The sequence below is a fragment of the Sarcophilus harrisii genome, chromosome 1, assembly GCF_902635505.1.
Source record: "Sarcophilus harrisii chromosome 1, mSarHar1.11, whole genome shotgun sequence".
NCBI classification, from domain to species: Eukaryota; Metazoa; Chordata; class Mammalia; order Dasyuromorphia; family Dasyuridae; genus Sarcophilus; species Sarcophilus harrisii.
This window is the reverse complement of record NC_045426.1, coordinates 669434173-669568945: the sequence shown is the minus strand read 5'-3', so window position 1 is coordinate 669568945 and position 134773 is coordinate 669434173. Positions and strand designations below refer to the sequence as shown.

General features: G+C 43.4%; 1 protein-coding gene across 2 annotated transcripts; it reads left to right on the top strand.

Moving 5' to 3' along the window:
• Positions 1-61439: 61439 nt before the first annotated feature.
• On the top strand, positions 61440-133600 carry CELF5 (CUGBP Elav-like family member 5). 2 transcript variants are annotated; one of them, XM_031948241.1, is made up of 14 exons: positions 61440-61814; positions 79358-79440; positions 111939-111987; positions 117274-117402; positions 117759-117838; positions 119641-119787; positions 120793-120937; positions 121304-121450; positions 121897-121959; positions 122039-122125; positions 123601-123654; positions 123844-123987; positions 131665-131809; positions 132549-133600. In XM_031948241.1, exons 1-13 carry the CDS (start codon positions 61559-61561, stop codon positions 131790-131792), a joined length of 1512 nt encoding a protein of 503 aa, XP_031804101.1. In that variant the 5' UTR covers positions 61440-61558; the 3' UTR covers positions 131793-131809; positions 132549-133600. The 2 variants fall into 2 exon arrangements, with proteins under 2 accessions (XP_031804101.1, XP_031804102.1); XM_031948242.1 differs by lacking the exon at positions 123601-123654.
• The last annotated feature ends 1173 nt before the right edge of the window (positions 133601-134773 follow it).

Here is a 134773-nt window from a genome sequence, read left to right as displayed (position 1 = left end):
ACCGTTATTTTGCTGTACAAAAAGAATCAGACTCTGAAATATTGTACAATTAGCTTGTGAAGGAAATCAAAAATGCAGGTGGGCATAAATATAGGGATTGGGAGTTCAATGTAATGGTTTTTAGTCATCTCCCAGAGTTCTTTTTCTGGGCATAGCTAGTTCAGTTCATTACTGCTCCATTAGAAATGATTTGGTTGATCTCGTTGCTGAGGATGGCCTGATCCATCAGAACTGGTCATCATATAGTATTGTTGTTGAAGTATATAATGATCTCCTGGTCTTGCTCATTTCACTCAGCATCAGTTTGTGTAAGTCCAGGCCTTTCTGAAATCATCCTGTTGGTCATTTCTTACAGAACAGTAATATTCCATAATTTTCATATACCACAATTTATTCAGCCATTCTCCAACTGATGGACATCCATTCAGTTTCCAGTTTTTAGCCACTACAAAAAGGGCTGCCACAAACATTCGTGCACATACAGGTCCCTTTCCCTTCTTTAGTATCTCTTTGGGATATAAGCCCAGTGTCACTTAACTTTTTAATTCAGTAAATATTAAACACCTACTATGTGCAAAACACTCTCAAGCCTTGCAGAATAGAAACAGTCCCTCCCCTTAAGGCTATACTCACCTGCGGGGGGGGGGAGGGAGGGAAGTAGGACTCATACTGCCTATTCTCTCCATTGTCCCTTCCACCCCCCACCTGTGTCCTAATCCAGGCTGTGCCCGAGCCTTCTATTGTAACCTCCGGAGCTCTTGCTGCTCTGTAATGAACAAATTTCCACGTATGCCAGACTGGCTCCATGCATCTTCCTTCTAGCTCTCCCTGAGACCTGGCTCCCCTGGGATTACAAGGACCAGTTTATTGCTTTTCTCATTTTTTCACTTCTCGGTGCAGGTGGCAAAAGTAAAATACATCTTGCCTGTCCTGCCCCTGTGGCCACATCTGGGCTCTCCATCACTCAGGAACCTTTTCTTTGAGCCTCAGAGGGTCTAACAGTATCCTGATGATATTTCTGTTAATTTGCCACTGGGGATAATCTCCCTCCTTTCTTAGTGAGTTCAATACTGGGTATGCAGTCTTCCTCGTTCAACTCCTCTTCTCTTACTTAGGAAGGAAGAAAACATGAATTTATTAAGCATCTGTGCTACTCTTAAAGAAAAAAAGCTTCACATTTGATCCTCATAACATTCCTGAGAGGTAAAGGTGCTCTTATTTCTCCCCATTTTAGAGCTGAGAAAACTGAGGCAGAAGTCACTTGCCCAGTGTATCAGACTGGGTTTGAGTTTGGGCTCCGCGCTCTCTCCACTGCCAGTACCTGCCTCAGCACGGGTTGCTGTTCCCTCACCTCCCACTTCCTCGGTCTGCTCTGCTGCTTCTTATTGTAAATCATTCCTCGCCCAGCCTCTGGTACCTCTTCCATTCCTGCTAAATAATGTTGAGAAGAAATAATGAAGCCCCCAGAGTGGGCCCACTCTGTCCCAACGGAGGGGCCCTTGAAGCCGGACCATCCTGCTCCCTGGTTCTTGACCCACTGCTCCAATCGTCTCAAGCCAGCAATAATCCCTTTTCCCACCTTCTCAGCTCTACAGATTTCAAGATTGTTCCCTTTCTCATTTTGCAATCCTTGCTATCACCCCCCACCATTTCCTGCTTTAGAAAGGCACCTGGGATGAGTAGACCAGAATTAGGACACGGAGGCTGCAGAGGACCCAAATCTGAGTCCCAGTTCTCCCGCTGGCTGGGGATCTCGGTTTCCCCGGCAGTAAATGAGGGCTGGGGCTGAATGAGCTGAGGTTCCTTCCAGCTCTAGACCTGTGATCCCAATAGCCTCAAGTCCCACCGAGGCCGGCCGCATCTGGAGTATTTCATTCTGGGTGTCAAATTTGGGCACCCACAAGCTGGACAAGGGCCCAAGGACCCTCCAGGCTGGATTATTCCTTATAATAATCGATAGGAAAAGACGCTGATGTTAAATTAAGTCTGCATGAGAGAGGATACAGCAGGTGTAGCTCTCCCAGGCCGAGGTCTGTCCCCAGGGGAAAGTCAGACCTGCTCTGTTTGGTTCCAGGGCAATGCATGGATGGGTGGGGAATCGCAGGGAAGCTGCAGTTCAGACTGGGTCAGGGGAAAATTCCTAATAATAACAAGAGGCTGCTTCTGACGCTGAGGAGGGGATTCCCCTCACAGGAGGTTTTTAATCAAAAAGGGGATGGCCTCTCCTTGGGTATGTTGTATCCTCTGAAGCCCTCTCGTACTCTTGTTTTTCTTTTATTTTCCCCCAGTGAATCCATTTTCTTTCCCTGCCAGGTCCCCAGGATCCCTGTCCACTCCCTTCCCCCCAAAGTCGCTTTCAATCCTATAATCCGTCCTCTTGGGTTAAGGCCGGTGGTCTTTTCTGCCCTTCCCCGGATGCACAGAGGTCTTGCAGATGCCCGGGTTGGAATAAGGAGGAAATCCCAGCTTTAGGACCCAGGTTCTTTCCATCCCTTTGCTTGGTCCAGGGGTTCTCCTTGCCCTCTGGCGCCCCCTCCTGGAAGCCAAACTCAGGACAGAGCTTTGATGTTTGAACCTGTTAGCAGGATTGGCCAGGTGAGTGATGGCCTCCCTTGTGATAGGTCCCTTGCTCTTTGCCCTCTGGCGCCCCCTCCTGGAGACCAAACTCAGGACAGAGCATTGATGGCTGAACCTGATAGCAGGATTGGCCAGGTGAGTGACGGCCTCCCTGAGGGACAGGCGCCTTGCTCCTTGCCCTCTGGCGCCCCCTCCTGGAGGCCAAACTCAGGATAGAGCATTGATGGTTGAACCTGTTAGCAGGATTGGGGCCAGGTGAGTGATGGCCTCCCTGAGTGACAGGCTCCTTGCTCTCTGGCGCCCCCTCCTGGAGGCCAAACTCAGGATAGAGCATTGATGGTTGAACCTGATAGCAGGATTGGTCAGGTGAGTGATGGCCTCCCTAAGTGACAGGCCCCTTGCTCCTTGCCCTCTGGCGCCCCCTCCTGGAGGCCAAACTCAGGATAGAGCATTGATGGTTGAACCTGATAGCAGGATTGGTCAGGTGAGTGATGGCCTCCCTGAGTGACAGGCCCCTTGCTCCTTGCCCTCTGGCGCCCCCTCCTGGAGGCCAAACTCAGGATAGAGCATTGATGGTTGAACCTGTTAGCAGGATTGGCCAGGTGAGTGATGGCCTCCCTGAGTGACAGGCTCCTTGCTCTCTGGCGCCCCCTCCTGGAGGCCAAAGTCAGGATAGAGCATTGACGGCTGAACCTGATAGCAGGATTGGCCAGGTGAGTGACGGCCTCCCTGAGTGACAGGCCCCTTGCTCCTTGCCCTCTGGCGCCCCCTCTGGAGGCCAGGGGGCCAGATAGGACCTGGGTGAAGATCCAGCAGAGGGGATGGAGAAGGAGCTGTCGGATGGGTCGCGGGAGACCCAGAAAAGCCGTCGGCCCTGGGAGAATGACACGAAGGGGGAGATCACATGTCAGGGGGCTGCAGAGAGGCTGGGGGGGAGAGGATGGAGCAAAGGCCGCTGGGCGTGGCTGTGAAAGGCCCTGCTCCCTCTGCAGAGCAGGTGGAGAAAGCTGAGACGGGGTTCTGAGCTGAGGGGGCAGAACTGGGAGAAGTCATAGGAGCTCAGAGCTGGGGTAGAAAGGGTCAGAAAAGCTGCTGTGGCGAGCGGAATAGTGGCTCAGGGAGCGGTAGCATGGCCCCAGAAGCGAGACTTGGATCCAGTTCCTCTTTCTACTGAAACATGAAGAAACGGATTCAGAGAAATTAAGTTTCCTGGTCACAGTTAGAAAGCGTCCCAGCGGGGATTCAAAGCCAGTCTCTCTCATTGCAAAACTTTCTGCAGTGTATCATGCTGCTCTCCTGGAAGCCAGCGTGGTCTACTCTGTGTTATGGTTACTTGTGTCCCTGTCTTAGCCCCATAAATAGCATCATGGCGCAGCCAAAAGGAACCCACGGAGCTCAAGCCTGCAGTTAAGGAGCCTTCTCTCCCTGAATCCACTTATTAGTTGTGTGATCCTAGACAAGCCATTTAGCCCTGTTTGCCTCAGGTTCTCCATCTGTAAAATGAGCTGGAGAAGGAAATGGCGAAGCTGTCCTATATCTTTACCAAGAAAACCCCAAATGGAAAGTAAGACTTGAGGAACATTGCCCATGATGTCCTCTCTGGGGCCCCCCACTTCTGCAGGAGCCCTTGCTGTCTCTTCACACTCTGGCTGCTGCCATTCTGGGGGACTGGGAAAATTCACTGCCAGTAACTGTCTCCTCCGGTCCAGTGGGCCGGAGGTTATGGGTGGGCCTCCATGTGCTCCTGTTCAAGGCAGCCGGGGTTGGTTGCTAGGGGGAGGTGACTGCTTATGAACAGACTCCCACCTCCCCCAATGGAATCTTCGGATCACACAAGATTGGAGACCTAGAGCAGAAATTAACTTTGAAGGTCATTCTGTCCAATCCCTTTGCTCAATAGATGAAGAGACTAAGGTCCAGAATGGTCAGCTGGATTATCCTGATAGCATTTAAACCCACCTGCCCTTACTTTAAGTTGATTTGATCTCTTGGACTTTATTCTATCCTCTGGACAGAAAACAGAACCATCCAGCAAATCACTTGGGTTTTTATTGACTACAAACCAACAAGAATTCTCTTCATTCTCTAAACACACTGCATGGGGAAAGAGATGTGCTTATCAATTTGATTGGGGAACTCCTCTGATCTACCTTCCTTATTATTATTGGACTCTGTCTCTCCTTTAGGGTCTAACTCTTAGCCCAGATGCCTCCCTTGAGTCTCTTTGATTGCATCAATGAAGAGACTTTCTGTTTTAAGGAGGTTCTTTAGACTGACTGCAACAAATATGATGAGTAGAAAGTTGATACCCAACTTTGCTGCTGCTGAGATTGTTGTCCGGCCCAATTGAACTTCCTTCTCAAGTACTGAAAGAATTGGGAAATGGAATTGCCGGGACATTGTCAGAGCTTTTTTTCCTTTTAAATATTTTTTTCTATTTTTTTATTATAGCTTTTAATTTACAAGATATTTGGGTAAATTTTCAGCATTGACAATTGCAAAACTTTTTGTTCCAACTTTTCCCCTCCTTCCCCCAGATGGCAGGTTGACCAATACATGTTAAATATGTTAAAGTATAAATTAAATACAAAATAAGTATACATGTCCAAACAGCTATTTTCCTGCACAAAAAGAATCGGACTTTGAAATATTGTACTATTAGCCTGTGAAGGAAATCAAAAATACAGGTGGACAAAAAAAATAGAGGATTGGGAATTCTATGTAGTGGTTCATAGTCATCTCCCAGAGTTCCTTCACTGGGTGTAGTGGGTTTAATTCATTACTGCTTGATTAGAGCTGATTTGGTTCATCCATTGTTGAAGATGGCCACGTCCATCAGAATTGATCATCATATAGTATTGTTGAAGTATATAATGATCTCCTGGTCCTGCTCATTTCACTCAGCATCAGTTCGTGTAAATTTCTCCAGGCCTATTTGTATTCATCCTGCTGGTCATTTCTTACTGAACAATAATATTTCATAACATTCATATACCTCAATTTATTCAGCCATTCTCCAATTGATGGGCATACACTCAGTTTCCAGTTTCTGGCCACTACAAAGAGACCTGCCACAAACATTCGTGCACATACAGGTCCCTGAACATTTACTCTAAAAAAATTTTGAGTTCCAATTTTTCTCTCTTCCTCTCTCACCTCCCCCCTAAAAAGATAAGCAATTTGATATAGATTATATAGGTTCATCATGCAAAACTTATTACCATATTAGTCATGTTATGAAAGAAGATGTAAACCCAAGGGGGAAAACATGAAAAAATTAGAAAATGAAATATTATAATATGCTTTGATCTGCATCTAGATTCCATAAGTTCTTTCTCTGGAAGTGGGTATCATTTTTTAGTCTTTTGGAATTGTGTCTGATTCTTCTATTGCTGAGAATAACTGAAAGTCATTCACAATTGACTGTTATAGTATAGCTGTTACTGTGTGTAGTGCTCTTTTGGTTCCATCCAACTTACTTTGCATCAGTACATATAAGTCTTTCTAGGTTTTTCTGAAATCAGCTTGCTCATCATTTCATACATGGATGTATAAATGTATAAATGTGTGTGTGTGTGTGTACAAATATATATATATGTAATATTCCATTATTAGCATATACAACTTGTTCAGCCATTCCCCAACTGATGAGCATCCCTTAAATTTCTAGTTATTTGCCACCACAAAGAATTGTCAGTAATTTTTTCCTACTAAATTTATTTATTTTTAAATCACATTGCTTTATGAATCACGTTGGGAGAGAAAAATTAGAACAAAAGGGAAAACCATAGGAGAGATTAAAAAAAAAAGAAGTGAACATAACATGTGTTGATTTATATTCAGTCTCCATATTCTCTCTCTGGATGCAGATGGCATTTTCTATCCAAAGTCTATTGGGATTGCTTTGGATCATTGAACCACTGAGAAGAACCAAGCCTTTTTATAGTTGATCGTCACAGATTCTTGTTACTGTGTACAATTAATTCCTGGTCCTGCTTGTTTCACTCAGCATCAGTTCATGTAAATCTCTCCAGCTCTGTCTAACATTAGCTTGTTCATCATTTTTTAGAGTACAGTAATATTGCATTACCTTTATATACCACAACTTATTCAGCCATTCCCCAATTAATGGACATCTGCTCATTTCCCAATTCTTTACTACGACATAAATAGCTGCTACAGTTTTGTACATATGGGCCCTTTTTTCTCTCTCTATCTCTCTTTTTTTTTTTTTTTTTTTTTGGCTGAAGCAATTGGGGTGGCAAGGGTCACATATCCAGGAAATGTTAAGTGTCTGAGAAGAGATTTGAATTCAAGTCCTCCTGACTTCAGGGCTGGTGCTCTGTCCACTGCCCCACCTAGTGCCCCTCCTTTTCCCTCTTTTATGATTTCCTTACTATACAGACCCAGTAATGGCATTGCTGGGTCAAAGGGTATGCAATTTATCGCCCTTTGGGTCATTTTACAACTCTATCAACAATGCATTAGTGTCCTGGTTTTCCCACATCTCCAGCATTTATTATTATTTTTTCTTGTCATCTTAGCCAATCTGAGAGATACTGCAGAGTTGTTTTAATTTATATTTCTCTAACAATGATTTAGAGCATTTTTTCATATAACTATAGAAAGCTTTAATTTTGTCACCTGAAGATTGTCTGTTCATATCCTTTAACCATTTATCAAGTGGGGAGTGACTTGTATTCTTATAAGTTTGATATAGTTTATACATTTTAGAAATGAGACATTTGTCAGAAACACTGACTGTAAAGATTTTTCTCCCAACTTTGTACTTCTCTTTTAATCTTGTTTTAGTTGGTTTTGTTGGTACAAAACCTTTTTAATTTAATGTAATCAGAGTTGTCCATTTTGCTTTTCACAATGTTCTCTGGTCATAAATTCCTTCCTTCTCCAAAGACCTGATTATCTAATTATCATCTTTTATGCCCAAATCATGTACCCATTTTTGACTTTATTTTGGTATGGAGTGTGAGATATAGGTCTTTACTGAATTTCTTGTTACTAAATTTTCAAAGATAATAGAAAACAGGGGCAGCTCGGTGGTGCAGTGAATAGCGCACCAGCCCTGAAGTCAGGGGGACCTGAGTTCAAATCCAGCCTTAGACACATTTCCTAGCTGTGTGACCCTGGGCAAGTCATTTAACCCCAATTGCCTTAGGGGGAAAAATTATAGAGAATAATAGAAACATTACAATACTGGAGAAGAGAAAAAAACAACTTAACCCAATACCAAAGAGCCAGCATGGCTCCATTTCACTTGCTAAATCTTAGTGGCTCCCAACATCATCTTTTTTTAGAGAAAAAATTAAGGCAATTTTCCATGAGCTCCCTTTTTTTCCCTCTTCCTCATCTCATATCACTAAGGTGCCTCCTGTCACACACTCCTTTACTCCTGTCTCACAAGAAGAGATGACCTTATTCCTTACCGAGGCTAACCCCTCTACCTAACATTTTTGGTTCCAGTTCAATTACAAAGTGATTTTCCTAAAGCACAGGTCTAACCTTGCCACCCCCATACTCAACAACCTCTAATGTCTTCCTATTGCTTCTAGGATCAAATGCAAAATGCTCTTTTTAGCATTCAAAGCCCTTCAAAACCTTCAATACCCCCCTTTCCAGCCTTCTAGCATGTTTTTTTCCAAGCCATACTCTTAAATTCAGAGACACAAACCTCCTGGCTGTTCCATGAACAAGATCTTCTGTCTCTAGCTCTGAGCATTTCCTCTGTCTGTTCTCCATGCTCTGCTCTCCTTTCTCAGTTCTACCTAGTGACTTCCTTTAAGTCCCAGCTAAAGCATCCCTTCTGCAGGAAGCTTCCCTAATCCCTTAAGTGCAGTGCCTTCCCTCTGTTGATTATTTCCTATTTATCCTGCATAAAGTTTGTACACAAAAGGGGCAGTTGATAAAGCAGCGGATATAGCACTCGTCCAGAAACCAGAAGAGTTCAAATCTGGCCTCCGACACTTATTACTATCATTTGAAGGAAGATGCTGAAACTGGAGTAGAGATGACACAGGGGGACAGAACAATAGGCTGGAGTTGCCTGAAGGGTCATCGTGTAGAGAAGTATCATATGTGTCCTGTTTGGCCTGGGGCTAGAATGAGGAGCAGAAAGTAGAGCAGCAAAGAAGCGATGTAGGCTGGATGGCAGGAGAAACTCTAAAGGTTGTCCTGACATGCAGGGAACTAGCTTGGGAGTCAGTGAGCTCCCTCGATGGAGTTCTTGAAGCAAATGTTGGATGGCTCCTTGTTCGGGGTGGGAGTAGAGACAGAGAGACATAGATGGAAGAGACAGAGGGAAGGAGAGACAGCAACAAAGAAGGGAAGAGAGACAAAGAAAAGGAGAGAAAGACAGAGCCAGAGACAGAAGAAAGAGGGAATGAGGGAGAGAGAGGCTGAGAGAGAAGACAGAAGAGACAGAGACAGAAAGAGAAACAGAGATAGATGAAAGAGAGAAGGAGGGAGGAAGAGAAAGGGAGAAGGAGCAAAGAGACAGAAGAGAGGGAATGAGGGAGGGAGAGACAGAGAGAAAGAGACAAACAGAAGAGAAAGATACAGAAAGAGAAACATAGATAGAAGAGAGACAGAAGGAGGGAGGAAGAGAAAGGGAGAAGAAGCAGGAGAGAGACAGAAGAGAGAGGGAACGAGGGAGGGAGAGACTGAGAGACAGAAAGAGACAAATAGAAGAGAAAGAAACAGACAAAAAGAAAAAGAGACAAAACAGATGGAAGAGAGAGAAAAGGAAGGAAGGAGAGAAAGGGAGAAGTAGAAGGAGAGAGACAGAAGAGAAAGGGAGTGAAGGAGGGAAAGACAGAAAGAGACAGTGAGAGAGACAAACAAGACAGATACACGATAAAGACAGAGACAAGCAGAGACAGAGAGAGACTTTTTTGAGCAGTAATCCTTTTAAGTTTGATTGATTTTTGCACTTTATCCCTTTTGTGATTCTGTGATCAGGTGCAAAAAGACATCATATCCTAGTCTTTATGTTTATGGGAGCGCTTGTTCCTTCTTCCATCAACGTATAATAAATGCTTGCTATGTATAGAACATTATGCTGATGTAATGGGGTCCTTTCTGCTCTGCCTCCCCCAAACTACATAGGTAGATATTCACATGTTACTAATGGATCATATGGGAGTTCAGGAGGCAGGGGGAGAGGAGCACCTTCTGGCCATGTATAGGACTCCCTGTTGTGTGTCTCCTGATTGGCTGTTGAGTTGGAAAACTAAGGATGTGGGGTATCACACCTGTAGTAGAAGAGATAATTGCTGAGAATGGCTCCTCTTGGATGCAGTCCTCCAGGTAACAAGATATCTTTATTTTTTCCTTTCTTTTTCCCTTCGTCCCTCCCTCTCTTTTTCTCTGTCTGTCTCTGTTTTTCTTTCTCTTTATCTCTGTGTCCTTCTTCAGTCTCTTTCTGCCTCTGTTATCTCTCTCTGTCTCTTGTTTTTTTCCTTCCCTCTCTCCCTTCTTCCCTTCTCTCTCTCTCTCTCTCTCTCTCTCATTCTCTTTTATTCTCTCCCTCGTTCTCTCTCTCTCTCTCTCTGATATTTTTCATGTTTTCTTTAATTTTTTTAAAGAAAGAATTTCTAAAAGGCCCAGAGCCAGGAACACAGAGGAAGGGAGGAAGTTGGAATGGAGAGCAAAGGAGCCAAGTTGAACTCAGTGTTAGGATCCTTTTCTTCCAACCATGTGGCTTCCCTGAATCCTGAGGACAGCTGTTCTGTCCTCTTCTCTCATCTCCTAGGTAGTGAGACTGAGAAGAGAAGCACAAACCTGTTATGTCCTGTTTCCACTCTGAGGAAAGTCCCATAGGTTTCTTAAACTCAGTATATCCAAAACTGAATTCATTATCTTTTCCCCAAACCCTCCTAATGATAGAGTATAGCTTCTAGGAGGAAATACAGCAGTAATCCTGAGGTCCCCTGACCTTAGAGTGCTGTTGTTCTAACAATCTGTCAATGATACTGACGTCCCCTGGCCTTGGAAATATAATAATATAGTTATATAGTTCTTCCCCTAGACTTTAGAGAAGATAAATAGCAGTGATCCTGAGGCCTTCAGACCTTAGAAGTGCTATTGTTCTAACAATCTGTTTGTGAATGGTCCTAAAAGTCTCCTGGCTTTAGGAATATTATAGTAGAGTTCTAGAAACTTTGCTGATTGCCAGATAACAATCTGTGGGTCAGTGATAACAGGGTTTCTGGGAACAAAAGGTGAGGTCCATACCAGACTACTCCTCAGTTCTATCTCTAAGCCACAAAATTAGCACTTCAGTGACATGAAGAGCTGAATCTGTCTTTTCTCAAAAATTTATCTTCTTGTTCCTGGTTCTTTGCTAAATTCCTTTGTAACTTAGTGTGCTTCAATTGGCGTTATAAAAATTAAAATAAAATTTGCCCCTTGACTTGAAGATGGCTTCAAGCCTGCAAATTCTTTTGAGATACCTCCTGATACCTGTCGGCAACCCCAACCTTTTGGGGTCACCCCTTCCTAATGTCTCTATCTCTGTCAAGGACACCCCCATCCTCCCAATCACTCAGCCTCCCAATCCAGAAGTCATCCTTTATTTATATATTTCTCTGGCTGTTTCCCCATGCCTGGAATTCTCTCCTTAATTATCTCCTCCCTCAGCTTAAAGTCTGTCTTCTAAAAAAAAGCCTTCTCCCAGTCCTTCTTAATCTTAATGCTTTCCCTCACTAGGTTATCTCCAATTTATCCTGCCTCTGTCTTATTCACATATAGTTGTTTGCTTTAAACTGTGAACTCCTTGAAAGAAGGACTGTGTTTTGTCTTTCTTTGTAGTCCTAGTATTTAGCTTAGTTTAAACTTAATGCTCAATGTATGACATTATAGGAGACACTTAATAAATGCTAGTTGACTGACTGACAGTGCTTTACAAACAATAAGTGCATAACAAATATTTGTGGAATTGCTGATGACTTTGGATTCCAGGAAGATCCAGTGAGCTTTTAGGATAGAGACACTTCTCTTCTTCCTCTTTCTGAAATGTATGGAATTCTTTCTCTGGGACTTTCTTTGAGGGTGGGGAGATGATCTCTCATCCCTTCTGCCTTCCCTCCCTTGGTTTCTCGTCAGGTGGCAGTCCTGGCTCCTGGGTTTTCTCTACAACTTCTTCACTTCGATGATGATAATGTTATGTGCATTTTATAATTATACAATTAATATTATATATAGTATATAATCATACATATTAAATAATGATGTTATATATTATACAATTATGCATTAAACAATGATATCACATATATAATCATACTTATATTAATATATTATGCATTATATGTATATTGTCTATTATAGATTATATGTGTATTATGTATTATATGTATATTATGTTATATAATATGCATTATTATATATATGCATTATATAATATATAACTAATGTTATACATGCTACATAATCATACCCATTAAATAATGCTATATATTATTCAATGATGAATTAAACAATGATATTCATATATTATATAACCATACATATATTAATATATTAAGTAGTATATGTATATTATGGATTATATGTATATTATATGTAACATGTAAATTTTATATGTATTATATCATATAATATATAGTACACATACGTTATATAATCAGACACATCAGATAATGATTTATAGACATTATATAATTATACACATTGGGTATCTTATGTTTATTTGTTAATGGGCTACAATGAACCTTTTGTATCTTATTCACTTCCTGTGGCCAATGAAATAAGTGTTGTTTCATATCTAATTTTAGTCAGAATCAGGAAATGTATAGTCCTAACAGCTTATCCCTTAAGGTTTGTCTAACCTCAGAAGGTCTAAAGAGGGACAACCTACTACCTCCTTAAGCAGGCAATCAATAAGCTCTTATTAGGAATTGCTTATGCTCCAGGTACTATGCTAGGAGATGAGGATAAATACACTAAAAAAGACAATCACTTTTGTTTTCTTAGATCTCCCCTTTTTTGGGGGAAGGCAACATGCACTATATAAACATGACTCGACTCCAGGAAGATCCAGTGAAATTTTAGGAGAGCCTTCTCTTCTCATCCTCTTCTTCCTCTTTCTAGGATATGTGGAATTCTTTCTCTGGCTGGACTAGGCTAGGATATGTGGAATCCCTTCTCAAGGCTGACTGCCTTTTTTTTTTTTTTTTTTTTTTTTTTTAACTTTGTGTTCCTTTCTCTGAAGATTGGTGACAAATAGTGATCTTGAGGAGGATGTTTCCAGTGTGACAGCCTCATAAGTTTGAGAGAGTGGGAGCCATTCCTATAATGTCAACTCTTTGTGATATTTCACTGACCAAACTATAGGCTCACAATATTAGATGGGGTTGGACCCTTGGTACTTAGCTTACCACTTTTTTTTTTTATTGATGGAGGAAGGGAAGTTAAATAGAGCCAGCACTAGAATTTAGGTCTCCTGATTCTCAGTCTAGGGGTTTTTTAAGCCAGGATTTTTTTTTTTTTGTATCAACTCTTTACATTTTTTTATTTTATTAAAGCTTTTTATTTACAACACATATGCATGGGTAATTTTTCAACATTGACCCTTGCAAAGCCTTCTGTTCCAAATTATCTTCTCTTTTCCCCCACTCCCTTCCCTAGATGGCAGGTAGTCCAATACATGTTAAATATATTAAAATATATGTTAAATCCAGTATATGTATACATATTTATGTTTTGCTGCACAAGAAACATTGGACCAAGAAGGAAAAGAAAAAACTGGGAAAGAAAACAAAATGCAAACAAATTTCTTATCATTAACAGAAAGAGTGAGGATGCTATGTTGTGTTTCACACTCTCTTCCCACAATCCTCTCTCTGGGTGTAAATGGCTCTTTTCATCACTGAACAATTGGAATTGGTTTGAATCATCTCACTGTTGAAGAGAGCCACGTCCGTCAGAATTGATCATCATATAATCTTTCTATTGCGTGTATAATGATCTCCTGGTTAAATTCACTTTACTCAGCATCAGTTCATGTAAGTCTCTCCAGGCCTCTCTGAAATTATCCTGTTGGTCATTTCTTACAGAACAATAATATTCTATAACATTGATATATCGTAACTTATTCAGCCATTCTCCAATTGATGGGCTCCCACTCAGTTTCCAATTTCTTGCCACTACAAAGAGGGCTGCCACAACATTTTGGCACATATGGGTCCCTTTCCCTGCTTTAAGATCTCTTTGGGATATAATCCCAGTAGAGACACTGCTGGATCAAAGGGTATGCATAGTTTGATAACCCTTTGGGCATAGTTCCAAACTGGTCTCCAGAATGGTTGGATCCATTTACAATTCCACCAACAATGCATTAGTTTCCCACTTTTCCCACATCCCCTCCAACATTCGTCATTATCTTTTTCCTGTCATCTTAGCCAATCTGAGAGGTGTGTAGTGGTGTCTCAGAGTTGTTTAAGCCATGATTTCTCCGGAATCTTCATACCTGGGTGAGGATTGGATCAGGAATAGCATACAGTGTTTCCTGCATCTTGCTGGGTCTATAGTTGTGTGAGCAGGAAATCTCTATTCTGCATACACTGGCTGTTTGTCCCAGAGGTGGTGAAGTGAATAGAATGCTTATCCTGGAGTCAGGAAGAACTGAATTCAAATCGGGCCTCAGATACTCACTAGCTGTGTGACCATGGGCAAGTCACTTCATTCTGTTTGCCTCAGTTTCCTCATCTGTAAAATAAACTGGAGAAGGAAATGGCCAACCACTCAGTATCTCTGACAAAAAAATCCCAAATTGGATTATGAAGAGTCAGACGTAACTGAAAAAAAATTTCAATACTATCTTGTTTCCTTCTTCCCTTCCTGACAGGCTCTTCTCATATCTTGAAAATTGATTTTTCAGAAGTTTTAAAAATCTGTCACCTCCATCATGAACTTATCTTTAGTCTGTCTGGAAACTATTCCTATCTTTGTTTTCTTTTGGAGCAGCGCACTTCAGCCTGTGAACTTAAAAATTCAAGTGGGGTCTTTCTACTATCATTGATGGAGAAAATAGTTCATTTTATGCACATGTGTATGTATTGAAATATACATATACATACACACAGATATGTATATATAAATATACATAGAGAGAAGATAGTTCATTTTATATATATATAAAATCTTCACAGATATTTTCCATCCCCCCATTCTTATACTTTTAATTTCTATCTTAGATATGCTTAGGATCTTCTGGATTTGGAGTTTCATGCCAAACTTTCTGTAGACTCCACCACTGTTTCTGGTGGTTTTATGGGATGATCCAGTTTTTGAATTTTTATCCTTCTCTTCTTATCATTAACTTTATATTTGAAACCAGTATTGCTCTTGATTGTCATATTGCTCTGTTTGTCAATAAGGTTTAAGTATTGAAAAGGTGGTTGTTGTTCAGCCATTTTTATTCATATTTATTCTTGGTGACCCCTTTGGGGTTTTCTTGGCATAGATACTAGAGTGGTTTGTCTTCCTTCTCCAGTTCATTTTACAGATGAGGAAACTGAGGCAAAAAGCATTAAGGGTCATATAGGCATTCTGAGGCTAAATTTGAACTCACAAAGATATGGACCTTCTTAATTTCAGACCCAGCCCTCTATGCACCATGGTGCCACCTAGCTGCCAAGGCTGAGAAGGTTAGTAGGCTCTTTTGAGTAGTATGGGTATGGACTTGTAGTATGGGTATGGACTCATACTGAGACCTGCTGAAGACCTGAGCTTAAAAAGGCTTCCCATTGCATCCAGGGCCATCTCCAGTCATATATCTGATGTCCAGAGCCATTGGACCCAGATGGCTCTGCAAGGCAAAGTGAAGCAGGGGACTTACTTAAATCCAATTCAATATGACAGGCAAGTGCCTGTCATAGAATTGTTTTACATTGGCAAAATGTAAAAGCCCATCTTCCATAGGAAATGGAAGGAGTCCATGATGATTTCTGTTCTTTTATCTATTTCCTGTTTCAGTTTTAATTAGGTTAGGTTGAAGTTGTTTTGTTGAAGTTCCTTTATTTCCCTTAAAAATGTCTTTTTTATTGATGCTTTTAACCATAACGTATTTTTTCAGTGGTCCTCTCCTAGTAGAATTTTCTCTTGTAAAAAATAACTACAGTTAAGCAAAATAAATGATCATGGCTCATGATTTAGCCTCTTTCCACACCTTGAGTCCTGGGGATGCGAAACTTTGTGCCTAAATCTGGCCTGCCACCTGTTTTGGTAAGGCTCCTGAGCTAAGAATGGATTTTAAAGTTACATTTAAATATGACACAAAATTGCTGTAAATAAATGCAAATATTTAAATGCAACTTTATTTAAAGATGGGAAAGCCATTTTTAGTTTATGGCCAAACAAAAAGACTCCCGAATATAGTTTGCTGACTCTTGCTGTTAATCCTCTATGCAGAGGAGGGAGAATAGCTATCACTTCCCTGGGACTGAGATCAATTAATTATTCCACATATTATTCTCATTTCTATTCTTTCATCCTTGCTCCAACAAGCCAATGGTCTATATATGGGCAGGTGATTCAGAAATGACTCCCTTATGTATTGTCTGTTAGGACATAGGTATTTTCGTTTTGTATGGGCATGTGTATGCATATACTAGTCATAGCCATTTATGTTGGATTTCCTACTTGAATAAAATATTCATTAAACTTTCATAAGGTTTTTGCATAGTTTACAATTCCTTGCCTATTGTCCTCTTTTATTTAATTCTTCCAATAGCTGGTAAATTTGAAATTACTGGACAAAGGTTTTATATTTAGAGAACTAATCAGTCAATAAACATTTATTAAGCACCTACTATGTGTGAAGCACTGTGAGAAGATATTTCCTCTTTGAAATGCAAATTAAGACAACTCTGAGATACCACTTCACACCTCTCACATTGGCTAAGATGATAGGAAAAGATATTGATGAATGTTGGAGGGGATGTGGGTAAACTGGGACACTGATACGTTGTTGGTGGAACTGTGAATGGTTCCAACTATTCTGGAGAGCAATTTGGAACTATGCTCAAAAAGTTATCAAACTGCACATACCCTTTGACCCAGTAGTGTCTCTACTGGGCTTATATCCCAAAGAGATCTTAAAGAAGGGAAAGGGATCCACATGTGCAAGAATGTTTGTGGCAGCCCTCTTTGTAGTGGCCAGAAACTGGAAAATGAAGGGATGCCCATCAGTTGGGGACTCGCTGAATAAGTTATAATATATGAATGTTATGGAATATTATTGTTCTATTGAGCTGATGAGCAGGCAGATTTCAGAAAAACCTGGAGAGACTTACGTGAACTGATACTAAGTGAAGTGAGTAGAAGAACCAGGAGATCGTGGTGCACAGCAACAAGATTATATGATAATCAACCCTGATGGATGTAGGTCTTTTCAACAATGGGATGATTCAGGCCAGTTCCAATAGACTTGTGATGGAGGGAGCCATCTGCACCCAAAGTATAGCCCATGGGGACTGGATGTGGTTCACAACATAGTATTTTCACATTTTTTGGTTGTTGTTTGCTTGATTATTTTCTTTCTCTTTTTTTCTTTTTTATCTGATTTTTCTTGTGCAGTATGATAAATGTGGAAATATGTTTAGAAGAACTGCAGATATTTGACTTATATTGGATTGGTTGCTGTCTAGGGATTGGGGGAGGTGAGGAAGGAGGGAGAAAGATTTTGCAAGGGCGAATATTGAAAACTACCTTTGCATGTGTTTTGAAAAATAAAAAGCTATTATTAAAAAAAAATCTCCTCCCCCAAAAAGCAAAATCTAGTCCCTATTTTAAGGAGCTCACAATCTAATTAGGTAAATTATATGCAAGCAACTATATACAAACAAGAAATATACAGAATAATTGAAGATCATGAACAGAGAAAAAACATTAATATTAAGGGGGATCAGGAAAGGCTTCTTGTATAAAGTGGGACTTGAGCTTGAACTTGAAAGAAGCCAGGAGGCAGGTAGAGAAAGAATCCCAGGCTTGGGAATGGCCAGTGAAAATGCCGAGCTGGATTGTCCTGTGAGAGAAATAGTCAGAGACCTGTGCCATTAAGTTCACAGAAATAAGTAAAGTGCAATAGGACTAGAAAGATAGTAGGAGTACAAGTTATGAAGGGGTTTTGAACGCCAAATTTGTTGTTCAGTAGTTTTTCAGTTGTATCCAACTCTCCATGATCCTATTTGTTTTTTGTTTTTTTTTTTTTTTTTGGCAAAGGACTGGAGGGGTTTGTCATTTCCTTTTCCAGTTCATTTTACAGATGAGGAAACTGAGGCAATCAGAATTAAGTGACTTGCCCAGGTTCACACAGACAGTAAGTATCTGAATCTGGATTTGATTTCATGAAGATGAATCTTCCTGACTCCGGACCTGACACTCTATCAACTACACTGCACCAAATTTTTGAATGCCAAATAGAAGATTTTAAATTTGAACCAACAATTAAGTTACTGTCCACAAATTACCTAAGATCTGTGTGGTTCTTAGCATCCTTTGTCTCTTTTCCTAATATAGTGTCATCATTGCTGCTGAAATGAAAGAGTTGAGAACCATTTAATGTTTTTCCTTTGTTTCATGGGTTGCCATGGACAACCAAAGGATTTTTCACTTAGCCTATTGGTTAGGATGAATCTCTCCATGTTTAACTAGGCTGCTTCTCAGAAATCAGACAAGGGCTATCAACATAACTATCCTCCAGGCCATTCCTGCTTGGAATCTGGGAATATAAACACTCCAATCCCACTGGCATAGTCTTTGGGAGTCCAGAGTCATCTATACTTTTCTGGAGGCATCCAGTTTAATTGCTTTTTAACAAGAATATATATTCAAATTTGCATAGTTTCACATGTCTTATAAACTGCAAATGGTTCATGAATGTTCATGGATTATATTTGCTTGCAATGCTATGAAGGGATTATCTCCCCCACCCTCCCAATCACAAGCTGCTGCTGCTGGAAAGTAAGGCAGATCAAGCTGTCATATCCCTATTAGTGCGGGTCCCTGACTGAGCAAAGAATGGACCAAAATAAAAGAAAGCCATATCCTTGAAGGAGAAGTGAGTTGCTAGAGAAGCCCTGCCCACCTTCAAGGATATGGCTTTCCTTTATTTTGGTCCATTCTTTGCTCTGCCTATTGGCAATTCATGTGGATGCTCAGGGAGCCTCCTTCTGCAAATGCACACGTATGGGAGATGGAATAGCCTTGGGAATGTCCACTAAAAATGGCAAGAGCTCGGGCAGAGATTGCTATAGCCACTAGTGAGGTGCCAGAGTGGACCTTATGAACGGCCTGTTTGATCTAACTAGCCAACAATTCAGTTGCCAAGACTTTTGTCCCCTGACTACACTGCATTTGGAAATGAACTTAGTGGGAAAATATTTGCAGCAGTCACTTTAAGCTTGAGCCTACCTCAGAGAGAAAGGTGGTAGAGGACAGTATGCTCCCCTCTGGGGGGGCATTTTTATTTGGGGTAATGTTTATACTCCCTATTATGTCCTTTTAGTGAGAATCCCTGAAAGGGGGGAGAGAGAATAAATAGAGGGATAGGATGGAGGAAATTATATAATAATCATAACTGAAAAAAAATTATAGCAAAGTTTTCTGATAATTTAAACTGAGTCAAATTTATAAGAACACAAATTATTTCCCAATTGATAAAGGAAACGTATAAGCAGTTTTCAGATGAAGAGATCAAAGCTATCTATATGAAAAAGGCTATTGATTAAAGAATCACAAATTAAAACAACTCCAAGGTATTACCTCGTAGCTACCATATGGAAAAGGAAAATGACAAATGTTTCAGGGAATGTGAAAAAATTGGGATATTAAAGCACTGTTGGTAGAGTTGTGTATTGATCCAGCCATTCTGGACAACAACTTGGAACTGTACCTAAAGGGTAGTAAAATTGTGCATCACCTGTGACCCAGCAATACCACTACCAAGTCTGCAATCCAAAGAGATTTTTAAAAAGCAAGGAAAAGGATCTATATGTACAAAAATATTTATAGTATCTTTTGTGATGGCAAAGAATTAGAAATTGAGGGGCTGCCCATCAATGGGGAATGGCTGAACAAGTTGTGGTATATGATTGTCAAAGAATCCTGGATGCATATGGGAACTGATGCAAAATAAAGTGAGCAGAATCAGGGAAATTTTGTACACAGTAACAGCAACGTTATATAATGATTAACTATGAATGACTTAAGTATTCTCAGCAAAACAATGAGACAAGATAATTCTGAAAGACTTAGCATGAAAAAATGTCTTATCCACATCCAGAGAAGGAAACAATGGAGTCTGAATGTGGATCAAAGCAAACTTTTTTAAACTTTATTTTTATTGTACTTTTGGTCTATATTTTCTTTTATGACATGACTAATATGAAAATATGTTTTACATGATTGCACCTATATAGCATATCAAGAGGGGAGAGGGAGGGAGAGAAAGAGAATTTGTAACTCAAAAAAAAAAAAAAAACCCTTTCCTTTTCCTCTCTATACCCTTTGTTTCATGTGTAATATGCCTTTTTGGATGCAAACAGACTATTACGAGAAAAGGGTCAGCAAGAATTGAGAGAATGAGATGAGAGGAATGTAGAGACTCCCAGCTTTAATATCTCTTACTTTGCAGGGATTTGCCTTTTAAGAGACACCATCTGGGTCCAAAAGCATGCACTTGCCACTGAGAAAGAATTTACTATACAGTGTTCAATATAATGATAATAACCCTCTCCTTTCTTAACCTAGAGCAGAAATTTTTTTTGATTGCTCAAAAGTGCCTTTTTCTTTTTTTTTTTTTTACAATAGTTTTTGTATTTTCAAAATACATGCAAAGATAGTTTTCAACATTCACTCCTGCAAAACCTTGTGTTTCAATTTTTTCTTCCTCCCTTCCCACCTCCCCCATCTCCTGGACAGCAAGCAATCCAAAATAGGCTAAACATGTGCAATTCTTATAAATACATTTTCACATTTATCATGCTGCACAAGAAAAATCAGATAAAAAAGAAAACAGAGAACGAAAACAAAAAACTAAGTAAAAAACAACAAAAAAGGTGAAAAAACTATGTTGTGATCCACCCTCAGTCCCCATAGTATGGCTCTTTCCATCACAAATCTATTGAAATTGGTCTGAATCACCTCATTGTTGAAAAGATCCATGTCCATCAAAGTTGATCATCACATAATCTTATTGTTGCCATCTACAATGTTTTCTTGGTCCTACTCACTTCATTTAGCATAAGTTCCTTTAAGCCTTTCCAGCCTCTCTATCATTTCTTACAGAACAACTTATTCTATAACCTTCATAAATCACATCTTATTCAGCCATTCCCCAATAGATGGGCATCCACTCAGTTTCCAGTTTCTTGCCACTACAAAAAGGGCTTCCACAAACATTTTTGCACACGTGGGAGCCTTTCCTTCCTTTAAGATCTCTTTGGGATATAAACCCAGTAGAAACAATGCTGGATCAAAGGGTGTGCACAGTTTGATAGCCCTTTGAATACAGTTCCAAATTGCTCTCTAGAATGGTTGGATCATTTCATAACTTTTCCAACAATGCAGTAATGTCCCAGTTTTCCCATCTCCTTTCCAACATTTATCATTATCTTTTCCTGTCATCTTAGCCAATCTGAGAGGTATATGGTGGTACCTCAAAGTTGTCTTAATTTGTATTTCTCTAATCAGTAAGTGATTTGGGGAATTTTTTCATATGATAAATAGTTTCAGTTTCCTCATCTAAAAATTGTTCATATCCTTTGACCATTTATCAGTTGGAGAATGGCTTGAATTCTTATAAATTTGAGTCAGTTCTCTATATATTTTAGAAATGAGGCCTTTATAAGAAAGTGGAAATGGAGAGGATGCTGATCAACTGGAGAATGGCTGAATAAATTGTGGTATATGAATGTTATGGAATATTATTGTTCTGTAAGAAATGACTAGCAGGATGATTTCAGAACGTCCTGGAGAGACTTCCATGAACTGACAACCCATCAATTCTGATGGATGTGGCTCTCTTTAACAATGAAAGGATTCAAACCAATTCCACTTGCTCAATGATGAAGAGAGCCATCTACATCCAGAGAGAGGCCTGAGGGAACAGAGGGTGGACCACAACATAGCATTCTCACTTTCTTTGTTGTTATTTGCTTGCATTTTGTTTTCTTTCTCAGTTTTTCTTTTTTCTTCCTTCTTAATCTGATTTTTCTTGTGCAGCAAGATAACTATAAATATGTGTACATATATTGGATTTAACATATATTTTAACATATTTAACATGTATTTGACTACCTGCCAGGTAGGGGAGAGAATGGGAGGAAGGAGAGGAAAATTTGGAACAAAAGGTTTTGCAAGGGTCAATGTTGAAAAAATTACCCATGCATATGTTTTGTAAATAAAAAGATTTATTAAAAAAAAAAGAAACTAAGGCCTTTTATCAGAACTCTTGGATGTAAAATTCCCCCTACCCAGATTTCTGCTTCCCTTCTAATCTTGTCTGCATTAATTTTGTTTGTACAAAAACTTTTAAATTTAACATAATCAAAATTATCCATTTTGCATATCCTAAGGTCCTCTAGTTTCCTTTTAGAAAAAAACAAAAACTGACTTGTTTTTCCTTTTTGTCTTGATTTTTCTTGTACATCAAGATAAATATATAAATATGTATGCATATATTGGATTTAATATACATTTTTACCATGTTTATAATATATATTTTTACCATCTTTAACATATATTGGATTACTTGCTATTTAGGGGAGAGGAGTGAAGGGAAGGGGGGGAAATTGAAACACAAGATTTTTCAAGGGTTAATGTTGAAAGGCTTATCTTTTGAAAATTAAAAAGCTTTAATTTAAAAAAAAAGTCTAGTTTAGAAGGAAAACTCTTAAGAACAATGAAAGATATTGGAAAACCAAGAGGAAAGATGTATTCTTTTCCACTAGGTGGCAGCAAGACATCATGACCCATTTGCTCTCGCTAACCATTAAAGGTGTGAACGAAATAATAATAGCTAGGACTTATATAGCACATTCTCTCATCCCTGACATCTGGCCAGTTATTCAAGTCTATCTCTTTATTTCTACCTCTGATCTATCTCACCCACTACCACCAAATGATAGAATATATGCAAAATCCTTCGCAAAGTGTCATTTACATATATATATATATTCACGTGTTGACATATATACACATGTGGATCTATTATTATTTATTTTTGTTGTTGTTTAGGTCCTCATAACCTCTTCTCCTTAACTACACCCTTCAGTCATTCCCCTTCCAATCCAATCCAAACTAGTCCAATCCAATCCAATCCAGTCTGTTCCAAACCAATAAACATTTGAGGGGCTACTGTGTGCCAGCCGTGTACTAAGAATACTTCGTGCTGCTGCCATGGTAATCTTCCTAATGTACATGTTTAATCATGGCACTCCTTCGCTCAAATGCCTTCATTGTGTTCCCATTGCTTAATTCCCTTTCCTTAGTCTGCCATTCAAGGCCCTCATCAGCTTATCTTTCAATCTATAATCTATCTTTCCAGACTTATTTCACAAAATACCGCTCCAGAACTTCAGACAAACTGGGTTGTTGATTGTTTCTTTAGTCTGCTTGTTTTTTGTTTTTTCTCATTTTTCCCCCCTTTTTGATCTGATTTTTCTTGTGCAGCATGATAAATGTGGAAATATGCTTAGAAGAATTGTACATGTTTAATCTATATTGGATTACTTGATATCTAGGGGAGGGAGTGGGAAGAAGAGAAGGAGAAAAATGTGGAGCACAAGGTTTTGCAAAGTTGGATGTTGAAAACTATCTTTATATGTATTTTGAAAATAAAAAAGACGTTGCTCATCCTTTGTTCTCCAAGAGGAACCACATCAGGAAGGTGAAGTCTTGTAAGTGAATTGGATTTAAGTGAGGTAGGGCTTTGTAAAGTCATCAGTCTCACTCTGTCCTCCAGAGTCATCAGAGTTTGTGGCAAGACTTAAATCAAGACTACTGGTGATGGCCGGATAGACAAAACTTGGTAATTGATTGAATATGGAAGACAAGCAAAGAGTCAAAGTTTATTCCGACGTACAGATCTGGATGGCTGAAAGAAAGATGGTTTGTCTCAATTGCTATGGGGAAGTTTGGAAGATGGGTCGATTTGGGCAATAAGGAAATGAGTTCTGTTTTGGTCATGTTGGGCTTGAGAATCCTACGGGATATCCTAATGAAAATGTCCAACAAGGAACTGGCCATGCAGGAAAAAATTTCAGGGGATAGAATCTACCAGATATTTAGATCTGGGAGTCATCTGCTGGAAAGAATTATTGAACCCATGGGAGCAGATTGAGATTGTGAGGGAAGAGAGTATAGAGAGGGAAAATTCAAGGTTCTGGACAAAACTTTGAGGGACACTCGTGGTAAATGGGGAGGGCTTTGGTGAAGATCCAGCCAAGAGGCCTGAGAAGGAACATCCAGAAAAGTAAAAGGAGAACTAAATCAACATTACTGATGTCAAGGACGGGGGGAGCCAATAGTATATCAAAGATTCAGAAAAGTCATGTAGGATAAAGACTGGGAAAAACTTTAATAGTTAGCAGATAACAAATTAATTGTAGAGAGGGCTGATTTATTGAAATGATAGTTAGCAGATAATAAATTGATTGTACAGAGGGTTGATTTATTTAGAATGATAACATTTAGCACAGTGCCTGGCATATAGTAAATGCTTAATAAAGTTTGCTGATTGATTGACTAGGAGCCAGATGAAAGGGACTGAGATATGAATGGAAGGTGAGGAAAAGAAGGTAGCAGTGCAGACTGTGGCTCAATCTTTGCAGAGTTTCAACTAGGAAAAGAAGAAAAGCTATAGGGCTATGAGTTGATGCAGTGGCAGAGTCAAGGCAAGCTTTTTAAGGGTGGGGAACACCAATGGATGTGTTTTTAGAAAGCAGAGCAAGAACCAATAAGTGGTAAGAAATTGAAAATAAGAGCAAGAGAGGGGATGATTGATTATACAAGTCCCATCCCATTCAGATAGGACTAAAGTCATAAGGAATATGTTCCATTCTTCAGAGAATGGAACAAATGAAGAGAGAATGGGGGATGAAAAGGAGGGGTTTTGAAGGGTGGATTAGAGGAAAAGAGGGATCTTAGAGGGAATGACTATTTCATTTTCTCACTCCTTTCCCAATTCTGGCAGAATTTTCCTCTCTCATCAGTCAGAAGAGGTGACTTCCTCTGATTGGTGAGTTCTTGCTTGGACCCACCTGCCTCCACTCCTGACTATGGATTTCCCTTCCCCCTTTTAGATTTTCTTTTTTATGTATTGTCTTTTCTGAAAGTGAAAGTTCCTTGAGGGTAAGAATCAGGGGAACCAGTTTTAATTGCTTCTCTAGGCTATTGTCAAATTTTTCAATGTGAGCATACATAAGTAGAAACCTAAAAATTGGGGTTTGATTTATTGTTTTGTGGATTAGCTAGACTTAAGAAAATGATGGGGAAATATAATAATGCAGCTGAAGCTTCAAAGTATGTCTTGCCATTGGGAGAGTCCATTATTAAACATTTTCAACCACTCTTCTTAGGGACTGTCTTTTTAAGCTATATTTGTGTCCCCAGTGCCTGTCATTTAAATAGTGCTTAATAAATTCTCTATTTATCTGTTATCTATCATTTCCATCTACCTATCTGTCCTATCTATTTATCTATCCATCCATCCATCCATCTTTCTGTCTCTCTATCTCTACATGTTTATTTGTAACAGTGACTTGCTTGACCCTCACCACCCAAAAGCCCAAGTATGTTATGTCTGATTCCTCCTCCAGATTTTTCCAGTATCTTTACAAGGAGTTAGGGGTGATCTAGTCTCTGTGTCATTGCTTCAAGCTCTCACTGATTATGCTCCCTAAAATTTAGGGGCTCGATTTCACTCTAGTTATTTTATCAGTTAACAGGCAGAACAGCTTTTACAAAGGAATATTTACCTCAAAGGTACAGCAAGAACAAATAGACAAACATCCCTCTCCCCATATCTGTGGGGCATAATCTCTCCTTATGTCACCTCGGGTTCTGGGAAGAGGTTGGGAATTCAGTTCACAGATTCACTTAATTCTTGTATATCATGATCCCACCAAGTTCCAAGTCCAAAGCCCCCTTGGGCTTTTGTCCTGACATTCTGGTTTCTTGCAGCAACATCTGGCCTGGAATCTTGATTCCAAGGTAACCACAGGTGGAACCCCTGGGGTCAGGTAATCTACTGCCTACGTCTCTAACTGAAAAGAACAAATGAAAAAAGATCAAAACCCCAAATCTGATTCTTGGAGTCACAGGACCCAAAGGGGGTGGGGGAATATAGCCCTTCTCCAATACCCAGCTCAGTACATGATATCTGGAGTGTGGGAGAACAGGACCTTGACCTCTGAACCTGGGAGAGAGAGACTGTCCTAGTCTGGGAGTTTAAAGCCCCAGCCTGTTCTGATGATGCAGCCAATAGAAAGAGGCTTTTCCTCCTCACATGGTAAAGGCATGTCTTTTCCTAGAAACTAGTCCCCGATGTCTCCCACTTGGGTACCTCCATCTTAGGTGATCTGGGCATGTACACGGCCCTCTTATCCATTTATTTTTCTATTCATCTAAAGTAGGAGCTATGGTCATCTGCTGAGAGGGAGGGAAAAGGGAGTCGTTCCAGGGGTTTGAGGAGAAAAGAGAAAATTTGGTATTTTTTTTGTGGATCAAATGATAGAAATGAGGGAAGAATATAAGCTCCAGGAGGGTGGGACTGTTACTGCCTTTTCTTTGTATCCCAGTGCTTAGCAAATGCTGGCTGATTGATGAAAAGCTGGTCCCAAAGCAGCAGCGAGGTTCTGGTTGAGATGAATGTGGGGCAGATCCAGCTAGCGTGATTTTTTTCAGCAACATTCGGCAGCACATGAGTTAGGAACGATGAAGGCAGATGGTACAAGGACCCTCAGGTTGGGGGTGGGCAAGATGCTATTGAACACTGAACTAGGGGACAATAGCTGGATGAACTGGTCAGCAATAAGGTGAAAGCGAGTGAGGAGAGGAAAGTGAGAAATCAAAGCAGACATGATGGACTGGGAAAACAGGGAAGGCCGGTGGACCCAGAGCTCCCAGGGAGGACGAAGAATAGGAGTGAGGAGGGAGGCTCCGGGAGACATGAAAGCCTGAGAGGTTAGCATCAGAGAAAATTTCAGAGTTCCAGGTTAGGGAAGCAGCAGAGGAAAAAATGACGGAGAGATCTAAGATGGCCATTTCTGCATGAAGCCAAAACAGGATGAAAGATGCAGGTCATGTGATTTCAAGAAGATGGTGACCTGGGAGGGTGAGTATTTGGGGGGCGGCTGAGGTCCACCTCGAAGTCTGAGCATACGGGCTGGGTTTGGAGTCGAGAGGAAGACTATGATAAAACAATGATCTGGTTACTTTTGAAAGCATAAGAACAATGAGGAGTTTGGTACATCGCAGCCACAAGGATTCCGATGGACAGAATAAGCTAAAGGATAAGAATGATGGGGATGCAGGGACAGTCTGGAAGTAGGGGACTGAAGGGGGATGCAAAATCCCTCTTCTTCCTCTTGGCTTAGTGTGGAGGTGAGGGAAGGGAGGGAGGCTAAGAGGAGGAGCTCCCAGCCCTGAAGAGGATGCCCAGAGAGGTAGTATCTTCCCCAGGCAGAGAGGTCTCCATCATGGCTATACGTTGGAAGGTATGAGGCGGTGGGATGCTTCTCAGGAGTTTATAGGGAGGGGATTCGGGGGTACAGTGCAAGGGGGAAGACAAAGGAGATAGAGACTTGGAGGGAGGTGTAGGGCTAAGGTGGGTGACAGCATGAAGAGAAGGAGCAGGAGTGAGATGGGGAGCAAGGGACATAGATTTCGAGCTGAAAGGGACCCTAGGGGCCAACTAGTCTTATTCCCTTCACCTTATAGATTGAAACTTCCAGTAGGTCACATCCCCCTATGGAGCTCTGTAATGTGGAGGTCGTGAAATCAAATACCTATATATCCAGGGCTGTGTAAAAATGTCTTAGGCAAGAAAGCAGGGCAATGGATAGAGTAATAGTAATAATAGTAGTAATAGTAATAATAGAAATAGTAGTAATAGTTGTAATAATAGTAATAGTAATAGTAGTAGTAGTAATAGTAATAATAGTAGTAATTGTAGTAATAATAATAGTAGCAGTAGCAGTAGTAAGAGAGTAGTAGTAGTAGTAATTGTAGTAATAATAGTAGCAGCAGCAGCAGCAGTAGTAGTAGTAGTAATTGTAGTAATAGTAGTAGTAATAGTAATAATAGTAGCAGTAGTAGCAGTAGCAGCAGTGTTAGCCATGGTGATGGTGCTAGTTGTGGCAGCAACAGCATTTCTGCCTTTGGGTCCCTGAGGCTCATTTCTGCTCTTCCCGAGCAGCTCTCTCTGCCTGCTGAAAGCCCTCAGGACCAAGCTGGAGCGCCAGCCCCCCCCCCCCAATTTGGTCCCTTGCCTCCCCCCCCCAGAAGCACTCCTTTGCTCTTGGTCCCCCTCAGACTGTTCTGATGTGGCTGATGGACCTGATGTGGACGGCATTCCCGTGCAGCTCCCTGCCTCTTCAGCCTGGCCTCCATAGGTGCAGAGGACTCCTTTCCCACCACAGGTATGAGCACCCCACTCCCTGTGGCTCCTGTTACTTCTAGGGTCAAATTCAGACTCCTTGCTGGCCATGTAAGGTGTTTCATACCTGCCACCCGCTTCTTTTTCCAGTCTTATACCTCGCTCCTCTCTGGTCCAGTCTTACTGTTCCTCCCCCATGATGTCCCATCTCCTGCCTCCATCCTCTTGCCTTGGCCATTTCTACTTGCCCAGAATCACCTCTCTCCTTCCCTTTGCTCCATTATCCCGGCCTTTCCTCCAAGCTCAGCTCGGGCTCACCTCCTATAAGAGACCCTCTGATTCCTCCCAGTTGTTAGTGCCTCCAGCTGTCCCCCATGATCTTGTATGTGCTATTTCCCCAAATACAGAGTGAGCTCCTATTTTTCAGTCATGTCCAACTCGTTATGGCCCCATGTAAGGTTTTCTTGGCAGAGATCAGAGATTTGCCATTTCCAGCTCATCTGACAGATGAGGAAACTGAGGCAAACAGTGTCACAGGGTCACACGGCTGGCAGGTGTCTGAAGCCTTCCTGACTCCAGACCCAGCATGCTATCCAGCGTACTCTCTTGCTGCCCTAAGTTCCCATAGGATGGTGATTTTATTTTACATCTTTTCATCCTCAGTGGCCATTCACATAGTAGGTTCTTAATTATTGAATTGAATTTAAGGAGAGAAGTGACTTTTCCTTATGCTTCAGCAGGGAGGGAATCAAGCTGGCTTCCTGGAGGAGGCTCAAGTTCTCGCTCCTCCACTAAGGCTCTCTGGCCTCTGATCCCACCAAGTTCAACCAAGAGTTCCTCTCTTTTCCCAGTAGGCATTTGCTTCAGTGGAACCATTTTTTTCCTATTTATAGGCAATAACAGGCAGATCTCGAAGTCAAAATCTGGATTTGAATCTCACCTGAGACATTTATACTTATGAACTGTGTGACATCTCTTAATTTCTCTGAGTCTCACTCTTTTGATCTGTAAAATGGGGGTGGAATAGGAGTTAGAGCCAATAATAATAATGATGACGATAGCTAGCATTTAATGTAATGCTATAATAAAGCACTTTACAAACATTATCTTATTTGATTCTCACAACAACCCTGGAGGTAGTTGCCATTATTATTTCCATTTTACAGGAAAAGAAATTGAGACAGACAGTGCTTAAGTGACTTATTGAGGGTCACTCAGCTTATTATCTCATTTAATTCTCACAACAACCCTGGAATCTCCATTTTATCTCCATTTTACAGGAAAGGAAACTGAGGCAGACAGTGCTTAAGTGACTTACCCAGGGTTATGTGTCAGAAGCAGGATTTGAATTCAGTTCTTGTGGACTTCAAGTCTCGTTATCACTTGAGTGATGGGTAAAGTTTTCCCCAGCTCTTTGGATGCCATTTCTGGCCTTTGCTTTTATTGTTTCTTCCATCGAGAATACTTTCTGCTCTTCCCTCCCCTTTCTCAGGTCATACTCAGACTTTAAGGTTCTACTCCAGGAACCTTCCCCGGTGACTCCAGCGCACGCGGACTCCTGGTGTCCTTGGCAAGAGAAGTGCATTAAACGTCTTGGCTGAGGAGTTAGGAGACCTGAACGGGAAGGAGCAGCCAGATTGGACTCTCCCGAGCCTGCTGACGTGGGTGATTTCCCAGCCACCCGCGTCTCCATCCCTCTCTCCTGGGTCTCAGCAATTTGCCTCCTTGGCTCTGAATTCCAAGTCTTTGCTCCCCGCTCTGGGGGATGGGAGCTTCCAGCCGGGAGCTTCCGTTAACGTGGAATTTCTCAGGAACCTTTCAGTTCTCGGAATTGATTTTGTGTCTGTGCAGATGGATTCCCCTCGGTCCCGCCAACTCAGAAGGCTGCCTACCCTCCAGAAATTAATTTTCCTGGGCACAGCTGATGTAATACGCCGCTGAATGGAAGGAGCTGTCTGTTCTTCCGTGGCAGACTAGTGGGGCTCACCGTGATCCAGGGCCAATGGGCCCCCGGAGACGCCATCTGTCCGGCCCAGTCCCCAGGGGGCCCAGGCTGCCTCTCCCCTCTCAGAGCCCCGGGGGCTGGCTTTCCCAGGCCTACCTTTGCTGGCTCCCTCTGGAGGGGGCACCTTTCTGTCTGTGACCCCCCTGCCTTTACCAACGCAGGTGGGAGTCGGAGGATGTTCCCCATGTAACTTGCCAAGGTTACGGATTTATCAGAGATGGGCCTTTGAACCTAGTCTTTCCCAGGCACAAGAGCAACATATTTTCTTATCTTTCCAGGGCATAATGGATTTGTAATAAGTGCTAACTGATGGATTGATTCTGATCCCATTCCTGGGGTCCTCAAACTTTTAAAATAGGGGGCCAGTTCACTGTCCCTCAGACTGTTGGAGGGCCGGACTATAGTAAAAACCAAAACTTTGTTTTGTGGCCCTTTAAATAAAAAAACTTCATAGCCCTGGATGAGGGGGATAAACGTCCTCAGCTGCTGCATCTGGCCCGAGGGCTGTAGTTTGAGGATCCCTGTCTACTATGGTCCAGCCCCTGGGGGTGCAAAGACCCAAAGAAAAACAGACCTCAGCCTTAAGAAAGGGGGTTTTGTAGACTCACACCCAGACCCACACTCATACAGCAATAGCCTCACAAATGTGGCAACCTATCCCTACGTGTTGGCAAGAGGAGGTGAATGGCTACCATAATCGGAAGGGCAAGAGAGAGGGAAATTAAGAGCTATCCACAAACTACTCAAGACATAGAGGTCGGAGTCACGGCCAGAATTGCTAGGAAGGACAGCCTAGAAAGAGTCACTGGGGAGCCAAAGTAAGGCTGGAATGACTGGATATCATTGGGAGATTGGGGAGTGAGGGGAAGGGGGTACTGGGGAAAGATTCACTAACCAAGGGCTGTCAGCTCTCTGGATCCCTGAAGGAATCAGCCTGGCAGAGATTGGGATCTCGTTGCCATGGCTGGCGGGGATGGCTGATGGAGCTCAGCTGGCGTTTTTCTCCAGGCTCCATCCACGTCTACCTGAAGGCCCCATTTATTTCTCCACTAGGAAAGGAGTCAGGGCCGGAACGGGGTCTTGGATATTGACTCTCAAAGTCGTCCCTCCTTGATCGGGGCTTTTCTGGTCCATAAAGTGGAACCGGTGTCATTGTAAAAAATCTAGAGCCAGGGTGGGGCTGTGTGGAAGCGGATCAGACAGTCTGGGTAGAAAGTAGATTGAAGTAATGTGGTAAAAAAGAGCATTGGAATCAGCTTCAAATCCTACCCTGATGCTGACTGCCTATGTGACCTGGCTTATATTACTTCCTCTCCCACAGGGTCATTTTCTTCCATGGGGGAGGTGGGTGAGATCAGGGGCTCTTAACCCTAGGTCCAAGAACTTAAAAAATATGATAATTTTGACAACTATGCTGGTAGAAATGGTTCCTATGATCATTTTAGGTGTTTTACTTTATACATTTAATAATGTGCTTCTGAAAAGGGGTTCCTAGGCTAGCTGGCTGCCAAAGGCAGAGGGTGGAAAGGGAATGAGCATTCATATAGTGCCTACCATGTACCAGGGGGCATCTAAGTCAATTCAGGACTTCCCAACTTCAGGCCTAGAGCTCTACTAGGGGTCCTCAAACTACTCCCCACGGGCCAGATGCGGCAGCTGAGGATGATTATCCCCCTTACCCAGGGCTATGAAGTTTCTTTATTTAAAGGCCCACAAAACCAAGTTTTTGTTTTTACTATAGTCCGGCCCTTCAACAGTCTGAGGGACAGTGAACTGGCCCCCTATTTGAAAAGTTTGAGGACCCCTGTGTCTAACCAAAGGGGTCCAAGAACATATAAAAGAGGTTAACATCTCTGAACTGGGGGTCTCTGGGACTCTTCATTCTAAAGTTCTCATCCTAAACTAGAGAAACAGATTTTGGATTGAGACAAGGAATAAGCTACCTAAAACTCAAAAGAAGCATGTACAGCCTTTGGGAGGAGTGAATTCTCTGCCACTGGAGCTTTTCAAGAAGTCTGGATTTCTCCCCACCCAAGACAAACAATGGGCAGCTTAATTTCAAACCCTTCCTGGGATTTGAAATGCAAAACTATTATGGCCCCACAGAGAAGTGCTTCCCTTTAATTCTCCAGGGTCCAAATTGAGGGAGCCCTCAGCCCTTCCTCTACGTTCCCCTTACCCCAAACACCCTCCCTTGGGGTTAGTGATTAAGTGATGGATGCCTTCATCAGAGAAACTGAAATTCAGAAAAAAACAGACACTGGAGGAGCTCCCCACAAATTATATAATCCCCTCTGTCCCCTCCTCCCTCTGCGGGGAAGACTCTTGCCATCTTTGTACTAAGAACCAGTCCCAGCTCTCCCTCCTCAAATGGGACCCCACACACCTGTGTCCACATTATAAATGACATCAGCCTTCAGCTGCTCTTCTCTCCGCCATTTGTGAGCTCACAAGCTGCCCAGGATGCTGAACCTGAGATCCTGGGCAGCAGCCGGGGAGGGGGAAGAGCTCCGATTCTGCCCTCCCTTCCCCCTCACCAAGTACTCCCCCCAATGACGCTGGAGTGTGTAATGTGCACGTAAACTGAGGCTAAGGGGACAACTGCCTCAGAAGCCTGCCAAGTCCTTCTGCTGGAGGATGCTCGCCTCTGCCCTCTACCTGGACTGCTCAGCTGGATAAGGGACACAGGAGCTTCTGGATCCTGCTCCCTTTCCCAGCATGGCCTTGTCAGCCCCATGGCAAAGCCGGGGGGTGGGGGGGGTGCCGGGAATGGATTCTGGAATTGTGTGATTCTAAGGAACATCCTGAAACAAAAATAAACCAACAGAACCAAGTGGAGTATTTCTTCCGGATCTCCTTTGCTTACCTGTTCTGCTTTAATAAAACTGGCAGGAAGGACTCCACATTCAGAGTCAGCTTGTGCAGCTGGCCAAAGGTCTTGATCAGAACTATTTAAAAGGCCTAAGATTGAAATAAAAATGCTGGAGGGGGTCTAGAATAGCCCAGAAGAACTGGAGTGATGGAAGTCTATTTTTTTTCCCTCTTGCTTGTCTCACTTCTGGTAGCTGTACTGATCCCATTAATGTCCTGCTGACTATAGTGCTCTGATTTTAATCAGGTTTCCTGAGGTAAATAGCTATTGACCCTCAAACCAGGCCACCCAATGGATCAGCAACTGGGGAGAGCTTTTCTTTCAGCTGGTTGTAAATTGGAGTAGCTTACAGGTGACTTCAAATTCTAATGACCACAGGAGTGAAGGCGAGTCCTATAATATTAAGTGTAATTATTATTATGAATAATGATGCATTATTATCACAATTATTGTTATTATGAATAATAATGATGCTAATAACATCTCCTTTTGTTTTGAGAACTTGAAGTTACCAAGAAGGAAGTGCTGATTCAGGAAGTAATGAGCTGCTTAGCATGGGAGGTACTCCTGCGGAGACCAGGGACATCACTTTTGCTGGGGATGGTTTAGAGGGCCTTCTTGTAGAGTAGGGTTGTGTGAGATGATTTCAGATCAGAGGGTTTTCTAAGGTCTTCTCCAAACCTAATATGTTTGCTTCTGTGTTCTAAGGGCTCTCCCAGACCTGATATTCTCAGTTCTGAGGGCCCTCCCAGCTTTGATATCTTGGATTCTAAAATCCCTTCTAGCCCTAATACTCTCTGTTCTGAGGGCCCTCCCAGCCTTAATATTTTTTAGTTCTGAGGGCCCTCCTAGCCTTGATATCCTGGGTTCTAAAATCCTCCCAGCCCTGATATTCTCTGTTCTAAGGGCTCTCCCAGCCTTGATATCTTGAATTCTAAAATCCCTTCTAGCTCTAATACTCTCTTTTCTAAGGGCCCTCCTAGCCTTGATATCTTGGGTTCTAAAGTTCCTCCCAGTCCTGATATTCTCTGTTCTGAAGGCCCTTCCAGCCTTGATATCTTGGGTTCTAAAATCCCTCCCAGCCCTGATATTCTCTGTTCTAAGGGCCCTCCCAGCCTTGATCTCCTGGGTTCTAAGGCCTTCCCTGTACAGACAGTCTATGTTCTACAGTTCTTATGTTATGCTACTCTCCATCCTATCTTGGAGGCTCAACAGAAGTCCCCAGGACGGTACAAGCAGGACTGGTTGCATTCTGAGACTCTAACAGGGCTCACCTCATCTTTAAAAAACAGAAAAATAGAACTGTTTTCCTAGCAAGGAAGTGTCATCTGGTTGCATTCCCCCTGCCTCCAAATAAATGCCGTCTGCTGGAACAAATTTGTATTTTACATGGATATTGAACCCCTGTTGGCCTGTCTTCCACCTGCGACATCTGCTGAGCTTTCAACCTTTCCTTCCTTCCTTTTATTTTGGCTCAGGGAGAGGTAGAAAATGGGACTGAGACACCTGAAGACTATTGTTTGAATCCCTTGAAAGTTGCTTCCTATTTTTCCCAGACAGCTTTGAGAACTTCTATCAATAGCAAAAATGCTGAACTCTGATCCCTCCATCCCATTTGATTTTTTAGTTTTTTGAGAAAGGCCTGGGCGGTGGGATATGGTTGGGAAGGGGAAGGGGTCACTGGATGGAACTAGGCTAAAGCAAGGAAAGGGCTGATAGTCCCTTTTCATCATTCATCAAACATCTACTGTGTATGACCATGGGCATCTTTCCATAGCTGGGTTTACAAAGACAAACAAGACCCAGCCTCTGTTTGCACAGGCTTTGATTTTATAGAGCTTGTATTCATGTTTTCTCTTCTTGGGAGGACATAAGACATTATCAATCAATCAATCATCAATCATCCAGCACTTATTAATTGCTTGCTCTGTTCCAGGCAATGAGCTGGGGATTTGAAGACAGAACATCCCTTGCCATAAAGGGGCTCAGATCCTATTGTGTCAGATCCAGAGTCATGGATTTCTAACCCAAAAGGATCTCAAAGACCAACTTGAAATAATAAGACGGCAGTGTAAATCACTGACCTGGAGACAAAAGGATTTATGTTCAAATCTCACCTCGGACACTTCCTAGTCACATAGACTCATCTGCAAAATGAGGATAATAATAATACCTATGCCCCAGGATTGTGGGAATCAGATAAGATAAGTGTTTAAAATCAGCACATAGTAAGTACTAAATAAATGCTTATTTCCTTCTTGCCTCTCCCTTTCTCCAAGCTGGCAAACTTGGAACAAAGGATTAAAAAAGATGATAAAATGCAATTTGGCAAAACCAACCTATGCTCATTCTGACAGTATATATAATATTTCAAACCCACAGTCCCCCATCTCTGCAAAGAAGATTGGGAGGTACATTTTCCTAATTCTGTGACCAACAAGGTTTGCATTAAGGAGAAGGACTTAGCAGTTTTGAAATCCATCAGTCATTGTAATAATCACATCTGTGATTCTTTTGCTTTAAGTTTTAGGAAATACTTTAAAAAATATTTTGCTGATGCTCTTTCCTTTTTCTTTTTTTTTTTCTTGAACGTCACAATCATTTCTCACTACTTCCCTGTCCTCTCCTCATTCTTGCAAATCCTTCCCTGTTAGCAAATAAGCCCAGTCAAAGCAAACAGTTCAACTCACTGGCCACCTCTGAAACTGTATGACTTATTCTGTACCACTAGCTCACCATCTTCTATCTTGAGAAGAAGGAAGCAAACTTAGTCCTCCGTCTTCCGAAGTCATCACTGGACATGTACAACATTGATCCAACCTTTAAGGTCTTTTGAATTTCTTTTTGTTTACATGACTATAATAATTGTCTAAATACCTCTGGTTTGCTTACTTGGTTCTATATCTGTGCAATTCAAGTCTTCCCAAGTTTCTCTAAATTCTTCTCACTTGTATCTTACAGTGCCACAATATTCCGTTGCACCCTAATTTATTTGGATATTTCCCCACTTACAGGGACCTGCTTTCCTTCCAGCTTTTGGCCAAAACAAAAATAATGCTACATATGTTTTTGTGTATATGGAACATCTCCCTCTATCTTTGATTTTCCTGGAGTCAAATGCCTACCCAGTGGTATTTCTAGGTCAAAGGGTGCCTCTTTTGCTTGAATTACAAATTACCACCAAGATGGATGGGCACCAGCAGCACATCCATGTGCCTGCCTTCTGATAGTCCCTTCGGTGTTTCCTATTTTTGTCTTGTCATCTTTGCAGATCTGATGGGTGTGAGATACTCTGTGAGTACAAACCCCCCAGGCCAACAGTCTTGGGCAGAAAGAAATGTCAAGGTCAAATTGCCCCTTTTAGCTACTTAAAGTAATTATAGTTATATTTTGCATATTTTCAAATATACCAATATTTTGCTTAGCACCAAAGATATTTCCCAATAAACATCCAGATTAACCCCTTGACAAAGCATTGCCCTATAGTGTGCAACTTTCAACTTTCCAATTTTATCAATTTTTAACTGTAAAAATAGATCATTGTACCTAATCATCAGTCAGCTAGATGTCAGAGTGCAAGAGAGCTGGACTTTCAATTTGAAAATCTGAGTTCAAATGTGACCTCAGATACTGGCTGTGGAATCCTGGAAAAGTCATTTAACTTCTATCTGCCTGTAAATGTAAAATGGGGATAAAAATAACCTTGAGAGTTGTCATGAGGATAAAATGAGACAATGTAAAGTGCTTTGCAAACGTTAAAGCAACATATGAAGGCTAGCTATTATTAAATCATCATAGTTTTGGTGTGTTGCGGTGCTAAATTTATTTACACTGATATAGTTGTTCATTGTGTTGTTTTTTTTTAGCTCTGATTTCTTCACTTTGTATCATTTTATTTTGTTTTTTCAACTAAATTAAAATTTTTTAATTAACAAAATCTATTTTCTCTTTTTTTCACCTTTTATGTCAGTAAAAATTCTTTTGTGATTTTATTTAATTTCTGCTGTTGTTAAATAAAATTTCTCTTTCTCTTGGATTTTGTTAGATATATTAGGAAAAGCTATTTTTTGGTTTTGGTTTTGGCTTTGGTTTTTTGGATTTTATGGTTTTGTTTTTTTTATTGTTTTGTTTTTTCCTGCTACTTTATTAAAACTATGATCTAAATTAATTGTTTAATCTGTCACCTCTTTTTAAAGCTGTGAGAAGCAAGCTGCACTCATCTGGAGTCATGATTGGTCATTGTATCAATTAGTGTTTTTAACTGTTTGAATGTTTTTCTTTCCAGTATTGTAGTCATTGCAGTATCCGGATGGTTCAATGCACCATTGGGCTTGGAGTCAGGGAGACTTTAGTTCAAATCTGGCGTCAAACACTTACTGACTGTGTGTCCCTGGGCATGTCATTTACCTTTGTTTGCTTCAGTTTCTTCATCTGTAAAATGAACTGGAGAAGGAAATGGCAAACCACTCCAGCATCTCTGCCAAGAAAACCCAAATGGGGTCATGAAGAAAGAGTTAGGCATGACTGAAATGACTAATTGACAAAATCATTATAGCATAAATTGTTTGTTCTGCTCCCTAGGCATCAGTTCCTACAAATCGTCACAAGGTTTCTCTGACTCTGGCTCTTTTGCCATTTCTTAAAGCCCCATAATATTCCCTTCTATTCATCTTCTAGCATTTGTCCAGTCATTCCCAATCAATGAGCACCATCTTTTTTTCCAGTTCTTTTTTGTTGTCTTAATTTTTTGCTGAATCTTTAAGGTTCTCTAAGTAACCATCATATACTTCACCTGCTAGAGGCAATTTTGATTCTTCACTTATGTTTGTGGCCTTACTTTATTATTTTTATTGCTATAGACTGCATTTCTAACACCCTATCAAATAGTGGAGACAGTAGGAATCTTTGCTTTACCCCCTAATCTTTTTGGAGATTTTTTTTCTTCACAAAAATGGCAGCCTTTAACTTTATATTCATGATTTTGATCATATAAAAGTACTTTTATTCCTTAAGTATAAAGAAATGTTTTATCTTAGAGGTTTTTTCTAAATATAGAAACATGATTTTTCATTAATATGATTAAATATGTTAATAATTTTCCTGATGTTCAGTCACCCCTGCATTTCTGATATGAGTCCAACCTAGTGATAGTAAATTTATAGCTGTTAGCCCTTTGTAATATTTTATATAATATCTCATATGAATATTCAAATATTACTGATATTAATCTATAATTTTCTTTCCTACTTTATCTCTTATCAACTTGGGTAAAAGCACTGTAGAAGTAGTTTGACAAGGTGTCTTATTCCTAATTTTGGCAAATATTTCAATTGCACTGAAATTATTTGATCTTTAAATGTTTGTTAAACTTACCTTGCTAATATATCTGGATCAGAAATGTTTTCTTTTTCCTCTTTTTAAAAAATACATTTTAATTTATATTCTTTGGTTTTACATTACTTGTATATTCCAATGTAGCTTAAAGAGAGCTACTGTTTATAATAAAGAATAAAAAAGGGGAAATAGTTTAGAACCAATAACCAACATATTAAAAAGTTCTAACATTAATTATTGTTGTACATCCATACTTGTTCCCCACATCAGGAAATATATAAAGGGAAATGCCTTCTCATAAGTCTTCTTTGGGACCAAACTTGAATATTATACTTTCAAAGAATTCTATTTTGATTGTTTTGCTGTTCTTGTTATTTCAATTTACATTGTTTTATTTATTGTGAATATTATTTTCCTGGTTCTACTTATTTTACTTTGCATTAATTCATGTTTTTATGCTTCTTTTTTAACCTCCCCATCATTTTAAACAAATAATAATATCCCATTATACTCATTTAACAATTCCCCCAATTAATGGGCTTTTTCTTGGATTCTAGTTCTTTGCTACCACAAAGGGCTGCATAGATATTTTGATGTACATGAGACCTTTTTTGTCACTGACTATCTTGGAGCACATTCCTACTAGTGGAATTGCAGTCTGTTTTTCTGTGGGATTTAATTGATGGACTGTTTTCTTTTTCTAAAGCTGGGTTGTTTGGCTTCTATTTCCTGCTTTGTTAATTTAGGTGTTTTAGACTTTTAGAAATATATATATATATATATATATATATTTACAGCTTCATTGGCATAGAATTTTGTATAATAATTTCTAATAATTTCATTTCATCTTCATTTGTTATAAATTCTCTATCTTCATTTTTTGGGTAATTTGGTTTGTCTTTTGTGAGGAATCAATGGTCAATTGATTTAATTAGCTATTCAAAAATAATTTAATCTAAATTCACAAAGGAAAAGTCAATTGAAATGCAAAAAGACAGGTGACTTTAATGTTCCTTTCTCAGAGGTGGATAGATCTAATAGAATGATAAGCTAAAATGATTATGATAATGATAAAATTATAAAGATAAATGAAAGCTAAAAATTATAGAAAAGAAGAAACTGCTGAAGAAGTTAGCTATGAAAGATTTATTATATTTTTTTAAAAATTAGATGAAAAATTTATTTTACATTTAAAAAGAAAAGTAAACAATAAATAAGACACACTTTTACAGCTTCTTTTTATGTTCTACTATGTATATGGAAGTATTAATTTTATTTACTGTTGGGTTCAGAATTTTAAAAAAGTAAAATTAAAATAAAACAATATAAAAAAATTCTGGATTGGTGAACTACAACTAGACACCATCTTCTGCCATATTTCTTGGCTTTTGTTTTTTCTCCTGATATCCTAATGCAGGTGTTGGTCTCAGCCTTTCTCTATTTCTTTTTCTTTGAACAATCCCAAACTATAAATTTGTTCTATCCTTTGATGTGACCCTAACAGGCCCCAGTTAGATGCTGAAGATTGAACTAGCCTAAGTTCTCCTTCAAAATTTCCCTGGACTTCAAAGCTGGGAAAGATAGTTAAGTTAGTCTTTTCTTTTGTGTTGAAAACCATATGTTCTTACATTTTAAAAGGGATATATACATATGTATATATATATATATATATATATATATATATATATATATATATATATAAAAGGTTTATTGACCTTGATGAACTCCTCTTACCTAAACTGAGTCTGATTCCCTGTTTTGCATCATTCTCCAGAAAGCATGACAACCAGTGAATAAGCAATTTATAAATATACACGCCAAAGAGGGAGGAGTCATATGCAATTTTGAATAGAGAATGTACATATTTCAGAACCTCATTATTACCTTTACAAAACATATCACTATCTAGAGCACAGAAAAATTAATAACTATAAACATACAGAAATATTAAACATTGCTTACATATGATAAAGCTATAAAACTAGTATTTAATACAGGGAATACAAGTGAAAGATATAGATTTAAATTTTTCTAACTCTAGTGATATCCTGAATAATGATGAATCAAGTGAAAGAACAAATCACCTTTATTTTTTAGAATTTTTGGTTTCCTTCAATATTCAACTGAAGCACTATTTTCAACATAAAACTCTATTTGGTTTCTGCAAATGCTACTGTCTTCTCTTCCAAAAAATATTCATTCTGTATACATATGTATATTTACATGCTGTTTCCCCTGTTAAAATGTAAACTCCTTGAGAGCAAGGATAGTCTCATTTGTCTTTCTGTCTCTAGTGTTTACTATAGTACTGGTTTGTTGCTTAATTGGTTGATAGAAACAAATAATATTTAGGTATAATGAGTGATAATGAAAAAATAAATCAACATTTCAGGGATATTGTCAAATCATTCTTCAGAGCCAATATTATATCCCTGAAAAAAATTAACAAAAGAAAGAAGAAAAAATGAAGTGAGTTTGCATTTTTAAATTAAGATTTTATTCTATTTTCAGATCTATATTCTCTTTTCTTCCTTTCCCCAATTGAGAAAGCAATAGAAACAAAACCCCTGAGGGTGCATTTTGTAAATTAAAAAATTAATAATAAAAAACACAAAATAAGCACAAAAGAGAAAATCTTTAAAATTAGAAGAGAAACAGATAAATTCAAAAATAAAGAGACTATCTTACTATTAAAATTAAAAGCTGGTTCTTTGAAAAGACTAACAAAGACCTTATTAAAATTGATAAGACCTGATCAAAAAGAAGAGAGAGGAAAATCTTATGATGAAAAATGAACTAGGTGAAATCATAACAAACTGAAGACATAAAAAGGATGACCAGAGTCTATCATAAACAATTATATGCTGGCAAAACCCCAAAATTTTAAAGCAAAAAAGCTTACCTGCAAAAAAAAAAAAAAAAAAGGAAGAAACATAAAACACTCCAAATAACCAAATACGCAATAAAAACTCTAACAACCCAATCACATTAAATAAAATTGAACAAAAGAAAAAAAAAACATCCTTGGTCCTGATGGATTTATGGGTGAATTCTCTCAGAATTTAAAGAATAATGAATACTTCTGCTAGATGAATCACCCTCTGCTTTTGTGTTCAGTCATTAAAGGACCACAGAGAGTGAGTGGATCCTATCCATTAAGCATTCTTCATGTTACAGCAAGTAAATTCCTAATTCCCTTTATCCCTATAATTCATTCAATGTACAGCTGAAACAAAAATTCTCTCCCTTCCCCTCTCTCTCTGTACTTTCACCCCTGTCTTCCTCAGTTCTCTCTCTCCAAAATCCCCCATTTCCCCTGGCCCTGTTCCACTGTTTCATTTGGAAATATTCCCACCACTGTCAATTATGAATAAGCTTCTTTTTATCTTGGATCTTTTAATTTTATACTCTTCCCAACCTTTTCTGCTAATAGAAATATGGTTTTCTCAGAAGATACTGCATCCCTGACCATCCCACACAGTTCATACTCTCTGTAACCTATTAATATTATGATCTTTTTTATACTTTCCTTATGCACACCAGATGAATTTGATTCATGAGACCCCCTCTCCTAATCCCTACATAGTTTTTGAATGACTTTTGTCCATGGTGGTTCAATTTCAAGAAATATTGGTTATTTTCTTTGTTCTCTCCTTACTATTTCTCTAGGGCAGAAGTGAGCAAACTATAACCCATAGCTGCCAATTTTTGTATGACATGGTCAGGCAGTTTTATTTTCCCTCTCACTTAATAGTATTTTATTTTTTCCAATTACATGTAAAGATAATTTTCAACATTTACTTATTATAAGAATTTTAATGCCAATTTTTTTCTCCCTCTCTCTTTTTCTCTTTTCTCTCCCTTTTCTCCCTCTCCCTCCAAGGTGATGAGCAATCTGATATAGGTTATCCTATTAACCTATACATATTACGTACATATTATCATATTATATATTATGCAATCATATTAAACATTTCCACATTAATCATATTATGAAAGAAGAATCAGAACAAAGGAGAAAAATTGTGGCAAGAAAAAAACAAAAAGAAGTGAAGACAATATGCTTTAATATGCATTTATAATTCTGTCTCCGGATGTGGATGACATTTTCCATGAAAGTCCCTTGGAATTATTTTAGATCATTGTATTGCTGAGGAAATTAAATCTATCAAAGTTGATCATACTATTATGCATACAATGTTCTCCTAGTTCTGCTCCCTTCACTCAGCATCAGCTCATGTAACTCTTTCCAGGTTTTTCTGAAATCCTGCTGATCATTTCTTATAGAACAATAATATTCCATTACCTTCACATACCATAATTATTCAGCGTTTCTCCAACTGATGAGCATCCACTCAGCTTCCAATTCCTTGCTAAAAGGGCTGCTATAAACATTTTTGCACATGTGGATCCTTTTCCCTCTTTTATGATCTCTTTGGAATACAGGCCCAGTAGAGACACTGCTGGATCAAAGGGTATGCACAGTTTGATAGCCCTTTGGGCATAGTTGTAAATTACTCTCCAGAAAGGTTGATTTTGTATTGCTCTTTGAACCTCCAAGCTCATAGCCTCTCCTCCCTGGTACCTCAGTGCCCCATAATTAAGGTGAGATTTTTAATGTAGAACACTTTTGTCTTCTGGTCCTTTCAAACTGTTTGATGCCATGTGACATTATTTCCACCATAATCACTATTTTACCCTTTCCTCTCTGAGGCAAATCCTTTTGCATGCTGATTCCATCCCTTCTCCTCCAGTAGATTATAATTCCCACTCTCACTTATCTTTATTTCTCCCTTGTTTATCATCTCCTTTTCAACTGCCTGCAAACTGCCCATATCTCCCCAATTTTGGGGGAGAAAACCCCTTGATCATCCTTGCTAACTATCATCCAATTTCTCTTCTATCCTTTGTGGCTAAATTCTCCCAAAATGTATTTACAATAGGAACCTTGACTTTCTCTCCTTTCACTCTTGTCTTAACCTTTTATAAACTAGCTTCCAGCTTCATTATTCTACCAAAACTTCTCCCTAAAAGTTATTAAAGATCTCAATGGCCTTTTTTCCAATCCTCATTCCCCCTGATCTCTGTAGCTTTTGACACTGTCAATCACTTTTTTTCTTGATATTCTCTTTTCTCTAGGTTTCCTGGCTCCTGATATCTTCTGGTTTTCCTCCTACTCTCTGATTGCTTCTTCTCTGTCCTTTGTTGGACCCTCTTCCAGATCATGCTCTCTAATCATAGGTGCCCTAAAGGGTTCTGTCCTCCTACCTCTCATCTCTTCTCCCTCTATACTACTGGAATTAATGATCTCGTCAGCTCCTATTCATTGAATTACTATCTTTAGGCTGAGAGTCTATCTAACCCTAACTTCTTTGCTGACTTCTAGTGCCCCATCTACAGCTGATTTTCAGAGATCTCCTAATATTTTTTAGATATTTTAAAACTTCCCTCCTTAAACTTTTCCATTACCATCATTTCATACCATCCATTATTCTTTATTCAGCCACCAAAATGATTTTCCTAAAGCACTGGTCCAACCATGTCACACATCTCACAACTCAACTAGAGGCTCCCTTTTGCCTCCAGAATAAAATGAAAAATCTTCTATTTAGCATTCCAGGTTCTTTATAACTTGGCTCCCTCCTCCTCCTCCCACTGATCTCCTGAGTGGTCCATGAACAAGACACTCACTCTATCTCTTGTCTCTGGCCATTTTCTCTGAATGTTTCCTGTACCATTTTCTCTTTCATCTTCATCTGCTGCCTTCCCTGGTTTCCTTTAAGTCCCAACCCAAATCCCCTCTTCTACAGGAGCCTTTCCTGCCCTCCTTTTTTTTTTTTTAAATACTTTTACTCTTCTAATTATTTTTAATGCTTTCATTCTTCTAATTATTTTCCATTTGTCCTGTATATAGCTTGTTTGTTGCCTCCATTAGATTATAAGCTCCTTTAGAGCAGAGACTTTCTTTTTATTAATTGTATTTCCCGCACTTAGCACAACGCTGGATATATAGTCATCACTTGTCTTAAACTCAACGTATCCAAAGTCTTTCCCTCTAAACTCTCCCTTCTTTATAACATCCTGATACCGCTATCCTATCACCTAGGCTTGTGACCTAAGAATCATCCTCAAATCATTCTTCTCTCAACCTCTATATCAAAAATTTGCCAATGTCTGTCAAATTTTAGCTTCAGAGCATCTTTTGCACCCTTCTCCCCTCTGACAGTACCATCACCTCTGTTGCAGGGTCTTATCATCTCAGACCTGAATCTAATAGGATGAAAACGAATAGGGATAAATGTAAAGTTTTACATTTATATAAAAAAATCAACTTCACAAATACAGCATGGAGGCAGTGTGGATACAGACAGTTTGTCTGAGAATGATCTGGGGGTTTAAGTGGATGGCAAGTTTGACATGAATCAGCAGCCAAAATCATGTAACAGCATTGATTAAACACCTACTGTGCACAGGGTACCATGCCGAAGAAAGAACAAAGCTTAGTCAAGATATAGCCTCAAGTACATGGCAATGAATGACTGAAAAGTATTTTAAGTGCTTACTACATGCTATGCCCTGGGGTTTTATATATATATATAAAAGCAAGATCCTGGTATACCTCACAGATAGTACAGTTTTGGTTCAGTTCTAGATCACCACAACAAAGTGAATATCATAATAAATTGATTCATGTGAATTTTTTGGTATAAAAGGTAAATTTAAATTTATATTATAGTCTCCTAAGGGTACAATATTATTATGCCTGAAAAAAGAATTTAATTTTAAAAATACTTTATTGCCAAAAAATGCTATTATTTGAGCCTTCAGCAAGTCATAACTGTTTTGCTGATGAAGGGACTTATGTCAAAGTTGATGGCTGCTGACCAATGAGGATGGTGGCTACCCAAGGTTGGAGTAGTTATGGCACAACAGTGAAGTTTGCCTCATGGATTGACTCTCCCTTTCACTTGAACACCTGGAGGCCATTGTAGGATTATTAATTGTTTTAATTTCAATATTGTGGTTCTCAGGGAATGAGGAGAGCTAAGAAGAGGGAGAATGATGGGGGAATGGCCGTTTAGTGGAGCAATCAAAACACACACGACATTTATCCGAGTCTTATATGGGGGAAGTTCATGGCGCTCCAAAATAACTAGGATAGTAACATCAAAGATCACTGATCACAGATCGCATGGTCACTCAGTGTCACGGTGCCGGAATGATCAAACCATGACCCTGAGCCATGACATGAGAACATGTTGTTGGGAAATGGCGCTGATATGCTCGCTTGATGCAGGGTTGCCACAAACGTTCAGTCTGTAAAACTGCACTATCTGTCAAGCGCAGTAAAGTAATGCACAATAAAACAAGGCGCACTGTAGTCCTTGTTATTTAAAAATTTACATTTTAATAAGTGTTAAAACACACATAGAGTGTGATGGCCAGGAAGAGGTATTTTGGTCTGGAAAGTCAGAGACACTGGATAAAGCCATGGGGGAGTGCTACTCTTTTTAATCCTGTCAAAGGAGATAATATTTGTAAAGCCTTTAGCACATAGTAGGTCCTTTTAAAAAAAACTTCTTTCCTTTCCAGAAGCAATAGTAATTTTGATTTGTAACAACGACTATCCTCCAGGTCCCCATCGTCCCAAGGGCAGGTATGTTACATGTCAATCCTCCCCAAGGGATCTCAACTACTCCCAAAGGGGGTAGGGGTATCCAGGCTCTTTGCCAACAGTTCCAGTCCCCATAGTCAGTGTTCCTCTGATTGTAGAGGTTCCCCTGTACCTTCATTCCATTTAACCACTTAACTGTCAGATTTAGCTTTTATAAAGAAAGATTTACTTTGAAGATATAGCAAGAACAAACGTGGACATCCCCCAAACACTTGCAAGCCCCCTATTCCACTCAATCTCAAGGAAGGGGAAGGGAATTAGGTTCAGAGTTTAGCTCAGTTTCTATATCATCCAGTCTTAAATTCCAAGTCCCAAACTCCCCTTACGCTTGAGTCTCCAACATTCTGGCTTCTCTAGGCTCCACCACGGGCTGGCTGCAACATCTGTCCTAGAATCTTGCCTCCAAGGTCTCCGTGGCTCAGAACAGGATTCTACCATCTCTGCCAAGAATTAAAAATGACAAATGGAGCAGACAAAACCCAGATCAAACCGCCAGCGCAGCAACAACAAAGCTAAGCCCATTTCCTGGGAAATAGGGCCAAAGTGGGGAGTAGGGGAAACTATTACCAGCTCAGTTCATGGCTCGACCCATGATGAACTTGGATCTTTATCTTCTCTAGACACTGAGAGAAGGACAGAGCATGTTCTGATGTGTCAGTTTACCTTCTCTGGCATACAACCAATGGAAAAGGGCTGCTTCCACCCCCATGGTAGGGGTCTTCTTTCAGAAAGTGATCCAGGTATGCCAAAAGTTCCCATTACAGATTTAATCTCAAAGCAGGAGGCTGAGGCTGGGGGTACAAATGGCAGCAGAGCTGATGGCTAGAAGCATGAAAAATTGTTCTGGGGCCAGTTGGATATAAGGGTCTATGTAAGTTTGCACTCACTTATTCACCAAACAAGACAGCTGGTTCTTAGGGTAGGATTCACAAGTGAATTAATCTCCTAAATATCTGTCTACTATTCTCCTAGGTATTGGAGAGTACATCAGCAGGATGGATGGTAAGATGGCTGGAGGTGGCTATAGCCATGTCATATGAGAATTGGATAAAGAAAATGAACGTATATACCACTGGGAAAGAAAAGACTAGGGGCAGAGGTGTAATGACTGTGTTCAAGTATTTGAAGGCTAATTATGTGGAGGAAAGATTAATTTTGTTTAATTTGGTCCCTAGGATTTAGATGAAAATTTAACATTTATTAAGTGCCTATTATATGCTAAGCACTTTACAAATATTATCTCATTTAAACCTCACAACAACCCAGGGTAATAAGAGCTATTATTAGCACTAATTTGCAGTTGACTTGTCCAGAGTCATAAAGCTAGTCAGTGTCTGAGGTCATATTTGAATTCTTGACTCCAAGCCCAAAGTTCTATCCACTGGGCCAGGCCTATGAGCAATGGGGAAAAGTTACAAATATACAAATGATTTCAGGAAAAAGTTCCTAGACCTGCCCCAAAGTGGAATGAGTTCAATTTGGTATGGTGGGCTCCCCCTGCTTTGGCTATTTCTAAGCAGATGGTCAGGCACATTATAGTGTGGTTCTTTGGGGGCCTAGGTCCCAGCTTCTTAAACAGGTTCACAACCTCATATGGGGTCTTATAACTGAATGTGGCAGTCACAAAATTATGATTTATCAGTAAATTTGTGTACCTATTTTATATACCTAAATACCTAGAGTTACATAAAAATTTCTTGGGAGAAAAGGGCTCACTAGTGGAAAAAATTTAAGTAGCCCTGGCCTAGGTTATAATATGACTGGGAGGACCTTCCAACTCTAAAATCTCTCTGAAATGTTGAATGGAGGTGAATAATTGGAGATAAGAATGGTAATATAGTGGGAAGCCAAACTGGGAAGCGGCTTAAATACCAGGCAGAGAAACCTGAACATTATTGAGTATTTTACCAGGAGCCCCTGAAATTTGGTGGCAAAGGAGTGAGGTGAGCTTAAGGGAGCTGGGTCTGGACAGGAAGCAAGAAGAGAGTAGAGGTGGAGAGATCTGTAAGAATATAGTAATGGCTGGGAAGGACCAGGGACTGAGGGGATGGTGAAACTGATGTCAGAGATATTGCAGAGAAGCAATAGGCAGGGTCTGGTAATTGATTGGCTATGACAGCTAAGGCAGAGGGAAGCATTAAGTCAATCAATCAATCAGCTAGCACTTATTAAGTGTCTACAATCTTCCAGGCACTGTACTAAATACCACACATACAAAGAAAGTCAAAAACAGTGTCCCTGTCCCCAAGGAGGTCATATTCTGATGGGAGAGACAATATCTATCTATCTATCTATCTGTCTGTCTGTCTGTCTGTCTATCTGTCTATCTATCTAGAGATGGAGAAAAAGATATAAACTGGTCCATATGGAATATTACTGTTCTGTAAGAAATGACCAACAGGATAATTTCAGAAAGGCCTGGAGAGATTTACACGAACTGATGCTGAGTGAAATGAGCAGGACCAGGAGATCATTATATACTTCAACAACAATACTGTATGATGACCAGTTCTGATGGACCAGGCCGTCCTCAGCAACGAGATTAACCAAATAATTTCCAATGGAGCAGTAATGAACTGAACCAGCTACACCCAGAGAAAGAACTCTGGGAGATGACTAAAAACCATTACATTGAATTCCCAATCCCTATATTTTGCCCACCTGCATTTTTGATTTCCTTCACAAGCTAATTGTACAATATTTCAAAGTCTGATTATTTTTGTACAGCAAAATAACGTTTTGGTCATGTATACTTATTGTGAATCTAATTTATATTTTAATACATTTAACATCTACTGGTCATCCTGCCATCTAGGGGAGAGGGTGGGGTAAGAGTGAAAATTGGAACAAGAGGTTTGGCAATTGTTAATGCTGTAAAGTTACCCATGCATATAACCTGTAAATAAAAGGCTATTAAATAAAAAAAAAATAAACTGGTCCATATGGATGTAAGCAGATCAGATGGAAGGTACTTGGAGAGGAGAAAGGATCTAGTCAAAGATCACCCACTATTAAGAGTGTGAGAGATTGGGGGAATGATGGTAACCCAGAAAGGAGCAATGAACTCAACCAAACAATCCTATTCCAATGAATAAATCCATTCTTTTAAATGTCTACTATGCACCAAGTACCATATCAGGCAACAAGAATCCAAAGACAAAAACGAAAATTAGAAGGTGCATCAGGGAAAATGCGCCAGTTTTAGGCACCAAAGGTACAGATATCCTGTGGGGGAATGGTCGGTGATGGAGGAAGGGAACTCAGGAAAGATGTCAGAATTAGGCATTTACATACAGGACTGGTCTACACAGGGGAGGGAGGTAATTAAATTATCAAGAGAGGAAGCACAGGCAGAAAAGAGAAGGAACGTCAGGATTGGATATTTGGGTCATGAAGAAGATGAGGTAAGGAAACCCGGAAGACATGGTATCTCTGAAGAGAGACTTGGAGTTGGAAAGGACTTAGGGTCTATTGAAGGTAAGCCCCTCATTTTATAAATGAGGAAACTGAGGCACAGAAAGGGTAGTGATTGTCCTGATCTGAACGTCAGGTTCAGTATCTGAGGAGGATCCTACATCTCCCCATATACATAACTTATAATTTATAGCTGGAAGAGAGAGAACTTAGAGATCACTAAATCAAATTCCTTATTTTGCAAATGAAGAATTTAAGGGAGAGAGAAATTAAATGACTTATCCATGATCCTCCAGCAACTGTCTGAGGGGGGATTTGAACTCAAGTCTTCTTGACCTGAGTTGTTAAATGCCTTGTCCAGAGAGCTAGTGAGTGTCTAAGGCCAGATCTGAACTCAGGGCTTTCTGACTGAAGGTCCTACACTCTATCCCCTGTACCATCCAGCTGGTGACCTTGGACAAGTGCCTTCCCTGGGTCTCAGTTTCCTTCTCTCTTTAGAGATTCCCAATCAGGGAGCTGGCCCACCAGTTAGTGAGAAGCTCCCTTCTAGCTCATCTTGAATGATCTTTTCCCCCTGGCTTTATCCTCTCTGACTTCTTTGCAGCAGCATCCAGCTGTATCCACCATTCTTTTTCCAGCTTTTCTGTGACATTGTTCTCAACCTTTCTTACTGATGACGGTGTTTAACTAAGGAAAGAGGAAGGAGCTGACCTCAATTTCCTTTTCTTCAAAGGAAGGGGTTACCTAAAACTTGCTAAGATTCTTACCAGTTTCTATGTGAGCCTTGTTCTCGGTATTTCACTGTGCTCCACTAAGCCTAGAATTTTGCTTTTCTCCTTTTGCTTAGCTTCTTCAAATCCAGATAAAATCAACTTTATGGAAGCCTTTCTCCACTGGAATAACCTAAAGTTTGGTTACCTTATATTAAGGTGAAAGTGGATAGTAAGAAAGTCACTGTAGATGCTTCCTTCCATAAGACTAGCAACATTGTGTGAGAGAGGGAGGGAGACAGAGAGGGAGAGAGAGAGAGACAGAGAGAGAGAGAGAGAGAAAGAGACAGAGACAGAGACAGACAGAGAGAGACAGGCAGAGAGAGAGAGACAGAGACAGAGACAAAGAGATACAGAGTGGAAAAGAGGGAGAAAGACAAAGACAGAGAGAGGGGGGACAGATAGAGAAAGAGAGAGACAGACTGAGACAGACTGAGAGAGAGAGAGAGACATAGAGAGAGAGAGACAGAGACAGAGAGACACAGAGAGAGAGAGAGAGAGAGACAGAGACAGAGAGAGATAGAGACAGACAAAGAGAGACAGAGTGGAAAAGAGGGAGAAAGACAAAGACAGAGAGAGGGGGGACAGATAGAGAAAGAGAGAGAGAGAGACTGAGACAGACTGAGAGAGAGAAAGAGACATAGAGAGATAGAGAGACAGACACAGAGAGACACACAGAGAGAGACAAAGAGACAAAAAGAGAGAGAGAGAGACAGAGAGAGACAGAGACAGAGAGACAGATAGACAGAGAGAGACAGACAGAGACAGAGACAGAAACAGAGAGAGACAGAGAGAGACACACACATACACACACACACACAGAGTACCGTAAGGAGTTTCAGGAATATCAGGGTCAACAGATTTTCTTTTTTAGGGTTCATTTAAGCCTGTTTAGAGACCAAGAGGGAGCCAAAGGCAGGATCTGGGAGAGACTGTAACAGGGGGTAGCCAGTCTGAGTGCATTTGTGCTATGCCAGTCATGGTTGGCCCATGTGCATTTTCAGAGGATGAAAGGCAGTTTAAATAAGGGATGCAGCAAGCAATGCTAGTACTCTGTCAAAACGTGTAACATCATGAGTGGGGACCCATTTAACATTTGTAAAAAGTGCAGGATGGACAGTCACGGGTAGCTTGAAGTCCTCTGTGAATTCTGAAGAGCACTTGGTCTGTGGAAGAAGCAATTAAAGAGACTTTCCCATATTCATTCTCCCTCCCTGCTCCCCATTTTTCCCACTCTCTCCCTCTAACATCTCTTCCCTCCCTACTTTCTCCTCCCCGTCTCTGTGTCTCTCTGTTTCTTTCTTTATCTCTCTTGGTCTCTGTTTTTCTCTCCCTCTGTCTCTCTACATGTCTATTTTGTTCAATGTTACTTGGATGATCCATAGATAAACTCCTTACATCCAAAATGGAATACATTGCTTCCCCCAACCCTTCCCATCTCCAAATGTCCCTACTTTTGTTGAAGGCACTGGCCAGTCATCCAGGACCCCAGCCTCAAAATTAGCTGGCCAGGTGGGATGCCAGCCTCTCCGGTGAATCTGGTACATCTCTGATGTCCCCTTTAACTCTGGGGTCCTGCAGTTCTCAACCTTTCTCCTTCCCTCACTCAAACATACAATCAGTCGCCAAGTTTGTAGTTTTCTAGCTTCATAACATTTCCCACTATCTCCCTAGTCTCTTATCACTTTCTGTTTGGGCTATTATAATACAATACAATATATTATAATACAATAATATAATACAAACGGGTCTCCCTGCCTCTAGTCTCTCCCCTCTAGATTTCATCCTCTACCTAACGTTTTCAAGATATTGATCTATGTCACTCCTGCTCAAAAGCCTTCAGGGACTCAATCAGTTAACAAGCATTTATTAAACATTTACCGTGTGTCCATCAGTGAGAATGCCAAAAAAGGATGCCTTTGAAAGGAAGGAAAAAGCTCACTTTCTAATGAGATACATAAAAGCCATAGCCAAAGTAGGTAGTCCCTTGAGTCCGATCCAAACCAGGAAACATTAAGTGCCTACTATGTGCAAGCATTGCTGAGGATAAAGTTAATAAAAAGACAATTCCTGTTCTCGAAAGATAGAGACAACACACAGAAGGAGGCAGGAAATGGTGGTGGGGACACTAAATATCTACTAGGGCCTACAAGGGCATCTTGACCTGTTTAGGGTAGAGATAGAATGAGTCGAAAGTCCAGTTTCTTCCCTCTAGGGAGGAAGGCATTGGGGAGGAGTTTGGTACTTTGTTCTCCAGTCATCCAGAGAGGAGAGGAGGCTGAGGGAGATGGAGTCCATTAAGGCTTGGGAGAGCAATGTTATGGTGAATTTATACGTGATGAGCTTATCTTGGGAGGAGCCTTTTGTACAGGGGAGCTGAGAGCAGGCAGAACAACAGACAAAAAGTGTTTACAGTTGAATTTCACTATCAAGAGAGATCATAGTTCTATGTTCTCTTCAAGAAGAGGTACCTGACACCTATCTATTGTTGTTGGAGTTGTGAACTGATCTAGCCGTTTTGGAGAGCAATTGGGAACTATACCCAAAGGGCCACCAGACTGTGTGTAGCCTTTGACCCAGCAACACTATTACTGGCTCTGTGTCCCAAAGAGATCATAGAAAATGGAAAAGGACTTACATGTGCAAAAGTATTTATAGCAGCCTTTTCTGCAGTGGCAAAATATTGGAAACTGAGAGGATGCTCAATTAGGAATGGAATGGCTGAGTAAGCTGTGTTATATGAATACAATGGAATACTTACTATTTTTTGTTTTTTAAATAATAAGAGTTTATTGCTTGCCATCCAGGGGAGGGGATGGGGGGAAGGAGGAGAAAATCTGAAATACAAGACTATGCAAGGGTCAATGTTGTCAAATTATCCGTGCATATGTTTTGAAAATAAAAAGCTTTAAAAATTAAATATATATATATATATATATATATATATATATATATTCTCCCCAGATTTCATTTCATTTCAAAGTTTTTCATAGGATAGAGAATCGAAAAGGACCAAAGAGATCAATTAATCCACAACTTTTATTTTACAAGTGTGGAGGCCCAGTTCTATAGAGAAAAAGTGACTTGCTCAGTGTCACATGGCATGCACATGGCAAAGCAGGATGTAAACCCAGGCCCTCATCCTCCCAATCAAGTGTTCTCTACCCGCTACACTATACTATCTCCCTTCCCAATGCATGAGGTCTGAGCTTCTCACATGTCTAATGTTCTTATTTAGTCACCTTCAGCTTCCATGCTCCGAGTTGTTTCTACAAATGTGACTGTTCTAACATGATCCTTCTTTCATGTCTAATAACAAAACTCTTTTATACTGGATCCAAGAAGATTGTGCTCCAGAAATACTCCAGTGCATATAACACAAAGAAGAAAATATTGTCTAATGATTTAAAATAATTAAATAAATAAAAAGTTTCTTATTTTTCAAAATACATGCAAAGATAGTTTTCAACATTAACCCTTGCAAAACCTGGTGTTCCAAATTTTTCTCCCGTCCTTGCCACCTTTCTCTCCCCTAGACAGCAAATAATAAGGGAAAACTATTGTGCCATAAGAAATGATGAGCGGGTAGATTTCAGAAAAACCTAGCAAGACTTGTACAAGCTGATGCAAAGTGGAATGAGCGGAAACAGAAAAAAAAAAAAAAAAAACATTGTACACAGCATCAACAGCACGGTGTAATGATCAGCTTTTCTTTTCAACAACGTGATGATTCAAGACATACACAGGAAAATGTTATCTGTAACCGATAAAGAACAGATGGACTTGATTCAGATTAAAGTACATTTTTTACTTGCTTTATTCTTTCTCGTGTTTTTATTTTCCTTTTGTTCTGTTTCTTCCTTCACAACTGTGATGAATATGGAAATATGTTTTACATGATGGCACATGTATAAACTATATCAAAATGCCTATCTTCTTTGGAAGAGGGAAGGGGAGGGAGAAAAATTTGGAACTCAAAATCTTGCAAAAATTTTTATATGTATCTGGGGGAAAAGATAAAATTTTATTAACAAAAAAGAATGAAAGACCAAAGATTTGAAAAAAAAAAAAAAAAAGAAGAGGTTTCTGAAGGGAGAGAAAGACTGAGAAAACAACATGTCTTCCCTCTCCGAATTGAAAAGCAGAAGACAGAGATTTCTCTTTTCCCAAACTCTCATTGACTCTGACCCTCAGTTAAGCATTAACTATAAAATAATCAATCTCCACCAATGAGATGACTCTTATACAATGGTCTTTAAAACTCTGCTTACACTAGTATTTATACGATACTATAAATTTGTAAAGAACTTTATATCTCATTTGATCTTCAAATAACCCATTGTGAGAAATGCTATTGTCATTCCCATTTAATAGGAAACTGAGGCGGACAGAAGTTAAATGACTTTCCTGGAGTCACACAGGTAGTAATTCTCTGAGGCCAGATTTAAAGTGAGGTTGTCCTCACTTCAGGTCTAATATTCTCCTATTCTACCATTTATAACTGAGATCCTTTTCACCTGTGATTCTATGATTCTGCCATTGTTTCTTCCCTTTTGGACAAAATACAAATTCTTCTGCCTGACATGTAAGGTCCTCTATAATCTTGTTCTGCACTATTTTACAGTCTTATTTCACATTATTCCACACTTCAGTCCAACTGTACTGTTCAGTGGTCCCCAAACTCAATATTTCATCTCTTAAATCTGAAAAGAATATCTTCCACCTTAAAAAGTCCTTCCTTCCTCATTTCCACCTCTTGGATGCTTCTAGCAGTGGATAAAGTGAACAGTTTACAGTAAGGAATACCGGAGTTCAAATTGACCTCAGATATTTACTAATTGTTTTACTCTGGGAAAGACATTTAATCTTTGTCTGCTTCAGTTTCTGCAGTTGTAGAATAAGGATCAGAATAATATCTATCTCCTAGTGTTGTTGGAGAATCAAATGAAATAATATTTGTAAAGCACTTAACATAGTGTCTGGTACATATTAGATACTTAATAAACGCTTATTTCTTTTTTTTTCCCCTCTTTTTCTTAGATTCCCTAAATATTCTGATTAGGGATACTTCCTCCGTTAAGTTTTCCCTGATCTCCAGTTGTTAAGGTTTTCTTAGATTCCCTAAATGTTCTGGTTAGGGATACTTCCTCTGTTAAGTTTTCCCTGATCTCCCAGTTGTTAAGGTTCTCTCTTTTTTCAGATTACTTCATATTAGAATTATTTGATTTTACATGCTTATTTACATATCAAATCCTTATTTGATATACAACTATCCCCCAGTAAAATATAAGCCTCGCAAGGACAAGGACTGTTTTATTTTTGTCTTTTTAATACTAATGTCTAGCATTACAAATAATAGGTGCTTAACAGATATTTATTGAATTGAATCCAATTGAAATTAATTTAAGAAATAGAGATCTCTTTCTCTTTTATAATTCTCGCTCTGGAGCAAAAAAGGCAAGTTATCCAAGATCAAACAGTATGTCATTTCTTTCCTGCTTCACCTGCCTCCTTTATACTACATCAGGGACATTTTGAAGGTTTCATTTTATAGCTCTGGATGTGGAACGTGGGTTAGGGTAATCCTTTTTGATCTGAAAGGTTGACCGGTCCAGCTGTATCTTTTCACAGAAGAAGAAACTGAAATCCAAATTGGTCCAAATTGTCACATGGGTAGTTACTGACAGAGACAAGATTTGAACCCTGGTCCTTTGACTTCAAATTCAGTGCTCTTACTATTGTACCCTATCAGCTTGCTCTAGGTAACATGGCCAGTGAAAAAGACTAGGAGATACAAGGTTGTGGCACTTTTAGATATTAGCAAAATTGAAGGTCTAAAGGGAACGGAGATGGGCCTTTTCAGGAGTAAATGAAATATAAATTCTATGCCTAAGAACTTCATGGGGATACTCCACAGAAATGACCTGGGGATCCTGCAGCTTGAGAATTGTGGTTGCCTAGATTAGTTCCTCGGTAATTCTCACTATCATTATACTTTGTGCCAATTCTCCCCTCTACCACAAGATTCTGTGTATATTTGTGGGACAATAGGCCCCAGTATTTTGGGGGAGAATATTTTGTAACTTCTGTTTATCCCTTGTTATTTGATTCAATGTCTTTTCTGAGAACTATTTGAGTTTACTGGCTGATTATTCATGGGGAGCACACTAGTTGGGGCTCTTGATGTAAAGTGTTAGCAATAGTCACCTACAGGATTACTCCTAGAACAAAGTGGCCATACTTCTAGAGGGATCCAATGTAGCGGTGTAATTGTACATTGGAATATCCCAAAAGAGTTGCTACAGAAACAGTAAGAGGAGGAACATCATTGCAGGAGAGGCTCAGCTCCCAAACCAAGAGGAATAAGGTTTAGAGTAGTTTTCCTTCCTTATTCCTGGAAGGCAGAGAAGGAAACCTCTTGGAGTGATCTATACGATAAAGTGACAATATTGTTTGATGGGCTGTGTTTCAGGAACAATCTCAAGGCTTGGGAAATGCTGTGCCTTCTTGGGTGCAAAGTCCCTTCTGATTCACCAAGTACATCTCATCAGAAAGAAGAAGGTTCTTAACAGGGGCATCTGCCCCACCCAAGGGACGGCTGAAAAGCATAATCCCTCATCCCGTAGACCTAGAGAGTTCTTTATGGTTACAGGATGCTTTGTGGTTTACAGACCATTTTCCCACTCATTATCTCATTTAATAACAATACCACCACCCCCGTACATGAGGATGTCTGAGCGGTGATTATTATTTTCATTTTATAGATAAAGAAACTGAGATTGAGAAACAGCTTTGGTTAAGGTCATATAACGAGAAAGTCAAGTCACTAAGCATTATTATGTGTTTATTGTGTGCCAGGCGTTGTGCCAGTCCTTGGGGATGCAAAGAAAAGTAAAAACAGTTTTTACACACAAGGAGAGTATATTTTGATGGTGGAGATAACATCTAAATCACCGGGTACATATGAGATAAAACAGATTGGATGGGAGGTAATCTCAGAAGGAAAGGACTAATAGCTGGAGGGGAGTTGTAAAGGCTGCCTGTAAAGGAAGCTGAGGAAAAAATGAAGTCCAGAGGCAGGGCTAAGGAGGGAGAGAACCTTCCAGCATGGGTTGGCAGAGGTGGGGGGAGAGGGAGGTAATTTAAAGGCAGAGAGGGGAAGAGGGAGGGTATGAGGAATAGCAGACAGTCTGAGTCACAGAATGTGTATAGTCAACAACAATAAACCTTTTTTATAAAGCACCTACTATGTGTCAGGCACTACGCTAAGCACTAGAGATACAAAGAAAGGAATAAAACAATCCCAGCTCTCAAGAAGCTCAGAGTCTAACGGGTGGGGCACAGCTGTGTACACTATGTGCAGGAAAAATTAGAGATAATCTCAAAGGGAAAATATTAATAATATCTAGCACCTACTATGCCCTAGGCACTGTACAAATATTATTTCATTCGATCTTCACAACAATCCTGGGAAATAGATGCTATGATAACCCCCATTTTACAGATAAGGAAACTGAGGCTAACAGAGGTTGATTTGCCCAGTATCACATATAGCTAATAAGTACCTGAGGCAGGATTTGAACCCAGCTTTTCCTGACTGCAAATCAGGTGCTCTATATCCACTTAGCCAACTAGCAACAATGAACTAAAATTAAAGGGGGTTGGAAAAGACTTCTTGTAGAAGATGGGGTTTTAGCTGAGAACTGAAGGAAGCTAGAGAAGCTAGGAGAAAGAGAAAAGAAGGGTGAGATTAGACAGTATGGAGGCCAGCCCGAGATAAAGCACAGAGTTGGAAAATGAAAATTAGAAAGATAGAGGAAAAAAAAAAGGAAAAATCATTTATGTAGCACCTTCTATGTATCTAAAAGAAAGGGATCAGTGATAAAGAGCTTTAAACGTCAAAGATCATGTATTTGATTCTGGAGGTAATAGGGAACCAATGATGGTTAGATACTGGGGGCATGACCTGGTCAGACTGTATTTTAGAGAAAATCACCTTAGTATATGTGGGAAGGATGAATTGTAGTATGGAGTAAATTCAAGGAAGAGACTGGCCTGCAACAGTCCAGGCAAGAAGAGATGAGGTGATGGCTGTGCGAGTGAAGAGAAGGGGCTGGATATGAGAGATGCCATGAAGGTAAAAGTAACAAGACTTGGCAACAGATTCCACGAGGGAGAGTGAGGATACAAGGATGAGCCTGAGGTTGCAAGCCCTGGTAAGAGAATTTTGTCATTTACTCAACATTAATAGGATTTACGCCCAATTTTTTTGCTACTTAGTCCAATCCAATCCAAAATACATTTATTAAGTGCCTACTGTGTGCTAAGCATTGTGATAAATGCTGGGGATATAATTAACAAAAAGAGAAAGTCGATGCCCTTAATGAGCGTATAGTTTAAAAGAGACAACATGCAAAAGGAGATAGGAAAGGGGGTGTAATGGTTTGTAATTTGAAACCAGAGCAGTGGAAACAGAGTGGAGTGATCTGAGCATCTAGTTTCTGCCCTTTATAAAGAAAGATCGGCAGCTAGGTTCTTCAGTGGATACAGTGCTGGACCCAGAGTAAGGAAGACTCTTCATGAGTTAAAATCTGGCCGCAAATACCTACTAGCTATGGAGTCCTGGGCAACTCACTTAACCCTGCTTGCCTCAGTTTCCTCATCTGTAAAATGAGCTGGAAAAGGAAATGGCAAACTACTCTTTGCTAAGAAAATCTCAAATAGGATCATAAAGAGTCAGATACAGAATTGGAAAAAAAATGACTGAACGACAAAATAAAGAAGACAACAGGGAGACTTTGGCACTCCATCCTCCAGTCTGATAAGAGGGGGAGGGAGTAGTGTCATTCAAGATTGTAGTGAGCTTCTGGGTGATGAGATTAGATGAGATGAGTTTATCTTGAAAGGGTTGTTTTGTTTTAGAGAGTAAGATCCCAGGTCAGCAGATCTAGATCTAGGATTTTCTGAATTTCTGGTCCTTGATGTACAAATAGTGCCTAACTGCATAGTTCCTGGAAGGGGAGGGGGTACTTTAAATGTAGTTTAGGGAATACTTGTCAATCTCGGGAATATTGCAGTGGGGATTGGACTAGGAACGTTTTGGAATCTTTCCACTTCTAAGAATCTAGGATTCTGATCTTGAACCAGGAGCCACAGGGAAGTCTACTCCTCTTCCCTGTTGAAGACAATGACTGCCATCTCCCAAGTCTTCTTCAGAGTGAATACCACTCCCCCAGTTTCCCCATATCCTAATCATCCCTCCCTAGCTTCCCCTAACAGCCCAGTTCAATGTTCCCCGTCTCTTCCAGACATGGACTTCTCAAGTTCTCTCCAAGAGCATCCACACAGATTTGAGTTAGAGAGCGAGCTGTTTCTCTAGTAGCCCCAGGGACCTCCCTTCCACTTCCCCCCCCCCCCCAGTAGGGACCCCGGTGCCTGCTCCTTCTTGCTCCATGATGCCTCAGCACGGGGGTGGTGAGGTGGCAGGCAAGACCATCTGCCTCTGTCGCCTTCCCTCCCTGGGCTTCTGCCATGGTGATGAAAAGCTGTCTTTCCCTGTGTTTCCACCTACTCCCTGGCCCGGGTAATGCTTTGATAAATGTTCTCAAATCAGCAGCTCCTCCACCTCCAGATGATGGTGCTATAAAAGCAATCACTATTGGAGGAAGGGCTGCTCCGGGAGAGAGAGGGGCCAGGCTCGGAGCAATGCTTAGCATCAATTCCACAACCAAGGAGCAGAGATTTCAGGCAGGAGATAGAGAAAAACATTTTTTCCTTCCCATCTTTTCTTTCTTTTCTGTTTCCCTGGAACCAAATTTCTGCTTGTCCACCATGAGGTGGAAAGAAATGAGATGGTTGGAAAAGGATGCTTTTTTCCTAGCAAGAGACTCTCCCCTTCTTTCCCTGGTTACTTCCAAGGCAGAGAGGATTTTTTTTCCCCTTCTACATCAGATTTCAAGCCTTTGTATTCCTAGGTCTGGGGGGTCTGACACCTGCAACAGGGAGAGTTCCAGTGGCCAGAGAACCAGGGAGCTCTCCGGACACTCCCCTACTACCAAGCCAGCTCACCTCTTAGCCCCATCCTACCTATGTGTTGCAAGCATCTTTTTTCTTGATCTGGATTGTGGACCACTATCGACTTGAGTTCCTCACCTCCTGTTAGATTTTCCTGCCTTTTGTGCTCTTCCTTCCCTAATTTTGCCTTTTTTTCCTCCTGGATCAAGCAGGAATGTTCCATTGAAATCCATAAAGGTGATACCTTGTCCCGGGCCAGAGAAATTCTAGAATATAATCCCAGAGGGTTCTAGGTTCTAAGATGGTTCTTATACCTTCCCTTCCCCCCATTTCCAACTGTTCTAGGTCACAAGGCCTCAGAGATGGGGGCATGGTAGCTCCCTTTAGAAATGCATCTCTCTCTGCGCCCCGGCTTGGGGGAAGAGCCCTCTTCCCAGCTTTCTGGAGCAGGGGAGATGCTTCTCTGAGGAAGAGGTGTTTCCACTTCCTCTAGACCTCAAGGAGGGCCCCCTCCTCATTCATCCTCGACCCTGCTGGGTTAATTAGAGCTGGCTTAGCAAAACTGGGGGCCGGAGCTGAGAGCACGGGGAGTATCAGAGCGGAGGCATCTCAGAGCCCGCCGAGTCCAGTCCCTTCATTTTAAAGGGGAGGAACCCGCGGCCCGGGGAGGAAGAGGGACAAGATTAGAATGTGGGTCTCTTGGACCCCAGACTTGCCCCTTTCCTGCCACTCCGGGCCGCCCCCTTCGGGGAGCTGGTCCCTAGAGGCCCCAGAAGCCCCCGATTATGCTGTCGCTCCCTCAGGTACGAGGCCCACGGGCCTCTCCCTCCCCGGCCCCCTGACCCGCCTCTCCGAGCGGGGAGGAGGTGGGGAGCTTGTGTCTGTGTGTGTGTGTGTGTGTGTGTGGCGGGGCGGGGCACTGAGATGGCCTGATGCTCCCTGGCTAGCCGAGAGCGCATCTCTTCGTCCTTGATGGGAGGGGGAGCTCGCGGCTCCGTCCCCGCACTCCCTGACCTCCTCTGCCTTCAGTCCCTCTCTCCTCCCTCACGCTCCCTCCCTCCCTCCCTCCTTCTCTCCCTCCCTCCCTCCCTCCTTCCCCAGGCGGGGGCTCCGGGCGCCCAAGGCTGCAGCGCCGCTCTCGGGCCAGCAGGTGTCGCTGCGGAGCGCTTCTTTTGTGGTCCTGATGCTGCCGCTGGCCTGAGAGCGAGAGCTTCCTCTCCAGCTGAGAGCTTTTCTCCTCCGTTCATTTGCTCTTATCCAACCTGTGTCGGTCTCGGGCATGGCCAGATTGACGGAGAGCGAGGCGAGGCGGCAGCAGCAGCAGCAACTCCTGCAGTCCAGAGCCTCCCCCATGAGCAGCGGCCCCGAGCCCCCAGTCCAGCCGGACAGCATGAAGGACCTGGACGCGATCAAGCTCTTCGTTGGCCAGATCCCCCGCAACCTGGAGGAGAAGGACCTCAAGCCCCTCTTCGAGCAATTCGGCAAGATCTACGAGCTGACGGTGCTCAAAGACCGCTACACCGGCATGCACAAAGGTGCGCCCTCGCCCCGCCCCTCCCTCGGCTCGCCACCCCACCCTGGGGCCAGCCCGCCCGCCCGCCGCGCGCCCGCCGCTTGCCCCCGCGCCTTCCTGCCCCCTCCTCTCCTCCCCGTTGCTACCCCTCTTCCAGCATCCTAGCGCCCTCCTGCTTTCGCTCATCCCTCCCCCTCCCCACTCCACCTCCTGGCATCATTATCATCATCATCATCATCATTACCATCATCATCTTTTTCTCCTTCCTTTCCCTTTCCTTTTCCCTTTCTCCTTCCTCTTTCCCTTATCCTCCATCAGTGTCCCTTCTTTTCTTTTCGCTCCTACCCTCCTATTGCCTTTCATCCTCCCTCCATCCTTTGCTTCCTCCTCAGCATCCCCTCTCTCTCTCTCTCTCTCTCTCTCTCTCTCTCTCTCTCTCTCTCTCCCTCCCTCCCCTCTTTCCTTCTCCATCCCATCCCCCATCTCTCCTATACCTTTCCTCCCCCCCCAGACCCCTCTGTCTCATCTTCTTCACTTCCCCCATCAGCCCTCCCTCTTTTCCTCCTCCCACTCCCCCTGGGTTTCTAGGGGTGGTGTGGGCAGATTAGAGCTGTCCCCCTCCCTACTTTTCCATTCATCCAAGCTTTTGACAGGAGCAACCCAGGAAGTTTTAACCTCCGGACAGAATCCCATTGGTAATTTTCACAAAGGGGACGCGCCTGTGCAAGAGACTGGGGAGATCAGAAACAGTAAAGGTCCAACTGTCCAGTGTGCAAACAGATGCCAAGGAGGCCAGCTAGTTGGTAACTACAAAGAAAAGGGGGATGGCTATGTGTGGGGAGAGAGGATATATGGGAAGAGCATTCCTATTTGTGAAAATGCAATCTTCCCCCAAGGTTTGGGGGAAAGACTCTTTCTCTCCCTTCCTCTTGCATTCACTCGTTGATATTGCCCATTTTGGAAAGCATCTATCCCCCTCTTTCCTCCATCCTACCTTACATCCTTCCCCTCCATCTCCCTGCCATTTCCTCATGCCCAAATTAATCTTGGATGAGGCAGGTTGGGGAAATGGGGTGAAGTGTTCCCTGTATCTGGAGACAATGAGTCCTTCCAAGGCAGAGCTGGGCAGAATCCTGGTGTGGAAATGAGAATCATTTGGCTAGTTTTGATAGACAGAGAAATAGGAAATTGCCCACCAGAAGGAGGTGGGCTTCCTGTAACCAGATGACCTGTCTCTATAGAATAGGATTTCATTAAAATAAAGAAAAATCCAGTGACGGCAGGAGAGGAAAATTGTTTGTGATTCAACTTGTATCTTGGGTTCAGATTGTTCTTGTTTAATCAATTGTTTTATGAGGGGATGCCTGTGCATAGGAATTATGGACAGAGTTGACATGGTAAATATGGGAGGTTTGTGTTGTTGGCATCCATGTTTCCAATTCCCTTGTGAGCAATTAAGAATATTTAGGGAGATAGAAATATGCATAGAAGGTCTTTGCGCCAGTTGCTGGGCAGGTACTTAAGCCCCAGAGAACTCTTGGTGCTTCAGATCATTTACTTTTGGCTGGAGGCCCTAACCCATACCTCTCCAGATGCCATCTTCTAGGGCTCTTAAACATCAATCAAGGGGCCCTTTCCCCCCAGAGTTCCTTCCTGATGGGGCAGACATGTGGAGACAATATTGGACAGATGTCCAGACAAAATCTACAGGGGCTGGCTCATTCAGAAGCCTTTGCCAGGTCCCCTAAAGGAAAGGCTGACGCTTTACACTCTCAACACAACCCAGTAAAAACCCTAAATTGACCCAGCAAAATCTCCCACTCATTCCCCTTAGCTTATCTCTGTGGTGGAGATGGCTAGATTTGATAAAAGATTCAAGAACTGGACACAAAATGGGGAGATTGGACTTTTCCGAGGCCCTGATGATGTCCAAATTCCTCAACCTTCCCTTTCCACTCCCTCCCCTTTTCCAACATGTGTGAAACATGAATCATCACTATCTAGAAAGATTCCCACCCCGGGTGGGGCTGGAGGCTATCTCACAGGGCTGCTAGCACACTTTGTAGGAGACCAGGGCTCGATTCACAAGATCCTCTTGGGGTCCTGGGCTCCTGAGGTGTGATCCAAGAAATTAGGGGAGGGAGAATTGTTGTCTTGGTGATGGGAGACTCAAAGTAAATTTTTCCTTCTTAATTAACCTTCCCTTCCTCCTCTCTCCCCATCACACACACTCACACACACACATACACACACACACACACACACGCACACACACCCCTCCCTAATTCTATGTTACTCTCCTATTGAGATCAGTCTTCATCATCATGGCAGGGAGAGGAGAGTCCAAACACTGGGGGAGGTAGAATCATGGACTCATCTACCATGGATAATGACTTCCTGGACCCGGGGAAATAGAATTAATGAAGGAGTACTCGGTGTGACCCAAATGCAAGGAATAATGTCTATCGCCCTCTCTTTTAGGATGTTCTGGCTCATAGACTCTTTGGGATGGCAAGTCTAAGTACCCCTATTTGGATAAGTGCCATGCCCCAATAGTGACGTAAGGAGAGAGGGTAGAAGATCAAAATGTTGTCCCTCAGATGTTCCTGATTTTTTCTTGAGACTTCTCTGTATAGAACTAGCTGCTAGAGCCTTGGAGGGTCCATTTTCATCCAAGCAGAGTTCATAAGCAGTTTTCTTTTGCTTTTGGAACCCTTTCTGTAGTATGGTTTTACACCTTTGTTTTGGAATTTCCCTGAGGAATGGGCTTGAGTTAAGATTTCCCCTAGTACTGGAGGAAATGATGAGAGGCACTCAATAGGCAAGGTGCCCATTGACCCCAGTTAGGTCCTAGGGTAATGTGTCCAGTGCTTAAGTATAAGTCTGGTTGGAGGGTATACAGGAGAGTTGTGGAATGGAGGGGAGTAAAAATGTGGGGTTCCTGATAGAATGTTGGGCAAAGAATCAGAAAAACTGGTTTCTGGCCTCAATTCAGACATTGATAGATTTGTAAACTTGGATAAGTCACTTTGAATTTAGGGCCTCAATTTCCCTATCTGAAAAATGAGGATTTGGACTACCTTGACTCCTAAGGTCCCTTCTACTTCCAAAATCCTGTTTTCAGGGCCTTCTCAGTTCTGACATTCCCTGTTCTAAGGGCATGTCTAATGCTTACAGTCTATTTTCTAGGTCCTTCCTCAATCTGACATTCTATGTGATATGATTCTACAAAGGGAGACAACAAATTAATGTAGAAGTGTGTGTGTGTGTGTGTGTGTGTGTGTGTGTGTGTGTGTGTTTCAAGTGAGCCGAGTAGAAGACAAGGAGAGAAGAATTCTCTACAATGGCCAAAGAAGAAGGAAAGGACATTTGATTGGGACAATCTTTGCAAGCCCAGTGCCTTTTTTGGGTCTCAGAATCATTCTATGAGGTCATTAAGAGCAGGGATTATTTTCCTCATTTTGTAGCTGGGGAAACTGAGTCCTATAGAGGGGAATGGTCTTATTGGAGCTCGCTCAGTGACCCTGGTCCAGAGGTGGACCTGGAACTCAGTACTTCCCACCCCTCTATTGGTCACACCCGCAAACTGTTTAGGTGGAAATGTGTGGACGGGGTTGGATGCTGAAAACTGGAGAGATTAGGGTGTGTATATGTATGTAGGTGGAGGGTGGGACCAGACCTCTCTAGAGCTCTCTTGGAGAGGGTGAGGAAATAAGTACCATTTCCATGAAAACTGCTGGTGTTGATGGAAATGATTGGTCCCTGAGTTGGGCACTGAGAATAAAACTGCTTTGTGTGTGTGTGTGTGTGTGTGTGTGTGTGTGTCGCCACTCTCGGAACAAACCTGTTACCATCTGACAATGCTGGGCCTCGAAAATAGATCGGTGTGGCACAGTGGGGGCTGGGAGCCAGGAGGGCACAGGAGGGGGAGGGGAGCCCGTGAATAAAACACTCATTTCATTACAAACAGCCTGTTAAATATAGTCTGCGTTTGTAGGTTGAGGTCAAGCTACAGACAGAGGCAGAAATCTGTCACTAGCCTGCTCTGAGATGAGAAAGCCGATGCTGACATTACCTGGGTAGGCTCTTGGTTGCAAAACTCATTCAGAAACACAAGATTCTAGAGCAAAAAATATCCTCTCCCCTAACCTCGATTCTGAGTTTGTTTGTTTGTTTTTGTGTGTGTGTGTGTGTGTGTGTGTGTGTGTGTACGTGTTTGTGGAGAGAGACAGAAAGAGACAAAGAGAGACACAGAGAGAAAGGCACAGAGAGAGAGAGGAGACATGTGGGGCTGCTGTTTTTAGTTATCAATTTTCTTTCCAGGGAAAGATGCTGCTGAGTGCAAGAATAGGATTTGGGGAGGGGGGATTTCACTCCCTGCCTCCTACAACTCATTTATTTCCAGTCATTCCTATGATTCCTCGGCCTCTCTGGCCCCTAGTCCCTGGGGCCATTCAGTAATGTTTGGGAAATTTTCTTCCCTTCCCCCATCCTGCTTCCCAGGACCCAGCACCCCATTCTTATCTCCCTCTTGGGCCCAGGACCTGGCAAATTTGGCGCATCTGGTGGGCGTCATTAATTTTTCTATGAATGTTAATGCCTTAATGTCAATATTATTATGAAGTGGTTTATATATTCATATTAGCAGATGAATATTAATGCTCCAACACCCTCTGTAGTGGCTCGTGTTCCCCTGGTATTATTCACAATGCCGTTTTTTCTATTTATGTTAATCGTATATACATTTGCATATTAATGGTAATATTTGTCTTAAAAGGGCTATTTTGAGGGAGGGAAGGAAGTAAGTGACTGATCAGAGATGGGGGAGAGATAGAACCCCATCCAGGACCCCAGGATTTGGAGGGGTGGCAGTTTCTACCAGGGTCTGGGCTGGGTGTGCTCCCCAATAGATTTTAGGGGGAGTAGGAGATAAAGCAAGGGAGCTCTGAAGCAGGAGATTCAAAGAGCCCCTGATGTGGAATCCGGAGGGAGACGGCAGAGGAGGGAGGGAAGTCCAGAGACAAGGAAGGGGGAGGGCGGTGGAAGAGACAAGGCAAAGGGATGGAGAGGGGGATGAGACTTATAGGGCATTATGCCAGGTGAAAGCTGATCAGCTTAAACCCCAGGGCTGGGTGGGGGGGGGGGAGAGACACACTCAGAACAAGGAAGGAGAGGGAAGACCAATTCCTCTTACATCAGGGCAGGATTGTTGGATTAGACATGAGCAGCACAAGGGCAGGGGTCCCCAAGGAACCTGGTCTGTTCGTTCTTTCTCAGGGGAGAAAGGGAACAGCAGTGGTCCGAGCCCCAGGAAGCTCGGGGCTTGATAGCAATCAATCATCTAATTTTATTGAACACCTGCTATGGTAATTGCTCACATGCATTTCACAAAGCCCTTTTTCATTCAGATGCTTATTTGATTTTTTCACAGTGCCCCCTCTATGGTGGACAGGGCCAGGATTATCACCCCCACTTTACAGGTGGGAAAACTGAGGCTCAGCAGAAGTAACTTGCTCTGTAAAATGAAGGGGTTAGGCTAATGATCTCTCAAAGGTCCTTCTAGTTCAAACTTTCCATGTTCTACGTCCTAAGGTCTCCTAGTTCTGATCTTGCTGTATTTTAGGGATCCTCCCAATTTTGACATGAGCCCTTTTTCAATTCCCCCGAGTTGTTAGTGTCCCCTCTCCAGAAATTACTCTGTATTTATTTTACATCTTATATTTACTTATTTGTGTAGATGCCGTACCTGTCCAGGAGACTGTAAGCTGATGGAAGACAGGTCTCATTTTGTCTTTCTGTCCTCAGCACCTAGGACAGTGCCCACTGCATAGAAGGTGCCTTATAAATGGGCTGGCTGAATTCTGTGTCCCTAGACCTGGCCCTGGTGAAGACTGTAACTATTGGGTGATTCAATGGCTAGAGCACCGGGCCTGGAGTCAAGAGTTGAGTTCAAATTCAGCCTCAGACACTAGCTCTGTGATCCTGGGCAAGCCGTTTAACCTCAGTCTGCTTCAGTTTCCCAATCTATAAAATGGGGAAACAATGGCATCGACCCCTCAGTGTTGTTGTGAGGAACAAATACGATAATATTCGAAAAAACAGACAAAAAATTCCTGACACAGAGAAGGTACTTTAAAAATGCTCATTCCCCCTTCCCTGCTTTCTAGCCCAGTAGGAGAGAGGAGACAGATGCACCAATTAACAGTGATCAAGAAAAGAACTCGATAAGACAGTTTCAGACAAGATGCTCAGACAAGATGGAAATCTCACTTCCAGCTCAGATGATCAGAAAATCTTAGAGGAGGTGGGGTTTGAAGGGGGAATGGGAGGAATGAGTCCCCAGAGAGCCAAGAATCAGCAGGAGGATAAAAAGTACAGCCTCAGTGCCTCGGTGGCTGGCTGGCGCGCGCGTGTGTCTGGGGGTTTGTGCATGTGTGTGCTGTGTGCCGTGCACTCTCATGCATGTGTGTGTAGGTGGGTCAGCTTGTAGGGGGGCTGGATGTCTGTGGCTTTGTGCCTGTGTGTATTATGTGCATGTGTGTATTATGTATCTCATGCGTGTGTGTGCAGGTGGGTCAGCATGTAGGAGGGCTGTGGGTTTGTGCATGTGTCCAGGGCATTGTACACATGTGCATTCACGTGCTGTGCAGGTCTGCGGACACGGACACATATGTGTGTTCTTGTGGGTCGGGGCCCGGTGAGTCAGTCAGCATGGGCAGATGGGGGTGTGTGTGCAGGGTGTGTCTGTGCAGTGAGGGGGGTCTGCATTAAACCATCCCCCCTTCTCCACTGAACATACAAATGCTCATGAGATGGAGAGCTGACCAGGGAGGCGGGCCAAAACGCGGCTGCAGGAATTCACTCCAAACTCTTTCTTCCTTCCAGGACGGGTGGGGACAAGAGAAATGAGGAGAAGTCGGGTTGAATTTGATATAAAGATGACTGTCCCAATAGTCCGAGTCTGGGGGGCACAGAGCTCCTTGTCCCTACAAGGGTTTCATCACAAAGCTAGGTGACCCTCTGTCAGGAACAAAGCAGAAAGGATCCCAGAATTGGGCAGATGGTTGGGCCGGGGACCCTCCAGGGCCCTGTTCAGGCTTAATTGAGGAGTTCCTGGGGGGGAAGTAAGAAAAAACAGGCTCTATCTGGCTGGCTCAGCAAACCCTCTAACACCTACGATCCTGGATGGAGATTTCATTGCGTCCCAGCTAGTTCAAGTCCCTAGGATTAGCTGGAGCCACCGGGCATGATTAATAATAATGATAATAAATGCTAGTGGCTCTCTCTTACCTGCAGGATTAAATAGAAGCTTCATTGTTTGACATTTAAAGCCCTCCCCAACTTGGCCCCAACTTATCTTGGCACTTATTACACATTTTGTTATAGTCATTTTAGTCCCGTCTTAGTCTCCACGACCCCATTTGGGATTCGTTTGGTAGAGATGTCAGAGTGGTTTGTCAATTCTTTCCCCAGACCATTTGACAGATGGGGAAACTGAGGCAAACAGGGTTAAATGACTTGTATAGGATCACATGGTTAATAAGTGACCGATGTGGATTTGAACTCAGGAAGGTGAGTGATCTATCCACTATCAAGCCATGTAGCTGCCCCCTTTTACACATAACTCTCTTTCATACTTTACTGACCCTGTCATATAATCACCCCTGCCCCTCCCTTTGCACAAGCTGCCCTCATGCCTGGGATTCCCCTTCACAGAACTTTTCCAAGGCTCCGCTCGAAGGTCACCTTTTACAATGAGACCTTTCCTCATCAAGCACTCCTCACGGCATTTAATAAATGCTCATTCCTTCCTCGCCTTCCCAATTAGCCCCAAATTGTCTAACATCAATTTTGTGCATGTTCATGTTGTCTCTTTGATAGACTGTAACGCACTGAAGGCAGGGACTCTTTAATTTTTGTCACATCTCCAGCACCTTGCTCATAATAGCCACTTAATAAATACCTGTTGATTGTTTGCCTGGATAACAGTAGCATTTATTTAGTGCCTAAAATTTACATGGTAATTCCACTTATAGATTGTATCTTACAGCTACAAAACACTTTGATCTTCGTGGCAATCTTTTGAGGAGGTTGAGAAAGTGTTAATATCCCCATTTTACAGCTTATAGGATAATTATAGGATTTGGAGCTGGAAAGGATTTTAGAGCCCATCTGGTCCAATTCCCTTTAGAGAAAAAGAAACCCAGGCTCAGAGGACTGGAACTCAAGTCTTCCTGCTTGAATAGAGCGGGCACTGGGTAGCTGCAGGGTTGAACTGAATTCTATTGACTGCTTGATCCCAGGGAGTGTGGCTAATTGGGTATTTGGGAGTGTCCTTCTCCATGGTCCCTTACCACAGCTCTACACACATACACAGAAACACAAGACACACACACACATACACAGACACAGACACACACAGACACACTTAGAAGCCCTTTGATTCTCTCTTTAAAGTCAACGCAACTCTGAAAGCAGAGGGTGATGAGGGGAGTCAGGAGACCCAGTATTTTGTCCTCTGGGGCTCCCTAACAGGTCTTGGTCTGCCTGAGAATTGTGTCTCTGCGTGCTCTCACTTTGTAAGCCCTAAGCCACTGTACTTACTGCACTGGGAGCCAGAGATTCCGTCTGTCTGAGCTTTGGTTTTCCCATCCACACCTTTGGTCCTATTTTCTTCACAGGGAAATGGGACTAGTTGCTCTCTTAAGTACCTCCCAGCTCTGACATTTCATGTTCTATGACTCTTAGATTCTCAGGGTCTTCTCAGTTCTGACATCCTAAATTCTACAATCCCTTCCATCTCTGACATTTTGCAAGTTAAGGACCTTCCCAGCTCTGATACTTTGTTTTTTAAGGATCCTGCCAATTCTGACATCCTGTGTTCTAAAGACCCTCTCATTTCTGACCTCCTGGGTTCTAAGGGCCCTCCCAGCTCTGATAGTTCATGTTCCAAGCCCCTCACATCTGACATTCCGTATTCTAGGGAAGCTTCCCAACTCTGCGTATATGGTTGTCTCTTCTTTCCTTTATTCATTCTTTTCTTCATTCACTAGTTCAAGTGCCTGCTCTAGTGCTATGCAATCACTTAATAGATACTAATTTTATTGAATAATCATTTACTAAGTACTCATTGTCACAGGCCCCGGTGATGGGTTTGCTATAGGAGGAGTGAGATGAGTAAGAGATGTCCTCATGGAGCTCATAGTCTACTAAGTAGATTGAAACACACACACCACACACACACACACAACAAAGCGCTGGGGTCCACAAAGACACACAAAGCTCAATAAACTTCCGAGTGTCAAGATCAGGAAAGTTTGCCTAGAGGAAGAGACACCTAAGCTGAGCCTTGTAAAATGGGGAGAAATTTCAAGGAAAAGATGTCAGGAAGGAGGAGAATACAGGACACATTTAAAGATAGCAATTAATCCAATTTGTTTGCAATATAACTCATGAAACAGTTTGATAAATCCGCAAAGGCAGATTAAAGTCAGGCTGTGGGGGACCTTGAATGGTAACCTAAACAATTTTTCTTCCCCTGTGGGTACTGGGGAGTCATAAAAGGGATCAGATTAGGTGAGAGCCACAATTGGATTGGGTTTTATGAAGGTGGTTCTGATGGCCTGTGAAGGAGAACTCATGGGATCATGAAGTTAGAGCTTTAAGGGCTCCCCACCTCATTTCACATACAAGAAAACTGAGGCACATACAGTAAGAAACTGGTAGGAAGTGGAAGGGCTGGGGTTTGAACCTAAGGTCTTTTGACTCCAAAATTGATCATTCTCTCCATTGTATCAATTTACCTAAATGAATAGAGAGGAAGATACCAGAAGCAGAGAGTTTTCGGGGGACTATTATAAAAGCCCAGGAAAGAGCTGATAGATAAAATCTGAATGAAAGGTGGCTATCAGAGTGGCAAGTAGGGGGCTGACGAGACATATGTCAGAGCTGGAATATAAGGGACTTAAATTACTGGTTGACTGTGGTGAGATAACAGGGAATGGCTTATTAGTTCCAAGGAGATTTTTTGAGGTCTCCAGGGATAGAGGGAGACCCTGGACATTCCAGGTGGGTTCCCTTTCCTGGATCCCCAGAAAGGGACAGATTTGCCCAGAGATTCAGTTTGAAAGCAGGGGACCTGGCTTGGTAGCCTGGAGAGAAGGCCTTTTAAGATGGTTCCCCGTTCCTCCCTCTGCTAAAGACAGGAACATCCATGAGGGCTTCCCCAAGGACCTCATTTAATACATAGGAAGACAGGACCATGCACGGATTTGTGCATGATCGGGGGACATTTGCATGTGTCACCTGGGACAGCACTCCCTCTTCCCCATCATTTTCAGGGCTAAGTGTTCTGACCCTCACCTCCAGCGGGAGGAGAGGGGAGAGGGAGGAAGGGGTGGAAGAGAAGGGAGAAAAGAGACCTGACTTCCTATCGAGAGTCGACTAGTCTGACCCTGCTTAGCTGGTGGGAGTCAGCCAAGTGGGACAGGCATGGGGGCAGTGGAAGAACTGTTTCCATCTGTTAAGTGGGCGATCTGTCCAAATGGTGTTCTTCAGACACAGAGGAAGCATCCTGATTGCAGTCAGGGACCATTGTGCTCTGAGCTCTGTCTTCATCCACACTTTCTTGCCTGGTTTCCTCTTAATGAGCAAGAAAATTTGTATATTATCTATCTGGTGGCATTAAGACTATAGCTGGGACTGGGATCAGGGTGGAGATTGTCTGGGTTCCATGTTCAGTCTGGAACACTCAAGGTTGAGGCTGGGTTTAGTGTTTAGGATTGTGTGAGTCCTCTAGGAATCAGAACTGTTGGAATTGAAGGGGACCTTAGAACAAAGAATATAGAAAATCAGAGTGGGGAGGACCCCGAAATGTCAGAGTTTGGGGGAGGGCTCCTGGAACGCAGAATGTCAGAACTGAAAGGAAGCAGGAACCCTAGTTTTACAGGTGGTCCTGCCTCCTCATCCCCAGATGAGGAAGTTGAGATCCAGTGAAAGAACATATTTCCCCCAAGTTCCCATGAACTCAAAGTGAGGGGTTAGAGCCAGGGATTCCAATTGAGGTCTGCTCAACTGCCGGGTTATCGTGCCACACTTTCTCCCCTGTAGACAGCCTGTCTCTTAGTATACTTTAGTTTCATTTTGGTGCCTCGGGGCCAAATCTGAGCAGAGCATGACTTTATACTCAAAGGAAAAATAATAAAGAAAGAAAGACCAATTTCAGTCAATTTCTTTTAGACTATTCAAATAACAAGTCCCTTTGACTTAAACAGTGACTTCAAAAAAGCTTGCAGGTTTGTTCCGATTGCCTTCATCTTCTGATCATCCCCTAGCAGAGAAGATTCTGATTTGTGACCCAGCCACAAGGGACCTGAGAATGTGATATACAACATCAGAGCTAGAAAGGATTTGGGACATAGAAGATAGAACCACAGGATGGCTTAGAGATTTCCTTATCCAACCCTCTAATTTTACAGATGGGGAAACCAAGGTTCACATTATCTCCTGGGTCCCTTCCAACTTTGATTCTAAGAGAAATCTGGACCCACAATGAATATTCAAAGACAGATGCAATTTCTGCCAAGCTTGCTCTTGTGGTCAGCCCACTGGACAGACTCCGGACTCAAATCTCTAGTCTCTTACCTTATCCTTCCATTGATCTTCAACATGATGTTGGCACAGGGGACTGGGATGGGGTGGCAGGCAGGGGAGGGGAGCAGCACTTACTGAAGAGAATTGGCCCCTGGACGGAATTGGCCACTGCTAGCCCTTGGCAGGCAGCCTCCATCCTCTGCCAACGAGGGATTTCCATATTTTTGGAGCCTGTTAAATTATCAAAGGGCTGCTGTGCATAGATTCCACTCCTCTTCCCTTCCTACAAATCAAATTATCGGAGCCAAGATTGGATTGTAAATGGCTTAAGACGATCTATTCACTGTGGCTATTATAAAGTCTCCTTGCTCTGAAAGTGCTGGAGCGTCCAAGGCTCTCCATTTTCCCACAGGGAGTTGTGGGATGACCGACAACAAAGGCCAATCTGTTTTTCCACACACCTTGTTCCACTCTGGAAGCACCTTTGCGTAGAACACTATCAGCTGGGAATACAAAGTTTTCAGATCCTGTCAATGGGGGAAAAGTCTTGGATCCTGAGTGAAAGGCATAATAGTGATGGTGGTGGGATTTGCATCTGAGTCCCTTTGCTGAGATTAATGGTTTAAAGTCACTCAATTTTTCAGAACCTCAATTCCTTCATCTGCAAAATGAGGAAAATAAGTCCTGCCCCGCCACTCTTGTGGGGTGATCTTGTGGAAAGATCCATCCAACCAACCAACCAAGTGCTTATTAAGTGCCTAAAATGGGACAGGCTGGACTGATGTATGATTCTGCCCTCAAAGCACTTCTTTTCTAAAGAGGGAGACAACATATACAAATGTGTATATATATGTAGGGAGAAAGGCAGCGAGACTGAGAGAAAACCCGTCTATAGGAATATACAAAATACACAAAAGGGTGACCTTAGAGGAGAACAGCTGGGGGAATCAGTTGGGGTCTCAGGTAGAAGGAAGCTGGGAATTCTAGGAGAGGGCGATGAGAAGCAAGCAGTAGTTGGATAGCAAAAGTTCAGTTTTCCCAGACCACAGAGTGTGTGGTAGGAAATAATGTGTAATAAAAATTAGTAAAGTAGTGTGGGTCAGATTGGAGGGCTGACCCCAATCTACTTTCTTATACTTAATTACACATTATATGTGTGTGTGTATATAGAATGCACATACATTCTATTTATCTATCTTTTTCATCCATCTGTCTGCTTATCCATCTATCTTATCTGTTTATCCATCTTTCTGTCTATATGTTTGTCTCTGTCTAATCCATCCATATATACACACACATATATAAATGAAGTGGCTGGAAATCATTGAGTTAGGGGTGGTGGTGCACTCAAATAGACCCGTTAGGAAAATCACTTTGGCAACCACATAGAGAATAAATCCGATGAAATAATGGATGGGAGAGTACGTAGTAACTGCACTGTATAATAGAAATGTCAGCTATTGTCATTATTATTACAAATGCATGTGTTATCTTTTGTGTACAAAGATGATACCCCTGACTCACCCCCTCTGGAAAGGGAGCTCTGCCCGCTCTCTCCAGCAGTGGGGATGGGCTGCTCTGAATTATCTATATTTTTTTCACCTTCTTCTTTGTGACTAGAGGGTGTCAGGGTTCAGGTGGTGGAGGTAGAGTAATACCTTAGTATGGAAACAGGGAGGGGACCAATCTGGAGCATCCGGCTTGCAGAGGACAAGGTGGTGGTGGTGGTGGTGGGGGGTTACAGAGCTGTCCAGTCTGGTTGGGACATAGACTGTGTGAAGGGCAGAATCTACAATTATACAGACAGGATGGGGATCTCTGAAAACCTTAAATGGCAGAGTGCAATAGGAGTATCAGGAGGAAAGCTAATTTTTTTAATTGGGAAAGCTGTGAGGAATTGTTGGAGATTTTTGGTACTGTTTGTTTTGTAGAGAACTAGTCTGATCAGAGTAGGACACTGAGAAGTGATGAGGAGGGGCAAGGCCTGAAGTGATGAATGTCTCCCCACACCCACTCTCTTCTTCCCCACCCTAATTTTTAACAATTGTTAAGGGAGGGAGTTGGATTAGATGATCCCTAAAGACTATCAAAGCTCTGATAGACAAGGAAGTCTGCTCTTCTACAGTCTAAAATCTCCTCCAGCTCCAGCAATCTGTGTTTATGTTCTATGGGCCTCCCAGCCTTGACATCCTATGTTCTATGGACCTTCCTAGCTCTGATACTGTGTATTCTAAGGTTCCTCTTAGCTTGACATCCTCTGTTCTAAGGGCCCTCCCAGCTCTGACCTCCTGGGTTCTAAGGGCCCTCCCAGCTCTGACCTCCTGGGTTCTAAGGGCCTCCCGGCTCTGACCTCCCCGGTTCTAAGGGCCCTCCCAGCTCTGACCTCCCCGGTTCTAAGGGCCCTCCCAGCTCTGACCTCCTGGGTTCTAAGGGCCCTCCCAGCTCTGACCTCCTGGGTTCTAAGGGCCCTCCCAGCTCTGACCTCCTGGGTTCTAAGGGCCCTCCCAGCTCTGACCTCCTGGGTTCTAAGGGCCCTCCCAGCTCTGACCTCCTGGGTTCTAAGGGCCCTCCCAGCTCTGACCTCCTGGGTTCTAAGGGCCCTCCCAGCCCTGAGATACTGGGTTCTAAGGGCCCTCCCAGCTCTGACCTCCTGGGTTCTAAGGGCCCTCCCAGCCCTGAGATACTGGGTTCTAAGGGCCCTCCCAGCTCTGACCTCCTGGGTTCTAGGGGCCCTCCCAGCTCTGACCTCCTGGGTTCTAAGGGCCCTCCCAGCTCTGACATCCCGGGTTCTAAGGGCCCTCCCAGCTCTGACATCCTCTGTTCTAAGGGCCCTCCCAGCCCTGAGATACTGGGTTCTAATGGTTTTCCTAGATGGAAAAGGAATTTCAGAGAGAGATTAGTCAGCGGCCCCTAAGTTCTGTCCATACCTGATCAAGAATCCCTGCCCCACTCTTTTCTTAGAGACTTTCAGTGAAGGAGACCTTTCCATCTTCCAGAGCTTCCTGTTCTTCTTTAGGACATCTGTCATTGTTTGGAAGTTCTTTACATTGAAAGCTAACACATACAGACACAGACACACATACATATCTCCCATATATGTCACATACTATACTATCTTATTTTATTCTCACAACAATTCTGAGAGATAAGTGCTATTACAGTTGAGGAAACTGAGTCAGATAAAGGCTACGTGAATTCTCCACCATCACATATCCAATAAATATCAGAGGTTGGATTTGAACTTGGGCCTTCCTGACTTCAGGCCTGCCACTTATTGTATCCACTCAACCACTTAGCTGCTTAAATTCTTCCTGTTATCAAATTGAAATCTACATCTCTCTAATGAATGGTGAAGGGTCTCAGAATTATTCTACATTAAGACTGATGGAAAGAATAATTCCGAGACCCTTCATCATTCACCTGATCACTTTCCTCTGGATGCTGTCTAGTATATCAATGTGGTACCGGAACTATGAACAGTACTCTAGATCATGTTCTGATCAGAACCTAGTACAACAGGGCTAGCCCCTGTCTAGTTCTGGCTATTCTGCCCTCTTAATGTGGCCAAAGAGCAAATTAGCTTTTTTGATTGCTTTACATGTCACAGGGTTGATTCCCATTGAACTTGCAATACATGAAGATTCCCACATCATTTTTCCCAGATAAATTTCTACGGAGACATATTTCTGCCATGTTATACGTGTAAGTTGATTTTTTGACCACAATTGTATGACTTCACACTTAACCCTAGATTTCACCTAATATATTCCATGTTCTAATGGCCCTTACATCTCAGAGTTCCATTTTGTATTCTAAGGACCTTCTTACTCTGACTTTATTTAACAATTATTTATCAAATGTTTACTATATTCAGGACATTGTGCTTGGTGTTGAGGATACAGAGATGACAAACAATATGGTCCCTGCCCTCAAAGGGCTTACAATGTAAAAGGCTGAGAAACATAAATCCCAGTAAGTTAGAACATAATAAAATTGTGGAAAAGGCTAAAAAAATAGGATTATATTGGAGAATTTTGAGTAGCCCAACTTGCATCCCAACTTCAAAGTACATGAAGGTAGAGAGGGAGAAATAAAGCTGGAAAGAGAAGTCAGAGCCAGATAAAGGCAGATTTTAGATGCCAGCCTGAGGCACTTGCGTTTTATCTGGGAGGCATTGGGGATCCAATGAAGGCTATTAACTAAGGTAATGACCTAATCAGAAAGGTCCATAGGCAGTTTACTATGGCAGCAGAGTGAAGGATGAAGGGAGGAGAGAGAGACTGAAAACAGGTTGACCAGGAGGTTATTTCAATTGTCTACTTAAGACTTAAGGAGGGCCCAAATTAAGATATAAAGCCTGGAAATGAGAGTACCAATTTGAGAGAGAACTTTGGAATTAGGATTAATAGGATTTGGGAATTGATTTGTATTTGGGTGGAAGGGGATGGGGGAAAGTCTAGCTTTGAGGCCATCAGAAGAATTAGAGAGGTAGGAGATGAGTCCAGTCTGAAGCAATTGGGCTTGGGTATTGACTGCCCTTTTAGGTGCCTCAAGGAGCTGTCTCAAGGGCATTTGGAGATATGGGACTGGAGCTCAGAAGGGACATTAGATATGAATTTGGGAGCTATTTCCAGAGGCATAATATTTGGAATTGTGGAGTGATGAGGTCTAGGGAGTGGAGACTCTCTGGAGATGGCCACCCTTAGGGTCATAGAGACTGGGGGGTGGAACCTGACCTTGACTGTGCTTAAGTGAGGCAGGGAGATGAAGGTGAATTAGAGAAGCTGGGTTCAGATTATGGCTCTTCCTTCTACTGGCTTTGTGATATTAGGCAAATTATTTCATCTCTCTGAAATGATGAGGAAGTTTCCTCATCTGTCACGTGAGAGGTAGACAAGGGCCAAGATCCCTTTCAGCTATGTTCCCTCGGATGTCTTTAAGGTCCCTCTACAGTCTGATTTTGGGGCATTTTCAAATAGACTTCTCGAAGTCAGATGCTTTAGGGTCATCTTCCTCCCCAAATTATACTATAGTTATTATTCCTCTGCCCTCCTTCCACTCCCATCTTCTATCCATATTTCTCCCATCCCCATTTCTGTGGGCTTTTATCTTGGGCTGTTTTCCTAATGACTCCTTCCTGCCTCCTCTTCTCCTTCCTCCCGAGCCAGAGAAACCCTTTTTTCTTGCTTCTCCCTACCCTTCCCCCATTCTAGATCGTTAACAAACAACTAAAGGACAGATGGGGTGGAGAATGGACATCTTTCCCTGCCTAAGGCAGAAGAGCTAAGCCTGATGAAAGGAAAGAAGAGCATATATGTCCTAAGAATGGGGCTCAGAAGTGGGCAACAGAGAATGTGAAAGAAAGCTGTGATGGGTTGGTAAATATTTAACAACCGGCTCTCCAGGAAAAAATATACCCTGGATATCCTTTTAAATTTAATCCTCATACTTATGATGAAAAATCCTATCCATCCCCAGAGAAGAAATTTATTATGTCTGAATACAGATTGAAGCATCCTCTTTCTCTTTTTAAACTTTATTTTTCTTGAGGGTTTTTTTTATTAGGATGGGAGATCTATGTTTTCTTTCACAGCATGACTTTTATGGAAATGTTTTGCATAACTTCCCATGTGGTTTCTTAATGAGAGATGGGGAGAAGGGAGAGAATCTGGAACTCAATTTTTTTTTAGTTTAAAAAAATTATTTTAAATATAACTGGGGGAAAATGTTAAAAAAATACATTTAAATTAAAAAAAAACAGATAAATTTAATCCTCATTATTAACATAACCGCCTTTGTTTACTTAAGTTTAAATAATCAACAAGATCATAATTCAACCCCTAACCTGTTGTTGAATTTGCAATTTGCCCATCTTTGTGAACCATTGAAGGTTCTTCCAGCACACCTGGAAGAAGAAAAAGAAAATCTCCCTTCTCTAACGTCTGATTCCCATTTCTTTCTTCCCCTCCTCAGGGTGTGCTTTCCTCACCTATTGCGCCCGGGATTCCGCCATCAAGGCCCAGACAGCTCTGCACGAACAAAAGACCCTTCCTGGGGTGAGTATTATTTGAGGATGTGGAAGGGGAAGGTTAGAGCTTCCAGAATTTAGGGAGGGAATGGTGGTTGCAGATAGTTTAAAAGAAGAGCCTACTGCCATAAAAATGCCTTTCTGACACACAATTAGGCAATTGTAAAGATGTAAAAATTGGAGTAGGAGGGAAGGGGGAAAAGAAATCTAGGTTTAGTCAAAATGAATATTGCAGGTCGGATAGGATGCCATCCTTGTGTTCTCCAGTAAGTACTGACTCTTCTTCCTTTGTCAATCACAAGGGAGGGACACTTGGGTGGGAGTTCTATTAGCTGTGTTCCTGGTGAGTTTTCTTTGCAATTGGGGTTAAGTGACTTGCCACAGAAAATTTAGATGAAGTGGCTATCTTGGGTCAGTGTAAGAGCTTTTCCGCAGTTCTGAAAATAGTCCTCGGGAAATCTGACAAACTGAGATGAGGTTCAGGGGCAGCTAGCCACAGCACTGGTACTGACACAGTTGGTCTCTTGGGTGTTTTCGCTTTCAGAGACTACACCTTTCGGGTCCCCTTGGGGCAGGGGTTTCCTAAGTGGTCATTTGTGATGGAGTAGAAGGGCAGAGAACAAGAGGAATGAGGTAGAAGGAGCCCTGAGCTTCCTACCAGGAAAAATAAGGTTGGACAGCTCCCCTTGGTTGTGACCTCCCCAAAAGGAAAGAGATGGCCAATGCGGCAGGAGACTTGGGTTTCAAACCAGATCGTGCCATACATTCGCTACGTGTCCTTAAAAAGTCCCCCTTTTTTCTTTCTCGATCTGTTTCCTCACTTATAAAATGATCTCTAAGGTCTCATTCAGCTATAAAACCCCAAACCCCAATAACGTATCTGAAATGGGGCTGGCCTCCAAATCTCTTCCCTAATCTTCAGTTTGCCAGAAGCCCAAGCTAGAAGCAGGAGTGGGATATTTCTTACAGAGCCCCTGGAGAAGTTTGCCTACTGACCCAGATCTCCCCTGGCACCAATGGGGGCCTCTCGATTACATCAGGCTCTCAGCAGAGCAATCTCCAGGTATTTAAATTTGTGGATTAATTTGTAGGGAGGTAAAATTCTGCTAATTACAGAACTCCCTGCTCATCCCATTGTGAGAGCCTAGAGGAAGCCGCTAGGATTGGTAACTGGATTTCATTTGTTAGGGGTTGAAGAGTATAGAGATAGGCAGGACCTGGGGGGAGTGAGGGGTAATGGAAACTGGGGAACCTGATCTAGGAATCAGGATGTCTTGATTCTAATTCTTACTCTGTCAGTTCATCTTCTGGTCTTGGGCTATAACTTTCCACTGGTTTTCCCCAACTATCCATGTTGGGCATGTTAGCTCTCTCTGGGTCGGTAAAATGAGGGACTAAATGATCCCCAATCCTTTTTAACTGTAAATACCATGAGTTCTTTTCTCCCTAGAACTAGCCAGAATTTGGGGGCAGGGAAGATGTGGCCACAGTTTTCAATGTCATTATTGGATGGTGTCTGAGGGCCTTGTGTGTTCTAAGAAGTCTCCTAATTTTGACGTTCTGGGTTCTAAGGATCCTCCCAGTCCTGACATCCAGTGTTCTAAGTCCCTCCAACTTCTGATATTTCATATTCTAAGGCTCCTCCTGACATTCTAAATTCCCACCCTCCTACCCACTTTTGACATTCTCTGTCCCTCTTCCGTCTCTGACGTTAGCATGGTATGGTGAAAAGTCTCAGATTTAGAATTAGCTGACATAAGTTCAAATCCCCTCTGCCACATGTTAACTCTGTAGCTTCAGGCAAGAAATTTAATTGCTCCATGACTTAGTTTCTCCATCGTAAAATGAGGGATTGTATTCAATGACTTCCAGGTTCCTTTCAGCTCAAAGTTTATGATCTATATTCAAGGGACCTTTCTATTCTGACCCCATATGTTCTAAATTATAAACTCTGACATTCTAAGGGATCCTCTCCCTGTAACATACTATAGCATCTTCATGGTTGATAGGGATGTAGGCGTCCTGAGGGCAGGGAGGAAGTGGGTACAGAGAGCCTGCTCCTTTGTGGAATTTTTCAGTGTCACACAAGCAACCAACCTAGGTTGGTTCCTACGATTCTAGCACCCTAGGGGTCAATGACACCTTGGGGGTAGCAAGGTGTGCAATTAGAGCATTGGGTCCCATGGTCTTAGCAGTATGCAGGGGTCAGGAAAAAGCATCTTGGACCAGGGAATGAGGGCTAAATGACAAGAAGCAGCCCTGAAATTAGAATCTGGAAACCAAGGTTGGAATCTTGTGTCTGCTTTGTGATCTTAAACAAACTTTTTTTGGTGCCTCAGTTTCTTCATGGCTAAAATGAGAATATTTTATTGGACTAACAATCAAATGATATGGTTCCTTTATATATTCTTGGCAGTAAAGCTTGATGTGAATGTAGGCTGGCATTATTCTTTTAACTTACCCAGTGCCCTTATCACCATCTGGGTATAGGATTTAAAGAGACATTTCCCCCAGGCTCTCTAGCTGTCTCGAGGAGAAAACTTGGGGGTGGGGAAATAATCTTTGCTTTCAAATCTCTGAAGAGACTTTGTGGGACACAGGTGAACTGAGAAGGCAGTCCTAAAATGAACGGGAAGAAGTTATAGGGAAGTAGATCTCATTTCAAAGCAAGGGAAATCTTCCTCACAATCAGAGATGCCCTGTAGTGTAATGGCCTAGCTCAAAAGGTAGGGTACTCCAAGGAGCAGAGACTGAATGACCACTTGTTGGGGATACTATGGGAGATTCCTGTTTCATGTGGAAACTGGCCTTTTCTTTTTTTTAAATGTTTTTTTCCTAGAGGAGGAAATATAGGTAAAAACAAAAGATATAAATCAAAATTTAAAAGATTTTTCATAAATAAATTTTGGTTTTTAAATTTTTATTTCACATTTGTTTTCATAGTTATCTTTTGTTTTCATATTACCTCCATTTTTCCCATATATACCTTTCCCTCCCCTTCCCAAAGAGCCATCCTTTATGACAAAGACAAAAAAAATTTAAAAAAGAGAGGAAAAGGAAGAAAGAAAAATCAGCAAAATCAATCAACACATGGGAAAAATCTAAAGTTGTATTCCACATTCCATACCCACGGACCAACCTTGACAAAGAGGAAAGGGGAAGTTTCTCTCTTGTTTCCTCTTTGGGGTCGAACTTGACTATTATAATTTTATAGCATCCAGTTTATGGTCCTTCCTAATGATGATTAGAATTTTTAATTCTGTGAGTCTGGAATCTAAGATTCTACAATTCCATCCATTGCCATCTTGTTGTCTGAGATTAGTCATGCCCTAGATGAAAAGGAGGGGACATTTTCCCCAGATGATGTCAAGAGAAACCCATGAAGTCCCTCCATCCAAGGGTCAGTCCTGAATCTGTGACAAGATGGCCCATCAAAAGGACCTGTCCTGCTTTCTGTTTCTCCTGGGGGAAAGAGCCCATGTGTTCAGGGCAGAAGGTTCCCAGAGGGACAGAGGGAGCTCAGAGCTTCAGCATAATTAACACACTCTAGAGAGCTGAATATTTCCCTTTCTCCTTCTACTCCTCAGCTATTTGCTAGATCCAGAGGCACCCCCCCCCCCCGAGTCTCATGCAAGATGCCAAGATTAATAATAATAGGTCTGTGGGTTTTAGGTTTTAGAAGAATTTTGCCCCAAATGACCCTGTGTGATAGGGAATTCCTCTCTCCCTCCCTTTCTTTCTCCTTTCTTTCCTTCCCTCCAATTCTTTTTCCCTCCTCCCCATTCTCTTTCCTTTTCACTTTTCCATAATCCCTCCCTTTCTTTTCTTCCTCCTCTCCTTCCTACCTTTTTTGTTTCCTCCCTTCCTCCCTTTCTTTCCTTCATTTCTTCCCTCCTGGCCATTCCTTCGTAACAAATCACATGTTATCTATTTATTATGTACCTATCACTGTGCTTACATCCCTTCCCTATACCATAAGCTGCTTCAGAGCAGGAAGTATTTTACTTTTATGCTAGATAACCCCAGCATCTGTAGCATAGGGCAGGTACCTTCTTGGATGATTAATAAATCTAGGCATATTGACCAAGGTATTATTAATCCCATTTTACAATCAGTAAGCACTTACTGGATAGTTACTATGTGCTAAGCACTGCACTTAGACACTGAGGACACAAAGATGAAAATAAATCAGTTCCTGCCCTCAAAAAGCTTACATATGAGGGAAAAAATATATATTTATATATATACTCATACAAATATATACAAAATCGATAGGTGATTCGGTAGGGAGGAGACACTAAGTACCAGGATAATCGGGAAAGGTTTCATGGAGGAAGTGATATTTGAGCTGGACTTTGAAAGAAATTAGGATTTTTAAGAGGTGGAGGAGAGGAAAGAGTACCTGATAGACATAAGGGAGAGCCCATACAAAGGCACAGAGGGGAGAGATGGGAAGTGTGAGCAGCAGCAGGGACGCCGGGTTGCTGGACCATGAAGTTTTTGCAGGGCCAGTTTGGGGTAAGAAAGGCAGAAAGGATCATCTAGAGATGATGTGAAGGACTTTCATGGGCAAACAGAGAAGTGCACATTTGATCCTGGAGCTGATCCTAGTAGGGGAACTAAATGGTGAGATGTATTTAACTGACAGCCTCCCGCTTGTTGGGAAGAGGGAGGGATGAAGAGGTTCGGAGGAGATGATGATTTCTGACCTCTGACCAGCTCTGAGAGTTTATGAGCAATCGGTACTGGTACTGCCGGGGCCAGGACTCAAGCTGTAAAGAAGCTGTGCGTGTCCCATTCCAGAATTCAGGTTTTCTGACTCATGTCTCTTTTCAGGCGAGAGCCTCAGAAATCTGGGTCTGGGTTGGGGAGGCAAATTAAGGTGCTCACAAGAAAGACAAAAGAAAATGGTTTTGTGAAAATGAATCCTGAAGAGGCAGTCTAGGTAGAGAGAATTTCATGCCGAGATGGGAAAGCGTAGAATTTGTTGGGAAACTTTGAGTGGTCCATTTGGACCAGAGAATAAAGTGTTTTAGTGGAAAAAGAGGAGGCTGGAAAAACAGCCTCCTAGATGAAAAACTGGAAGGGATCTTAAAGACATCTAGTCCAACCCTCCCCCTTCATTTTATATGTGAGAAACTAAGGCACAGAGGGATGAAGAAAGTTGTCTAGAGTCACCAACTAGTAAGTGGCTCAGGTGAGATAGGAACCAAACCTTATCAATTCTAATATGCAAAACCGTGGTCAAATTTAGCCTTGAACGCCAGGCTAAAGGGTTTGGACTTTCTTCTGCAGGTCATGGAGAAGATGGTCAGGAGTCTGTCTTAACTATCTAAGCGAGACCTAATTAGGCCTGGACTAGAGAGAGCCTTTTGAGATAGATAAGCTAATGGATAGAAGATGCTTTGAGATCAGGGAGCCATTGTCTTGGGGCAGTCTGTCAGGAGATGGGAGGTTTGTTGGCTCTGGCCATATGCCTCTCCCTAAAACCCCCCGCTCCGGGACCCTGAAGTCCACTTCTCCGCCTCCAGAGATTGGGGTATTTTTCTTGCCCAGTGAAACAGATCTTTCCCATTTTGGTGTCCATTAAAAATGATTAACAGTTCTTGCATGAGGATTCCTGAATGGGAGTCTTCATGGGTTCAATGAAGCAGCACTCCTCACAGGGGAATGGTGGCTAGGTTCTTCTTCAAGCTGTCTCTCCCTGTCTCTACCCCAGAGTTCTTGACTTTTTTTGTTCTACAGTGTGACATTGGGCAAGTCACTTAACCCTATTTACCTCAATTTCTTCATCTGTAAATTAATCTGGAGAAAGAAATGACAAACCACTCTATTATCTCTGCTAAGAAAACTCCAAATGGGGTCATGCAGAATTGGATAAGACTGAAAATGACTGAATAACAACTGATAAAACCATGGACTTCTCAGAATAATATTTTCAAATGTTAAATTTTAGTTAAAGGTGGTGAAAATAAGGATGTCATTTTTTTCTCATGCAAGCTCACAGACTCCGCCCCCCCCCCCCCCCCCCCCCCCAGGTCTGGGCATCCAAGCTTCCCACCCCCAGTACTTTCTTCTTGATTCTGGTGATTCTCATATCTGTATTTCTTGCCCTGGCCTCTCTCCCCCAAGTTTCAGACTCTATTTTCTGACCGATTAATGGGCATCCTCACCTAGATGAGTGTTGGCCCCCTCTGTCTCAAAGGCCAGGGGGTACATTGGCTCTGAAGTAAGAGGCTGGGTTTAAACTCTGCCTCTGCCATTTACTATATTTGGCAAAGCATTTAACTTGCCCTGACCTCAGTTTCCTCATCTATAGAAACAAGGGTGTTGGACTAGATGATCTCTAAGGTACCCCTTCCCCATCACTAGATCTAAGAACCTCTGAGCTTCCCCTTAAACCAGTTCTTCTCCTGGATTCCCTATTTTCTGCCAAATCCTCCACCACCCTTCAGCTTCAAAATCCCTGCAGCCTCTGATTCTTTCAAGACCTCATCCCCTCAGCCAGACACTTTTCAAGTCCCTCCTCACTTTCTCTCCCATCCATCTTCTTCATCCCCAAAGAGCTCACCTGGTCTGATCTCCTTTTAGTTAGATGGTTATAACAGCCTCCTGACCATTTCCCAACTCTAATAGTTCCCCATGAGCTGCAAGAGAAAGTCTCACTCTTCCATCCACATCTGGCATCCAAGATCTTCCACAATTGAGTTCTCACTTATCTTTCCAGCTTTAACCTCTTCCTTCAAAACAGATTTTTTGCTTCAATATAACTACACAAACTTCAGTTTCCCTTATAGCCAACACTTTCCATCCAGTCTGTGCTATACCCTTTCCCCAGAAGACCTTTCTTTCCTTGTCTCCACCCCTCAGGATTCTAATCTGGTTTAACAGCCACCCCCTCCCCAAACTCTTGCAGGATCTTACGTGGATTTGCAGGATCTCCCCCTGACTGTTCCCAAGTTGTTCTCCTGCCTCCAAGGGCAACCCTCTGCAACCGATCCTCCGCACAGCCACCCGAGTGACAGGCTTAACCATGTCAGTTTTCTGCTCAAGAAGGTTTCTGCTGTTCCCAATCTCTCCTAGGATCAAATACAAGCTCCTTTCTTTGTCCCTGAAATCTTTCTACCACCTAGTTCCAGCCTTCCCTTACAGACTTTTACATACTACTTCATCCAAACTGACTTACTTGCAGTTCCTCACGCATGACACTCGTCTCCTCTCCTTCATGTCTTTCCCCTGGTTTCCTTGGAGGGTTACCTCCCACATAAAGCCTCTTCTGATTCTCCCACGCTGCCTGCCCACCTTCAAAAATATCTTGTATTTACTCTGGATATCTTATAGATACCTGCAAATAGATACATGGTTTTTTCCAATGACATACACGTTTCCTGAGGGTAGGGACTTTGGGGCAGACTTTATGTACCTTTGTTTGTAACCCCTGTGCCAACTGTGGACCTGGCAGAGAGTAGAATGCTTAAAAAATGCTTTGTTGATTGAAAGCTAGATGGGGGAGTCTTCTTTAATCTCCTCCAAGAAGATGGGTATTCTCTCTCATCGAATCTCTTCTGGCGGAGGCTGGCCAACAAGTGGGAATTTAATTTCTGGCAAGATTCTAGACTATAGTATTAAAGGGACGGTTTGTGGTTGTTTACAAAAGGAAGCAGTAAGGCTTCATCAAGAACAGGCCATGCTAGAATGACTTTGTTTCCATTTCTGGACAGGCTAAATTAGGTATCGAGAAGATAAACCATAAATGTAGAGGAGGTGACACAGTGGACAGAGTATAGGGTCTGCAGTTGTAAAGACTCCTCTTTCTAGTTAAACTCTGGTCTCAGATGCTTTGTGTGGCTCTAGGCAAGCCACTCAATGCTGTTTGCCTCAGTTTCTCCATCTGTAAAAAGGAGCTGGAGAAGGAAATGGCAAAGCACTCCAGTATGTCTGCCAAGGAAACCCCAAATGGGGGCACAAAGAGTTGCTCATGGCCGAATGACCACAAAAGCACGCCCGCCTAACCCCTGGCAGCATTTGGCAAAGTGTTATTCTTGTAGAAAAGGTGGCAAGATGTGGGCTAGTGGCGGTTTGGTGGGTGGCTTTTGAACTGGTCAGATGCCCAGACTGAAAGAGCATTTGTTAATGGATCTTGTCAGTGGGAGGGTGACAGGGGCTCCCTATGGAGTGCCCAAGACTCATACTTGGCCCGGTGCTGTTTAACGTTTTTGTCAATGACTGGGATGGAGAGTGTGATGGTCCCTCCCATCTCAGATGGTCTGTGGTTCCATGACTGTCCCTTTGGGGGGGGGCGGCCTAGCAAAGACTGTCTGCCTCCAGTCCCAGGGAAGAGGGAGCATCCTCAGAGAGCCTCCAGCCCCGAAGCTGCAGGCTCCAGGAGAACCCGGGCTCTCCCCCTCTCCCCCGCCCCAGGTCTCACCTGCCTGGCCCGGCGCCCAGCTCTTGGACCACGCAGACAGACATTGCTGACCCCCATTCCTCTCTTCCTGGAAGCCTGGGTCAATGGGCTGCTCTCTTGGGCTGCGCTCCCCAAGGACAGATCCTGCCTTTTGGTTTTCTTTGTCCCTCCGTCAGCGCTTGGCATATAGTAGGCATTTAATAAGTGCTTGTTGGCCAAGTGACTGCTCTTCTTTCTCTCCCCCAGCCCCCGCCCCAGCAGAACCGGGCTCGGCAGAGATTCACATGCCAGGCTTGTGCTCGAAAATGTGTTCGTCTCCATCTATGGCTAGCCCTCACAGGGTGGGGGTGGGGTGGACACGGAGGAGCACTCCCTCATTGTTAGGAGCAGTTGGGGCAGAGCCACGTGTGACCCCAGAGGCAGCTTCTGGTCAAAGGTCTGGACGCGGCTGCCCCCGGGCTGCCCCTTCAGATTTATCCCCCACCTCTCTCCTTTCTTTCCTCTTTCTCCCTCCCCACAATAATTTTCAGCCAGAAGCTTATTCCACATGATGGCATTAGGTCTGATTTGTGCCTGAAAAAAACCTCCCTCCTCCCCCCACCATCCCCCCCCCCCCACACACACAGACACACACAGAGCCACCATGACTCAGATTCAGAAACCAAATCAAGCCTGGTCTCACTAGACCCAGATAGGAGTGCCAAGCCCTGCAGGAATATGACTGAGTGGGAAATCCAAGGATGCAGAGTCTTTATACGTAAGTCTCTTCCTAATCCCCATCTCTGGGAACAAGGGTCATACCTCCATAAGCTCCCCCAATAGTGTGAGAGGGAAATGCTATCCATGGGGGTATGGGATTTAAAAGAACGATTGCATTTTCAAATAGAATCTGAAATGAAATTCGGAGAGAAAAATCCTAAAAAGAAGAATATAACTCTGAAAATTAAATCCTAAAGAGAATTCTGGAATAGAATCTGAAATCACATTCTGGGATCCACCGAATTCTGAGATTCAATCTCAGAAAGAATTGTAGAATTTTAGGAATTGAATCCTAAATAGAATCATCGAATTCTGGAATGCACTCTTCAATGGAAGCAGAGGATTCTGGGGAGGAGTCAGCTGAACGGGACTGTTCCAATTCCCTGCCTTCGGGCAGGTGAAGGTCTAACCCACCCAGAACAGATGGCTCTCTGTTCTATTCTTGAAGGTCTCCAGGGATGGACTACACAGCCTCCCTGAACCATGCCATTCCCGCATGATTGCTCTTGACAAAAGCTCTTTCTCCTGATTTCACTGGAGCCCACTACCTCTTGCTTCTGCCGTGGGCAGCTGTCTAGTCATCCCCTCTTAGAGAGCCAGACAGTCATCAAGGAGCCCCAGTGGCATCCAGCCCGGGCTTGAATCAAACCGATGGCATCCCCAGGGCCTTTCCGATCCCCTACAATTTCTGTTAGTCTTTTAAACTTCAGCAAGCTGTCCGTCTTGTTCCTCTCCAAAACTCTCATTGACTAAGCAGGAAACGGAGCCCCCTTGTAGGTATCTCTAGCTTCTTCCCTGCAAAGAGGCGAGACACAGCTAGTGATGCCTCACGGCTAGTGAAGTGTCTAAGCTGCATTTGGACTCAAGTCCTCCTAATTTCAGAACCAGGGATCGATCCACTGAGCCCCGAGTTTTTAAATACAGGAAGGCTCTTGGGGGCACAGAACCGCAGAACTAGAAGGGACCTCAAACTACAGATTGTCAGAGCTAGCAAGGACCTTTGAACACAGAGATATCGTGGAGTGTTGGGGACAAAAGAGAAGTGATCTGTGTCTTTGGGTATTGCAAGGGCTGACATGAGAAGGGGGATTAGAACGTTCAGTTTGGCCCCAGGGGGACAGAACCATGAGCAGGGGAAAGATGCAGAGACAAACCCGGGCTTCCTGGCAGGAAAAACTTCCTCCCAATCAGAGCAATCCCAGTGTAGATCGGGGCTGTCTTGAGAGGTGGCAGGACCCGGCTTTGGACAGAGGCTGGAGGTTTTATTACAATATAGGCTGGTGTGGGGATGGCTTTCTTTCTATATGGATTGAGCCAAATGGCCTCTGAGGTCTCCTTTAACTATCGAATTCCATGATTCTGTGAAAGAGCTTTGGACGTGTGTCAAGAGGGATCTGAGTTCAGAACCTGTCTCAAACACTTCTAGTTGTGAAAATGTGCATAAATTGCTTAGCTCTGGTCCTATTTCCTCATTTGGAAAAGAAAAACAATATTTGTGCCACTTGCTTCATCAGGTTGTGACAAGGGTCAAATGAAATAATGTTTAGTTAACCTCAAAGCCCTTAGTAAATCTAAACCATTGTTATTGTATACAGAGCATTTCAAAGGGGGTCCGTGAGACCCGAGAGCCCAGCCTCCTGTTTGCAGAGGGGGATGGACCTTCTCCAGGCTTAGGTGTCTCAGCAGACCGGCAGAAGGCAGTCCTGGGCATCAGGGCAGCGCCGGGTCTGGGACGGGCACAGCAGACCACGGGGCCGGTCCCGCTGGAGCTTCCACCCCAACCTGGGAGCAGCTTCCCCCTCCAGCCTTCAAGCGTTTCTTACATCTAATTCCATTTGGAACAAGACAGTTGCAAAAGAGACAAAATTACTTTAGGAGGAAAATGAGGATAAAAAGAAGAAGGGAAATGGAGCAAGAGAGGGAGGAAGAGGGGGAGGGAAGAAAGAGAGGCAGAAGGAGAGGGGGTGGAAAGGGAGGAAGAGGCATGGAGCCGTGAGGCAGAGACAAAGAAGCGGAGAAAGAGATGGAGGAAGGATGGAGAGAGACAGAGACAGTGACGCAGGGAGGAGGGAACAGAAGACAGCTACGGGGAGGGAGGGAGGCAGAGAAGAGGGATTGTCCTACCAAGGCGCACTCCTTAGTGTATTCCGTTTTAGACAAACGGGGATGGAGCTTGGGGAAATAAGGCGAAAACATGCTACTGTTCCTGTCCCCTCCCCCTCGGAGCCTTCCCCTCGCCGTCACTTTCTTTCGGGGCTGGTATCAGCATCCTTCTCTTTCTCTGCTGTCTCTGACTGCCCCCTCCCCCTCAGCCCCCACATCCAATCAGTCACCGAGTCCTGCTCTTTGGTCCTCCCCGGCATCCCTCCCTCTCCTCTAGATTTCCACAGCCAAGCACTCCACAGACAGCAGGCTTCCACCCCTTTTCCCGGGGTTACTCAAACAGCCTCCCTTCCAGCCTCCAGCCTCTCCCGGCCTCCGGCACAGGCTGAGCGGTCAGGTTCCCACAGCCCCGCCTCCATCCCTGGCGCCTTGCGGCTGAGGCCCATCTGCCTGCCCCATGTCCCCACCAGGCTCTGGCCCCGCGGGTCAGGCCCCGGGTGCGGGGACTCAGTCAGTCAGTCAGCAAGCGCCTCCTAACTGGTCCTCGGGGGCTCGCGCTGCCTTAAACACTGGAGATGGAGAGAAAGGGTGAACAGAAAAGAGGCGAGAGAGGAAAAGGGAAGGAGGGGGAGGGAGGAGAGGAAGGAGGCGGCTGCCTTCGGGCACGACGGCCACTATGGTCCGGCATAGCCGGCACCCAGGAGGAGTGGGCGCTGACCCATGCTCGTGGCCTGATTGAGAGAAAGGAAAAGGGAGAGATAGGGTGGGGGGAAAGGGAGGAGAAGGAGGCAGATAGCGGGAGGGGAGGGGGAAGATAGAGGGAAAAGAGGGAAAAAGACAAGAAAGGAGGAGGTATGAGGGAAGAAGAAAGGGAGGGGGAGGCTGGTGAAAGGCAGGAGAGACTAGGTATTCCTGTGTTTGCAGAGCAGGGAACTGGCTAATTCCTCTTATCTCAGGGCGACCTGCGGCAGTAACAAACTCTCAGCACCCTGGCACTCTCCAAGGCACCGTGCTGCTCTGCCCCGGGAGGCCCTTTTCTCTGGTATTCACCAGCGCGAATTTTTAACCCCAGAGCAGGGAAGTCCCGAGTCCTGTCCCTCGGTCTCTGGATTTAGAAGGAGCAGAATCCGGGGTCGGTCCTGGACACCGACCCCGGCCTCCCCTGGATGCTGGGCCAGTGCCCTCTGCCTCCTCAGGGCTCGGCCGGCCTTCTGGCGCTTTGAAGGGTCAGAGGCTGGCTTTAGGGCCCCAGCACGCTGGGGCCCCTCGGGGCCCGCCCGGCTCCCTGCCTCCCATTACACGACAGGCAGAAGATACCCACTTGGTGATCACAAAAGGGGAGCCATCCACACCAGCCCGGCTGTCAGGAAATGCTGCACAGCCAGGGGTTGCCATGGGAACTGGGAGTTAATTAAGGCCTATACACAGAGGCCTGGGTGGAGAGGTCTCCACCACTTCCTACTTGGGAAGCTCAGATGCACCGGCCTCCTGTTTCTCAACAACAAGAGAACATTAAATTAGCCGAGACCCATCTCCACTAAATCATTATAATTAAGTCTCCATGGGGGGAGGGGGCAGGGCCTAGTAACAGGTGCTACCGAATCCCTGCCTTGGAGGGGAGAGCAGGGGAGGGGAGGGAGGGGGTCTTCCTGCTGATGGCTGAGCTGGCAGGTTGCTCATTCCGAGGGAGACCTGAGGAAGCCTGAGAAAGGGCCCCTCGGCTCCCCACCACATGGACGGAGTCCCTTCTGCTCCCTTCTGGCTCTGGAAAATGTCCATTAGACATCCTTCTCCACCCCCTCCTCCCGGTCCAGCGTGAGAGAGGAAAACTGATGGTGTTCTCTTGGAATGTTGGCCACCCAGAGGCAGGGGGCTGGACGAGGTGACCCCTTCCAGGGCCCATTCCGGCTGAGAGGTCACTGAAGGATCTGAACTCAAGGCAACAACCAGCCAGATGGGGGAGAGGGAGACAGGGAAAAGGCAGAAATAATTACTGTTACTCTCTTGGCCTCAGTCTCTCCATCTGTCAAAATAAATGCTTGTTGAATTGAATGAAGGAGGGTTAATTGGATGGACACTAAGACCCCTTCTAGCTCCTACTTGCAGTACACCCTTATGTACTGTCTGTGCCGTTTCACAGCCCTACTAAGCCCACTGGTAGCCAGGTCCTGCCAACCCATCTGCCTGGGCCCATTACCACTGGTCCTGCCCACAAAAGAGCAGGAGACCAGATCTCTGGCTCCTCGGCAGGAGCTCCCGTCCCGCCACCAGGACCCTCCCACCCACCTCCTCCAGCCACAGAGGTCCTACCCAGGCCACTCAGGAAGGGCCCTCAGAGGCCATTGCTCCATCGCTCATCCTTTATTAATAGCAGAGCAAAGACCTGAGCTCAGGGTTGAAAGGGCTTCCTGTCCCATGGGCATCCCCAGCCACTCCTTCTCCTTGCCCCATGATCGGGATGGACAGGTGGGAACTCAGAATTGTCTGGCCTGGGGAAAGAGACTGAGGTAGCTGCCTCTGTGGTAACTCTCTCTTCTCCTAAGGACTGTTCTCACCAGACTCTGAAAGTCTCCTTAAACCCATTTTACAGATGAAGTACCTGAGGCCGAGTGATGAAGGGAGTGTCCCACAGCTGGCGTCAGAGCCAAAGACAGATTTCTCCTGACTTCAAATCTCACTCGCTCTCTCCCCACTAGACAATATTGCCCCTCTGTGCCTAATGCAACATCACTCACATTTCTAGTCTAAAGTTACAAAGCCCTTTCAGCCATTCTGTCAATTAATCCTCATCTCAGAACTGGAAGGGAATCAGGGCAGTTCCCATTTCACAGAGAGGAAAACTGAGGGGTAAGGACTGATCTAGTTAGTTAGTCAGTGGCTGAGCCAGGACTCATCTTGGGTCTCCTGACTCCTACATTGGAAAGGTGTCACAGGAGCCAGAGCCACTCTGAAGCCTCATGTCATCACTTAGGGCCTTTTTGGGAGCACGGCCAGGGGCTGGAGGGCTAAACAGCCCCTTTAGACCAGGGGGTTCTCACCTCCCCTCCTCCCCCATTCCAGAGTTTGTCCCTGCTCTCAGTGTGCATAAGTGCAAGGGACAGAGCCTCACTCCGGCCAAGGGGGCTGGGTTGGTCTTTCTCTCTCTGTCTGTCTGTCCTCTCTCTCTCTCTCTCTCTCTCTCTCTCTCTCTCACACACACACACAGCACACACACACACACCACACATACACAACACACACACACAACACACACACACGACTGACTGGCCTTGGGCACAGGCTGGTCATGATCTCTGGCAGGGATCCAAGTGGCATTTTCAGGGACTAGGGCTTATGGGGAAAGCAGGAAGAGAAAGGGTGGAGATGATGTGGGAGGGAGAGAGGCAGACACATGCAGGAAGTGATGGGAAGGGACAGAGACAGATGGGGAGAATGAAAGAAGAAAGGAAGAGATGCGTGTCTGAACAAGGGAGGACAGAGACAGACAGACAGATGGTGGGGAGAGAGAGAGAGACAGAGACAGAAGGAGAGATGGAGAGAGAGGGAAAATGAAGAGATACGGCAAAAAGACAAAGAGAGAGAGAGAGACAAACAGAGAGAGAGAGAGAGACAGAGTCAGAGAGACAGAGAGAGTCAGAGAGACAAAGACAGAAGGAGAGATGGAGAGAGAGGGAAAATGAAGAGATACAGCAAAAGGACAAAGAGAGAGAGAGAGAGAGAGAGAGACAGAAACAGAGAGAGTAAGGAAAAGGAGAGAGAGAGACAGACAGAAACAAAGAGACAGAGACAAAGAGAGACACAGAGGGAGAGAGACAGAAATGGAGAGTGAAAATGAAAAGAGACAGTCAGAAAGACAAAGAGACAGAGACAGAAATAGAGTCAGAGAGAGACAGAGAGATAGAGAGTAAGGAAAAGGAGAGAGACAGAGACAAAGACAGAGGGAGACAAAAAGAGAGAATAAAAAGAGACAGTAATCAAAAGGACAAAGAGAGACAGAGAGACACAAAGAAACAAAGAGTCACAGAGAGACAGAGATAGAGTAAGGAAAAGGAGAGAGACAGACAGAGATGGGGAGATGGAAAGATGGAGACCCAGAGAGATACACAGAGAGGGACGCGGAGAGAGACACACACAGAGAGACAGAGACAAAGAGGGAGATAGAGAGTGGGGAAAAGGAAGGAGAGACACAAAGGGATGGAGACAGAGAGAGTGAAGAGGCAAAGACGGGGAAAAACAGAGGTGGGGAAAAGATAAAGACAGAGAAATAAGAGAGAGAGAGAAACAGAGAGAGACAGACAGAGACAGAGAGAGAGACAGAGGGACACACAGAGAGAGACAGAGACACAGGGAAGAAGAGAGAGACAGAGAAGAGAAGAAGAGAGGAACAGAAAAGAGAGAGAGAGAGACAGAGAGAGAGACAGAGAGACACTACAGAGAGAGACAGAGAGACACTACGAAGAAGAGAAAAGAGAGAGACAGAGAAAGAGAGAGACAGAGGGAGAGACAAGAAGAGGAGACAGAGACACAAAGAGAAAGAGAGAGAGAGAGAGAGAGAGACACAAAGAGAGAGAGACAGAGAGACACCACAGAGAGAGACAGAGAGACCTCAAGAGAGAGACAGGAGAGACAGGACAGAAAGAGAGACAGAGAACAAGAAATAGAGACAAAGAAAACAGAAAACAAAAATTTAAAAAGAGAGAAAAAAACAAGAGAGAGAAGAGAGAACAAGAGAGAGAGAGACAAAAAGAGAGACAGAGGAGACAAGAAGGGAAAGCAGAGAGACACCAAGAGAGTAGGACAGCACAAGAGAAAGGAGAAACCACAACAGAGAGAAGACAGAGAGAAGAGAGAAAGAGAAGAGAGAGAAGACAGAGAGAGAGAAAAGAGAGACAGGAGGGAAACAGAGAGACAGAAAAGAGAGAGACACAAGAGAGAGAAGAGAAAGAGAGAGACAACAGAGAGAAAGAGAGAGAGAGACAGGGAACAAGAGAGAGAGAAGAGAAAAGAGAGACAAAGAGAAGGCAAAAAAAAAAGGGGACAGGAAAACAGAAAAAAACAAGACAAAAGAAGCAAGAGGAGACAGGACAGAGAAAGAGAGAGAGTTTGGGGGGGTTCCGCCGCTTCACCCCCGGCCCCGGCCCCTGCCTGGGACCGGAGCCCCTGGCCCCCGGGCAGAGGGGCGCCCACCCGGGGAGGACGGGACGCCCGGGAGTTTTCGGCCTTATCCACACCCGGACGAGGGGAGGAGCCCGCGCGCGCGGGGCGGTGCGCGCGCCCGCGGGCGCGTGGGCCGTGCTGAGGCGGGGAGGGGGGGGGGGGGGGCCGGCGCGTGAGGGGGAGTGAGGCGGGGCCCGGGACCCCTGCCCCCCGCCCCCGCTGGGCTGCTCGGGGGGAAGGCCCGGAGGCCGGCATGCGTTGGAGACCAAGGGCCTGCGGCCCGGCCCAGACCCGGCTTCCCCGCCCCGTGCCGAGTAGGTGAGAGCGCCTCCGGGCGCCCGGCGCTCTGGCGGACCGGGCCTGGGCGCGCTCCGCCTCCCGTGAGCCTCTGGGGCCCTGCCATGAGAGGTAAAAGCGGCCGTCCCCGGGCCGGCCGTCGGGCAGAGGCTCCCCCTCAACAGGTCCCCTCCCGGGCCCGCGGTCAAGGTTGGGTTTCCACGGCTGGTTTGCGGGCGGGGCAGGCGGCCGCACGTCCCAAAGAGCAGATACGCGCCGTGAGGGCGGGGGCGAGAAGGGGCTGCTTCATCCCCTCCCTCCTCCCCGGGACCGCACACCCTGAGCTCGGAGCATCTTTGGGCCCCTCCCGCCTCAGCCCCGAGGGCTCAGGTCTCACGGGCTGCGTCAGGAGGGCAGGGATCCAGGTCCCCGGGGGGGGGCGCTCTCCCCCTCTCCCACCCCTCCCCCCGCCTGGTTATCCATCTCCCGTGATTATATTTAAATATCTCTTTTGTGCAAAGCAGGATCTGGGAATGCCCCTAAGAGCCAGTTACCACGGCAACAACAAATGTCAGCTTCCATGTGCTGAATAACGGTTGCCATGGCGACTCCTCCTCTACCCAAGGTGCTGGAGAGAGGGGAGGGAAGGGGAGGGGAGTGACAGGGCCAGCCTTGCCCCTGAGGGAGGGGGGGGGGGGGGTCAGGTGCTGCATTTCAGGTGCAAGCCCTTCAGGCCTTCCGGGGGGCCCTTGTCCCCTCCCCTCCTCCCCCATCCCTCTGCCTTCCACAGTCCCTGAGGTCCGTCACCCTTCCCCCCCCCCCCCAGTGCCATCTGTTTGTTTTAATCCCAGTTCTGTCTCTCATCCAGGGGGCGCCAGATCTGGGCTCTGTGGTCTCAAGGATCCAGGCCCCGGAGGGCGGGGAATACGTCACCTCAGGGACCAGGGGCCTGAAGCGCAGTCAGGGAAAGCTCCCATCCCGGGGCCTGACGTGCGGATCGGGGCCAGACGCAGAATTTGCCAGAGCTCCTCTTCGGGAAACAGCTCATGAAGGAGAGTTCCCTGGGCTGGGAGAAGCAGTGTGGAGCTGTTTAAAAACTGTCCCAGGCCCAGGATGCTCAGAAAGAAGGGGGACTCCGTGAGGGGGCTGCGACTCGGCGAACAAATGAGGGGGGTCCTTCCTAGATGTGGGAACTCAGGGTCCGGGCGAGGATGCGGCAAGGGAGGGGGGGTCACCGAAGAAGATGGGAGCTCAGTGAAGGAGAGGGGCTTGATGAGCGGGATGTCACTTCCGGGAATGGAGTGGAGGCTCAGCCAGGGCAAAGGGATCGCTGAGGGAGATGATGCTTCTGGGACCCGAGGAGTCAGAGCGGGCGCAGGGAGGGAAACGGGGGTTTGCTGACAGGTTTGGGGATCAGAGAAGTGGCGGGGACTCAGTGAAGACGCGACGGGCCGACAGATTGGGAGTCTCAGAAAACGGGACCGAGAATGAGGGAACAGAGCTCACTGTGGACACTGACAGGGCCCGAACTGTAGGGAAAGGGTTAAATAGCCTGTGCATTGTTATACTTGCAGTGTGCGCCTGCATTCAGCTGTGCCCTCGAGGACAGGAATTATTTTTCACTTTCATCCTGCACCTAGCATAGGGCCTCCGAAGTAGTGAGCATTTAATGAACGGTCACACTGGTGCAGATTTGGACGGAGTCAAGAGAAGTCCAGCAAATGAGTGCAGAGAGGGGGGTTCTGGAATCAAACCAGCTCTTGAGAGCCGGTATTACTCATTTTCATTGTGAGCACTTACACCTCAGAAACTGACAGATGCGATCAGTCAGGGCTGGGTTTATTATTTTGTTGATTGTCTAGATTTAAAACAATGATGGAGAAATGTTAGTGATTAAACTTTAAAATGTATTTTTACCAATTCCCTCCGCTGATGGTTAAACATTTTCCAGCACCCCTCTAACTGTAATTAGCAGTGAGTGGGTATTGGGCTCACTGAAGGGGACAAAGGCTAAGGGAATCACAGAATCATAGACTTTGAAAACTGGAAGAGACTGCAGTGATTCGTTTAACCCCTACCCCAAGAGAATCCCTTTATGTCATTATTGAGTCATTTTTCATTCATGTCCAATTTTTTGTGACCCATTTGGAGTTTTCTTGGCAAAGATACTGGAGTGGTCTGCCATTTCTTTCTACAGCTCATTTTACAGATGAGGAAACTGAGGCAACAGAGTTAAATGACTTACTCAGAGTCACCCAACATAAGTGTCTGAGGCAGGATTTGAACTCACAAAGATGAGACTTCCTGACTGTGCTTTATGCACTATGGTACCACCTAATGGCCCTCGTTTATATCATCATATACTCCATTATTACCCAACAACCACATACCCAACAAGTGGTTACCAAAGTTTCTCTGTGAAGACCCCAAGCAAGGGAAACTAAGGCAGCCCGTTCCACTTTAGGATAAGTCTAGTGATTAGGAAGCTTCTTTGGACAACCAGCTTAAATGAACCTCTGCAGTTTTTACCCACTGATCATGGTTATGCTCTTTGGAACAAGTCTAATAGCTCTTCCAGCCGTCAGCCCTTTAAATAAATCCTTGCTATGATGTCATCTCACCCCATCCTCAAGCCTTTTCCAGGCTAAATAGGAAGAAATCCTTAAGAAGAATTGGGTTGAGTTACATTGGCATTAAGTTTGGGAATGGGCACTCCATGAAGGGAATTAAAGCTCACTGGATGAGAAGGAATGTTTTTTGTTTTGTTTTTTGTTTTTGTTTTTTAAATAATAACTACTTTTATTTTCAAAATACATGCAAAAATAGTTTTCCACAAAACCTTGTGTTCCAAATTTCCCTCCCTTCCCTCCACACCCTTCCCCCAGACAGCAAGTAATCCAATATATGTTAAACATGTGCAGTTCTTGAGAAGGAGTTTTGGCAAGTGGGTGCAGAGTGGGGATCAGTGAGATGACGGGGGATCAATGAGGGAAGGGCAGCAGAGTCAGAATCACATAATATTGGAATTGGAAGATTCCTCTGTGGCCATCTACTCTAATCCACACCTGAATAAGAGTCCAGAACAGGATATTTATAGAGCAAGGTACTTATTAGGTTCTTAATAAGTTCTTGATCCCTTCTCCTGAATCCCCTGCAATATACCCATGTGGTCCTCTGGTCTTTACTTGTGTACTTCTAAGGAAGAAGCACTCTTTCCTGAAGCAGCCCCATTCCATTTTGGGATATCTCTAATATTAGGAAATTGTTTGTTTTCCAACATCAAGCATAAACTTTTCTCTTTGTAACTTCCAACTATTGATCTGAGCTCTGCCTTCAGGGACCAAACAGAGCAAGCCTAATCCCTCTTTTCTGTAAGAGCCTTTCAAATGCTTCTAGAAAGCCATATTTCCTCCTCGCCAAGTTTTCTCTTTTCCAGGCTGAACATCCCCATTTCCTTCCATCAATCTTAGGATATGAACTGGGGATCCTATTGGTCCTTCTCCTCTGGAGGCTATCCAGATTAATAAATGTGACTCCCATAATTGAACACAATCCTGCCCATTGTCCAGTGTCATCAGAGCATAATACACCGGGATTATCATTAACATTATTATCCCTGTCCCTAATCCTAGAAGTTTTTCTCTTCTAATGCTGCCTAAAATTTCATTAGCATTTGAGGTGGATAGATCAATCAGATGTTATTAAGCACCTACTATGTGCCAGGAACTGTGTTAAGCACTGGGAATACAAAAAGAAAGTATCTGACCTCAAGGAATTTACAATTTAATTGGGTAGAAAACAAATATATACAGTCTGTACATAGGGTAGACAAGAGATTATTAACAGAGGGAAAGCACTAGAATTAGGAGGAGTTGGTGAAGGCTTCCAGTAAATGATGTGATTTTAGTTGAATCTTCAAAGAAACCTAAAGGGTTAACAGAGTCAAAGAAAGAAAGCATTCCTGGCATGGGGGACAACCAGAGAAAATGCCCAGAGCTAAAAGATGGAGAATCTCGTTTGTGGAACAGTCAGGAGGCCAGGGTTACTGGATCGAAGAATTCATATGGTGGGGAGTAAGGTGTAAGAAGACTGAAAAGGGAGGAGATGCTAGGTTATGGCCTTGCACACCAAAGCATTTTGTACTTTTCCCTGGAAACAATTAGGGAGCCACTGAAGTTTATTAAGTAGGGTAGAAGAGTGATATATACAGATATAGATATCCCCATTTTTTTTTCAGTTTGAAAGGATGGCATGCTTAACCATTTTGAACGTGTGAAATTGATTTTTTAAAAATTTGAGTATATGAATTAACATTTATCCTCCTTATTTTTATTATTAGATTTAGTCCGATTTTAGTTTGTTCATATATTTTTGGATTCAGAATCCATCATCCAGGTGTGTCATTTCTAGCAACTCGGTGACATCTGCAGATTTGATAATCATACCGCGATTGATAAAAGTTTTGTTGTTTCTTCAGTCACATCTGACTCCTTGTGACCCTATTTGGGGTCTTTTGGGCAAAAAAAGCAGTTCTCCAGCTCATTTCACAGATGAGGCAAACAAGGTTAAGTGACTTCCCCAGGCTCATATATCTGATCAGTGTCTGAGGCTGGATTTGAACTCAAGAAGACTAGTCCTCCTGAATCCAGGTTTGGTGCTCTGTGCACTATGGCACCACCTACCTGCCCAGGTGCCCATTTAAACATTATACAACCAAACTCAGAGTCTTGTGGTACTCCAGCATGGCATTTGGGGTTTGGCAGTCAGAATTCCTGGATTCATATTTAACTCTCTATGTGGCCTTGATTAGTCATTTAATCTGCTTGGACCTCAATTTCCTCAGCTATAAAATGAGGATTATAGTAGCATCCACTTCCTAGGGTTGTTGTGAGAATCAAATAAGATACTATTTGTAAAGCATTTAGTTCCTGGAACAGAGTAGACATTTCAAAAATGCTTATTCCCCTTCCCTCTTTCAACTCCACATCTATTATCCTAATCAAAATTAAAAAAAAAACATAGGTTTGGAGATAGAAGATCATCTAGTTCAACCTCTTAATTTTACAAATAAGGGAACTGAGGCTCAGAGACATTCACATAGTGAGAGGGGTGGAGTTTTCTCATGTCTTCAAAATTTGACATTTTTTCAAATGACTTCATCTGCTTCACTAATGACTACTCTTATGATCTATCATTCAACAAGTTCTGAAGCCACATTATTATATTATCACCCAACCCATATCTTCCCATCTTTTCATAATAATAGCATGAGAAAATTTTAAATTATTTGTTAATATCTAAGTGAACAATACCTACAACATGTCTACTAGCAATGAGGTTAACTCAATATGATCTATACTTAATAAACCTTGTTGGCTCTTTGTGATCACTGTTTCCTTTTTGAAATATTCACAAATCATCTCTTTAATAGTACTCTCTAGAATTTTTGCCACTCATTGAAGCATATAGTTTACAGAATCCATTCTTTCTCTTTTTGGAAAGTCAGAATAATGCTTGCCCCTGTCTAGCCCCACAGCACCTCTCACATCCTCCACTATCTTTCAAAAATTACTAAAAATAGATCAGCTGTCAGTCACAACTACCAATCCTCTCAGTTCCCTAAGATTTGTTTACCATGGCTTGGTGACTAGAAGCCATGCAGGACAGCTGGCAATTTCTTAATACATTCTCCACATATCTTGGATACCCACTTTCTCAGCCATTTTTATTGTCCTTTCCAGTTCCAACTTGTATTCCCCTTGATGGAAAAAGTGTCAGGAACTAGACATATGGTTTAATTAATATAGAGAATTACCAGGTAAGGAAACTCCCTTTGTCAGGGCAGGCTGGCACCTTCTCCACAACTTATAGTTCTAGAAAGCTTGAAGCCTCATGGATCAACAGGCAAAGTGATTTGCACATAGACTAGCAATAATATAAAGGAAAGATTAGCAATTGAGATGCACAAAATAAATAGGAGGAAATGACAGAGTACTTATAAAGAGAAGGAAAAAGACAAAGTACTTATAAAAAGAAGGGACTTCCTCAATTTAAGGCTACCTCTTTCTTTGCCTCATCCAGCAAAACAGGAGTTGATTAGTAATGCTTCCTCTCCATCATTCTTCATCATTATCCCCAGCCGCCTAACCCAGGATTTCTTAAATTTTTTCCCACTCGTGACTCCTTTTTCCTTAGAAATTTTTAGATGATTCCAGGTATATAAAATAGATATAGAAATCAAACATTTATTGATAATTATAACTTTGTGATTACCCACATTGAGTTATGAGTCCCCATGTAGGGTCACAAAACACAGTTAAGAAGCTGGGGTTAATCTCTGCCTTCATTGATCCATGTCTTTCTCTCAATATGCCTTAACAATATTTTTTTTGTCTTTAGCTTTTGCTTCAATTCATTCTGGGTATCAGTAATCACATTATTTTTATAAGACTGTGCCACATATCTGTTTTCATTTTCCAATTCTTGCCCCTGATTCTATCTTTATAGAATCTGCTTTATTTCCTTAAAAACAAAACCCAACCCTAAACTGATAGATGAGTTCCATATGCATCGACATAGGTTCCTCTTCATCAGATTTGTTTCTCTTTTGTGTCTTCAGAATTTCATTTTTGAGAGGCTGACTTCTTTTGTAGAATATGAAACCATAAAGTCCTCCCTTTGCCTTTTCTGAACCCTTTGAAATATCATCTCCCTAAAAGTGCATGTCATCAGACTTTCCTCTTCTCTATCATAAAGGCTCAGAATTATTGGTCCCCTCCTCTTCAGACTCCCATCATCTCCACCCCCGAGCAACCTGTTTCTCCTTGTCAGTGAGAATCAGCTCAAAGGGAAGTTCTTCCATCTCTTGAAGGTTGAAATTATCATTAAAGCAATTAATTTATTAGCTGCTCTGCTTTTGGCAGAGAAAGAATGCTCTAGCAGATGTCTGGGTAATGAAATTCCTTCATCCTCCATCAAGCTTCTGTGCCAAACTTGAGATGTATCCCCAAACTCTTCATCTCTTTCCTCTTCCTGTCTTGGTGGTCTGTAGCATCCCTCAACTATCTTTTTGCCCCACTTGATCTTTGCTCAGATATTTACTTCTATGCTTCCTTCCCTTCTTGAATTCCTGGATTTTGCACCCACATCGATGTCCCTCTTTTACATATTTTATCCTTTTCAATAAGATAGACTATTCCTGAGCTGTATTCCACTCATTGAGCTCATCCCACCAACTTTCAGCTAAACTTATAAATTGAGGGCCCCTTAAGGTCCCTTTCAACTGTAATTCTAGCATCCCATGATACTCAATTTGCCCTGGTTCTTCTTGACTGTTACCCATGCTTTATGCATTTGGGGATAGATATGCAAGGCCATGGAAGCCAGGTAGCGCAGTGGAGATAGAGTGTTGGACCTGGAGTCAGGAAACCTGAGTTCAAGTGTGGCCTGAGACACTAGCTGTGTGATCCAATGATTTGCCCCCTTTGCCTCAGTTTCCTCACCTGTAAAATGAGCTGGAAAAAGGAATGGTAAATCCCTCCAGTATCTCTGCCAAGAAAACCCCAAATGGTGTCATGACTGAACAACAATAGGAGGCCATGGTATAATTCCACACATGCAGTATACACACATATGGACATACGGACACATACATAGGTGTATACTGGGTAAAAAAGACTATTTTCTGCCTTACTTTTTACCTAGACTTAATCACTGAATGTTGTATTGCCTCAGTCAAATTGGGGCTTGTTGAGTCAAACTTGAGGCATCTTCAGTTATGCTGATTCATATCACGCTACTAGACCCAGATGATTCTGGAGAAGAAAGTGAGACTGGTGACTTAGCAGAACCAGATCTCACTTAAATCCGATTTATTCTTTAAGAAAGAAGGACAGACAGCAACAACATACACATACACATATGAATACATATACCTATGCACTTGTATGTTGCTATTGTGGTTTGTCCTTTGTTCTTAAAGAGGACCATGACATTATGGAGGAGACACCATGATGTGCTAGTGAATTGGATTTCAGTGAGGGAGGGCTCACTTCCCCCTCCAGAGCCATCTGGGTCCGGTGGCCAGATACAGATCAGGATGACTGCAGATGGCCTTGAATGCAGGGGGAGACCTCGGCCTTTTTAAGCTAAGGTCTTTAACAAATCTCAGTTTGACTAAGGCCATACCCATTCAGTGATTAAGGCTAGGTAGCAATTGAGGCAAAGAATCTCCTTTTTTACTTAGTCAAAAAAAAAAAATAAATTTGGAAGGAGAAGACCTTCAGGGTTTCTGGCCGAAGCAGAAATTAGTGTTATATTCAGAATCAATCAGGATTCAAATGATGTCCAAATGGAACTTGGCCTGGGACCTCTTGGTGGTCAATCAATGATAATCAAAGTAATTTTGGTTTTAGGCATAGTCCTTAAGAAAGAAATCAAGCCAGTAAACCCCAAGATATCTTGAGAGGGTTCAGATATCCAAAAAAAGCTTTTAAGAACATCTGTAGATTAGGTTATGGTACACTATGTGGATAGGAGGAAGGAAACAAAACCAGTTGGAGCCGATCTAACAAAAAAGCAGTACATTCTATGCCTGTGATTCCCCATCTCTCTCTGATAAAAGGAGTCACATTTCATTGTACGGAATATTCTCTCGACCCAAATTTGGTCATTACAATTACTCTGAGGTCAACTTCCTTTAGCATTCTTTTCATTTGCATTATTGTAGGAGCAGAAGTCATTGTGCTGGCAAATTATGAACTGTCCTTACTTAAGAACAACCAGTGCTTGTAAGGATTTGCTCACTTTCTCTGCATGGCTTAGCTACAAGGGTCCCCTTCCCCTTCCACTGTAGTTACAGGACAAGTGCTCAAAGGAGGATTGGCGGAGTAGTGAGAATGTGTTGGTCCTAAGGAGAGCGACTTATCAATGCTTGACTTGCCTTACTGACAATTTCATCTTTCCAAAGGTGGAGGAACCAAGGGGGAAATTCCATTCTGGATCTCACAGAGAGGAACTAGTTTGTTTAGTGATAATAAGCACTGGAGCCTGGATGAGGGCAAATATCCCAATTTTCCAGCAGAGAAAGAATGGGCCAATGACCTTGACTTTGATTCCTACAAATACTAAGAAACATTATTAAAGAGATGTTTAAAGAACATCTGGATTTAAGAAGAAAAAAAAGTCAGAGATTATTAAGAGCCACTGTGGTTTCATTCAGGGATATGCTGGTAGATGTTTTAACAACTGATCAAAAAAATAATAGCTCAGGACACACTTTTAAGTTTAAATCTGCAGGATGACCTGAATTCAAATCTAGCTTCAGACACTTCCTAGCTCTGGACCAGTCACTTCACTCTGATTGTCTTTTCAAAAAACAAAACAAAACAACTTTAAATCTCCATTATTAACATTTTTCTCCATCATTTTCTTAAGTCTAGAAATCAACAAAACAACAAATTAAGCTTTGATTGTTAGTTTGTCTATTTCAGAAGTGTAAATACTCACTCTGAAAATTTAAGAAGTGGCTCTCAGGACACTGGATGAATGGCCTCCAATTCACCATGGCAAGAACCAATCATGTCACACAACATCGCCTTTTCCCCATATCTGGAATTTTCTTTTTCCTCTTCTCTACCTCCAGCTTTCTTTGGCTTCCTTAAAGTCTTGGATAAAATCTCGCCTTTCACAGGAAGCCTTTTCAGAAACCCTTAAGTCTAGTGCCTTCCCTCTGACATGATCTCTTATTTATCTGCATATATTTTATTTGTACAAAATAGTTTATATATTTTCTACCTCATTACACTGAGAGCTCCTTGAGAGTAAAAACTGCCTTTTGCCTTTTTTCCACCCCCAATACTTAAACACAATGCCTGGTATACAGGAAGCACTTAATGTTTATTGGTTTGACTTATGACTTCAGTCACCATACTCAGGTCAGCATCTTTTATTTTATTTTATTTTATTTAATAGCCTTTTATTTACGGGCTATATGCATGGGTAACTTTACAGCGTTAACAATTGCCAAACCTCTTGTTCCAATTTTTCACCTCTTACCCCCCCCATCCCCTCCCCCAGATGGCAGGATGACCAGTAGATGTTACATATATTAAAATATAAATTAGATACACAATAAGTATACATGACCAAACCGTTATTTTGCTGTACAAAAAGAATCAGACTCTGAAATATTGTACAATTAGCTTGTGAAGGAAATCCAAAATGCAGGTGTGCATAAATATAGGGATTGGGAGTTCAACGTAATGGTTTTTAGTCATCATCCAGAGTTCTTTCTCTGGGCGTTGCTGGTTCAGTTCATTACTGCTCCATTGGAAATGATTTGGTTGATCTCGTTGCTGAGGATGCCCAGGTCCATCAGAACTGGTCATCATATAGTATTGTTGTTGAAGTATATAATGATCTCCTGGTCCTGCTCATTTCACTCAGCATCAGTTCGTGTAAGTCTCTCCAGGCCTTTCTGAAATCATCCTGTTGGTCATTTCTTACAGAACAATAATATTCCATAATATTCATATACCACAAATTATTCAGCCATTCTCCAATTGATGGGCATCCATTCAGTTTCCAGTTTCTAGCCACTACAAAGAGGGCTGCCACAAACATTCGTGCACATACAGGTCCCTTTCCCTTCTTTATAATCTCTTTGGGATATAAGCCCAGTAGTAACACTGCTGGATCAAAGGGTATGCACAGTTTGATAACTTTTTGAGCATAGTTTCAAACTACTCTCCAGAATGGTTGGATTCATTCACAACTCCACCAACAATGCATCAATGTCCCAGTTTTCCCGCATCCCCTCCAACAATCATCATTATTTTTTCCTGTCATCTTAGCCAATCAAGTCAGCATCTTTTAACAGGAAATCACATTGTTCAATGACTCCCTGAGAAACACATTCCCTTTAGGAAAATTATAAATTCCAACTTATATTGGCAGCTTGGAAGCTAGGTGTATGAAGGAATTCTAGTCCTGGAGTCAGAAAAACTTGAGTGCAAATTCTGCCTGAGACACTAGCTGTGAGAACCTCTATTTGCCTCAGTTTCCTCATCTGTAAAATGAGAATAATAGCACCAACTTCAAAGGGTTGTTGAGAGGACAAAATGGCATGTATTTAGTGCTAGGCAACCCTTAAAGTGTTATATATTATTCTATAAATATTAGTTATGATTATTTTTTCTTATTTCAGATTACTAAACGAATAGGTCAGAAAACGCTGTAAATATAACTTGCTTAGATTTTAGCAGAGCATCTGATTCTTTTGTGATATTCTTATGGAAAAGATTGAGAGAGAGTGGCCTAGATTATAATACAGTTTTAGATGCTTTAGGACCCGGAGGAAGAGGTCATAGTAACTGCTGCAGGTCGGCTCAGAGGGCCCCCAGTGGAGGGTCCTAGGGTTCTTATACTTGATCCTTTACTATATGACATTTTTATTTGTGACTTCAATGAAGGCACAGATGGCATCCTCAGCACATTTGTAGATGGCACACAGTTGGGAGGGATAACTAATATAATAGAATCCTTCCCAGCCCAGCATCAAGGGATCAGATACACTGGTTATAGAAACCTGTGGGAACCAGATTAAAATATGAATTGGGAAATATTTAACAAAATAAGCATATAAAAATAGCTGATATTAAATTTTAGGGAAGCTAGAAGGTACATTGGATAGAATGCCACCCTTCGAGTCAGAAAGACCTGAATTAAAATCTGACCTCAGAGAGTTACTAGCTGTGTGACCCTGGACAAATCTCTTTACTCTGGTTTGCCTCAGTTTCCTCATCTGTAAAGTGAGCTGGAGAAGGAAATGGCAGAGCACCCCCGTATCTGAGTCAGGGTCTTTGCCATGATTGACCCAACTCAACAACACAAAATACTACTTTTTTTTTTGCTGAGGCAATTGGGGTTAAATGACTTGCCAGGGTCACACAGCTAGGAAGTGTTAAGTGTCTGAGGCTGGATTTGAACTCAGGTCCTCTTAATTTTAGTTCAATTTCTAACCATTGTACCATCTAGCTGCCCCCCCCCCATACTACATTTTAAGACTAAGTTAATATGCAGCCTACAAGGATCCTTATGTATAATTTAGTGTCTCCCATTTCTCTTTGAACTTGACATCATTGTTCTAGAACGTTGGGTTGAACCTAATGAGATGGAATTCAGCAGGGCTAAATGTAAAGTTTTATGCTTGTATTAAAAGGATCATCTTTAGAATATCAATATTGGGTTCAGGTTTAACAGAAGTTTGTCTAAAATAACAAGCTGGGGTCTTTGGTCTGGGTTGGAGGTGCTATATGATAGCCAAAAAACTAACAGGGTCTTTAGCTACATTTAAGAGAGGCATAATTCTAGGAATATGGACTTTACAATCCCTTTAATCCTCTGCCTTGTTTCGACTTTACCTGAAAAACTGAGTTTAGTTCTGTGTCATAATTTAGGGTGCCATTGATAAGTCGACCAGTTAATAAGCATTTATTAAGCCCCCACTGTGTGCTAAGCCCTAACGATATCTGGATACAAAGAAAGGTAAGCTGGAGGAAAACTAGAAATGGTGAAAAGCTTTGAGTCCTCAGTTAAAGGAACTAGAAATGTTTAACTTGGAGAAAGGGAGACTTGAGGGACCTGATGGCTGTTTTCAAGTATTTGAGGGACTGAATTTGTTGTGTGTGACCCCAGAGGGCAGAACCAGGAATAATAGGTGGAAATGATAAAGAGGCATTTTGGGCTTGATGTAAGGGGAAATATCTTATAATTAGAGCTATTCAATCAAGGAATGGACTGACCCAGGCTTTCTTCCTCTTTGAGGTCTTTAGTCAGAAGCTAGATGGGTATGTGATGGTAGGGAGTCCTTGTGTATATCAAGGTCTCTGAAGTCCCCAAATTCTGAGTAACTTTCCCCATGAGCAATGTTAGAAATCATTATTAGGTTCAAATATATTCTTCCTGAAATCATTAGTTGGTTCTGAGAAAGCAAGACATTAGGCAAAACCACAAAGTTATAATGGCCCATAAACAATATACATATAATTTATAATATACAAGGGATAATTAGTTACAAAGATGCAAAGATATAATGGCCCATAAACAATATACATGCAATCTATAATATACATAGGCTGTTAGGGATTGATAACCCCTCAGATAATTATCATTGACTGTTTCTCTAAGTGGAAGGGCACACTTAGCTCTTGTCCTAAGCATGGCCATGGAACAATGTCATCTTGTGTTGTAATTTCAAGATTCGGTGGTACTACATTGGCAATACTACTGTGAAACAGTGTTGGTTGGGGCAACATCATGAACTAGCCGATATTCTAATTAATCATTACCATTATATCCTATGATTGTTATAATCATAAATAATGATTAATTATGCTTTGCGAGCTTACCTGGGGACTTGATAATCATCAGTTGAAACATAAATTATATAAGAAAACATGGTCCAATTTAATCTGTTAACAAATGAATCTGTTTCTAACTAGCCCATATAATACAAATCCTGTGTTGGTCGAGAGACTTCTGTTTCTTAGAATTCCAAGCAGATATCAGTATGAGACTTTTTCTTTTTACCTATAAGGCTGTCAGAAGACATGAGTCTTAAAGGCCTTATGGGAATTCTTACAGGAAGATTCTAACTTTTGTCATTTTCCAAAGCCCCAAAGTCTAAAAGACTAAAAATGATTAACTCTGCCCATGAGCTAGCTACCTTGTCTTACTGAATGAATCTATATTTGACGCATCTGATCCATAAATGGAAAACATTAAAATTTATAACTATTTCCACTATAATGAATAGCAATCTTCTGTTTTCAAGCCTCCAAGCAAATAAATTCTTACCAAGCCTTGGTAGGAGCACTCCATTTTAGGGTAGGTTCCCACTACTCCATTAAGTCATGGTCTAGAAATTCAACTCCCATTTTCTTTTCTCTGTCTCTCTCTCTCTGTGTCTGTCTGTCTCTCTCTGTCTCTCTCTGTCTGTCTGTCCGTCTCTGTCTGTCTGTCTCTGTCTGTCTGTCTGTCTGTCTGTCTCTCTGCTCTATTCACTGGGCCACCTAGCTGCCCCCCAACTCCCATTTTCAAACATCACCTTCTTAAGGACTGATTTGCTTCCAAAATATCTGCTTCCTCTTCTTCATCTTTTGACTTCCATTAATAAGAGTGAGGGAAACATAGCCTGTGCCATTAATCCACAGACAGCATAGTCTTGGGCAGTGTACCCTAGATTCTTCCTCTCAGTGTCATTTGTCCTACATGAGTCACTAGAATTTGGTAATAGTCTTCCAGTTTGGAAAGTTTTGGAAAGTTCTTTGTCATCTTCTCGATACATGTCCTGGGAACATAGTAGGCTTTTCTATTGTTGCTATTAGGACAACTGTTAGTTTCCCTAAATGTTGGGGAAGGTGTAAATTGATCCATCCATTCCGGGGATCAATTTGAAACTATGCTCCAAAAGTTACTGAACTCCGCATACTTTTTGACTAAGAAATATCCTTACTAGGTCTATACCCAAAGAAATTAAAGAAAGATGAAAGGAACCTATATGTTCAAAAATATTTATAGCAGATCTTTTCATAGTGGTAAAGAACTGGAAACTTAGGAGTTGTTCATCAGGTAGCTGAAGCAAAATGGCCGAACAAAATATGATTTATTAATATAATGGGGTACTATTATGTTTTAAGAAATGAAAGGGATGATTTTATAGAAATCTCAGCAGACTTGTGTGAACTGATACAAAGAGAAGTGAGCAGAACTAGAAGCAGACATTATACAGCAGCAACAGCATAGCAAAGGCAAACAACTTTGAAGACTTAAAAACTTCCATTGACCCAATGACCAATCACAATTCCAAAGGACTCATGATGAAGGAGGTTATCTGTCTCCTGACAGACTTGATAGGCTCTGTTCCAGGATGTACAGAATTCTTTGGATCCTGACTATGTCTTCCAGTGTGTTAGTTACCCCTGCCAGCTTTGTGATATCTGCAACACTCTGCGCTATATGCAACAGAAGCACAATGTGATGAACAAAATGTAGATGCATGCTAGACAATAACAGATAGGAATATCTGGAACAGGTTGATAGAATCAAAGTAGTTTTTGGTGTCTCAGTGTTAACTTGAAAGGAAGTCCGTATTGGAATATCACAGGGATCTGTGCACTCAAATTTAATCCCTCAAACACTTGAATGTAATATGTAAATAATATGAAATAATGACCAATAATTTATATAGTAATATTATATATATGCAGCCAAGTTCACCCCAATTCTATACCATACTTCATCCTTCATGGAAAAGAGGAACTTTTGCCAAAGAAAAGCCACCCCTGCCTCATCAGGAAACTGGATCAGGGGGTCCTACCTGACCCCGCGGGTTTTCCTACATAAGGATCAGAAGTCTCCCTAACTTTTCCCCATCTCTCTCCAAAAACTTTTAAATTTAATGTACTCAAAATTATACATTTTGCATTTCATAATGTTTTCTATTTCTCATTTGTCATTTCTCCCTTCTCCAAAGATCTGAAGAAGGATCTTAGTTCCTCCTCCTAGTTCTTAGGAGAGCACTATTTCTTGCTCTCCTAAATTGCTTATAGTATCACCCTATATGTCTTTATCATGAACCCATTTTAACCTTATCTTGGTATATGGTGTGAGATGCTGGCCAATGCCTAGTTTCTGCCACACCGTTTCCCAGTGTTCCCAGCAATTTTTGTCAAATAGTGAGTTCTTATCCCAGAAGCAGGAGTCTTTGGGTTTATTGAATACTAGATTGCTATAGTCATTAATTTGTCTGTCTCTCTCTGCAGATGGCGCGGCCAATCCAGGTGAAACCTGCGGACAGCGAGAGCCGTGGAGGTAGTTGTCATTTCTTTTTGTTCCCCTACTCCTCCTTGCTCCCCCTGCCAGGGGCAGGGTTTATGGAATTTGACTTAAGCATAAGCTTGGGGCTCCTACCCCCTAGGGGCTTACTCCCTAAGCCTTGTTGGTCTATCACCCCCCTGTCCAGCCCCTCCCCAGACTTCAGTTTGGAGAATGGGGCTTGGCCCCTGTTTCCTTAGTCCTTAGACAGGGCTTCCACTCAGGCCTAGCCATTGTGAACTAGATTTGTCTCTTTGGCCCCTGAACTCCCCAAGTCCCTCGACCCTTATAATTCTTGTAACCCCTCAAACCCCTCAGTTTCCCAACTCCTGCAGACCTCTTACTTTGGTCCTCCAGCCCCCAACAGTATTCTTAGTTCTTCAGGTTCCTTCCTTCATGGTCCTTTCAGTCCCTCAGGTCCATGATCTCTCAGCCCCTCACCCATTAGTCCCCTTTCCCTCTCTCCCAAGTATAGCCCTATATCTTCAAGGACCACATCTCCAGGATTTACTAAGACTACCTAGATTCTGAGTGTGATGTAGAAGTGTATTTGGAATTAGGAGGCATGAGTTCAAATCCTAGTCCTGCCACCTGATGACTTGTGTAAATTTGGGAAAATCCACATAGGTCTTAGTTTCTTTATAAATTAGAAGGGGCAGGTAGGTGGCAGCTAGGATAGAGCATCAGCCCTGAAGTCAGGAGGACCTGGGTTCAAATCTGACCTCAGACACTTAACACTTCCTGGCTGTGTGACCCTGGGCAAGTCACTTAACCCCAATTGCCTCAGCAAAATAAAATGAGAGGGTTGGACAATATGGTCTTGGAAGTCCCTTCCAAATCTTGGAAATCTGAGATCCTGTGGAAGAAAAATGTTACTTTGAACTAGGTTTTGTAGAAAAAGTAGATTCTGTCAGATAGGGTTTGTATAGTTTGAGTTGAAAAATGTGTTTCATGTAATTGCGGGTGAGGAGAAAAAAAAAAGAAAGAAAAATATGGGTTCCTTCCATGTACTTCATATAGAAAAGGAGCAGCTTCAGCACCACTCCAAGTCCCATCATGCTTTTTTAGCCTCAGAATTCCTTCCTAGCCAGGGAAAGAAGCCTTTCTTGGGGCCAAGCATGGCTAAGGCTGAGACAATTCATAGGGCAGATAAGATTAGGGGGAGAGAGCAGAGAGGAGGGCAGGGAGAAAAGCAATCTAGCACCTGATTGGCCAGGGTTATGGGGGATAATGAGGCTATGTGGCCCATGTGTCTCGATCTGAATTCTTTAGCCCGTTTCACACACAGGCCAGTCCCTACCCATTGGCCTCCAAAGGCCCAAAGTCAAGTCCCCATTTCTTCCAGGCAGTCTCTAATGTTCACCCCTTGCCCAGCTTTCACACAGCACCCAGGGGACAAAGTTCTTGTTTCTGGCCCTCACAAAGTGAGTGAGTGGGCCAAAGCCATAAATTCTCAGTGTCCTAGCACTGAAAGTCGAGATAATATCCCTTGTCCAACCCACCCCAGAGAATTTCTTTAAGGAAAGCATTTTGTTAACTGTAGGTTGTTATAGAAATGGAAGCCATTAGAATCATTATGATGATGATAATCCCCTCCTGCTTCCCCTACCCTGTCTCTGAAGCCCTCTCCATCCTTGGGGAAGCAGCTGTTCAGAAATGATGGGGAAGCAGTGGGAAATATACTTTCACAGCACATCATCCCTAGATAACAGAAGAAGGGGGGCTGTTCTCGCTGCCTATCAGACCTCCTTAGAGAGGGTTAGCCATACCAGCCTAAAGGGCAGGGGAATGTGGAACCCAGCTAGGCACGGAGGTGGGTACCTGACCTACCTCTTGCCTTTAAGAGTCCCTGCCCAAGCTGTTTCCCAACTTTCTTACTCCCGCCCCCAGGGCTCCTGTCATTCTCCAAGGGGCTACTGGGAGCAGCACAGAACACCAATAAAGGCTAAGCCATATGAAGACCCTTTATTTAGGGGGAGACATAAGAGCAGGGAGAAAGGAAGACCACTTCTGTAAGGAATTAGAGGTTCCCCATCTCCAAGGAGGGGGAGGGAGTTTGCCTTGGATCAGGTGTCCCTAATGCTTCCCTGGATGTAGTGGAGAGAGGTATACACTAACACAGATGTGGGAGAAAGGTTGCACTGGGCATTTCTGGGTGCAGTGAAGCTGGGGGAGCCACCCCCATCTCTGGCTGCCTTCTCAAGACACGGGTCTGCTCTGAGAGAGGGTGGAAGAGAGATGGGCTCCTCACAAGGCTCCTGGCACCCCCCCTTTTCTTGCTCTTCCTTTTTTGTCTCTGCCTCCCGCGGTTCAGACCTTCACCCTCTAATATTCTCTGTCAGGGCTCCATCAGACAAGATGCTCTTCTCTCCTCGATGCCCTCCGCTTCCTCCCCCTACCCTCCAACCAACCCCACCAATGACTGACAAGAACAGGTTTCCATGGCAATGCAACTCAACATTGAGGGAGGAGAAGATAAAATGTTCCTGATTGCTGGACAGCGCAGGAAATTGCCAGACCAAGAAGGGAAAAAACTGGGGTGGGGGTGGGGGTAGGTAGGTGGGTAACATGGTCAGGTGACCGTGAGAACCAATAGGAAAGGGCACCCATGCCCATTACCCCCCCCTGGGTTTAGACCCGATAGCTTCTCCCTGGCAGCAAACGAGCCAACCTGTTGGCTCCATAGTACAAAGCTGGTTTAGGTGGTGGATGACAGGCAGAGGAGGATGCTTGAACAGGGGATGAGAGCAGACGTGCCTTCACCAGAGGCTGAGGCTTCCAGTAGGGCTCTGCCCCTGGAGTAACTAGAGAAATTCAGGCCTGGCAATCTGGGAGCCCAGCTTCTATTCTGGCTCTCTTTGACCTGAGGCAAGACCCTTCCTCTCTTGGAACCTTCCCTGGCCGCCACCCAGTAAAATAATAATTTGACTAGTTTCTAAACTACCTTTTAGTTTTGACCTCCCAGGTTCTAAGGGCCCTCCCAGCTCTGACCTCCTGGGTTCTAAGGGCCCTCCCAGCTCTGACATTCTGATATCTAGAGTCTGCCTAGCTCTGGCATCCTATGCTCTAAAGGACCCTTCCAACTCTGACATGCTCTGTTACATTTTCTAGGTCCAGCCCAATAGCCTGCATTCTAACTTCTAAGATCACTTCCTACTTTGATGTCCTATACTTCTGTGAATCTGTAATAGAACCTAAAGACACAGAAACAAGAAGGGAAGGATGGCTAGATAAGAAATTTAACTGAAAAAGCTACAAGGCTCTTAATGGATTCTCAGGATGAATTAGCAATGTGAAGTTATGGTTAAAAAAAAAAAAGCAAATAGCCACTTTAAAAGATACATAGTGTCTAGGAATAAGGAAGTAATGATCTCATTCTCCCTTGCCCTGACCATGATTTATTTGGAATATTTTGTGCAATTCTGGATACTGTATTTTAGGAAGAAGGCTGATTACATGCTGGGCACTGTGCTAAGAGTTTTACAAATATTAACTCATTTGATCTTCACCGACACAGCCCTGTAAAGTAGGTGCTATTATTATCTTCGTTTTACAGCTGAAGAAATTGAGGCGGACAGAAGTTAAATGACTTGCCCAGCATAACACATCTAGGAAGGCAAGATTTGAAGCCAGGTCTTCCTAAGTCTAAGTCTATTGACCATGCACACAGCCGGCTTCTACCTAGAAGACAGGAATTGCTATTCTTGATATCAGGACAAACATTTCCTGAGCATGAGAGGAGGTCCTAAAGTGGAAGGGTCTGCCTCAAGAAGTAGCAAAGGCTGGTGAACCACTTGCCAAGAATGTTGTAGATGGGGGATTCTTGTCCCTCTGCAGTTTGGAACAGATGGTTCTAAGTTTCCTTCCAAACCTGAGATATGATCTAATACAGTGTTCTCAAACTTTTTGTTCTCAGGACCCTTTAAGACTCAAAGATATGTCTAATAATCTAAGGATCCATTTTTGCAAGAATATAAAATGAATATTTCCCACATTAAAAAAAGATTCTGTAACTTGAGGACCTCCCCCAAGATTTTTTGTTAATATAGGTTATCCCCATTAATATTTACCATATTAGAAATTTAAATGGCCTAGTATTAAAAACCAATTTTGACCTTGTTTTGGAACCCTCAGGGGTGCCCAAGATCATACTTTGAGAACCCACAATCTAGAGAGGAGAAAAATCCAGAAAGAGGAAGAGGCAGCTAGAAAAGGATGTCCTATATGGGAGGGGAGAGGATGTCAGAGGTTGCCCTGCTGGGCTCACATCTGCCGACCTAGACCATAAGCAGAATTTTCCAGGGAATCTCCTTAGTGGAGGGGGAGCAGAGTTATTTGGCTTGATCCCAAAGGACACAAGCAGCAGCAAAGTGGGGATTTCTAGGGAAGCAGATTTCAGCTCAATTTAAAGAATGTTCTATAATGGATTACTTGCTGTCTAGGGGAGGAGGTGGGGGGAAAGGGAGGGAGAAAAAATTGGAGCACAAGATTTTCAAGGATGAATGTTGAAAACTATCTTTGCATATATTTTAAAATTAAAAAGCTATTATTAAAAAAAAGAAAGAAAAAGAATGTTCTACAAGATCCAGTGGGAAAATATTGGCTTTAGAATCCCAGTTGGGTTGAAATCTCATCTCTGCTCCATACTTCTGGTGTGATCTTAGGCAGTTCCCTTTTGTGGGCTATTTCCTCTCTTGCAAAAGGAGGAAGCTGGACTAAAAATCTTTAAGATTCCCTTTGTGTAGAATCAGGAAGACCTGAGTTCAAACCCAACCTCAATCACTCTATGTGACTAGACAATTAGCTAGACCAAATTGCCTCTAAAAATCCCCCCAAAACAAGACTCCTTCTGTGAACAATTAGGGATCTCCCACAGTGAAATGGGCTGAGCAGAAGGGAGTGAACTTCCCATCGCTGGAAGTATTTAAAGAGAGCCTGGAACCCCAGCCTGGAAAGCTAATGAGATGATTATGTGGATGGGAAGTCCGGACTGGGGGGGAGGGAATGCCAGTTCTGGGGTACCAAGATTCTGTGCCATTTCCTCCCTTCTGAGAAGGAATCAGAAGTCTGCCCTCACTACCCCCATGTTCTGGAGTCTGCCCCCCGTTGTCCTCCCCCCTCAACTGACTGCATCCCCTCTCTTCCCTCTGGGTGGGGGGGCAAATCCAGGTGATGGTCCAGTGAAGAGGGTGCCTAAGCCCCGGCAGGATCTCCCCTGGGGGGGGGGCCTGCTCTCTTGCCCTGTGATCTGTCAAGGCTGATGACTCCATCTCCTCCCTACAGGGGACCGGAAGCTCTTTGTGGGCATGTTGAACAAGCAGCAGTCCGAGGAGGATGTTCTTCGGCTTTTCCAGCCCTTTGGGGTGATCGACGAGTGCACAGTGCTCCGGGGCCCCGATGGGAATAGTAAAGGTGCCACCTGTGCCCTAGGGGGAGGGAGGGCATTTCTCATGGTCCTCCCAAGCCTGTGGCTCTGCCGCTTGCCTCTCTGAATGTCTGCCTGTCTGTCCATCTGATCACATCCACCGGGCTCTCTCCACATCCCGTCTGGATGACTGTGTGTGTGTCCTGTGGCCCCTGTCTCTGCAGCTCTGCCTAGCTCTGGCCTTTTGATGACTGTCTCACCATACAGTTGTGTCTGCCTGTTGATACCTGTCTATAGGATGTGGAAAGCTGCCCCTCCCCTCTCTAAGACTTGAGAAAGGGAGGGGAGGAAAGGTAAGTGTGTCTCACCCGCCTGTCTGTCCCTACCTCTCTGCCCTACGCAGGCTGTGCCTTTGTGAAGTTCTCGTCACACACGGAAGCCCAGGCTGCCATCCATGCCCTCCATGGCAGCCAGACGATGCCAGTGAGTATGAGATACCAGAGGTTTCCTGCCTTCCCTGGGGGAGGGAAGGAGGGAAAGGGGGACACTAGAGCTAAAAGTTCCTAGCCCCTCCTGGTGCATCCAGGCTGGGCACGTCCCCACACCAGGAGATAAAACCTTTAAGCCTGATGTTGCCGCCAACCCAAAAGATCTCCCAAAAGTTCCTTCTCACTGAACCTCCAGCTACCCTTCCTTTAGAAGCCACTGGCTCAGTGCTCTCCAAGACTTCTTCCAGATCCAGTGGCCTTTGTAGGAGACAAATCAGTGAAGATCCACTCCATGCTGGGTGACCCAATGCAAAGGTTACCCTTACACCCTTACAAGGATTAAGTCCAATCTTCACCCTCAGAGAATTCACAGACCAGCAGAGGTAGAAATAACAAGGATGCATGATAAGGTGGAACAAAGACCACGGGACAAAGACAGGTCGGGCACTCAGAGAAGAGAGTGATTACTTCCACTCTAAGATATCAGGGAAGACTTCCCAGAGGAGGTGACATTTGAATTGGGTCTTAAAAGATGGGGAAGCTGAGTAGGGCGGAGCAAAGGGAGCCATGGGAGCAAAGATCTACAGTGGGAAAGAGATGATGTCTTCAGGAGCTATCAAACAGTCCACATTTGCTAGAGCTGATGGTACCTGGCAGGGAGATGGAACAAGGCTGGAGAGGAACAACTAGAGGAAGATCAGAGAGGGCCTTGAATGTCTGACTAAAGTCTGGACTTCCTTAGTCATGGCAGATGAACAGAGCAGAAACATGATCAGGGCTGGGATTTAGAAGGATGATTGGTTATTGGTGAAAAAAAAAAAAAAGATCATAAAAGGAACAACTGAAGGCTGGCTGGTTAGGAGTCTTGTGCAAAAGTCCCGGTAACAGAGCCTGAAGGAACTAGGGATATTTATTCTGAAGCACAGAAATCTTCAAGCTACAAAAGGCATGATCGTCCAATAATGGAAAGGCCATTTATGAAATAAATAGACCTGTTCTACTTGGTCTTAGCCCAGGGCAGAACTGGGCTGGTAGATAGTAAGTGTCATAGCAAGACCATTTCAGGTCTAAGTAAAGAATACCTCCCTGACCATCCACGCTGCCAAGGTGGAATAGGAGGATGGAGTCAGGCAAGGTCTGTCACTGGAGTTAAGCAGGCAGGGGCTGGATGCTCTAGTCTGATCATGTGGAATCCATGCTCTAGGAGAAGTTTAGCCTGGAAGAAAAAGATTGCCAGAATACCTGGGTTCTCCTCCCAGTTCTTCCTCACCTTATTGTATGATCTTGGACAAGTCCTTTTTCTTAATCTGAGCCTCAGCTTCCCCCTCTATAAAACAGGGTAAGACTCGGTCTCTTAGGCCATTTCCCACCCTGAAATCCTATGAAAGATACGTGTATGAAGGAGCCTGAGACTGTGTCCCCTTCGTCCCCCTCCTTCCTGTGGTCCCCGGCCGGAGAAGACGTGTGGTCACCACCTGCATGCCTCCATCATGTGCGCTCCCTTTGTCTCGTGGCCATGTCAGTGTCTGCCTGTGGGGATTTTCTCGCCACCTGCCATTTCTCTAGCTGCCCCCAGTCGGTCTGTGTGGGAATGGTTCTCTAGGCCTTGGGCAGCGGTGGGTCAGGCTGCCAGCTTGACCCGAGATGGATACAAGATACTGTGTGTGTGTGTGTGTATGTGTGTGTGTGTGTGTGTGTTGTTTCTGCGAACTGGCCCCGTGGGGGGGAGGGGCGGGCTTTGCCTGGCCCTGGCTCCTTGCTGCCCCTCTCTTTCCCTGGCCCTTGCCGCTTGCCCAGGGCGCCTCCTCCAGCCTGGTAGTGAAGTTCGCGGACACAGACAAGGAGAGGACCCTTCGGAGAATGCAGCAGATGGTGGGCCAGCTGGGCATCTTCACACCGTCCCTTACACTGCCCTTCAGCCCCTACAGTGCCTATGCGCAGGCTGTGAGTATCCCTCTCCCTGTCCCTCAGCAGTCACATCTCTCTCCCTCTTGCTCCCCTTCCTCCTGCCCCTACCAGCCTCATCTTTGTCCATCTGTCTGTCTCTTGTCTTTCTTTCCCTCCCTGCCAGCACCTACCTATTCCTCTGGACCCATCTTGTTTCCCATGGAGCCTCTGTCTCTCTCCTCCCATCCCTGCTACCCAAGTGCCTCAGTGTCTCTCTCCTTTCCTCTATCTAGATTTCCCTACCTGGTCCTCTCTGGCAGCTTATCTGTCTGCCTGTCTCTGACCAGCCCCTCTCAGTCTCTTTTTTTCTGCAGTCTGTTTACTTCCCTCCATTTTTTTTTGGTTTGGGATTCCCTTCTGGAGGGGATGGGGGGGGGAAAGGAAGAGTAGAAATAGAAAATGGAAATGGGGGGGGGTGCTGCTCCCCGGGGACAGGGGCATTGGGATCCCTCTCCGCCGCACTGAGCCTTAGTGCCCCTGGATGCTCCATTCCAACACCTCATCCTGAAGCCTGCCCCGGAACCAGGTCAGAAGACACAGGTGGGAGAGAGCAGGAGGCTGCTGGGAGCGGGCTTAGTGCCCAGGGCCAACAAGCCGGACCCTCACCCACTCCCCAGCCGACGCGAACATGTGCGGTCCTCTCCAGGGGAGATGCAGCTGGAGGACGGGGCTGGGAGACAGCCTGAGACCAGCTGGGTGGATGGAGGATGCAAGTGGTGGAGGGAGCGCCGGCTAACGGGTCGTGTGGCTCCATCCCTCAGCCCTGCCAGCCCCACTCTTGGCGGAGTCTAATGCCCTCTTGTGGTCAGACCGAAAAGCAGCAGGATTGTGGAGCCGGGGTGGACCCACCCATGCCCTCTGAAGCAACAAGCCCCGTTGCTTGGAGAACCCTTGGTCCTGTGCCCCTTGGTCCCAGGGGAAGGGGGAGGAGGGAGGAAGTGGAGAGGAGGGGAAGGAAACGTTGTGGCTACTGTCACACCAGCTTGTCCTGTCTGGCTCCAGCTCATGCAGCAGCAGACCACAGTGCTGTCCACCTCCCACGGCAGCTACCTGAGCCCAGGGGTGGCCTTCTCCCCCTGTCACATCCAGCAGATTGGCGCCGTGAGTCTCAATGGGATTCCGGCCACACCCATCGCCCCGGCCTCTGGTGAGTGGCCGGCATGGGCCCTGGGGAGCCACAAGTCAGCAGGGGTCCCAGGAGGTCTTGGACCAAAAACTCTTGTTCCTCATGTTCACTGGCTGCTTGAGCTAAGTCCTTTCCCATCTCTGGACCTCGATTTCCCCCTCTGAAATGGGGGAAGTCTAGAAGACTAGATGGAATCTCAAGGCTCTTCTTATTCTACATGATTATGGCCCAGGATAACCCTTTTTCAGCACCCTCAGTGAGCACAGAATACCAACATTAACGGCCAGCCGGGGGGTTTCCAAGCTGGAGGGCCATGGGACTGGGGGCTGAGCAGGTGGGCCTCCACGTTCCTGACGATCGAAATCCTTGGCTTCCTCTCTCTCCTAGGGCTGCACTCGCCACCACTTCTTGGCACAGCAGCCGTGCCGGGTCTTGTCACCCCCATCACCAACGGCTTCGCGGGTGTGGTGCCTTTCCCTGGTGGGCATCCAGCCTTAGAAACTGTATACGCCAATGGCCTTGTGCCCTACCCAGGTAACCCAGTGTGGGATGAACCCAGCTGTCTCGGACTGGGAGACCTCCAAAGGAAGCTGGGCATGGGGTCGGCAAGGAACAGTGAGGGTCAGGGATGGGGACTTGTGAGAGATGGGGAAGCTGAAAGGGGATGGGAGACAATGAGAGCTCTGGATGGCATCAGACAAATCCCTCCCTTTGGCTGGGTTTTGGCTTCCTCCCCTTTAAGTGAGTTTAGATTCACTGATGTCTAAGGTGCCTTTTAGCTTTTGTTTCTATGATCCTGTGACCTGGGGTTGAGCTTCCCTGCAGAATCATCCAAGCAGGCCCTTCATTTCTGCTCCAGCTCTCAGTCCCCAGAGTGGCCAGTGGTGGTCGGGGTAGGGATGGGGAAGGAAGGGGGCACAGGATGGAGAAGGTGTCTCCCCTTCTTCAAGGCCAACCTCAGCCTTTGGTTTCTTCTCCAGCTCAGAGTCCCTCAATGGCTGAGACCCTCCACCCAGCGTTCTCAGGAGTCCAGCAGTACACAGGTAGACATACCTCCCCATTGCCCGGCAGCCTTTTACCTAGTTTCATTCCATGCCTTACCCTCTGTCTCCCTCTCCACAGCGATGTATCCAACTGCGGCCATCACTCCCATTGCCCACAGTGTTCCACAGCCTCCCCCCATCATCCAGCAGCAACAGCAGCGAGAAGGTGAGACTAGCTTGGGCCCTTCCTCCTCTTGCCCACATGAAAGCACTAGTTTATATTCTCACTCTTATCTTGGGAACCCAAAACAAGTTCTTTCCCTCTAATGAAACTGAGTTTCCTCCCCTATAAAATGAAATTAATAATCCCTGAGGATAAAATGAGATCACAGATTCAATTCACTGGTTGGGTTGCCTGGCACACAGAGCCAGAGGTGGCTAAGATAATTTCCCCTGAACCTGGAGAGCTCACAGTTTAGAAGAGGGCTGAGAAAAAAAATGAAAGTAATAGTTTATAGTGTACAAAGGAAGGAGAGGTCACTTCAAGCCAAAGGCAGGAGGAAGCCATAACATGTCAGCAGAGGAAAGGAAAGTGTCCTCTGCCACTTTCCCCTCCTGAAACCCTGAATAATCACACCTCCAAGAACTTTATGCATAATACCCTTTAAATATACACAAACCTAAACCATCTGGCCTAGAGAGCAACTTCCAACCTTTCCCTACCTATAATGATGGGTCAATTTTTCCCAGAATCCCTTGAGAAATGTGCACCTTTTTAGAGTTTTTATATAAATGTTCCTGGGCCCACATCCTGATTTCTTTTAGACCAGGCCTAATTTCATTGCAGCAGGATATGTAGCTGGGGCCATTTTATGTGGTACTGGCTAACAGAGGTTCCATGTTGAAAGAAGAGAGTTCTTTGGACACGTGAACCTTCTAATCTAAGGATGCCCCGGGATGTTTATCACCTTATGAGAGGGTAGGATATTTTCTCCATTTGACAGGTGATAGTCCTGAAACCCAGAGAGCTTGGGCTGGCATTATCCAGCTTGTAACCTGGAAATCAGACTTAGGCATCCTGATTATCATATCGATGGAATGCTTCTCAAATTAAGACCAAACACTTAGCAACACTCTGATGTACCTATCTGATGAATCCAAGAAGGACCCAAATGAACCCAAACTGCATCATAGAATCCTGAGATTTAGAACCACCAAGCACCTTAGTGATCATTTAATCCAACCCTTTCATTTTATGGATAAGGAAAGTTGAGACTCAGTAAAGGGAAGTACTAACTCAATGTCACAAGGTAGAAAAGATTTGAATCCAGGTCTTCTAACTTGTGTTCTTCCCATGATACCAAAATTGATATTGTTTCAAGGGGTGCAGTGTAGGGCATCTGTTTGGAGTCCGTACAACAGCCACCACTTTCCCTACATCCAAATCCCAAACTCTCTTGTGCTCCATCATTGGCAATGCATGTAGCTTCTGGATGGCAGAATATAGGGAAGACACCAGCCTGGGTTTCCCCGTTGGCTTCTATTGCTCCATTTCCCACCTTGGGTTCTGATGGGGACTGGGGGGGAAATGAATGAGAAACCCTAAAACATTCCCAATTTAAAGGTGGAAGGGATTAAAATTTATTATGCAAGGTGCTTTGCATATTAGTGAGTGACTGGCATTTTTGCCTTACTTTCTAGCAAAACCTAAAATCCAGAACATAACGCTGACCCAGTGCCTTCCAGTAGCAGGATGTGAGTAGTTGAGGATTTTCTAGGGGCTTGGTTCACCCAGATAGAGGCTCTTTTTCCTTCCTGAAGATTGCTTGTCTTTGTGCCTTGAATGGATACACTGCCCTCCTTATGACCTGATGCTCAGGATCCTAGTGGGGTCCCATCTTCTCTCCTTGGGGGCTTTATGTCTTTCTCTCCCCCTACCTGCAGGTCCCGAAGGCTGTAACCTGTTTATCTACCACCTCCCCCAGGAGTTTGGAGACAGCGAGCTGATGCAAATGTTCCTGCCTTTCGGCAACATCATCTCCTCCAAGGTGTTCATGGACAGAGCCACCAACCAGAGCAAGTGCTTTGGTAAGCCACCTTCCCACCCCAGCAACAGACCATGGATCTAGGGACTGGCCACAGCTCTAGAGGGAGACCAAACCCAATCTCGTCATAGCTCTAATTTCTATTCCGTCAGCCATCAACTAGTCAACTAGCATGGCACTTCTTATGGGCAAAGCCCTGGGCCCATCACTGAGGGAGACTGAGACCCAGTTCTTAAAGAGTGCATGGGCTGAAATGCTGAAAGTGATTGGGCATTTAATATACAGAAGTGGAGCAAGGTATTATGAGAGCTTAGGAGAGATCATATGCATCTGGGTATCCAGGCAAAGAGTGCCGGAGAAGATAGTAGCCCCTTATGCCTTGAGGAATGGGGAAGAATTGGGCAAGAAAAGGGGAAGATGAGAATGGGGGTGGAAAGACATTCCAGGTGATAGGGAAAATATGAGCACCCAGAGCTCCTAATTGTGCCCTCTGGGATCCCCCCTCCCATACAGCTGCTCATCCTGTCCCACAATGGTCTTTCAGCTCATGGAAGAAAGCATCGTCCTTCCTCTCCTCACCATGCCCCCCAGTCTGCTCCAGGTTAAACATTTCCCATCCTACAACTGGTCCTTATATTGCATGGTGTCTCTTTCTCTGTCCTTGGGATGAACTTTAGCTCCTTCAAGGGATGATGCCCTTCTTGTTGCTGTCCTGAAAATGCGGTCACAATCCTCACTGTAGAGCACATCCCTATTTTCTCCAAGGGCGTGTGTCAGAGAAAAGCATTGGACTAGCTGTACCCTGAAGTCATTCTCAGCTCTGACCTAGGATCCTTCGGCTCTCTCCTAAGCCTTCCTTCCCCAGACTCAACATTTCCAGTTCCAGATGATCATGAACCTCACATCCGTCTTTCCACTAGAATGTCCTACAGAAGTCTTTTCCACTTGAATAAGAGCACGCACACCCTTGGGGATGCTGATGATGGAAATCATACATACCCAAGGCTTGGATCTGCAGCAATGGGCAGCCAAGAGAGGGACAGGAAAGGAATCCACTCTTGGGATTCCCCCATGGGCTTGGCTCTTGCTGTGTTTTGTTCCACTGACCTGTCTCTCCAATAGCTGTCATCCTAAAACTGCTGGGGCACCAGACCTCTTTCTGCTTTATTCTCTTGTACCAGGTGTTTTTCTTATATGCCTTTGAGCCCCAAAGAGAAATTTTTTAAAAACTTTTTATTAGTGCTTAAGAGAAAGGGTAAAAATTATCACTAAAGATAAGAGTAGGAAAGGGATATGCTAAAATGGGTGGGGGAGTGGAGAGGGTGGAATAGATGCTCTCTGAAGTCTTGTCAGATTTTGATCAGGTGAGTTTATTCTAGCTAAATCTAAATCTAAGTTATCGTGAGTCATAGAACCTGGCAATACTGGCCCATGATTTCAACCAAAAGAGAGAGATATGGGTTAGAACAGTTAAGAGGAGCTAGTTAAATGAACAGACTCACAGAGGGCTCCAGAGATTTGCACAGTGGCTATGTACTATTGAACGAATTATAGAGGACATCCTTATCTAACAGACTACATGAAACTGGGAGGGATGACTTAACGTTTTCAATGAGGGCATAAGCAACGAGGGGAAAGAACGCTGACAATTATAGGGTCAAGGGGGCAGATCAAGGAAGGCTTCTTGTAGGAGATGGTACCTGAGCAGAGGCTTGAAGGAAGCTAGGGATTCCAAGAGGGGGGCAGGGAGGCACCGAAGGATGGAGGAGAGAGAACAGAACTGGACTTTAAGAAGCAGCTGATAGGCTAAGGTGGTGGGAGTATTAAGAGCACATATGTGCAGGCGAATACCATGAAATCAGCCTGGAGAGAAAGGTGAGAGCAATATGTGGAGGACTTTATAGAAGGTCAGCAGAGGGATCTGCTTCTTACCTCATACCCCATATATGCAATTTACACATACTATCTACTTCTGGTGATAGCATGTGTACACACACACACACACACACACACAGTGTGTACATGTTTATATGTAGTATGTATACAGATGCATATATACATACATATTTTCATGATCAGCTTTTTTTCCAGTTGCATTATAGGTTTAGGCTTAGATTTGGAAAGTAACTTCGAGATCATCTAGTCTACCCCCTATCATCGGGGAATGAGAAAATTGAAGATTTGCACAAACTCATCCAAGGTAGTACACAACAGAATCAGGATTTGAATCCTGAACCAAATTCTGCACCTTTTCTACTATACCATGTTGCCTTTATGTAATAATGTCTGTACTTTTTTCCTAGGGATTTGATATCTCTACCTCAATAAATGATCCCTTAGTGTCTTCAAGGAAGGAAAGAAACAATGATTAAGCAGCCTTCTATATGCCAGACACTGTATTAATGCTATACAAATTTAATCTATTTTCACAAAACCCCTGGGAGATAGGTGCTATTATTCTCTTTTTGCAGATGAGGAAACTGAGGCAGAGATCAAGTATCTTGACCAGGATGACACAGCTAGTAAGTATTTAAGGCGAGATTCAAAGTCAGGTTTTTCTAGGTTTTCCAGACCAACTAATCTATTCACCATACCACCTAGCTAGATTTTCAGCAAAGATCTATACGTAAGGATGGTCTAAACCAGCTAGTCTTTCCATTTTTTCTTTTACTATTTTTCTACTTTCTCATATAGCAGAGTGATGTGAAAGTCCAAATTCTATTGTCACAATCTTTTGCATCTTTTTTATTAATTTACAGTTATTCCAGTTTCATCCTTAAATGCTCTCAGGATGACCTGGTTTAATGAGGTTTCTCACCAAGCTTTTTGTAATTTTTCCTTTCCTCACACCTTCCTATTGGAGACCACAGTGCCTTTCTTAGAAAATCATAAAGCATGACGGTTCTTAGAGGTCATCATGTACAACCTCATTTGACAAGGATCTGAGAGAAAGTGATTTACTCAGAGTCACAAGCTAGTTAGTATTAAAAGGTGAAATTTGAACAGAGGTCTACTTGGTTGTACCTACTCTACTATGCCAATCTGTATCTTCCACCATTCTCCTCTCAAAGATTCTACAAATGAATTCATATTCTAAATGACTATTGGGAGTTTCTCTCTCTCTCTCTCTTTCGGTTTCTCTCCTCTCTTGTCTCTCTCCTGTCTCTCTTTTTTCCCTTTCTCAATACATACATATATATGAACTTGGTAAAGAGATCAAGTGTCTTGACTTTGGGGATCATCTTGTGTCTATTAATTTATATCTGTTAAGTCTCCTTGGGAAACAGTGATAGTTTCTATCAATACCCATCCTTTTATATAAAATATATAAAAATATATCCTTCTTTTTTTCCTAAATTTGGAAGCTATCTGAATAGCAAAGACAAATGATCAAGAGAATATAAAAAGAAAGGACAGATCAGGATGAAGCCTTATTTCTTACATGTGTTTAGTGAGTAGGAAATGGATGACGATTCCATCTAACTTCAGTGCAGTTTTGACATTGTTAACCCCATCCTCCTGGACACTCTCTTCCCTTGCCATGACACAACTGTCCCTTGGTTTTTCTCCTTTTCAATCTTCTTTACTACATTATTACCCTGCCTGCCAAATGTGGGTGTTTGGAAAATTTGGCTTAGTTTTCTCTTTCCCTACTCTTTTTGTTGAACTCATACTATTCCTTAACTCAATTATTTCTCTGTAGATAATTCCCAAATCTATATATCCTGAATTCTCTTTCAATATCACAAGCCAATTACTGCACACCCCACTGACATCTCAAACATAGGTCCAAAACCCAATTTATCTTCCCCCCAAACTTACTACTTCCCATTTTCCCTATTTTCTCTGTTCTTTGAGGACCCAGGTTTAAAACTTTGGAGTCAATAAGATTACAGCACTGGAAAAGAACTTAAAAGCCATTTAGGCTTCCCTTGCAGGTAAGGAAACTAACCAGAGAGGTTGGTTTGCTTGCCTAAGATTACATGGGTAGGAAACATCAGAGATATTTGAACCCAGGTCCCTTATAGATTCAATGCTTCCCTGTCCCTCACTCTCATCCAATCAGATGCCAAGTCCTTTGAATTATAGATCTCCATTATCTCCTCCATCCGTATCCTTCTCTTTACTCATATATCCCTTAACTTAATTTAAGCCGTTATCATCTCTGGCCTGGATTATTGCAAAAATCTCCCAACTGGTCCCTCTGCTTTCTATCTCTTTCCTCTTCAATTCAGCCTCCACAACAGCTGCCGAATTGCTATTCCCAAAATACCATTCTGACCAAAGAACTCCCCTCCCCCTTCTTCAGAACTTTTCAGTGGCTTCCTATTTCTTTGAGGATAAAATATAAACTCCTCTGCTTGGCACAGAAAACTCTCCACAATATGGTGACCATTTGTCCAATATAATTTCCTATATTCTCCTTGTAAGCTCCACTCAATCATTTTTGGTCTGCTATGTCCTGTACAAGACATTTTTCTATCTTCTATCTCAATTCTAATGTATAAGTAGACCCCCATGCCTGGAATGTATTTGTTCCTCCTTCCACCTCATATAATTCCTTTCTTCAAAGCAAACTTTGGGAACATCACCACCTTCTACAAGGGCCTTTCCTGATTCCTCTGGTCATTTGTCCCCTTCCCCCTTTGAAGTTGCTATCACAAAGTGATACACAAAGTATATTTGTCTGTGTGTAAATATATATATATAATAAATATATAAATTGATATATTTATATAAATTGTAAGCTCCTTGAGGACAGATTGTTTCCTACAGATTGTCTGTAGCCCTGCTACCTTGGGACACATGGCAAGGGTTTAGGAGATTTTTATTTAGTTGAATTGAGCAAAGGGGACTAAAGAGTGACCAGAGAGGTATAAAGGAAGCCAGAGGAGGTGCATTTCCAGGGGAACAGGATTAGTAACAACCAAAAGCTTTTAAGATGATGACTGAGAAAGGGCTATCAGATTTAACAGTTAAGAGATCAGTGATACATTGGAGATTGTTTCCAGTGAGTGGAAAGGGTTGTAAAGTTGAACATAAGGAGTAAGAGGGAGAGATGAGGAAGAATCAAGTGTAGTCTTTCTAGGAGTTTAATGGTGAAAGGCATTAATCTAGCACCTTGAGGCTTATAAAACACTTTACAGATATTTTATTTAATCCTCAAAATAATCCTAGGAGATAAGTGTTGATATCATCCCCATTTTGCAGATGAAGAAACTGAGGCACTTTAAGATTAAATGACTTGATCAGAGTCATACAGCTAGTTGTGTCTGAGCACAGGACTTCCTGCTTCCAAATCCAGTAGTCTCTCCACTGTACCACCAAGCTGCTTAAAGGGAAAAGCGATATAAAATAGAAGCTTGAGAACGTGCCAGAGTGAAAATAGGTATTTTTAAAGGATGGGGAAACTTGAACATTTGTTTAGGTGGCAGGAAAAGGAGAGCCTGAAGATGAGAGATAGGAAACATCTGAGTTAGCAAACTCAGAGGAAATGATCCAGCATATAAGAAAGGTCGGCCTTAGTGAGAAGCATCATCTCTTTGTGAGAGCTGGAGCCGAGGAGAGAATGAGGAATGATGCAGAGATATGGCATAGAGGAACAGAGTCCATTGGGACCAACCTTTATTTTCTCAATAAAAGAGGAAGCAAGGGCCTCTGCTAGAGAGGACAGAAGGGGTGGCAAAGAGAGAGAGAGAGAGACAGCCTGAGAATTGAAAGGGTTTGGAATAGTCATTGTGAAGGGTATAATCAGTCAGGGAGGAATAAAAGGATTTCAGTGCAGCAGCAAGGACCCAGTCAAAATTATAGGATACAATTTTGCTGTGGATTCAGTTTTGGAAAATGAAAGCATCCTTTTTCCAGCAGTACATCAATAGGAACTAATAAGACGAAGGCAGAACATAATCTAAGGTTGGATTTGGTGATCTGGGTACAGCATTTGAATGAGGGGAGAAAGGTATTATGGGTTGGGCTACAGGTAAACTGGTCAGTTGAGAAGGGAGGTGACTAAAGGCAGAGCACAGGTTGAGAGAACAAGGAGGAAAGGGTGATAGACTGGAAGCTAAGGTGAGGACCATGAATGGATTTAGAACTGCAAAAGAGGGGACATCAGATGAAAGGAGTTTTTGGTCTTTGGCTGAATGAAAATTGAGATTTCAGGGGTTAGCTGGTCCGCCATCTCACTTAGTGCATGATTCTTTTCTACAAATGACCCTTTCTTGGGCATCCTCAATGACAGGAAACTCCCTCCACAGCAGATTTTTTTTAAAGGCTTAATTAACAGACCCTACTAATGGCACAGAATAGGCATGAAGAACCCCAAAGTTATTTCTTTTTTTTTAATTTTTCTTTCTTTCTTTTTTTCTTTCTTTCTTTTTTTTTTTTTGCTGAGGCAATTGGGATTAAGTGACTTGCCCAGGGTCACACAGCTAGGAAGTGTTAATAGTCTGAAGCCAGATTTGAACTCAGGTCCTACTGATTTCAGGACTAGTGCTCTATCCACTGTGCCACTTAGCTGCCCCTTAAGTTATTTCTACTTACTCAGCTTGATGACTTTTTTCTAAATATTATGTGGCAGGGGCAGAAAGCTTGTGCTTCAGATGGAACTACTTAACTCAATGGATAATCAAAATCAAATTGATCCTGAATGGTGGGGGAGGGGCAGGAGAGCAGGGGAGAATTTGGAACTCAATTTTTTTGGAATGATTGTTAAGAAAAATACATGTAATTGTGAAAAATTGAATGAAATCCTTTTTTCTTTGGAAAAAAAAGTAACAGAGGAGCTGGGGCAGGAAATCAGTGATCATTGGAGGATAGGAGAGGAATTGATTGGTATGTGTCAAACATAATAGTTTTTTGGGGGGGTCTCATTATAGACCCATTTAAGGCTCATTGGAGAGACAAGAGAGACTACACTTAGCAATTCCTTGAGGGATAGTGGGGCATCACACAGGGCTCAAAGCCGGAAGACTAACATTCAAGTTAAATCCCTGTTAGGCCTAGGGTTAAACCTAACCTTAGCTTAACCAGTCACTTACCTTAGACAAGATACCCAATGGCAAAAGCTCATATGTTGATAGCATTTTATAGTTTACAAATTGCTTTGATCCTTCAGTTGCCAGATAAGGTGGGCAATACAAAGTATTCTCTTCATAAGAAAATCAAGGCCCACAGAAGGTAATGGCTTTGCCTAAGCTTACAGTAAGAGCAGAGTGGGAATGGGAACATGGATGTTCTATTCCCTGTCAATGTCTCTTTCTACCAGTTCTCTCAAACTCAAATAGAACTGGAGATCACTATGTGGTACATAAGGAGGTCTGCAGGCCTTGTATTGACTTAGTTTTAGAATGTGATTTTTGTCTATGTTTTCTTGTATTTTTTATTTATTTTGTTAAGTATTTCCCAATGTCATTTTAATCTGATTCAGAGTGCACTTGGGAGGTTGTAGCCACTTGCTGTCAGACACCTCGTTTACCCTTTTACCTTTCTAAGACTTTTTTCCTCAAAAGTGCAAAGAAAGAGTTGTCTGTCATTTCTTTATACCAGGGAAAGTCAATTTCTGGAATCAATTTGTTTAAAGGCTTGATAATAAAAGAAGGCAAAGGTTATGGCCTCACTAAGTGCTATTGCTAAGAGCCAGACAGCCAAAGGATGAACTCCCCGCTTTGAGTCCCCTCATCCCACTTAACACCCCTTCTCCCTCGGCTCTGGCCTCCAGGTTTTGTGAGCTTTGACAACCCATCCAGTGCCCAGACGGCCATCCAGGCTATGAATGGCTTTCAGATTGGCATGAAGAGATTGAAGGTCCAGTTGAAGAGGCCCAAGGATGCCAGCCACCCTTACTGACAGAACCTATAGCACAGGTAAGAAGCCTCCCTTCCCTTTCTGGAAACATGGGGGCAATTCTTTGTCTCAGACCCTGAAGACAGTGGTTAGTCCTGGCCCTGACCATTGTAAAGGCAAGATGGTGGGTGCAAGCAGGGGGTGTGTGTGAAGAAGGAACTCTTATAGACTTTGAGCAATCTCAGGTGCCCATCTCTGGCCAGGGGAGCTAGTAGTAGAGGGAAAGGCTTCAGGCTCAGTCCAATGATTATACCCAGCTCCCTCCAGTATTCTCAGCACTTACCTTAAAGTTGCAAAAAACTTGCTAACAACACTTGGGATAGAGTCAGCCTTGTCCAAGCTTAAAGCAATACTGCCTTCCCCTGGAAATAGAAGCTACCAGGAGCAAAGACTGACATCGTGGAGGGCAATTCATCTGTTTCTGGCCAGTTGCCTTTTGGGAGGCCTGGCTTGTCCAGGACTGAGTTGTTATACTTGGCAGCCTGGAGATCACTCATTCCATTAGGAATTTTCATCCTTATGGCCTTTGGCCCAAGACACTAATGGGAGATTTCACTGTGGGCTTCTGGCTGATTCTGTTGTCCTGTATCACTTTTGAGAGCCATGAGTAAGGGAAGCCCGGGCTGGTAATGAAGCAAGAATAGGGGGGTAAAAGGCATCTTGATTCTGTTCCAGATCTGGGAGCCCTAATAGATCTCCTCAGGTACACTTACTCCACTGAGGCTGATTGCCTCATAATTTACCTTCCTTCTCCATCAGGTGAGGGGCAAATCCAGAGGACGGTTTGCAGCTTCAAATAGATCCAGGAGATTCCAGTAAATTACAAACTGTTTTTGACACCAGCCCTCCCCTTCCTATCCCCCTGCAACACCCCACCCCCCAAAAAATGTGAAACATTGGAGAGGAACGCAGCTTTGGAAGGCGACGGCAAGGGGATCCTTCCCATGGGGGGCTCCAACAATATCCTGGGGACCAGAACATGGCCCCTTGGGGACCAAGGATTCTCCACCCTGAGAGGACACAGGGAAAGAGTGAAGCATTGTGGACCAGAAAGTTCATTGTTGTGTCTCTAGGTCACCATGACAACTCTCAGAACTTTGAAACTCACCCTTTCATATATATACATATATATATATACAGTATATATTTTTTTTTAAGTAAATCACAGGACCAAACTTTGCAGAGACTTCTGCCTGTGGGAGAAGGATTACGTCATCTCAACAGGAACTTAATGAGCCCTGAACATTATCAGAGAGAAAAACGGAAGGGGAGCAAGAATCAGGCACCCTCTCTGTCTCTCTCTGCTTAGTATTAGGTTCAGGCTTTTGGAGAAGCAAGGATGGAATGTGCTCCAACACTATATACCTCCAGGATCTTGTTACCATGGTGGCAACTGGATGAACCACTGAAGAATCTTTGGATGGCCTTCAGGCCAGCTTGGTTAGGCAAGCTTGAGTCCTTGGAGGGCCAGTGGGCCCATGGATTTGAGACTCTGGCTCAATCCCATCCCCATAGGAATTCCCTTGCACCTGGGTTTAGGCACAAAAATTACCTTTGACTCTTCCCACCCCCAACCCTCCTCCTTGCTCACACCTTTGTCTTTCCCGACATCTTCATCTTCATAGCCTTATCCTGTTCAGCCCTTGGGTTCTATCTTTCTTCTGGGGGGTACTGGGGGGAGGGAATTAAGGGACTATATCCCACCCACCTCCCAACCCCCTGGCAGCTGCCTCCTGCCTCTGAATATACCAGCCCAGAAACCAATCCCCCGTTTTACTGAGGAGGTCAAGAATAAAGGAAACTAGACTGGTTGGTGTTCAGCTGGTCCAAACTCTGATTGACCAAGCACACCCTTGGGACGGTGTTTTCTCCAAGAATGTTTAATAGGAAAGGAAACTCTTTGGTCACCAACTTGGTCCTTCTCTGAGCTGGTGCCAGGAAGAAGGGGCCAAACAGATTTCCCCAAGAATATGGGAGGCAGCCCACGTGTATCTATCCACATATGTCTCTTCTCTCCATATAGATTCCCATACTTTAAGCACAGAACCAAGTTCAAAGCTTGGTTAGTCTCATTCCCAAACAAGGGGATGATCCGGCTAAGATACCTAACAATTGGACCACTTGAAAACAGCCCCTTTCATTTCTACCAAAAGACCCTAAAAGAAAAAAAAAAAGAAAAAAAAAAAACAATCATCTTCTGAACTCGTTTCAAGATTCCAGAGTTTGATAATGTACCAAGAACATTCCTATTGGTGTGCGTGTGTCCGTGCGTCTGTGTGCGTGTGCGTGCCCGAGTGCATAAGCGTTTGTAGGTAGCGCATTGGCGGGAGAAAAAGAGCAAAATGAGGGCGGGAGAAGTCGCTCTTCGAGGGGGAAGACGGGGGCCGTTGCCCGGCTTCTCTTGGACCTCAAGGTGCCACATCATGCTCTGCCCTCCTCAGGCCGCCTCCCCCATGCTCCTCAGACCCCCTTCGAGAGTGTGGCGGAGTGGCGGTGTGGCTCTGCGGCCACTGGCCCGGTGGCCGGCGTGAGTGAGCGTGCGCGTGAGGCTGCTGGAGTGGGAGTCGCGTGTTTCTATAGTCCATGTTTACTGGTTGTAAATACCATTTTTATACCTGACATCTATTACGTACGTGATTTGTACCTTATTTCTGCTACAAGTAATTTCATGAAGTTTGAACTTATCTAATTTTAAACAAACGAACAAAAAAAGACTTTGGGAAATTTTCAGTTAATCTGATTTGAATTCTGTGTCAAAGATCAAGTTTCTTCTACCAGAGTGAACTATGTGACTGTCAAATGTTACAGGTAAGAACAACCATCGTCTTAATGTCCAAAACTCCTCTCTCTGGTCTAAAGAACCTAAATTTATTTAATAAAAGTTTTACTTGCTAAAGGATCTATTCTTATTTTCCTCTCTTTTCGGTTTCTTCCCTTCCCTACCTCCGATTTAAGGGCACCCTGAAGAAAGTTCAAACTGATGA

Bases quoted from the DNA above. Each gene is read 5' to 3' on its own strand.
- CELF5 (XM_031948241.1), top strand. From the start codon at position 61,559: ATGGCCAGATTGACGGAGAGCGAGGCGAGGCGGCAGCAGCAGCAGCAA. The intron at 79,441-111,938 runs GTGAGTATTATT...CTCTCTCTGCAG, and splicing joins AACAAAAGACCCTTCCTGGG to ATGGCGCGGCCAATCCAGGT. The intron at 117,839-119,640 runs GTGAGTATGAGA...CCGCTTGCCCAG, and splicing joins ATGGCAGCCAGACGATGCCA to GGCGCCTCCTCCAGCCTGGT.